Raw genomic sequence first — 144179 nt, forward strand, 5'->3', positions numbered from 1 at the left:
GCAGCTACTGTACTTACATTTGGGCCTGACAAGTTTTGACTCTGCTGATTAATGCTAATTATGAAATTTAGTAAAAGCAGGTACAGGCATGCTAACAGTATGTATCAGTATTTTGGCAGGATTATGGGTGCATAAATAATATGAATTAAATAAGATAACATCACTGCTATCTATTCCCAGAGTCTTGTGGCACTTTGAAGACTAATTTCAGCAACCACAAACCACATGAAATGCTTGATAGTAAAAGGATAATATACTGAACAGATTTATTGTAAGTGTGTGTGTAACAATAAGGAAATTAATAATCAAATAATTCATATATATTGTTATGATCTCTGCTTGGTATCTAATGACATGATTTTCCATTACTGTAAGAATCATTTTATGAACAATGCACCCTGCAAACTTTGAGGGCAACTTAGTGGATGGCTTCAAAACATTCTAAATGCGGTAGTACTCCTTTCAGGTTCTTTGCAGTTTACTGTTCTCTAGAATATGAGAAAATGACAAGCACTCAAGAAGCCTCTCTGAAATGATACAGGATGCCTGTAGACTGTCAGGAATTGCACTTTTGAGTAGGCACTGAAGCCCTACAGGGGTGTACCCAGGATCAAATCTAGGGGGGGAGTCATGGTCGTTCAGGGGCGGGGCTAAGGCATGGGAGGGGAGGGGCCATGAAGTGGGAACATGGGCGGGGCTACAGAATCCCCCCCCCCCACCTTGAACTTTGGACAGCGAGGAAAACAGCAGCAGCAGCAGCGCCGACAGAAACTAAAAAGCAAAGCGAAGGAGTGCACCCAGGAAACGACTCGACGGGAAGGGAGTGGTGGCAGCGCTTTTCTGGCCAAGGGACATGCGCCGCGAGCTACCAGGCTCCGCTCCGCTCCACTCTCTTCGCCTCCGGCAGCCACCTCCGTGGCCGCTGGGCTTGCTGTCGCGCTGCTGCGCTCCCTCCGGTGTGCGCTTGGGCGGGCGCTTCCCGCCAATCAGCTGTGAGTAGGTGTGCGCAGCCTTGTTCAAGCCCACCCCGCCCCGCAACTCCTAGCGTGGGGGACGCCTGTTTCCACCGCCGCCTGTCTTTTGAAGCGCCACCGCGCTTCTGCGGTTAGGCCAGCTGCTGTCGTGCTCGGGGGGGGGGGCTTGCTTTCAGCCGCGTCCCCGCCGACCGCGGCGATCTCCTATTGTGCCGCAAAGCGGCGTCACTTCAGAAGCTCTGCCGAGAAGAAGGCGGGAGGGGAGAAGCATGGGCGTACCCACCACCCTGCTTCTAGGGAGGGGCAGCTCCCCCCCCCGCCCTGCAGTGGGTACGCCCATGAAGCCCTGGCCTGAAATGCTCTTGCCCTGCATTTGTTGAAGCTTAATCAAAAATGGAGAGATGGATGCAAATCATATCTGAATCAGATGCCGACAAGTTGGAATTTAAACTAAACTAACAAAGCCATGCAGAATTTGGAAGGAACCAAAGAAAAAGTACTTTGTGTGTGGTCGTATGGTCAACAGAACAAACATGCATTATACAAGCTGGACGGTTAGTAGTACAGTGGCACCTCGGGTTACAAATACCTTGGGTCACAAACACCTTGGGTTACAAACACTTCGGGTACAGACTCTGCTAACCGAGAAGTAGTACCTCGGGTAAAGAACTTTACCAGGTTAAGAACGATTTCAGGTTAAGAACGGACCTCCAGAATGAATTAAGTTCGTAACCAGAGGTACCACTGTATTGGAAAAAAGAGGTTAAAGATCATGCCTATTTTTCCATATCTGAGGACTCATCCAGACTTCTTTTATCCCCCATATTAATTTTTATTATTTTCCCATATAAAAAAACAAATATAACAAGAATAACAGAAACAGACAACTTCTTCTATTTACCAATACATACATCTGTTATCATAATAATATTACATTCTTCTAATACATGCTAATGTTTCTTTCGAACACTTCTAATACTCTTCTAATACTCGAACACTTCTAATATTCTGCCGAACACGACTTCCTTTATTCCTCTCACTCGGTTTTCGATTTTCTTCTTTTGTTTTTATGCGCTTTCCCCATTTTGTCCCCTATCTTTCTCTTGAATAACTCTAATTTTGTTCAGAGAAAGGGATATCTATTCTTTATGTTGTAGTTTTTTATGTTAATCCTACCAGTGTCTTCACGTTTTTGCAATATTCCTTTAAGTAATCCACAAATTTACTCCAATCCTTTTGAAACCTCTGGTATTTTTGCTCCCTTATTCTTCCGAGGATTCATCCAGACTTCTGCTTAGCTTGCTGCTTTCTCCCAGGGAAACCCAAGCCTTACCACTGAATCGGAGCAAATGTAATTGGGTTTTCTGCAGATTGGTACTTGCTCCAAATCAGTGTGAAAGAGTGGGTTGTCTTGGGGAAAACAGTGGGACCAACAGAAAACCACTCAGACCCATGCCTAGAAAACAAGAGACAAGCAGAAAACCATTCAGACACATGCTTTCTAGGCACGGGAAAGCAGAAGTGTGGATGAGCCCTGAGTCACCCACACCCTACATTTGAAGCACATGCGCCCTCCGCAAAGAATCCTGGGAACTGCAGTTTTAAAAAGTTGCCTTGAATTGCAACTCTTAAGTGGTAAACTACAATTCCCAGGATTCTCTAGGGAAGGGAACCATGTCCTTTAAATGTAGGTAGCAGCTGCAGAAATAATGGGTCATCAGCCAGTTTTTGCAAGCACATGAGACTGAAGATTCTAGAATAGGAAAAGAAAGTGGAGTTCTAAAAAGGGGGCCAAAAATGGAAGGAAGGCAAGCAAGTTGTTTCAGAGACAACAGTTCTGAATGCAGGTGGGAGTTCCCCTTATTTCCTTAGAAAAAAACATTACTTCATCCTTTTCTTAAAGTCTTCCCTTCTGTTCCAATCCTCTCTGCTTGTAATCTGCCTGCTGTTCACCCCTTGCTTACTCCTCTTTATTCTGTGCCCTTTTCTGCACAGAGAAGGCATTAAAAAATAGTCCAAAGAGCTGCCAACCAAATAAAGAGCTTAAACTTACAGTCACAGATGCAGGAAGCAAATTGCAGGTTTCTTCTCCCGCAATACCAAAATCCATCAGTAGCACGGGTCTGCATACACCCTTTTTTTATGATGAACTTCAAAACAGAAGTTCTTTTACACTCATCCTACGAAACAGATCGTTCCACTTCTAAAAGCAGACTGTAGAATAGTTTTAGGGTTGCCAGACTCAATAGAGGACAGGACTTCTGTGCCTTTAATTGCCCTGCTCACTTTTGAGTCTGGAAACCTTAAAGAGAAACCAGCAGACCCTTTGCGTGGAAATTAAACAAAGGGTCTGCTGGTTTCTCTTTAAGGTTTCCAGGCTCAAAAGAGAGCAGGGCAATTAAAGGCACAGAAGTCCTGTCCTCTATTGAGTCTGGCAACCCTAAATAGTTTAGGCCTAGGGACAAGCAGATGCTCTTGAATTCCTTTGTTACCGTTCTGTGTCGAGTTGACAGCCAGGGCACTCCTATAGCATAGTGAGGCAATCTCAGGTCTTGTGGCTGGTACAGACAATGCTGACATTCAGTGACACCATTCAATAATGGAAAGTGATGGAGAAGTTATTGGATCCATTATAGGTTGTTATTTTTTGTTATTATACCTCTTTGTTTGCTTGCTCAAAAAGCCTCCACAGATAGAAATACTGTATATCCACAAAGGGAAGTCTCTCAGCAGCAATTTAAGGATCCATATGAAGCATTTGGGAGTCAAGTCACTGAGAGAAGAGAATCTCTCTTCTGAAATGTTATTGTAACATTTATTCTTTTTCCCCTACATTTGACTTTTTTGCATAAAGCAGCATATTTTATTTTCATCTGCCCCTCCCCCCAATCCGTAACAAGCAAGTTTTAAATCAGTGTTTATAATCCCTGTCCTTCTACTTGGTCTGTTTCCTGAGGAAATCCCAGAGGCCAGCTCCTAAAGAGTTTTTGTTAATAGGTAATCTGGGTGTTTGGCATATGTCCACTGCCCCATATAAGTATTGTCCCTTGGACAGACAACGTGCCTCCTTAAGCCTTTAAGAGTTTAGACAAATGCTTTCGCGTTGCTGCCTTGTCTCCCAAAAAGGTCACCCCACACCCACGGGGCACAATACTGATTGCTTCTTGCTGTGATGGAGTATTTTTTACAGGAGAAAATCAAACCTGAACACATGTAACAAATTCTACTGCCCAGGTCTGAAAATTCATAGCCTGCCAAATCCTGCAGTCCTTATATTTAATTGAGGGGCTCAGTTCTATAGCAGAGCAGCCTTTTACCATGAGTGGGTGAGTAGAAAACCACTTCCATCCACTCACTCCCAACTGCATAATCGTAACATACATGGGCAAATGTAATTACAGGACCTAAGTTAGTTATGACCATGAATTTCAATGGGTCAGGTATGACTAACATTGGAAATAGCCCAATGGCTAATAGTATGCAAAAGCAGTATCTCTTTTGCCGTGGTTTGTGATGACTGTAGCTGCTGTTTATGAAGCTCTGTTTTACTGGATTTCTAGCAGTGATGCAATTGTTCTTACTAGGGGAGTTCTCTTTGACTAACGTCAATAGCACACATGAGTGACTAATGGATTGTTCGTGAGGATTTGAAATTTCCCACAATCAGCCCAGTGCAAGCCAATGCATGTTTACGCAGAAATAAATCCCTTTATCCTCAATGGGACCTTACTCCCAGGTGTGTGCCTAGGGTTGCAGCCTAGCAGCCCAAACTTATAAATACTCAGAGATAAATCCCACTAAACTAAATGGGACTTATACCTTGGTAAGTGGGTATAGTATTACAGCTGGAGTGACCCAAAGTGACATGAAAAAAAATAGCTAGATCTTGAGAATCACAGGAAGTCAAGCTTTTCTCACCTATCGAACCCCAGGTAAGGGCATTTGGAAGTGGTATATAGTACTATTTGCCACATTACGGTAATATGGATAACTTTTAGGAAGGCAAACCTTATTACGTACATTATGCTAACAGAACTGAAAAATCCATTACCAGCAAAATCCTCACAAATGTGGATTTTGTGTAGTCCTTCCATTAGTTTCCAGTAAATTTCAGTGTGGATATTGTCACACTGCTTTTTATTGGAATACTGTGTAGGGCAAAGCACACCACTGTGGATCTATGTATGTAGTGTGTGTTGGTTGATACTTCTAGGTTGTTGTGGTGGTGGTTATGGGATGACTGTTTTTCCTGCTTGTATCCCATCTCCCCTTTTCAGGAATATACTTACAAGGAATCCTGGTGGTATGCTTTTAAGGGGAAGATGTGGCATGAGCTCCTTAGCGTGAATGCTTAATCAGGAAAATTACTCCAGGCTCACCAGTAAGAGGAGGCAGCATGCTTCCCAAGCCCTGCAGGTATGTCACTTTGGATTAGAAGATGGATTGAGAAAAGAGATATTTTTAATACAGTCTGGGGAGTTTTGTGCCAACTCTGAAATACTGCATTGGAGTGCATAATTTAATTGTGTAACAAGCAAAGCCGCATGATTTTAAGCCTGGTTCCTTTAAAGGCCAGATTCCTCTTGGCTCGTCAGCTGAAATCTGATCAAATGATCATTGACCTTTCTGCAGACCTTCCAATGCACTGATGCAGAAACAGAAGAGTAGTTTGGAGTCACATATGCTTAGGTAAATAGATGTGCACATGGAATTCATGTCATCTTTTCAAGGCTGCTGTGTTGTGAGTCTGAATTGCATGTTGTAAATTCAGATATAAGAATACCTGGATTCTTTTTAATTTCAGATACTTTTATTTTTCTCTTGCACAAAGGAAGCCTGTGTGTCTTAAAAAAAACCCCAATATATTCTATGGCATCGGATAAAGTTATTTTAATAACATTTGGTGATGAATTTCACCATGCAGTTTAAACAGTGTTAGAAACTAGCGAGAAGGTAAAAGGCACACTTTTTAATAACAAGAATACAAAACAGAAAATGAACAAACTTCAGCTGAAATATGTTCATTTTTCACATGGTCTATTCTAGCCCTTCCCCTGTCCACCCCCCTAATATTCTTAAGAGGTTCTTCTCTCCAGCCTTCAGAGAGTAGCTGCAAGTGGGGAGGCAGGGAAAGGTCTTCCTTTCCTTCCACTCTGCAGTTTTAATCTGAAATTTTAGGCACAATACTGCACCCAGAGCTCAGAATCTGCTCACGCTAATGAAATTCACTGTCACAAAATGTGCCTAGAACATTGGGAGTTTCGAACGCTGAGTTTAAGTGGCCAAAACATTCAGGGACAAGGAAATTTAAAGGTCCTCATCAATGAAGCCTTATCTAGTTCGATAGATGAGGAATTGAGGCTGAGAGATAAAGTAAGTGACAACATTTTGTGAACTGTGGGCTTTGGAGAACAGCAAAGCAAGTTGAAATTCCATGGAGCAAGTGGACTTTATAGGGTTGGGGTGTTAAAGACCCAGAATGAACATTTACATTTTATTTTCAAACACATGCAGAGGTAAATCTGGATCTTTCTTCATCTGCCTAGAAAGGGAATTGTAGCTTAGATTATTACTTTTGTTTTGTCATGCCACATGCCCTGAAATTATTTCCATTTGTAAATTAAAAAAAGTTCCACAGCTTATGTATAAATTCTAACAAACATATAGAGGGTTGCCTAAATCTTGTCAGTGATGTATTCTGTAACTGAGCCAAGTCATCATCTCTGTGGATGAAATAGTATACAGTTATAATTCCTTCCTTCTGCCTTTCCACATGCTCTTGATTTGGCTCCTTGACATTAGGTAATTAATATATCAGTAATAATGTAGGCTCCCTGAGGATTCTTATATCCACAAAGGGCTGGACCAGCCCTGGCACTGAGAGAGCAGAATGGAGTAGCAGCTTATAAATGAATTAAACTCCAGCAAGATGTGTGTTTCTCACCACAACTATCTGCCCCAAAGTCTGATTGCCATACAGTGGTACCTTGGTTTATGAACACAATTGGTTCCGGAAGTCTGTTCATAAACTGAAGTGTTCATAAACTGAAGCGAACTTTCCCATTGAAAGTAATGGAAAGTGAATTAATCCGTTCCAGATGGGTCCGCGGCGTTCGTAAACCGAAAATTCATAAACCAAGGTGTTCATAAACCAAGGTCACACTGTATTGTACTTCAAATATTTTCACAGGGTGTTTCTTATTGATACACCCAAGAGAAAACTTAATGCAATCTGAACATTATAGCTGCTATTCTTCTAACATTGGTCCAAGCCAAGGGCTACTTCACACTGCTTTAAAATTTCTTTTCTTTTTTCAGTTCACAATGCCTAGGATTCATTGTGTTCATGCCACAGATCACTTTTCAAAGCCTCATCTTGCAAGAATCTTTTCAGTCCTGTTTCTGGTGGCATTCAGCCAGCAGGTGTCAATAATAGATGGGAACTGTAACAGTCTTCAACTAGTTGCCTTTTCACCTTGGTCCTTGGTCCATCCTAATCTTTAGAATCCTGTCTTTCAGTTTGGTTACTATTCCATGTCATGAAGTTATCTTTGATTGGCTCAGTTTAAGACACCTGAAACTAGTTAATAGTGCCATCCTACTGCAATCCTATACATGTATACTCAAAAGTAAGTCCTGTTGAGCCCCAAGTAATCATTTACAGAACTGAAGCCACAGTGCTTTTTTTTCTGGGGGGATGCAGGGGTACGCATACCCCTAAACATTTTGTGAATTTTTGTACTTTTGTTCATTTACTGTATTTATTTTTCCCAATTTGAACTATAAAATGGTGGTTTTCTTGAGTCAAAATCAGAGTACCACTAAACATTTTTAATGAAAAAAGCACTGTGTATACATATATAATTTAAGTATGTGGAAGCCAATGTGATGTAGTGGTTATCTATTGCTGGACCAGGGATTAGGGAGCAGAGAGACCCAGGTTCAAATTTTGACTCTGCCATGAAGATCACTGAGTGGCCTTGGGCCAGTCATTGTCTCTCAGGCTAATGTACCTCACAAGATTGCCAAAAGGATAAAATGAGGAGGAGGAGAGACTTGGAATAAAAGTGAGATATAAATGCAATAATGATAATGATAAGCAATAATAATGCAATACAGTGGAACCTCGGTTTATGAACACCTCGGTTTACGAATTTTCGGTTTACGAACGCCGCGGACCCATCTGGAAAGGATTAATTCACTTTCCATTACTTTCAATGGGAAAGTTTGCTTCAGTTTATGAACGCTTCAGTTTATGAACAGACTTCCGGAACCAATTGTGTTCATAAACCGAGGTACCACTGTATAGGGATATCTACATATTTTCCTACTGCAGAGAAAAAGCAGACTGGAGAAATTTTGAGCAGAAAACAACATGGCCCTAAGAGAGAAGGGATGAAACAGCCCTTCCCTGCTATTGCTCCCCTTAAATTTGTAGCCTTTCCCCGAGCCAAATTAGATATGATAACAGAGATGCATTCATGTGTCCCTAATCTCTCACTCCCAAATAGCAGCTGGGAGTGGGGGCATGAGCCGAAACAGAAGTGTGGTCTGAGGTAAAGGTGTTAACCCCCCTCCCTGGCCCTACACCATTTTCCTAATAAAAATCTCACCAAGAGCCACTATTTGCCCTGTTAAAAACACAAAATAAAACTATCTGTGTAGATCAGGCATCCCCAAACTTCGGCCCTCCAGATGTTTTGGACTACAATTCCCATCTTCCCCGACCACTGATCCTGTTAGCTAGGAATCATGGGAGTTGTAGGCCAAAACATCTGGAGGGCCGCAGTTTGGGGGTGCCTGATGTAGATTTATAGGCAAACAGCGGTCTCAGGTGGCAATTTTCATAAGAGAAAAGTCTAAAAGACACACATCTCTGTGCTGTGATCCAAATCCAGATTTAGCCCTCCTCCATTTTCTATTTTGAGGGGGGCGGTGTAAAGGGAGGGTGATTCATTCACACATCTCTGCTATCATTTGCAGTTTTGCCCTCTGAGAATGCTTTTGGTTACTTTTTTTTAAAAAAAAACCTGCCAGGTAAAAGTTACATGGAGGGTTTAGCATTATATAAAGGAAACACTGTTCAACATATTCCTTGTCATAAAAAGATTACTGTATATGCAACACTAGGCCACAAGGTGGTGATAGTTCTTCACAAAATACCTCAGTCCTTCAGGAAGTGGAATACAGTCAGACAACCAAAAAAGGCCTCCCCCCCCCCCACCTTTTACTGCTGTGTCTTGTAGAAGCAGATGTAGCTTTCACTGCAGCCACAGGGAAGAAATTATGCTTCTTTCTCCTGAAGATATTTAATTGATGCTACTCCTCAATATCTACATTGAGGCTTATTAGAGGGGCAAGTAGGCATAATGTTCTACTATTTATCTTCTTCTTTCTTCTTTGGCGATCACTCATATTCGAGTAAGATTGTCTTCCATAAACACGGTTTTAACAATGGGTCCGTAAGTGACTGTGGAGGCCAATTCCGGATCCACACATCCTTCCACAGTGGGGACATTGGCAGGGCCGTCTTAAGCATATCGGGCGCCCGGGCAGCGTGGTACAACGATCCCTCTGGCGCCCCCCCCCCGTTTGCCAGCGCGGCTGGCTGGTGGGTGCAGCACACAGCGCGGCGCCCCCCTGCAGCCCGGCACCCTGGTGCCCTGCGCCACCCAGCCTTGCCCTAGGGCCGGCCCTGGACATTGGTTTCCAGGCGGGAGTTGATCACGGTGTGGATTTGCTAATTGTGCCTTCCTCTTAGCACGTTTCTCCCTTGCGTTCTGAGTTCGAGTGTCTTCAAAGTCCATGACACCTTTGGTAAAGGCTGTTCTCCAACTGGAGCGCTCACAGGCCAGTGTTTCCCAGTTGTTGGTGTTTATACTACATTTTTATTTTTTTTTGCCTTGAGACAGTCTTTAAACCTCTTTTGTTGACCACCAGCATTACGCTTTCCATTTTTAAGTTCAGAATAGTTGCTTTGGAAGACAATAATCAGGCATCCGCACAACATTTCCTATGTATAATTTCTGAAAACATAATAAATGAAATGGTGGGAAGAAGACCATGTATCCTGCCCCAAACTCCTCAGAGAAATGATGGGATGAAAATGCCATTAATAATAATAATAATAATGAGGAGGAGGAGGAGGATGATGATGACGACACAGAATCCTCCTTTAGAACATGGGTAGGGAACCTGCCCCCCTCTAGATGTTGTTGGGCCACAGTCTACCCCTCATTCCTTGACAGGGGCTGATGGGAATTGGAGTCCAACGAGATTTGGAGGGCTACAGGTTACTCCACCCCTGCTTTAGGAGAACCTTTTCCTTCCTTCGCCAACCTGGTCCTCCAAGTGAGGACTACACTTCCCATTAGCTATTTCCCATTGTGTTCCCATGGGCCAACACAATCATTCTGGCTGAGAGTTGTTGTCCGGAGGGCACCAGGTATATCCTCTAAAAATTCTCACTGCATGAATGTTCACAAACTGTCCCAAAGCTGCCTGTCACCTATGAATGGCTCAGTATGTGGGTTACAGGTCAAAGTAGCTGTTTTATTACAGAAAAATTTCAGAAACAGACAGGAAAGACAAGTTGCTGAATTGCAACTCATTACCAAGCTTAAAACCATGGAGAGACCTGGTCTGAATAAGGACACTGGATTCTTATCTCATTATACATGATAAAGCTTTCTTTAGCACTTCAGCCCTTGCTTTTTCCTGCAAGACCAATAGCAGTCGTTAACAGTCGTCAACAGGTTTACCACTCCTATCAGCCAATCACCCATTCCCACCACCCTTCTGAGTAATACCCCCACCCCCACCCTCTGACTATACATAAGGGTCTGGTGACTTCTGTTTCAGTGTACTGAAGAAGTGTGCATGCACACGAAAGCTCATACCTATGACAAAGTTGGTCTCTAAGGTGCTACTGGAAGGAATTTTTTATTCAGTATGTGGGGTACTCAACATAAAGGTTACTGGCTCAATTGTAATGCTCTTACGTGTGAAGAATGCCTTTGAGAATAGCACTCCAGCAACAGAGGCAGATTTAGGGGAGCACAACCAGTTTGGGTGTGAAGCCTTGGTGGTGCTGCAGAGGGATCCACAGCTATTATGTAGAATGGAAAGGGGAGCAAATTTTGGCATCACAATGGGCATCACTGAATTTTGAGACCCTAAGGCCCGCCTTTATTGGCAGAGTTTGGTGAATTAAAGGAACAAAGCAGAAAGTTTTCTCCAAAAAACCCTCTACAGTATTGAATTGTCAAACGTACAGAAAAATCTTAAAAATTAATTTGCAAAAAGGTCAATATGCAAAACAAAAGCCATTGTTATTATTCTGGTCTGTCCACAGGAGCCTAGTTCCTGCAGGTGACATTTTGCTGCCTTTCCAACAAATCCTCTGGAATAAGGAACTGATTCTACTTCCCAATCCATAAGAGCGCATATCACACTGGGGTTTTGCAAAACTTCTGTTCCTAGGTAAATGAAAGAAAATTGGGTTGGGATGTCCCCCGTCTTTTATGATTTTATCGTCTAAATTATGACAATAAAGGCTGAATGAATGAATGAATGAATGACTACTTGTTGCCTTTAGCCAGTACATTTTTCTGGGGGTACTCAAAGGTTTGTAGTACCAGCACTTTGTTAATGTTAAAAGTGTGGCACTTACTGTAACAACTTCATGGTGATTACCAGCACCATTTTTTCTGTATAAAAAGCACTGCCTTTAGCTGTTCTATTTTTGCCTTACCAGTCTCTGTTCTTCTTTCTGGCTAGTCTCCTTTTCCTGTTTGGGTTCTTCCCTGCCATCTGTCTTCGCTTTAGCAGTCTTGGTGTAAGTATAAGAAATATTCATATTTCTTTTATGCCTTAAAATATTTTGCTATCCTCTCCCTGATTCAATATAACATTTGGGCAATTGTGTTGTTCTCAGGTATGTAATCTGATTCTCAATCCTTCTCGTTTTTATGTGACAAAGTCTCTCCTTGATAGCCCTTACTTTCTGAATCCAACAGCCCATTACTGAATCTGAGTACCAGAAGTCTGGTGCCACAGGGTTGGTAAAATGGGGCACTGAGAATGGAGCACTCTCCATGCTGGCTCATGGAACTATACAAATTGTCTATAGAAGCTGGCCATCTTTTTGAATATTGGGAGGGCAATGGTTTGTAACTCTTGGAAGCAGAACAGCAAAAACGATGGCACTGTTAGCAGAATGTTCGAAGAGCCCTGCATTCTAAAAAGCAAATACCAATTTTTTCCATGTATAAGACTATGGTTATTTATTATAAAAAATGTAAACAATTGGAGGTTGTCTTATACACGAATAGTGCAGAGGGGGACGGGCGATTGGTGGCAGCCGCTAGCAGGAGATTGTCAGTGGCGATTGGGCGGGTGATTAGTGGTTGCGGCAAGGCCTGCTGGCGATTGGCTGCAGGGGCGGCAATTGGGTGTGCAATTGGCTGGTGCTGGCGGTGAGCAGGCAGACAATCGTTGACTTAGGCGAGGTGTGTGATTGACAGTGGCGGTCATCAGGCGGGTGAGAGATTGTCGGCAATCCCCACCCCCCAAAAAAGCTCAATGACTCTGGGCAATCTCCCCCCGTTTTCTTAATTTGGGGTCCCCAAAAATAAGGGTCTTATACACAGAAAAATACGGTATAACCTTCTTAGCTTTAAAGTATTTTTAATGAGTAACTTCATGCAAAGATATAAAATATAACATAAAAAATAGGAAAAAAACATAAAACAAAACTATGAAGAAGTGGAAGAAATTAAGGTGAGATTTTCTCCAATTTTCCAAACTACAAAACTGCTAAATTATGCAAATTTGTTATCCAACTGATTTTCCTTAATGTGTCAGGCATACATACGATATACTATACTGTTAATAACTTAGGCATACACTGAGTTTTGGGTAACCACATCACTAAAGGTTGAAGCCTGTATAGAATGCTTGAAAGGGGGCATGCTGCCCTGAACACCTTGCAGAATAAAATAGAGAGTATTTCGGTGATGGAATGATTGAATATTAAAAAGAGGTTGACAAGGTCATTTAATATTAACATTAGATGAAGTGCTGAATTTTTCTCTTCCAGCTGTATCTATGCTGTCTTCAAGCCCACCCCATGTATTTACAAGCCACTGAGTGTTTATCCATGGTATGTCAGCCGTATATGGGCAGCAGCAGAAGGGAGGTAAGAGTGAGAGAGGAAGCTGGCAGGAAGAGGAAAAGCAGAGAGAGCTACTTGCTAACATCAGGCCTCTGGTAGAAGCAGCTGGGTCTAAGAGGCTGTGGTGTGGGTGGGTTTTTCAGTTTTACAAGCCAAGGATCCAAAGAAAAGCATAATGATATCAGTAGCTGATAACAAATATCCCCTGATCTCCCCTATCCCCTCTTCTTCCAGACCCCACGCTTGGTTTGTATGTGTGTAGCTGTGTTTTTGAGGTCTCATCTGCCTATTCCTCTGTTGACACTGTTATACAAAACCAGGCAGGATTCTTCCACCTGTCTCAATGTGAGATAAGCAAAACACGCCCACTCTAGTCATGTGTCAAAAGAGTGCAAATCAAGCAATAAGCACACTATGAGAGCATAGAAATGAACAGAGGGCAGCCTTTGCCAACCTGGTGTCCTAATGGGTATTGTAGTTCCAAGCTTCTAGGGAGGATCAGTCTGGCAAAGGCTGCCCTAGAGATATGATGGGTAGCATGGGCGTACCTAGCATGGGGCAGGGCGGCAGCTGCCCCCCAAGAAGCAAAAAAAAGCAAAAAAAACCGTAAATGGTTATGGCTCGGTTCTGCTGCGGCATGCCTGCCTCATTTACCACACGGCGGGGAAGGAAGATGCACAAAGGAGAGAGATAAATGCTGCAGAATATAAATATCCTCAACCTCTCCGATGTCCAGCGGCCCTCCTTGAGGAGGGGCGAGCGGGAGGCAAGCGGCTGCCTTGAAAGCAAGGAGGGGTCAGAAGGGGGAGTGGAGGTTGTGTGCGCCTCGGAAACGTTTCCCTCCCACACTTAAACGGCCCTCTTGTGGGAGGGAACCGTCTCTGAGGCGCCCACAACCTCCACTCCCCCTTCTGACCCCTCCCCTCCCGTGCCTTGGCCCCACCCCTTGCCCCCCCTAGTTTTGATCCTGGGTACGCCCCTGATGGGCACTTATGGTGATGGTTTCCCACCAGTTGATGAAGATACAAGTATTCATGAGGGTTCTCCCAAGCACATTTTTTGAACCAGCTCTACTGGTATTCCTGGGTATCAGTGGTTTTATCTGTTCTAAATATCTGGTTGTTTTATTGCTTTGATTGTAGAATGAAAGGTGGTTTATAAATATTTTAGGTAAAGAAAGTAAAATGGACAAATTTCCTTTAATTTGACTGGGAACTCAGCTACATTGGCAAAGAAAAAGCGCTTTATATGCTGTTTGTATGCATTATAACAGAGGGATCCAGGTGGCGCTGTGGGTTAAACCACTGAGCCTAGGGCTTGCTGATCAGAAGGTCGACAGTTCGAATCCCTGAGACGGGGTGAGCTCCCGTTGCTCGGTCCCAGCTCCTGCCAACCTAGCAGTTCAAAAGCACGTCAAAGTGCAAGTAGATAAATAGGAACCGCTACAGCGGAAAGGTAAACGGCATTTCTGTGTGCTGCTCTGGTTCGCCAGAAGCGGCTTTGTCATGCTGGCCACATGACCTGGAAGCTGTACGCTGGCTCCCTCGGCCAATAACGCGAGATGAGCGCCACAACCCCAGAGTCGGCCATGACTGGACCTAATGGTCAGGGGTCCCTTTACCTTTACCTTTATGCATTATAACATGGTGACACCAGATGGCGCTGTGGAGTTCTGTTTTTGCCAACCCAATTTTTCATACAAAGTATTTACCGTGTTTAACTGAAACGCTTCTTTTATGTGTTTAGATCCAACCTGGGTTCCTTTTGGAGGGAGGGCAGGGTAGAAATTTTGCAAGTGAATACTGGTATGGAGCAAAATCCCCCAAAGTTGTGGATAAATGGCCTTGTGGTAAAGATGTCTGCTATTTGTAACCCTGTCTATTCTGTTGAAAGGCGTCTCCCAATTAAGGGCATGTTGCATAAACTTGACACACATGATAGATAATTGGCCAGAGTTGCTACCTGCTGTTTTGAAGTTGCAAACCACGAAATGTTGTAAACACTTAAGCCTTTGAAGTAATTGTGTTTGTCACAGAGAATGAGACTCAGCATGGAGCAATATGCTGGACTAGAATGCAGTACCCAATGCAGAACCCAATGCAGAACCCATTAAATTGTTCTGGGCTGGCCCACCTATGAGTCAAGATGAGGCAACTGCCTCAGGCAGCAAGATCCACAGGGGCAGCAGATCCTGATGTACCTGTAGATCTCACCGCTTCTTCCCTGGCAGGATGTGTAGGTGTGTGTCATTTTGTGGTTCTCCTTAGGTGCCAAAATGTCTCAGGCTGGCCCTGGTCCTGAATATTCTGCTGATGCTGAGGGAGAGACAATGAATTACTCTTATTAATGTTGCCTGATATGAAATGCAGCCTCAAAAGGCTCCCAACTTCCTCCTGGCTTTAGGGGGAGAACAGGTTGTGCTCTAAATGCAATCTTCTTTTTACCAGCTGCAAAGAAAAGCATTCTCAAACAAACTTTTAAACTATTATGTAAATATCTGATCTGAGATTGATTTTAGACAGATGGGAAATATCTTCTGGTGTCTGCATTTTCAGACAACAGAAGGTTCAGAATTAGCCTTGTACAAGCCCCTAAACTCCAGTTCAGTTCATTTCAAAATGTCTCAGATGTGGCCTTTAGCTTCTGAGTACAATTTTTTTTGGGAGGAAGTTACATTTTCTTGTGCAAGGTCACTCTGAATGCAAGCAGGAACGGGTTGTTGCAATGTGTCAACACATTATGAAACCTCTAGGTTTAAATAAAATTAGCATGAGCCATTAGCGTATAGCTTTTGCAATTAGTAATGAAGTCAATGAGTAACAATCAAACCTTATAGGATGTTTTGTAGCAGGAGGGAGGAGTATAGCTAGTAAACTAACTAGAAAGTCTTGTTCCTGAGAATACTGTACAGAGAGGTGTTGTCTTCCATGAATTTTGTTATCCTTCTTTGTTACTATTTCAGCAAAGTGTTAATTTTGGCGTGGTTAGCTGAGAACACACTGCTTGAAACCAAGAATATTTTGCTGGTAAGTGATTTGTTTAGTGTTCTGTCTAGCCTGATCAAAGCTTTAGAATTTTACTGTCTGGCTGTATGTAGTAAACCTTATTTGGCTGGTGATTTTTGTGTTATAAATCAAATATGATTTCTCATCGTGTGGTTAAGAAAGGTTTCAAATCCATCTGTTCTGGTTGCTAATTAAGCTAGCAGTTCACATTTAACTGAACTTTAAATCTGTTTAATGCTAAATGCTCTCAAGCAAGAGACTATGGGAATTGTAGTTCTGGGAGAAATAGGGCAGTGATCTTAAGCAAACAATTTCTACTACCATTCATCTAAACCTCTTTCAGCTAGTTTAAATATGTAATGTAGATTTACCATAAATCAACAGTTCAATAAGTACTACAAATGAAAAGATGAGAAGTTTCATCCAGGTTACCTCTGCATCTGACACCATACGGTGTGATTCCACACTTATCATGACACATTTCTTGGTATCTTTGAGAATTTTTACAAATCTTCTCTTCTTCTGCTCTTCCTTCAGCTCTTGCCTGCCCTACACCTTAAGGTGCCAATGAGGGTCGCAACATTGAAGCAACATTATTATAAGAAGTTTTATTGATTTTCAGTGTATAAACACAATTACAAAGAGCCCCCCCATCCCAACTAACATTAAAACAAATAAGGTGGCTCCTAAAAATATACACCTCTGGTGTTGAAAGGGTAAAGGGGTGTGTCTCCACCATCCTCTGTATAATGAAGACATCCAGCTGTCTCTCTCCTTTTAATCTAATGCAGTTCAAGCGGTAAATGTGCTAAAGAGATGTCTGCTGCCAGGGACTGGATTATAAACTGAAGCTCAATTTATTAGACGGTTAGGCAGGGGTATTGTTGTTAGCTGGCTTTATGGGAGTGACTGTAATAGCTCAGTGACAGAGCACAGGCAGAAGGTCTCAGGCTCAATTCCTTGCATCTCTAGTTAAAAGGATGAGGAGTGTTGCTCAAGTACATCTCCCACGAATCCTTGCCTTTGGCCATGTTGGCTGGGCCTGATGGGAGTCCATTGACATCAGCGAGGGGCACAGGTTCCCCAGTCAGGCCAGACAGATGAACAAATAGTCTAAGTCAGGGGTCCCCAAACTAAGGCCCAGGGGTCGGATGTGGCCCAATCACCTTCTAAATCGGGCCCACGGATGGTCCGGGAATCAGCATGTTTTTACATGAGTAGAATGTGTCCTTATATTTAAAATGCACCTCTGGGTTATTTGTGGGGCCTGCCTGGTGTTTTTACATGAGTAGAATGTGTCCTTTTATTTAAAATGCATCTCTGGGTTATTTGTGGGGCATAGGAATTCGTTTATATATTTATTCAAAATATAGTCTGGCCCCCCACAAGGTCTGAGGGACAGTGGACCAGCCCCCTGCTGAAAAAGTTTGCTGACCCCTGGTCTAAGTCTAAGACAACTTCCTGTATTACTGACCAGTGAGGTGGGGTTTCTAGCCTCTTCTGAACGGTGTTGTAAATCAAGTTTGCAGTTGCGAAGGACTGTTGGATCTGTCCATTACCTGGGAAGTCCAGGTGGTATCTGTGGCATGAAGAGCTAGCATCGTTCGCAGGGCACACATGGTTACAGCAGTCAGAATCCCTCCTCCTCCTATTCCTTAAGTCACCAACAGAGAGAGCAACCTTTAAACAGTTTAAAAGAAGGGTGGGTGACCCCTATTGCTCTGGAAGTTGTTGGACTCCTGTTTGCCCCTGGGAGTTGGAGTCTAGCAACATCGGAAAGGCTACAGGTACACTGCTCCTGGCTTAAAGGAGGAAGCAGCAAAATTAGAGGCAGCTGCCACTACATGGTAAATGCCGGATCCCCTCCAAAAAACCCCCCCACCAAATTCATCCCTAGTGCTCACAATTTGGGAGAGGAAAGTCAAAATGACACGCCTACATGAGGCAAACCATTTTTAAAAAAGAAATGTTCAATGGAACCCATGTTGTAAATGGGTCTGTCTTTTTGAAGACTACACTGCAGTTGGTGCCAGAATACAGCCACAGGAGTAGTAAACAGTGTTTCCGTGCACTCTGGCTTCCGTCACGGTGTTCCATTGCACCAGAAGTGGTTTAGTCATGCTGACCACATGACTGTCTGTGGACAGCAAGATGAGCGCCGCATCCCTTAGTCGCCTTTGACAGGACTCAACTGTCCAGGGGTCCTTTACCTTTACCTTACCTTACAGGAGTAGTGACTGAATCTGGCTAGTCAAAACATGCCTTCTCAGCTTTACTGGCTTTCTATATGTTTCTGGTCACAATCCAAAAAGCTGATTATAATATTTAAAGCCATGCACAACCTGGGGCCTGGGACTCAAAGTACCCACAAACCAGTCTCCTGAATGTTAAGATCTGCATCCATAGCTCTTCTCTGGATATCCCACCTGTGAAAGCTTAGGCTAAAGCTACAGTCTTCATGAGTTTTTTGAAGCACTTTAAATGTGCTTCAAATGAATGCTGCGGACCAGAGTTTGTCTTTTAAAATGCTTTCCATTTGTTTCACTGCTGTGTTTGTGGTGTTCTCTTTTTGTTTGAAAGATGGTTTAGAAATTTCAGTTTGAAAGTTAATTTGAACGCATGAAACTACAGTACTGAAGCACACAGAACTTCTCCCTCTCTATGCCCAATATCATGGCTTTTTTCCAGCCAGAATTCACTGGAACTCAGTTCTGGCACCTCTCAGGTGGGCACCGCTGCTATTGTAAGAGAATGAGGAAGGTGTTCATGGTGAGTTCTGGCACCTCTTTCTCTAGAAAAAAAGCATTGCCCACTACTTTGTCTTAGGAGCACATCTCTGATTACCACTCTTCTCAATTTCCCCATATGATCTGGACATGAATGTGTGGCAGCAGTAGAATCAGAAGATATATTTGCATGCCATCTCCTAAGGCACTGAAAACAGGAAATAAACTCAGTATCATTGTAACAGCTAATAACTAGGTACCTCCCAGCCTTTCACTGTAAAAGAGACGTGCAATAATGTGCTGCCCTTATGTGTCATTTTATCCAGTACTCAATATTTGCCGTCTTAGGAAGACTAGATGCAAACAAAACCACAATCTTCTGCCACCCCATTTGCATTTCCTCCTTTGATATCTCCTAAGGGCTTTTGTGTCTAAGAAGGGATATAAAGCTATTATTGGTTGGCTGTACATGATGTGGTGTGCATTAATGCTAATCCAATGTCTGGGAGTTCCTAGAGTTGCTATCTCAGTGGTTCTGTAATGTAATGAGATTTTCTTCACTTCAATTTGAATCGATACTCCTGATATTGTCAGCTGACTGGTCTCCTGAGGCTCAGGCCTCAAGAGTCTTGGGGCCTAAATGGCAGTGGGGACTTGTCCTTAGGAAGAAAATGGTCAGTGCCCCATGGCCACTGGCAGACTGTGGCCAATCTTGCAGAGCCTGAGCCCACTTCTCTCCTCTTCCCCCACACTACCAGCATTCACTTTCCATTGTCTGTCTTCTTGCTTGGAGCCTGCGTCACTGTGGTGTGACAGCACACCCATAACACCAGGGGAAAAGGAACATATTTTCCCCAAACAATTCCCATTGAAAATGGCTTTCTGGAAAGGCAAAGACACTTACCAATTTTTCCTCGTGACTGGCAACACCTAGCCAGTAATTTGCATACAATCAGCCTCAAGCACTGTAACTGCTGGTTCCCATGAGCCAGTTTTAGATCGCCATTGAAAGCAACAGTGATGGCAGTGGAGAGCACTCAGAGCCAGGCCAGCAGCAGTTGCTAGATACGTAGCTTCAATCTCCTCCCACCCCCCGCTCTCATGCCCTGTGCTCCCAATGATAGCAAAATCACAACAGTCTTGCCCACTCAGATCATGGTGAATAGAAACTGCACCAGCTGCTGTGAGTCAGGTGCTTGCCTACAACAGCTGATCTCAGATTACTCGACACAGAGTTATGATTTGTCACACACACCCAACTCAGGATGCATAGTGACACCCTGCATGAGATACACACCCAGTTATCCCTCCTCTAGCAAGTAATTATTCTTTGGTCATTCACAGTTCTCTCTTTTCTTTCAGGAGGTTCATCTCTGAAATAGCAAGACCAACCGAATAGCACTTACTTAGAGTTACCAAAGAGACAGTTATACATAGTAACACCACAGGTCAGTTGATTTTTTTTTCTATGCCTATGTTGTTTTCTTTTGGTAGTGATTTTACTGTAAGTCCATGGCTGTTGTTTTACTGCCATGTGTGGAATTTAAGGCTCATTGATTGGATTCAGATAAATAGTTTCCGACAATAACATTTTTTCAGGTGCTGTAGAGTGGGGATTGAATGGCGGTAGGTTGTGTGAAGCAGGTGTATGCTGGATTCACAGCACACACTTGCTGAAGAAACTGTAGCCTAGCATGTCTAACAAGTGTTAGCCACAGATGATTCAGATAAATAGTTTAAATGTTATTGTCGGAAACTATTTATCTGAATCCAATCAATGTGGCCAGCATGTCTAACAAGTGTTAGCCACAGAAACCTTAATGCACTGGCCTCTTCAGTCTGTGACCATTGGATTCCCAATACAGTAATACCTCGGGTTACGAACGCGATCCGTTCCGGATCGCAGTTTGTAACCCGAATAGTTCGTAAACCGAACGCGATGGGCGCCGCCATTTTGCGCATGCGCAAAGCGCGATTTTCACGATTTTTGCGCTTTGCGCATGCGCAGATTGTGCGACCACGCGCGCGGCGCTTCTGCGCACGCACGCGCCGCGAAAACACTTCCGGGTTTGCGCAGTTCGTATCCCGAACTGTTCGCAAACCGAGGTGGTCATAACCCGAGGTACGACTGTACATAGTCAAAAGCCAGTGAAAAAGAAAGTCTGAATCTGCCTACTACCAAACTGATAAGGCACCAGAAGTTTATACAAAAACAGCTGTAGAAAGAAATTATTCAAAATGTTCTAAGTCAGACTTTACCAACCTGGAGCCTTCCAGATGGTGTTGGTCTACAACTCCCATCAGAACAGCCTGATGGGATTTGTATTCCAACAATATCTGGAGAGCACCAGGTTGGCAGAGGCTGGTCTGAGTCTTTAATATAATTCAATACAACGCGCATGTTGAGCCAATATTTTTATTGTCCACTTGTGCCTTTGATGAAATAGGCTTTTGGCTATGGAAGGGTAGCAATGCACATGTTGCTTCAATGATAAGCAGTGTCCTCTTTCTGGAGTTCTGTTTTTAAAATAATGCAGTATAGGCAGAGATTATTTTTCAGTCTCTACTATTTTTAATTAAGCTATTATTGCTAACTAAATTAATGATAATGCTTAGATATTACTACTTATTATTAGTAACACAAGAAGCTGATATATTCTGAGTCTGACCATTGGTCCCACTGGATCAGTACTGTCTACAGTGGCTGGCAGTGACTTCCCAGGATTTCAGGCAAGGACATTTCCAGCCCTTCCTGGAGATGCCAAGGATTGAACCTGGCACCTTCTGTGTGTAAAACTGTGACTCTACCACTGAGCTACTTACTTTTCATGTAAATAAGATGATGCAATTCCCTTTCCCTTTTGCGGTGGAATTGCAATACAATGGTACCTCAGTTTATGAACAGTCTGGTTTAAGAACAATTTGGTTTACAAACTCTGCAAAACTGGAAATAGTGTCTTGATTTGAGAACTTTACCTTGGTCTAAGAACGGAATCTGAATGGTGGAAGGGTACTGGCAGTGGGAGGCCTCATTAGGGAAAGTGCACCTCGGTTTAAGAACGGTTTTGGTTTAAGAACGGACTTCCAGAACAGATTAAGTTAGTAAACCAAGGTACCACGGTACTTGATTTGCTGCTTCAGCTGATATCACCTAACCACTTGATCAGCTGTGCAGCGACTTCATTCAAGATGTATTTGTTAGACAAATACATAATAATTACTATTCATGCATTTCAAGTGAAGCTTAATTGTGTCTTGTTAGCAATGTATCAGAGAAGCCAAGGCACACCCAGGCATCTCCCCTCGCCCTTTCTCATGGTATGTTGCCTATAGCAGCATTCTTTCAAAATTGTAGGATTCCTATGTAGAAATCATTATAAAACACAAGTGCCGAGAACTGATGTTGCAGGTATATATAATTCTCACAACTATTTGGGCCTTTTTTCCATTGGGTTGGAAATGAGCAAGTAGATTTAAATGGCTTACAAAAAGTGTAGCGATTAAAATGAATTCCTCAACACAATTCACAGCAGCTCCTCCAAACATAAAGGCATTTCATTGGCTCCTCTTCTTCACTGCAGGCCACTTGTCAGATCAAGCTATTTTTTTGTTTAAAAAAAGAGGCTCATCTGCAGTCTATTTTCATTACTTCAGTAAAGAGCTATGAGGCTCAGAAATGAAGGAAGTGAAGGACAGTCCTCTAGAATAAGAAATATCCCTTCAAATGTGAGACAGTTGATCACTCTAGGGCCAACAGTCGGGCTGTGTTCCAGTGAGGGAAACTAACCCCAAAATTATCTGAACTGAATGATGTGAATTTCCAGGTGGTTCCAGCATCACTGAAATGGTACATTACATTTGAGGACAGTTTGTAAGCTTGTCTTCATTACATGGTTTTGATCATTTGTGTTGTTGTTACCCTGCTTGGTGACCGTTTCTAAAGTCACCTCCGCACCGATTCTAAGCATTGACAACAGGGAACCAGCCTCTAGCCATTTTCTGTCTGCTGAAAACATTTCTGTCTCCATCATTCAGAATAAATCTTTCAAGGCAGCTAGCAAGAAGAATGGCAAAATATGGCACAGAGTAAAATATTGAAACAATGACTGATAAACTATTGAAAGAAAACCATACAACGCTATGGTAGAAAACTAAAAGTAAAAATGGTAAAGGAAGAGGTAGTTCATAATTAATTAAATCGGGGTGGGGGGGGATCAATTGTTGTTGGACTCCAACTCCCATCAGTCTCAGCCAGCCTGACCAGCAGACAGGGATGAGGGAAGCTGTAGCCAGCAGCATCTGAAGTCCCATAGGTCCCCCACCTATTGAAAGCATGGGAGCAAATTGTTTTATTTAGCCGGTGCCTAAATGCTAGCAGATTCTGATCATTCTGAAACTTGAGCATGATCACAAAAAGAAGCCCTGACTTTAATCAGTACCTGCACCATTTCTGGGAGTTGGGGGTGCTGGAGCAGAGCATTGGAGAATTATCTCAACTTGTGGGCAGATTTGTAATGGAATAAGCAGTCCTTCAGATACCCTGATTCCAAGCTCTATAGGGCTCAAAAGGCCAAAACCAGTACCCCCAAAACCAGAAACGAACTGGAAGGGAGTGAAGCTATTTTAATACTAGTGAAGTATTCTGACCAGTTGGTTTTGACTAATCTTCTGGCGGCTACCATATGTTGAAATGAAGTTGTTTGTTTTTTAAATTGAATTTTATTTAATTTTCATACTACAATGCATAACAATATAACATTATTGTACATAATTCCTGTAAAGGCTTACATAACAAAAGCTTACATAACAAAGTCCATTTATCTCCCCTAATCCTCCCCCCTCCCCCACCCTCTTCCCTGGTCGGGCCTTCCTTCTTCAGATCTTTAGCCATGTACACAGTCTATTCATTTGTGCTTGTATATTCGTGTTGGCTTCCCCCCTTTCTATCCAGTTCCCGTAAAATGCCCACTTATTTGTGATTGCCCATCTATCCTCTACCATTATCTGTGCAAATATTTCTGATTACGTATTCAAAAACATAATCGTTCAATTTTTCCATATTCCATTTAGTTTGTTGACAGGCCTGGCTCTAGGTGCACTCCCGGTGGCGCGGGGCTCCAGAGCGCCGGGCCGGCGGGGGGGGGGGCGCTGCGCGACGAAGCCGTGCTGTGCGCTGCGAGGGCGGGGGCGCCGGAGCGATCTCCGCGCCTCAGCACCAGGGCGCCCGACCTGCTCAAGACGGCCCTGTTTGTTGAAATGAAGTTTCTGAGTAGTCTTCAGCTCATTGCAGGCTCTTCAGCACTTCTTCTACCTCACCTGATGATGGCATCACATGCCAAATCCGTGAGCGACCTTTCCGAGTAGTTGCATGTAGCATGAGATGCAGCATAGAGCTCTATGGGACCTCCTGGCCCTAAAGCTGTGGGGAAGAGGAAACATTATTCAGCATTATCTTTCAAAACCAATCAGTCGGGTAGGGACAGAAATGCCACAGCATGATGCCCCCAAATCCCAACATAGATAATGTGATGAACACCATGGTTAATGGCAATGAGTGCCACTGAAAGGCCCAGGATACATCATTGACAATAAAACCTGTTCCTCAGAAAGATGATCTCATTGCAAGTCATGTGGCTGCTTCATGTCTTTCTATTGTATCATTCAATGCAGTCTTATGTATGTATACTCATAAATGTCTCAATGTGTTGCCAGGATTTCAAAGGCAGAATTGGCACCCGGGTGGGTGGGGGGGTGGTTCCAAAAGATTGTGCTGTGTCCTAGATTTTAGGCAAGTCAATTGGAAAATCATAACAACTTTCAAGGTGTCCTGGTTTTTACTTTTTGAAATATGGCAATCCTACAATGTGTTAACTGGGCTTACTCCCTGTTAAGCAAGCTTAGAATTGCAGCCTTACTGCAGTAAATAAAATGTCATGTCACATGACTGATGTGTGAAGCAGTTCTTTCTCAAGGAACTCTCAGGTTTTATTATTTGCTTTTTTGTTTCCTTATTTTTTAATGGTTGTTAACACTTTCTTCCTGTACAGATTTGAAATGGATTATGAAAGATCTGAAGGACTTAACCAGATTTACAATCTCTTTCTCCATCTCTTTTAAACAGACACAACAATGAGTAACTCAAATTCTGCTGATTTAGTTCATACAGGGGGAAAACAAGGTAATGAAACGATGGGGAGACTAAGTCTGGGGGCACATTATTGGCTTAAAAGATAACTGGGCAACCAAGCATTATATATATGTGTGTGTGTGTGTGCGTGCGTGCGCGCGCGCGCTTGGGGCTGTACTAAAGCGACATTTTTCAAAAGGCAGACATCCATGTGTTTTGTTTCAGCTTATTCTTCTGTAATATTTTGAGTCATACCCATAAAATACTTTGATACAAAAGTCTGCATATTAACAGCCTGATTTTGGGCTTGGAATGGGATATGTGAATTGGTGAGATCTCTCTTTCAGTTTTAACAGTACCACTGTCTGTAATTTAGCCTTTCTTGATTAAGGTAATTTTAATTTTTTATGGAAATTACTCTCTTACAGTATGTAAGGCTAACTCTGTTTAGATATGTAAATAATACATGAAAAGTGCTTTACCATCAGTAGTACATCAAGAAAATCTTTGCTGTTTTTCCTCTTATACTTTTAACAGGTGGGAAACCAAAACGAGGCAAGAAATTAAAACCGCAAGAAGAAAGTGAGGGTGAAAGTTCCTCTGGGGAGCTTAGAACAGAGAGTCCATCACAAGGTAACTCCAAAAGACTGTACTGCATGATGCTTTGTCTGTGTGCAGGGGAAACTGATCTTCACTTGGGAGCTATCTTGAATGCCAAGCTTCAACATGGAAAAAGCACTTGCAAATCAATATTCAGATAAACCCAGCAGCCAAGTTCAGACTAGTGCTGAGCTGAAACAGGGTGGACCTTCACAACCCTTTTTCTCACCCACTCATTCTGCACAAAACCTGCAGAATGCCCCCTCTGAGATATGGCTGGCACTGAAGAACTTTTGGCATCAGCTGTAGACCCAGCTACAGTATTTCATCTATTTGCCGCCCTGGGTTTTTTTGAGAGAGAACAGGTGGGATATGAATTCAATAAATTCATAAATGCACAGGACTTTGTAATGCCTTGTCAAGTTTTGTTGTTGCCTTTCACTATGTTAGCATTTGTTTTTAGATGCTGTGTCTAATTTAAAGATATGGAAAGGATAACCTGCCCTTCAGTTGAAAAGGGCACAAAAAGAAAAATTAAAGCACGAAAACAAACTATAATAGGAGTCTCTATGTTTTGACAGCAACATAAGCTGGAAAGTTTTACCTTAACAATACTTTTATCTGTTCTATATGTGTGCATTATTTTAGATTCACCCAGAGATATCCTTCCATATGGTGAATCAGGTAAGTCGACTAAAATCTTGAGCAGCACAGTATTTAGGTTTGAGGGCCTTGGGTAATACCCCACACTCTGCATCTGTGAGCGGACCAATTCCGTCCTCCTTCATGTTGCTGCTGCTGTTGACTTCACCCCATTTCTTCTCTTTCTTTGCTTCTCTTCTGGGCCAAATTGACATCCCTCTCTCTGCTGGGAGAGACACATGTATTGGTAAACCCTATTTGCTGCCACAAAATGTGTGAATTCTTCCTAAACAAAAGGCCTCACATGGAAAGAAATGGGTTATATTGAGCTTGAACAAAGCGGCTAGAGTTTTCTGGTTTTGGGATGTTTCAAGACAAGTCTTCATTGCTCCCTCTAGTGGTAACTTCACTCAACGGCTTCTGTGCATGGGTTTTATTGTGGCGAACCACCCAGTGACCGAAGGGTGGCATACAAATTTAATAAATAAATAAAAATAAATAAATAAAGTTATTTGGGTTGATGAGTTGCAGTCAGGAAAGCATGGTGAGCAAGGCAAGTAGTTGTTACAATGCATAGAGGTTTATTTTTGGCGAGGTAGGAAGAATCTTCATACATATGCACTTCCTAGTATTGTAATGTGGTTTGTTTCTGGTTTGTTTTGCACAAGGAGATGCTTGTTTGCTTTGATCTCCTCCAGATGACCTATTTATTGAACATTCATTCTGATTTGTTTCCACAAAGATGGTAATGCCAGCTGTTTGTTGAGCATTCACTCTGATTTGTTTGCAGGGAGATTTATACACCATTGTATTAAGTAATTACCCCATGTTTTCCAATGCATTTCCCCATCACTTTAATTCTAGCAAAAAAAAAGATCCATTTTGGGGTGGGGGGGGGAGGAGGCAGGCAGGCAGGCAGGCTTGTTGCACAGGATTGCCAGATTAACTTTAATTGCACAGCCTGAATTTGTCACTATGTGACTGAATCCCACCTCAAAATCGTGAAAGTCTGAAGCACTTTTTATATCAGTCTGTGTTATTTTTCAGAAGTTGTGTGCAGAGATGGGGAACCTGCAACTGGTAAATATAAATTGCAGATTATGTTGTTCTTTTCTATATAATTCATGCCTTTTAAGTCTCATACAAGTACTGTACCATGTTATCTGCCTGGGCTATGAAAGCTTCAGCATTGCATGATCTGCCATATCATAAAGGTAAAGGTAAATGGACCCCTGACCATTAGGTCCAGTCGTGACCGACTCTGGGGTTGCGCGCTCATCTCGCATTATTGGCCGAGGGAGCCGGCGTATATCTTCCAGATCATGTGGCCAGCATGACAAAGCCGCTTCTGGCAAACCAGAGCAGCACATGGAAACGCCGTTTACCTTCCCGCTGTAGCGGTTCCTATTTATCTACTTGCATTTTGACGTGCTTTCGAACTGCTAGGTTGGCAGGAGCTGGGACCAAGCAACGGGAGCTCACCCCGTCACAGGGATTCGAACCGCCGACCTTCTGATCAGCAAGCCCATGGCACCTGGGTCCCATATCATACAAACTTATAATCATGGAATTGCACAGTTGGAGGGGACCCAAGGGTCATCCAACCCCCTGCAATGCAGGAATCTCAACTTAAAACACCCATGACAGATGACCATTCAACCTCTGCTTAAAAACCTCCAAGGAAGGAGAATGTTTGCTTTTACTTAAAAAGCGTTCCAAGATGTTTTGTGAAATAGATTTGTATTTTAAAGCACTCAATGGCAGATTTCCTAAAACAAAACAACCAAAACAAAACAAAAAACAGTACAGTGGTACCTCGCAAGATGAATGCCCTGCAAGACGAATTTTTCACAAGACGAGTGCATCTTGCGATCTGATTGTGACTTGCAAAACGAATTCATTTTGCGAAAAATTCGTCTTGCGAATCGCGGTTTCCCATAGGAATGCATTGAAATTTAATTAATGCGTTCCTATGGGCAAAAAAATAAATTTCAATGCATTCCTATGGGAAACCGCGATTCACAAGATGAATTTTTCGCAAAACGAATTGACTCGCGGAACAAATTAAATTTGTCTTGCGAGGCACCACTGTATATTGATCCAGTTTTCAAACTAGTGGCCACAGGTGCACCTCGGTGTTTGACTTCCTACACCCCCCTCAATATTGTGGGGGCTGAGCCCCCTGTTAAACAATATAAAGGGCTCAGCCCATAGGAGTTGGTGCCTATGCTGGGTGGGCAGGAGACTGGCAGAGCTGGCTAGGCAGAAGACCCCCAGGGCACAGGGACTGCAACAGTTGAGCCTATTCCCTGCTCTCAGGGATAGCCTTTTAAGAAATGCTGCCTTCGATGACTACCTCCACTGTCGGAGGCAGTGAAACTGAGTTGGTGAGAATCCCAGGTGGGGAGGTTGGTTTTATGCTCAGGTGTGCCTGTGAGCCTCCCTTAACATTTGGCTGACCAGTGTGAGAACAGAGTGTTGGATTGGATGGGCCTTATTTTGTCCTTGGGTATTGTAAAATGCCCTGGGGTCCATTGACCAATGCACCAAATAGAAAAATAGGAACAATAATAATAAAGAATAGAATTCAGTGGCTAATATGATGTGGCTCACCTTCAGTTTGTGTACCTGGGATTGACTTTAACATTACCTGAAATTTCATTTCCCATAGCGTATGAAAATGTTCCCTGCCATCCACCTCACCACCCAAGATGGTGGCTACCAGGCATACGAAAAGATGGTAAGAGTTTTTACTGACCCTCAGACTCCGGCTGTGGGCACATTACCATTTACTCTGGCTCCAATGTACTCCCGCCCCTGAGTACATGTGACATCAGCCAGAATCCATATGTATGTTGTGGTTTCTTGAGTATTGCTGCTGTTTCATGTGTTTTGCCTCAGACATGTGTTTCCATCCTATTTGAAAGCCATGGTTAAGCTGAGATGTGTATGTTTCAGACATCCATTGTGCATGCACAACTTGAATAGGACTTGGCAGCGAGGTTGCAGGCACCAGAGAAGCAAATCGGGTCATAGCACGTACAGCACTTAAGAATGCAACTTGAAATGCACGAGGGGGAAAGCCTCGCTGTATTTTCAAGCCATTAACATGCACTTGCCCTTAATTGCAAAACCTGCTCAGTATGAGCCATGTGCAGGTACCTGATAAAAATGCCAGAATTCATTCCTAGAATTGTGAAGAAACAGTGTAGTGGTGGTTGAATTATGGATGTTTAAATTCTAATACTTGTGTAATTGGTTTACACACTTGCAAACAGCTTCAAAGACTGTTTTGTCATTAAATAGTATATAAGTAAATAAATACTACATGTGAGCACATGTAGGACAGGAGTGCCTTTTCCACAATATTGCATAATCATAGACTTCACGTTTTGGACTTCCATATATAAAGTTCCTAGTAATTAGTAAACTTGCTTATAGTCTTAACAATGAATTGCTGATTCTTGGTGTTTTTAGCTGTGTGGGAATAAAGCATAGTTCCATATTTTAAATAATGTATATGGCTAAGAGGGTTGCTGACTTAAGTTCTTCACTTGAGTTGATGCCTCTGGAAAGTATACATAAATTATATATATGTACAGTGCAGTTAGTGAAAGTACTGGCTGTTGGTCTAAAGCAGGCATCCCCAAACTCGGCCCTCCAGATGTTTTGGGACTACAGCTCCGATCATCCGTAGCTAACAGGACCAGTGGTCAGGGATGATGGGAATTGTAGTCCTAAAACATCTGGAGGACCGAATTTGGGGGTGCCTGGTCTAAAGTATGTGAGTAATCATCACCTTCCCCCCTCCACAAACATATGTGTTCCAAAAGCAGAAGACCTCCACTAGTACAAGAAAATTTCAAATTGCAGCCAATAGGGGCATTGAGTTTGATTTTGTGATATCCTTTAAGAACATAAGAACCATCTCTTCTCTTTCATTTCAGATGAATTCTTCCATTTTGTCATTCTTTGTTTTGCCATTGGAACCTTGTTGGTTTGCTATTACAGATATAAAGGTACATCAAAACTGGAATGCACTACTTTCATTTGGGTAACACAGAACATAATGTAATACAAACATATATATGTATAATTTTAGACTGGACCGTTTCCCTTGGTATTGGTTTGATGACCTTCGCAGCCTTAGAAACAACTGGAATATATTTTGGTCTAGGTAAGTGTTTCGCCCGTACCACTTGAGACAGCGAAATAAGCTGGTATAAACTTTAAGATATACCAACATTCGTTTGATGTTTATATTACAGTTTGAGTTGTAGTGGAGCTATTAGCTTGTCCAGTTTTCTTTGCTTCTTTGCATATAACCATTTGTCTTTCATTTCCCTAATAGTGCATCGCATTAGAAGTATCCTGGAAAGTTTTATCCCCCTGCTTCAGAGCATCAGAACGTCTGGTAATACCTACTGCCCCCTTGGTGTGTCTTTATATACCCCCGTGTAATCATTTGGGTACAGCACATAGATAATAGTTGCAGTTTTGCAATTTTTTAATAGAAAAACTCTATTCATCCCAGGAAAAAGGCCTCAGGATTAAGAGACTGTGTGTCAGCTCCGAAGATTGTCATGGCTCCAGGTTTTGAGAGAAGGCCCATGTAAACTTCCTGAGCATCCTTAGAGACAGAGTCCTAAAAGCACAGACTTCTACGTGCTTTTAACCAGCAGTCTTGTGCCTATTGGGACTGCTGCCTCTAAAATTCCTGCTTCTTTCAAACTTCTAAATTAAATGCTCATGAAAGTGACGTTGAAGTGCTATCTTTTCTGACCCACAGCCAGATGGGCAGGGTATAAATAACAAATTATTATTATTATTGTTATCATCATTATCATCTTACTGACGAGTTTCTCTCTCTCCCTTTGTCATTGTGTAGGTTTGAAAAAGATTAACTAAATCGGAGGTGTCAACAGAGCTGGGTGGATCCTGTTAATATTGACAAGGTGTTTACAGGGCTATTATGGCCAATGTAAAATAAGATGTTAACCATACAAATGTGAAATTTCCTCAGTTGGAGAGAAGAATCATGCTTACAGGGACTCCTTTGCTTCCTTGGTGTATGTTGTGCCACATGAGATATGTAAAAGCTGCCAGTCTTTTCGTAGTCAGTGGGTCTGTGGCTGTATGCTGCAACCCCACTTTGTGAATGAATACCAGCTGTCTTGTATTCTACCATGCACCAGGTCTCACCAACGCTGAACATTGCTGCTCTTATCTATGGCTAAAATCTCCTTCCCTATACTTGGTCAGGACAAAGGGCTGTGTATAGCCCATGGCTACGTCATGGAAAGTGCTTTACATATTCCGTTAGCCGGCTCATATGATGAGTAGTATGAGTAGTATGTGAAATAGCTTCAAGACACGTTTCTCATTGTGTGGGGAAAGCTAGTTCACATGGTAATCACTGTGCATGACCACAGCTGGCCTGTGGAACAACTTGGAAGTGGCCTCCATGTGGCAGCCATGAGCCATTACTGTGGGACAGCTTCTGTTCATTGTGGTGGAACTTCTACGGAAGTCCTTGGCTGGTTCTTGCTCTTCATTGTCCTATCATCCTGACATCCATTTGCTTATGCAGCAACACTGCAAGGCTTGCCAATGTCACAGGAATGATACCCCATTTCTCGTTAACACATGGGATATGCTTTAGAAAAAAGTTATGCTACATAATGCAAGCAATGGGCAATCCTAATGCCCATATCGTGAGCATTATTTCAAAGGTGGAATTTTGTGTGCAGTGTTCCCCCATCTCTTCAAAGAGCAGCTTCCGTTCTGTTGCTCTTGCGTTTATCTGGATCAAAGTGAATGGGGGATCAAGCACAATGCTATGTATTACATTCAGGTGAGAAATTTTACTGTACCTTTACCAGGCTACTGTTTGTTTTGGTAAGGCAACGAAAAGGCTGGGCTGTGTAAATGTACAGTAGGGAACAAAGTCTTTATTGTTTGATGAAAGCAGTAAGAACTCTGATGTGAACATACCTGATTTGCTTTAGTTCATTAATGTTTAAGACCTTTGAGCAGGTCTTATTTTCTCTCGGCCATTTGACCAAGAATTCAGCTTCAATACCTCTTCCAATCTTCACTCTTGACAACTTCAAATTTTAAAAACTGGTGTTTGGGGGAAGGGAGGAACTGTGACAAGGAATTTTCTGAAAAGGGAATACAAGCTCAAATGGCAAAGTAAACTTGGAAGATCTAGTAATATTGGTACTTCGTTTGTAAAAAACAACAACACAAAATGTAGCTGAAACTCATAAGCCCATTGCTTTGAAATATTCCTACTAAATCTGGGGAAATATTTTGAAATAAATGCCCTGTATCAAACGCATAGGGGAAGAGCAAGTATTTTTAAAATTAGGAATGGGAGGAAGTTCCTAATCTTCTTAACTGAATGTAATCCAGCTATTTAACCAATAATAATTTATATTTAACTAAAAATATCTGTCAAAAGAACAATGGCTTAAATGATTGGAATTTATTTCACCTTTGCTTCATTTCGTGCTGGCCTGAATGATGTCTGAATTGTGTCCTTTAAAAAAATGCAGTGATGCTGTGTCGTTACATTGATATACATATGAAAGGCTACTGTTGGTGTTGACAAGTAACAGATTTTCCATTTTGTTATTTGTGCATGGTCCTACCTCTGCAAGTATCATGACTTCATTTAGAATCACAAAAGTCCAGTTGAGAAGTAAGGATTGCTATAGATGCAGAAGGTCAGCGTCACCAAATGCACTTGATGGCTACACACATCTATTCAGATCAGGCACCACACTTTCATGTGAGGCCCTGAAATGTCATTTGTAGAAGAGGGCAGAATTATATTTCAAAGTGAAATAGTTGCATACCTCCTTTGGCTTCCAAAGGCAAGCCAAATCTCGCTACCAAACAGACCCATGCCTGGGAAAGGGATATAGCTTAGAGGCAGAGCAGTTGCTTTTATGCAGAAGACCTCATTATCATCCCTGGCATCACCAGGCAAGGCTGAGAATGTTCTGCCTGGAGTCCTGGGAAGCTGGTGCCAGTCAGTTTAGCCAAAGTCAAGCTAAACGGACCAATGATCTGATTCTCTAATGAGGGAGTTTCCCATGCCAGGCTTGCTGAATGACATTCTGGTTCAGGAACACCACTATGGTGAACTCTACAGGAGCTCTACCTTGAAGGTTGCCATGTCCTAGTTTTTTTTTTACTTAAAGTTCTACACTGATGTGACCTAACACACCACATTATTTATGAATTATAATGAGATCTTGCTATGTAATTGTTGAAAGGGTATATAGAGAGGAAGCGATCAAAAGGACTGTTTGAATGGCTTGTGTAGCATAGGGTTTCTCCACTGGGAGACAATAGGAGCCATGTACACATGCACAGGCACAAACATGCTGCAGCTAAGTAGGTCTGCCCCTAGATCGGAGACCATCTGTGAGCAATCTGCAAGCTTCTCTGAACTCTGCAGCTGAAGAACAGGATACAAATAATGAATAAATAATAAGAAGCTGCTGTTTCCTCCTCCAGTCCCTTAACCTCTGTTTGATTTCCCCATACACTCGAGATGGCATGCGCCACCTTGCTCCGAGCGCAGATGGTTGAGCAGGCTAATAATAGATCATAAACCTCAGAGAAACCCAAGGACATGCTGTCTGTGGGCACTTGTTTGTTTTAAAAAAGTGATGGGTGAGCCAGGGACTCAGTCCAGCTATTCCAGCTCAGCTTTTAGGCAGACAGGACCAAGGGACAGAAAACCAGGCTCTTGGCCTTCCTAAACCGATGGGTTATGTCGTTTTCTTCTCTCAGCACATGCACAAGAAGTGTGTTTGGTCAGTATTTAAGACAGGGATGAGTAACCAACTCCCATCAGTCTCCAGCCAGTTTGCAGGGACAGAGGCCGACAGCAGGCAGGAAAGGGACATCAGAAAATATGAGCAGAATCAGCTGACGATAGAGGAAGAGGAGGATGGAAGAAATAACAGCCCCACTACTCTTGGTGCCTGGAATACAGTGCATGGAAATATTTCACCTGAACATAGGAAGCAGGTAGTTGAAGTGAAACGTTGGCTTCTGTATATCGTATTTCACTACTGTGCCAAATGGGAAGTATTTCTAGACAAGCTGGCAGTTGTGTGTGAGAAAAACGTTTCTCAGGGCTAGTAGTACAATGGAAACAGAAGAAGGGACTGAGATGTCACAGTGCTACATTCAAAGCCCTATGGTCAGCCATAAAATTCACAATCCCACAAGTGTTTGGAGAAGAGAGAACCATTATAAATCATTTTGGTACATTAAATTACAGCAGCTTACTTGGATCTTTCTGTTTTAGGTTATGTGCTATTGCCTTATCATGTAGGTTTCCAGAAATCCTCACAGTTCAAAACAGCAAACATTATTTTTCTCCCAAAACTTTTACTTTTATTAGAATTCTTCCATTAAAACTCTGCATATAATTTCAACCGTTTGAAAGCTACAGTGCTTTTTTTTTTAAACCATCCTTATCCCAAAACACTGCCCCAGAACACAATGAGTGTACAACACAAACTACTCTGCATTCCTTGATTTGGACACTGCCACCTTCACAGCCTGGATGATGCCATCCTTATCAATGCCAAACATCCTAAGCAGCTCAGCTGATTTTCCACTTCTTGGTATGTGGGACACAGCCAAGCGAGCGACTGTGATCCCTGGTTCTCCAACCACAGCCGCAGCGACGGCTTCTCCAATGCCACCTAGGGGAAGATAATATACAAATGGACCATAAGTCAAGGCTAACAAGCTTTATTTCCTTGTAAGCAGCTTAATCCAGCTATTTAAAAAGAAAACAATTGGATAGTTCAGAGGGATTGGAAAGGTTGCAAAGTTGTTTGTCCCATGAGAGGCTTTTGCCTAAACTGTTTTTCTTCTAAGAAGATTAGTGCTTTGATGCCCAATCAAGACAGCTGATCTCCAAGAGTCCACACAAGCCATCCAAGTAGAGTAGTTGATCATGAAGACACAGCAGATACAAAAATGCTATTTTATAACTGTCTAAAGGAGGACAGTGGACAGTGTTCTCGAAGCTACGAACATGAGTTTGACCAAACAGCGGGAGGCAGTGCAAGACAGGAGTGCCTGGCGTGCTATGGTCCATGGGGTCACGAAGAGTCGGACACGACTAAACGACTAAATAACAAAGGAGGACCTGTGGTAAAATGTTGCAGTGTGGAGTGCTCCTTTTTAGTGTTCCAGCCAGCCAGTTAGCTGTGCTTTCCTCCACAAAATTCCATTCCATTATATCATTCCCTCGCCCCTCCACAGCAAACAATCAGCATTCTGAGCACAGTGAGCTTGTTCATTCCTCAATGGACATATTTGAGGTTCCTCAGCTATTCCTCCCCACCAAAGAATTTTTTCCTGGGAATGTTTGGGTTCACCCAAGCCTGCTGATACCTCCCATTCTGCGAGGATGGTGCCATTTTGGCTATACAACTAATGGCACTCATACCCTGAATATCTGAAACATAGGAAACAATGTCTTAGATATGTAGCTTATTAGATTATGTTGGACTCCCATCAGCCCCAACCAACTAATGGTCAGGGATAATAATAATATCTGGAGAGCCAGCAGCTCCACTACAACAGCAGGAAATGCAACTCCAACACAACAATGTTTAACTGTTGCAAAATCACACCCAAGCTAGGACTGTCAAGATAGGACAGTCATGAGAGAAATCTCTTTCATGTCTCTAGGTGTCTGTACAATGTATAGGTAGAGCTGAAGCACAGGAACTAAAAAATAATCAATGTCCATGTACTTATCATCGTTATTAATCACCTTCCATTTATGTCCAATGCAATATACAAAATATTAAAAACCCTCAAAAGTTAGGAAACAGCACAGAAGAGGAATTTACAAACAATAATAAATGGACACCCATGGCAGAGACTTATATACAGTACTGAATTTCCCCCCCCCTTTGTTATCATGTGTGTTGACCTACCTTCATAGTAATGGTCTTCCACAGTGATAATTCTGCCTTTGGTTGCTCTTGCATTTTCAAGTATAGTTTTCTTATCCAGAGGTTTTATAGTGAATGGGTCAATCACTCTGATGGAAACTTTTTCTGAGAAAAAGAATGGGAACAGAATTAAACAACTTAAACAAGCTGACTGATAACTAAGCGTAAGCCTTACTTCCTTGTTTCCTCATTCCCTAGAATGAGGGCACTCATGACCCACTTCCAAGGACCTTTACTATGATAATTGAGAAGAATTAAGACACCCAGAAGCTAGCTTATGGAATATCTAAAGAACTAGATAGCACAAGGTCATCATTCAGCTTCAGTCTTCTTAAAGCACAGCTGCCTGCTCATTTATCCAATGGATAATTGCATTAACTTATTAGTACTATCATCTCTTGGACTTCTCAATAGTGAGATTTCCTTTATTCCACCAAAGGTTATGTTGGAGAATGCCAATAGTCTTGGATAAGCATGGCCCAGTACAATTCCAATACTAAAATGATGATATCTGCAGTGAAATGAGTAGCAACACATGTGTTTCAAGGAGCAAAATGAGGATGGGAATGTATGAACTACTGCCAGTTAGGTAGCCTGTAACTGAAAGTGTTCAGGTATAGTGCAACCTATCTCTGTGTTTCAAGAAAGGTGACATTTCATCTACTGTGAAGCAAACCATGGTTTGCTTATCCAGGACTCTCCATCTACTAAGATCTTGTGCAGATGCAATATTCCTAATCAATATATCGCATGCTCACTGACTTCTCCTTTCCCTCCTTCCCTTTCATTCATGGTTCGTCTTGTACATGCACTGCATTGAGGCTGATCACAGTTACTCCTAACCAGGGTAACCTCAAATGTTTAGAACCAGTTTGCATCAGATTCACCATTCCCTGTCAAAAGGGAATCTAGTTAGCTATTCTTGACAGTGATGTTAGTGGTGTAATGTTACACCATTGTTAAACAAACCATGGAAATTCACAAGGAAGAGGCCATGCAAATCCATATCACATTCCCAGTCTCTTAACCAGTTTCTATTGTTTGCACCAGGGCTACATTGCTACAGATAAGGTACATGTTTGGGTTAGATTTTATATATTAAACATTAACTTTTTTCTTGTTTTTTTTTAAAAAAATAGGCTTAAAATTAGATGCGGATGCGGGTGGCGCTGTGGGTTAAACCACAGAGCCTAGGGCTTGCCGATCAGAAGGTCAGCAGTTCGAATCGCCAAGACGGGGTGAGCTCCCGTTGCTCGGTCCCAGCTCCTGCCAACCTAGCAGTTCAAAAGCACATCAAAATGCAAGTAGATAAATAGGAACCGCTACAGTGGGAAGGTAAACGGCATTTCCGTGTGCTGCTCTGGTTCACCAGAAGTGGCTTAGTCATGCTAGCCACATGACCTGGAAGCTGTACGCCAGCTCCCTCGGCCAATAATGCCAGATGAGCACCACAACCCCAGAGTCGGTCACGACTGGACCCAATGGTCAGGGGTCCCTTTACCTTTTTAAAATTAGATAAAGTAATGATTTATTTTGGGATTTGGGCACATGTTGCCAAGGCTCCAAGGAAAGGTGTAGTAATTAGATTACACTTCTAAAGAATTTCCTATTCCCCTCCCCCTTTATAACCCTCATGTTCTTCCCTACAAGATGGCTGGTGTGCATTTCTCAAAAGAGTTTGGTGTAATCACCTCTCTTCAGTTGCTCAGCTGCAGCCAGTGCCTCGTGCAGAGTTACTCCTGCTCCAATAACTGTGACCTGGTCATCTTTGCTCTTGAATACCACCTGATAACAATAGTAAAACAAAGAGTTAGAGGAAGTTCTAGCCTTACTGGGAAAAGCTAGTAAAAATCGCAATGTTCAATGACTACGTTCTTGTAGTTCAAGTCTTTTAGCAACTTTCAAAATGGCGCTCACCTTGGCTTGTCCAACATGGAAATCCTCATTGCTGCCATAGATCACGGCATTTTCTGGGCGACTGGTTCGTATGAAACAGATGCCCTGTTTTCAAAATGAACACAGCATAGATTGTAACACCCACAATGGCCCATGGAATTAAACTTCAAAATGGGGGGGGGGAGCATTTAAAAATCAAAACACCAAAATTAGCCCTTTTAAAGCTGAGTGTGTCTAGTTCTGGATGGGTGACTGCCCAGGTATTATAAGCATGACACCTTGGGTTCCATGACAGGAGAAAAGGGGAGGGGGTTATAAATGTAATGAAATAGCCAACCAACAATGAAACTTTGACATATTCACAGCAATGGGCACCCTTCCCTACATGCCTCTGCAAGAGAGCAAACTTCAGATTTGGAGGCAGTAATGGGCCAGATTCTTATCTTCTCCCCATCCCTATGCAGCAATTGTCAATCATCTGAGGTCATGAGGATGCCAGGCGATTGACGCCTGTCAAAAGCCCCATGCACATTTCCTTCCTAATGCCCACTGCACTTGGGAAGTGCTGCACAAAGAGGAAGTCCCAACGTTACCTATCCTCCATCTGATGTCGTATATGATGTCAGGTGTAAGGCTTGCCTGAAACGAACTTGCAGGCCAAATGGGGAGGGCCAGCCAGTCCCCCACCCCTGCTCTAAAACTCCCAAGCAAGCACACTGCGGAAGAGTTGCAGACCTTTGTATTTGCAGCCAATTCTACTGCCTTTTCAGTGGATACAGCATCACTAGGGTAAAATACAGTTGAATTAGGAATGGCACGGAACATGCACAGATCTTCCAGCCCCATCTGTGAAGGTCCATCTTCACCTAGAAAAGAGATGGTTGAGGGGCGGGGGATGAAAGAAAAATATCAGTGTCGAAAAATGAACAAGCTTCTCTGTATACTTCTTAAAACAAAAGGCATCCAAAATAAAAATAAGGCACTCACAGGACCTACCCTCTTCTGCTTAAACTTGGAAATAGCAAAGAAAGAAGATAGAAGGAAACTAAAAAGAAAGAAAACTAGGGTTATAAAGAAAAATCATGGAAAAATGCAGACGTAAATGGTAACTAAAACAATAAAGCAGAAACTAAACCACCACTACCACAGAGGCAAAAGGAGAAGGAAAAGGAATATAGGGCTACATACATGGGTACAGAAATGAAAGAAAATAAATACACGGTTTTAGCTAACTGGCAAAAGAAAAATGTACAAGGTGACAGTAGGCATGTCCCAATTGTTGGTGGAACACAGAAGAATTCATGATTCTATCAGAATGTCCCATCCTGGGAGGGGGCACTTGAAGCTCATAAGAAGCTTACTTTTCAGTGAAGATTGGCTTAATGAAACCCAGAGAGAGATGCATTATAATGAGGGATATATTTGGGTGTGGGTGTGGAGCAGTGAATGGCACAGTTCAAATCCCTCCAGAGCCAGCAGTAGGAAGAGCTGTGGATGCACTTGTGCCCTTCTGGTGGAAAAGAAAAGTATTTACAGGAAACCAGTTAGAAGAACTGAGTGCATTTTTTCCAGCTTCTACTTGGTTGAACTGACTTGTGAACACTGTCTGCCTCAAAAAGGAGCCAGAGGGCCGCTCCAAAGTCATTTTTTAAAAATGTGGAATAGTGTCTGCTTCCTGTTTCAGTACAATTGCCACAGAGGATGTAGTGAGAGTTACTGAAATGGCACTACCACATCCTTTATATATATTTATTAAAAAAAACTGCCACAGCTATATGAGGCTGCCTTGTATCAAGTTAAACCAACAGCCTATTTAGTCAAAGACCCCAAAAAGCCCCAGTGGGTTGTGCAACTCTGCATTTCAATAAACTTGAGGGGGTAGAGGTTTCTCTCATCATTGGAACTTAAGATCCCATTCCTGATAATGGCAAGGATTGAACCTGCAGCCTCCTACAAACAAACAAACACACACTTCAGAAGTAGGGGAAGTTTTTATCCTGATGGCCATGAGAGTTCTGCTGAAATAAGACCTTGGCACGTGCAAAAAACAAAAGCACATGTCCCACCCTAGAAATAGTAATAGAATGTGTGCACCGAAATTCACTGGCACCTGCACTTAAAAGAGGGCTTCACTGTACCGTCGAAGAAGCAACTGGAAATTCTTTGAAGAGAAGCACAAGTGGCAAGTGGTGTTAGAAAGAATCGGAGGCTAAAGCCAACAACCTGAACATGCGACAGCACTGATAGACAAGTATAGCAAAGCCCAAGCTGAAAATTCCTGAACCACTGCCAAGCTGTTCAGGCTTCACTGCTTACATTTCCAGTGCAAACTCTGAGTGCAGCATGAGCAACACTTAAGCCAATAAGGAAACTTCCACTGTGCTGCACGAAGCTCAGATTTAAGAAGAAATTTGTGATAAGCCACTTGCAGTTCTAATCAGCTTTTAGTATGGTATCATTACTGAATCATATACTTTGTCAATGAGCTATGAAGGAACAATATTGCTCCCAAAGATTTGGCAGCTGGTGGCAAAGGTGATTTATGCCCACATCTATCAGACGAAACACTGTTCATAATAACCCGATTTGCACATACCCCTAAGGCAAATTATGTCTTGGCCAGAATGAGCAAGCGTGCAGGTACCCTCTGGTCATGCTAGTGCACTGCTTGTAGCTAAACCAGGGTTTGGCTTAGGGTTACGTTTGAACACAGACTTGAGGCTTGTCTCCCCCAAATAACCAAGGTTTTTGCTTGGTATGAACTCTGGTTTCTTGGGAGTGAGACTAAATACAAGCATAAGTTTACACAAAATGCTAAATTAAATCATGTATTTGGCTCATGGCAGTGCAGCAGAACCAGGGGAACGACAAAGTGCATCAGTTTTCATGCTGGGCACCCACATGCTTGTTTATTCTTGCTAAGTCATAGTCTGGTTTTGTATTATGTACAAACAAGGTCATTATACATATAGCAATAATAGAATAAAAGCTTGGGGGAAAAGCTTGCTTTGCTGTTTTAATTTTGTTGGGTATAGCCAGAGCGTCCTGCAAGTTGACACAATGGTAAAGTGTAATGGTCATTTGGAACTAAATGAGAACACACAGCATTTTCTAGCACATGTTGGAACACTCTCCGATACATCCAAAACTCACTTTATTTGTCTCTAATGTATACATGGAATGTCTATTGTAGGCAGATCAACTATGTGAGGTTTGAAAAGTACACTTTGGTCAAAGGACTTAGCAGACCATCAGTTTTACAAGCCTCATTTCCTCTATGATGCAACAAGTGATATCAAATAAAAAGCAGAGAATAAAATTTGTAGACTACAATAATAATTTAAGGTTGGGGGGGGGAGAGATTCCTTTAGAATTTCGAAATTACTTCCACTTCACGGCTAAAACAATGTTTAGATTTGAATATTTGTTTCAAACTCATACAGAGTTAAAACTTTAAAAATGCCCCTTAGTTTTATGAGCTGTCTGTGTGTCTGCATCTGGGAGACTAAGGCAATCTGCTGAATAAATTTAAAGCCGCTTACCAATAGATACACCGCAGTGAGATCCACAGAGGTTGATGTTGCTCTCGGAAATGGCTGCCATGCGGATCTGATCATATGCCCTGGTGTAAAATGTGGCAAAGGTGCTGGCAAACACAATGTTTCTGTCCCGGGTTGCACAACCAACGCCAACGCTCACCTGTGATTGTGGGGGAGGGGAAGAGCAGATTAACCAGTTCCAGCAAAAAGTGTGTGCTACATGCTGAGTTAGCTAAATGTTTTATACCTATATAAACTATATACATTTTTATATATTTATATTCTTCCTCCGAGGAGAAGTTCAAGGCAGTATACATAGCTCTTCCCTTCTCCCTACGTTATCCCTTACAGCAAGGTTGAGAAAGATGGAGTGACCCAAAATCAGCCGGTGAGTTTAATGGATGCATGAATTTGGGTCTCCATGCTCTTGGTCCAATTGCTATGTCACTAATTGACGAATAGAGGTGGACTGCATAGAGGAGTGGGAAAGGAAACAAGAGTTACATGCACCGACAGAATCACAGCAGTGCAACCTGCTCTCGTGCACATGTTTGTGGTGCACGAAATGAGCTTAAGCTCCTCAAGAAATTGGAAGTAATGGCTCTGGTTGCAACAACCTGACCTACAGAGCTCTGAAGCAGAAGCTCTCTGACAACAGTAGGCTAGATAAAGGGAGAGCAGCAACAAGATGTCCAAGGCCTGAGGGAAAGGAGAATCAGGGCAGGGGATGCTCTGAAAGAGGTGGGAGGGAAAGAGCAGGAGAACTATGGGGCTGACGCACTATGAAATGTGCCCTTGAATCAACCTGGTTGTTGCGTGTTGCAGTGCACCTAGAAACTCTGAGCTCGTGGTTCCCAACGTGGGGCACAATTTGATTTTTAAGGGGGGCAATTAGAGAATGAGTTAGACCAAGTTAATGGGCTTTTAGCTTCCTCCATGTGAATAGGAGTTCAATTTTTGAATACAGTAATAAGAATTATATGTCACTGGGGAGGATCAGGATTTTAGAGATGTTTAGGTTCGACATGGCCAAAAAAAAAAAGGTTGGGAACCACTGCTCTAAGCTTCTTAGGATATTGTATCTAACCAAGTCATCCTCAGAGCAGAGCCACTGAAATCAATGGACAGAATTAATGAGTTTATTGATTTCAAAGGGTCTACTCCAAGGATGACTTAGTTGAATACAAAACCTTATTTATAAAGGTGGGGTAATGACAATGATTTAATTATGGGAGCATGAACTTATCCAAAACAAGCTGCTTAGTTTGAAGTAACAAACAAACAAACACCCAAACAAACCACCTTACCATGTTTTGCTCAGCGATGTAGCATTCAATGAAACGGCTAGGGTGCTCTTTTTTGAAGAGCTCAGAGAAAGTGGAATTTTTGGTATCCCCATCCAAAGCAACCACACGGTCACAGGCATGGCCCAGTTTGGCAAGGGCCAAGCCATAAGCTTTGCGAGTAGCAAACTGTGGAGAGGAAAAGGACAGAGATGCCCCGTTTTCATTATGTTCAATTATTCTGTTACGCTGCAACTGCAAATCTCGTAAATAAAAACCTTCGAAAACGAGTCCAAGACAAAACTCTGCATGACCAATATTACACTGAAGAGTTTCAAATAATCTCTAATGCTCCCCCACATGTTATAGTATGTCACACCGATACCTCATACTTACGGCCAACATTTTCAATGTTTACCATTCAGATCCTAAGCATAGAGATTATCATATCTCACTTAAACATCTATAATACGTCCTTGATATCCTGGTTAACTTCAAGCTTTCTGGTGTTGTGCTAGTAGTACAAGGGTCTTTATACCTCTAGTCATCAAACATATCACAGCTGAAGCAGAAAACCTAGGAATAGAATAGGCCTCAGGGGAAATTGTGCTGAGAGAAGCCAGGTTGTCCTCATACAGTCACACCAAGTGCAGTGTTGTCCTTTACTTGACTAAAAGCTAGCCATGAGAACACAACCAGCACTTCCCTAGAGAAGTGGAAACCCAAAACCACCCTTGCATGAGTTTCTCCTTCTGTCTGTTTACTTTGGCATCTAAGAATTTCCATAAAGTTTTCGTCTGCAGGCTCAGGTAAGATTTCCATGTACTTCAAATCTGAGGACAGGGAGAGAGACTTCTTCCTTTTCTTCTCCCATTTGCTGCATCAGTTCAGCTGCCTGACAGCTATAACTTGCTCTGCATCAAAGCAGGTGAAGGAGACAACTGGTCAGTCATGTGACTTTGCCACTACTAGACAAGAGGGACAGGCAAACTCTACCTGGTTCATTCTTAAAGAAACAGGAAGTCTACCTGGGTCTAGAAATGGCAACCAAATTTGATCATAGAATCATAGAATCCTAGAGTTGGAAGAGACCACAAGGGCCATCCAGTCCAACCCCCTGCCAAGCAGGAAACACCATCAAAGCATTCTTGACATATGCCTGTCAAGCCTCTGCTTAAAGACCTCCAAAGAAGGAGACTCCACCACACTCCTTGGTAGCAAATTCCAGTGCCGAACAGCTCTTACTGTCAGGAAGTTCTTCCTAATGTTTAGGTGGAATCTTCTTTCTTGAAGTTTGAATCCATTGCTCCGTGTCCACTTCTTTGGAGCAGCAGAAAACAATCTTTCTCCCTCCTCCATATGACATCCTTTCATATATTTGAACATGGCTATCATATCACCCCTTAACCTTCTCTTCTCCAGGCTAAACATACCCAGCTCCCTAAGCTGTTCCTCATAAGGCATCATTTCCAGGCCTTTGACCATTTTGGTTGCCCTCTTCTGGACACGTTCAAGCTTGTCAGTATCCTTCTTGAACTGTGGTGCCCAGAACTGGACACAGTACTCCAGGTGAGGTCTGACCAGAGCAGAATACAGTGGTACTATTACTTCCCTAGATCTAGATGCTATAAAATCCCTTCCAGTCTGATTGTATCCCTTCCAGTCTGAAGTAGGGACCTGCGGCCTTCACTTGCAGCCATCCTGAATACACAAGGCATCTCATGTGCAATGGCTCCACAAGTCCCATTCTTAGCAGCTACCTTAGAAGTGACTCACTAGAATTATGGCATAGACCAGGCACCCCCAAACTTCGGCCCTCCAGATGTTTTGGCCTACAACTCCCATGATCCCTAGCTAATAGGACCAGTGGTTGGGGAAGATGGGAGTTGTAGTCCGAAACATCTGGAGGGCCGAAGTTTGGGGATGCCTGGCATAGACTTTTAAACAGGCATGAAGTGAAACATTTGCTCTAAGACTCACATATACAAAATCAAGTCTGGCTCATCTTCAATATTTTGAAATAGCATTTACTGTTCTCCCAAAAGGTGTGACATTTTGAATAGGCATTCTGCTATTATGATGAATTAATTACAATTGGAACTCCACTGAGTAGGCGGCTGAATGTCATCTGGAATATTTTACAGAATTCTGGACTGAAAGTTGTTTATTCTTATTAATCAACTCCATAAAAAACACAGTTCCCAGAATAGTGAGCAAAAGCACCTTTCCAAACACAAACACAAACCTAAGCTAGAATTGCTTGAGGAGAACAGAGAAAGACCATCATACCTTCTCTCCCATCTTGTAACTTGGTGGTGAAGGCATCTTGACATTTCTGATATTGACAACTGGTGCATCTTCTTGCGGATGTGCTGGAGAAAGCTTTTTCTTGTTCTGGATTCTATCATCAATCTCTGAAATGACTTGCTCAGCCATGTTTCTGGGAAGAGGTTTGCCATGCCAGTTTTCCTTATCCTCAACACCTGCAAATCACCATACACATAATTAAAAAAGGAAATAAGTTAAATACGATACACTTTCTCAAAGTGCCAAAATCAGCAGCTTCTTCTGAGTTAGGCCCACGTCAGCTAATAAGGTTATTTGCAAATGCAATCATCTTCCTATGAGGTTTAAGCTAGCAATGCCTTGGCCTGCCTCATTCCTGTTACTGTATTCTTTTGATCCTGCAGAAAGTCTCCTGACACACTCTTCCCTTGCTCTCCTACAGCCGAATTCCTTCTCCCTCCCCATTGTACTCCCAGTTCCTTCTCCCTCCCCATTGTACTCCCAGTTCCATTATTCAAAGATGCTGATGCTGAGCCAGTCGTGAGAGTATCATACGAAGACTGGAAATACCTGGGTTAAAATCCCCCCTCGGCCCCCCCACTCATCCAATGTCACTATCATTCAGCCTGACCTACTTCACAGAACTGCTATGAGTTTAAAATTGGGAAGCAGGGGAGGGAGATTCCTGAGCTTCTCCAAGGACCTAGCAATCAATTAATAAAAATATAGTCCTAGTAATTCCTCCCTTCATCTTCTCGTTACCTCCTTTCTAGAGTAATCTCCTTTGGTGCTTGGGCCCACTAGAATGACAATATGACACACTCATCTGCATCAGTTCAATTAGAACATAAATGCATATTGCTATTATCCCTTTTTGGCCTCTCTTAGTCCTCTTTAGATCATGAGCCTCTGCAACACGTAACGTCATAATTTTGTTTCTGCAATACTGCTAGCTAAACCCTTGGAGCAGGTTGCACTATGTGTTCAAGTAAATGAATAAAATCAAGCCAGCGAATCAATAACCTTGACTGCAATAATGACATGCTAGGTATTCTGTAATTAAGGACCTGAATAAGCAGGCACTCTGTGCAAGCACGAAACGTCTCTTTGCTTCGGGAAAGAGCATCAGACAGACTGAGCTCTCACAGTAACAGGAGCTAAATACTGGATTCTTTTCGCCATACAGAAGTCTCACAGAATGGCAGCATTTGTTCCTGAAAAATGACAAATATCCTAAGTTTATTTAGCTATTTTTGAAATGGCTTAAGCCAGCTGATGGATGCACAAGATTAAAAATGTAACATAATGGGGAGGAAGGGGGAATACATGATAAATGCATAGTGGCACAAACCCCCAGTTGCCTAGCGCAAAGAGATTCATTATTCATTGTGATTTCAGCTGGTTCTCTACCAGAGCAGAAAGGAATTCACATCCTTGCACGTATCCAAATTCAGCAGATGTGCCTGGGCTTTATTTAATTTTTAATGGGCACAGACTGCCAAGCAGGCAGGAGGAGCACAAAGATCTCTGCTGCACGGCTAATGAAACATTTGATGTGTCCTGCCACTTGTGACAGCTCACAATTCATACTGGAGAGCTAAGCAGAAGACGATTCCTACCTACTATTTACCAAAAAGTGGCAGATTACTTAATGTAAGTCAGGAGGAAAAGCACAAGATAGATTTTGAAGGCTATCTCAAACTTCATTTGATATAAATATATGATATGAGTGAGCATCCCATTCATATTTAACAACTACTGAATTTTTTAAAAAATGGTCCATGTTATTCTCTTGAAGTAGTGCATTAATTTACAGTCTGAATACTGCACACTCCACTTTTCCATAACCATTCTCAGGAAAATGGAAGTACATATACAGGCATTCTCCTTTATGCCAGCCCACTCTTCTTCCCTCATCCCCCTTGAATTGAGCCTAAACTTCTATTTTATTTAGCTTTACATCTCAGCACCATGCTTGTCACTTTTGTAGCATGTTTGTTGCACAAAAAGCTTTTCCTTTACAATAATCAATGAGTTATGATCCCTTAAGAACAGGGTTTTAAAAAAATATTTCTGCTCAATATCCCAGATTGATCACATTTTATGTAATTTGTGTGGAAGACTATTATTCAAGTCCTGAAGTATGCTAATCAGGTTCGTTTAGTGTTTTGATTTGCTTTTGATTTCGTGGTGTATATGAATCTGGCTCAATAAAATCAGATATAGCAAAGGGTTATGTTGATATACAGAATAATTTAAAGCTAAAGCTTGGTGTGAAAAGAAAAGTTGAGATCTAGTGTTTCCCACTATGGCACATACTGTGTCACCTTATAGGCAGGGATACACAACATGGTGTTGTTCAACCCCAGCCAACATGACCAAAGCTGGTGGATGTGGGCTTTCCCAGGTATCATCACTGAGGGGGGGTGATCACGGGGCCTGGCCTGCAGCACGTCCGAGCCACACGTCTCTCTTGGGGAGTGACGCTGTGGCTCAGGCATCTGCAGGCTCCGCGCTGCCCGAAACGGCAACGTGGAGCTTGCAGACTATGTAGAGGTTCCGCACAGCATGCTCTGCCCCGGCTTGCCCCGTCCCTGGGTGTAGGGCATTTGCGCCGCCCCAGGTGCTCGAGCAGTTAGCTACGCCACTGACCAATGCTCAGGGATAGAGGGAGCTGTACTCCTGCAATGTCTGGAAGGTGACATGCCACCCCGTGATAAGGTGTCAGCCATCTTGCCATTTTAGTCACCTGCAATGCAGTAGTGTTTAGCAGGCATTTCAGCATGAGTGAGGAACTGATATCAAAAATTGGTTTACAATGAAGTCTTACTGGGGGAAATCAAGCCTTTCACACTTAGTGATGTGGCTTAAGCATTTTCTATTGGGATCATTAATGGCAATGAGGTTTTCTGCAATCAAGCAATATATATATTGACTTGTAGCTCAGTCTTTTCACCACTATGCTACACCAACTATCACATTTATTTCTCTCTCATTCATATACATGAATATATATATATATACACACACATACACACAGAATAAATAAATGTGATAGTTGGTGTAGCATATGGTGAAAGGACTGAACTTGTAGTCAGGAAACCCCTGCTTTTGAATCTCACATCTGCCTTGAACTTACTAGGTGGCCATAGGCAAACCACTCTTTCAGTCTCAGACCCCTTTCAGCAAAACAGTGTTAACGTTAATGCAGGGTTGCTGTAAGGATTACATGACAATATAAGCATTCCGAAAGCACTATGTAATTCCTTATCATCATCCTTATCCTTAATACAAAAAAAGTGGCTAGAAATACTATTAACACAGTGGTAGCTGCTGCTCAGCTGAAAAGTCTGCCGCCTGGCATCACCTGTTATTCCTTTGCCTTTATAAGTCTTGGCAATAATTGCAGTTGGCTGATGTTTGGCCTGGCCAAAGGCTTTGCACAGTTCCTCCACACTGTGCCCATCGACGACGATAGCATGCCAGCTAGGAATGCAAACAAACAGATTAGCTTTTAAAAGGATTTGCAGAGGCAAATCTTTTTATAAGAGCTCCGTGCCGAATAAGCAAAAGCAAGCACTGAACTGGTACATATAGTTATATATTATTAATAAGCTATACTATGGCATTTTTTGTTGCAAGATGCAGCTAAGATCCAAAGAATAGCTTAAGTGCATCAAAAGGCTTGGCACGCCCTATGAGATGTTTTGCTTTGTTTTTTGAACAGGCAAGCCCACGCTGTATCACAGTTCGTTTTATAATGCCTCTTCAGTATCAAACTTTTAAAATTCTTTTTGGTGTGGGGGGTGGGATGGATGTTTAGTCAGGTTTGGGAATTTGTTTAATATGTTTGTAATTTTTACTGTTTTTGGTTTGTATTGTTTTACTGTGTTTTGTTTTTATATAGGTTTTATTTTGTTCTTAAGGGGAGGGGTCAGGGCTGCCTGGGAGTGGGTCCCAGCCAACAAAATGGCTGGGGCAGGTTCCCCCGGGGGGGGGGGGTTGCACTGGGACAACCGATTTCAGTGATCACAGATAGGAGAAGGAGTTACGCTAAGACCAGACCACGTCATTACCGAGGAGACAGGTTTAGCCGTTGTTTGAGGACTATCCCTGCCTCCAGGTCTGATCTTGACCAGACGGATACTGGAATCAGCAAGGGATACCCACACGACCTGAAGGTGCTGCTGTGCCAGGTCAATTATTCATAAGACCACTGCCATCCATGACTTGATCTTGGATGGAGGACTTGACCTGGCATGTTTAACAGAGACTTGGTTGGATGAAGCAGATGGGCCTGTCCTTGTTGCTGCTTGTCCACCAGGTTTCTCTTACGCACAGCAACCCAGGCCTTGTGGGCAGGGGGGGGGGGTTGCAGTGATTTTTAGGAAGTCATTAGTTTGCACCAGGCATCCTATTGGGAAGACCCAGTTCTCTGAGTGCATGTTCTGGAAGTTGGGCAATAGGGGCAGTACAGGATTCCTTTTGGTGTACCGACCTCCTCGCTGTGCCAAGGTTCCCTGCCCGAGCTGCTTCAGGTCATGGTGGATATTCTCCTGGAGACACCTAGTTTGGTTGTCCTAAGGGATTTTAACATACATGCCGACATGACCTTACAAGGGACTTCGTGGAAAGCATGGCCTCCATGGGGCTGTCCTGAATAAGTCTGGCCCAACTCATAGCCATGGACATGCCTTGGACCTGGTGTTCACCTCTATGGATGTTGGTGATCTGACACTAAGTAAAAGCAAAACTAAAGATGTGCCATGGTCAGATCACTACCTGGTGCAACTGGACTTCTCCGCAACCCTTCCCCTCTGCAGGAAGGTGGGACCAATTCAGATGGTCCGCCCCCGCCACTTAATGGATCCAAATGGTTTCCAGAGTGTGGTAGGGGATGCTTTATTCCATGTTGATGGTCTTTTAGCTGATTCCCTGGTGGCCCGCTGGAATGTGGAGTTAACCAGGGCTATTGACTGTTTGGCTCCGAAGTGCCCTCTCCGATTGCATGGAGCCCGGACAGCCCCGTGGTTTTCCACGGATCTGAGGGCAATGAAACAATTGCTGAGACAGCTAGAGCGTTGGTGGCGGATAACTCATTCTGAAGCTGACCAGACATGGGTTAGAGCTCAATGTCAAGCCTACCAAGTGGCGGTAGCGATGGCAAAGAAGACTTTCTTCACCGCCTCTATTGCACCTGCAGAAAACAGCCGCAGGAGACTCTTTCAGGTGGTTCACAATTTAGCGGAACCACCTGCTCCATCAGGGCCCAGTGCGGGCCACATGATCTCCTGCAATGATTTTGCAAAGTTTTTTTGCAGATAAAGGCGCTCAGATTCGGGAAGAGGTAGACTACACCGTGGGAGCAGGGGCGGGGCGAGGGAGTGCTAAAGTCCTGTCTAGTCCAGTTGTGTGAGATCAATTCCAATCTGTTACCTCCAAGGATGTGGACAGGCTGCTTGGACGAGTGAAACCAACCACCAGTCTCCTTGCCCCTTGCCCATCCTGGCTTATAAAAGCTAGCTGGGAACGGCTGGGCGATGGGCTTCACAGGGTGGTGAATGCTTCTCTCCGTGAGGGAGCCTTCCCAGACCTGCTGAAAGAGGCGGTTATTAAACCGCTTCTTAAAAAGCCATCTTTAGATGCGGCCAAAAGGGCCAACTATCGCCCAGTCTCAAATCTTCCATTCTTGGGCAAGGTGATTGAACGAGTGGTTGCCAAACAACTCCAGGCACGCCTGGAGGAAGCGGACCATTTGGATCCCTTCCTGTTGGGATTCAGGCCTCATCATGGGACTTAAACTGCCTTGGTCGCACTGGTCAGTGATCTCCAGCGGGCTATGGACAAAGGTGAGAGCTGTTTCCTAGTTCTGCTGGATCTCTCAACGGCTTTTGATACCATCGACCGTGGTAACAGATTGGAGTTGATCCCACACAACTGGAGGTAACAGATTGGAATTGATCCCACACAACTGGACTAGACAGGACTTTAGCACTCCCTCGCCCCAGCCCTGCTCCCACAGTGGAGTCTACCTCTTCCCGAATCTGAGCGCCTTTATCTGCAAAAAACATTCTTCTGGACCATCTAGAGGTCTTGGGAGCTGGGGGCACTGTTATACAGTGGTTCCGCTCCTTCCTCCTGGGCCGTGTTCAAAAAGTGGTGGTGGGGGATGAGTGCTCAGACCCCTGGGCTCTCACTTGTGGGGTGCCTCAGGGTTCCGTCTTCTCCCCCATGCTTTTCAATATCTACTTGCAGCCGCTGGGAGAGATCATCAGGGGGTTTGGGCTGGGTGTTCATCAGTATGCAGATGATATCCAGCTCTATCTCTCTTTCAGATCAGAACCAGTGAAGGCTGTGAAGGTCCTGTGTGAGTATCTGGAGGCGGTTGGAGGATGGATGGTAGCTAACAGATTGAGGTTGAATCCTGACAAGACAGAAGCACTGTTTTGGGGGGACAGGAAGCGAGTAGGTGTGGAGGACTCCCTGGTCCTGAATGGGGTAACTGTGCCCCTGAAGGACCAGGTGCGCAGCCTGGGAGCCATTTTGGACTCACAACTGTCCATGGAGGTGCAGGTTAATTCTGTGTCCAGGATGGCTGTCTACCAGCTCCATCTGGTACGCAGGCTGAGACCCTACCTGTCCGCAGACTGTCTCGCCAGAGTGGTGCATGCTCTAGTTATCTCTCGCTTGGACTACTGCAACATAAAGGCTCAAATATTTTAATGGGACCTTTAAGTGTGTTTTAAGGAATGAGGAATAAGTCATTTCCTCAAATGTGACAAATTTCAACAGAGCCAGAAATAAACGCTTTGAAAGCATGACTGTCAATGGTTAGACAAATTTTAAAAACCCTTCCTTGCCATTTTGTGCTCTTCAAATGAAAGAACGGACTGACTCCTGGACAAAATTTAATGACCTGTATTGGCCTTTATTTTACTGTATTATGATCCCGTTATATTGACTATCATGGCTCCAAGTTGGATGCAGACTTCTCTGTTTGTGGAACGGATTGAGATTCAGTGGAGGCTCCCAGTGCACGAAGAAGGCAAGGTGATTTCCACCAAATCTGCCTTCTCCATGTAGCTCCATGTGCTCTGTACCCTGACACTCGGAGCAGCTTTTCAGAGAGCACAGGGATTTTAGGGGAGGAATCAAGGGGGAAATGCCCTCTTCCTTCAGTGGGAGAGATTTTGATTCTGCATTTAATGATCCTCTGAACTCAATCCACAAATTGAAAAGAGCACAGAGCAACCAAGGTTGAAGACATCATATATTTCTCAAATCCATCCATACATGCATACATACATACCCAAAGGCTTCACAACGTTTTTGGTAGATTTCAACGTGATGCTGCAGAGGCGCAGGGTCGCTTTGTCCCAGTCGGTTAATGTCAAGAATAGCAACCAAATTATCCAGCTTGTAGAACCCAGCAAAGGCCATTGCCTCCCAAACTGAACCTTCAGACAATTCTCCATCCCCAAGGACGCAATAAACACGGTAGCTGCATATTGAACAACAGAAAGCGGGGACTAAATATTCAGTATCGTAAGCTGACATGACAAAGGAGGAAAAACACTTTTTCAGATAAGCCTACACAGTATGGACAATACAACGGTAGCCCCAATGAAACATTTTGCCTTTAAATGACACTCTTCCTGCATAGATTTTCTTGGCTCTTCTTCAAAGCCTTTTACATGCTTCAGCCATCTGAGGAATTTTGCTTTTGAATACTTTCTTGTTGCATCGTTATTACATAACCTAGTTAGGTGTTACAGCAGCATACTGTATCTGTGTAGCTGGAGAAAATAGGTCTGGGTCTTAAGAGCAAAAGGTAGGCAGGGGCACAGGACACCCCCATGACTTACATCTCTACAGCCCATCATGCCAGCCACATGCTTCCTAGCCTGACAAACTTTTGGTCTCAGGAAAACTTCAAGTGACAGCCTTGTGAAAGTCCGGTATATCACTTCCTTTTATTCTTAAAGGCAGACCCTTCCCCCCCACACACACACAGCTTCCTGTGTGGCTGGGGAATAACTGGATTTCAACACAGACCTGCTGCCGTTACATTCGGTTTCACCATTTGGACAGGGGCAGGAAACTTGTGGCTGCCCATATGCCTTTAGACTACAATGCCCACTATCTCTGAGCAATGGCCATGTGGGACAGAAGTTTCTAGTCCAGCAACATCTGAAAGGCCTTAAGTTTCCCACCGCTGACTTTGCTACAGATCAGCACAGCAGCCGGAATGAGTGTGCTTGGCATGCTATTACCCAGCCTTTCTCAAACTTGGGTCCCCGGATGCTGTTGGACCACAACTTCCATCATCCCTGACCACTGGTCCTGATAGCTAAGAATGATGGGAGTTGTAGTCCAACAACATCCGGGGACCCAAATTTGCAAAAGGCTGCTATGATGTTTCCAAAGCATGATCTCTGGGTGTATGATACTAAAGGCATTAAGATGTCATGGGTTATTTCTGTTCCAGCAGCAGAATACTGAGCTTCTCAAAACAAATCACAAAGGGCAGTTTATTTTGAATTATTCATTTAATCAGAGAGAAAGTATACAATCCTCATTAGATGGGTCGATCCAAATGTCTTGTTTGTGTTGGTTTGTGACTCATTTATACTGGAAAAGCTTAAGTGATTTATAGTACTGGATTGCGTCATAAAATAAAGTTTATGAGCCTAAAAGGTGAATCAGACAAAGGCTCATCTAGTCCAGCTTTCTGTTTCTACCAGCAATCCAGCAAATGTGTTCCGGAAAAGAGTCACCAAAACGTAATTTTAAAATCTAATTTAAAATAACGAGCCAGTTTTGAAGACAGGAGGAAGAAAACACAATTTTTAGGGCTGTGTCAAAGTAATCACAGGAAACTTACATGTGTGGATAAAAGCTTTAAGCTAGCTGTGCCATATTTCTCATGGCTGCCATCCCCAGGGGTATGGACACAAGATTTATGCCTGCATTTGGGGATTTGGTTTGACAGGTCACACAAGGATTGTGGATGCTCTCCAATGTTCTGTTCTATGATCAGGCTCACACTGCAGACATAAGCCTGCCTTAAATGTCATGGCTTCTCCCCCTCCCCAAGAATTGTGGGAAGTATTGTTCTTATTAGAAAGCCCTTCCCCTCCCTTTATGGAATGAGCTGCTGCAGGATATGGTAGCAGCCACTAGCCTAGATGGCTTTAAAAGCAGATTAGACAAATTCATAGAATATACTGTAAAAGGCTGCTACTAGTTATGATGGCTATATATGCTACCTCCAGATTTAGACAGGATGCCACTGTTACTGGAAACTATTGTGGGAAATGTCTTCATATTCTGCTTGTGGGCTGCCATGGGGCATCTAACTGGCTAGAGTAGATAGGTCTTTGCTCTGATGCAGCAGGATTCTGTCCTGCTGACAATAGGGCTTTGTAATTGTTTTACCAGCACCCATGAAAAACTACAGTCATTTAGAAGCTATGTCTGACATTACCGGAACCTTAAGCACTACAGATCAATACTGGTTTTAGGATTCTAACATAAACAGTCGCACATCATGAGAAACAGGGCTCCGTAATGCAGGTTTTTAAGACCAAAATTTAAGCCCTCCTAGTGCAGTTCATTGAACTAACTTCATTTGTTCCTGTAGGCTGCTGCGGTTGTTAAGAGGCCTAATAATGTGTGCCCATGTGCCCTAGAAAGTACTTAAATAGCTTGTAAAGAGCAGCAAGAATAATCTGAAACACACATTATTCTCTACTTTTGGTTTTTCCGTCTAAGTCAAAGCCTCACCTAAAGGTAATCAAAATGAGTAACCAGAGGGAACCTGTGAATCATTAGTGCCAATTATTGTAGAACGAGAATGTAACCTTGAGGGGGGAAAGGCGCTCTAACAATGACTCTTACTGTAAAGCTGGAATGAATGTGTGCCTGCTAAACACACCATCACTGTGACTCAGCAAAATCCTTGGGAAAGCTCAGCTATTACTTAACAAGTGCTGCTTATAATCTATCCAGCCAGAGGCAAGGATTTGCACATTATTCAATATGTATATTTGAGTCTAAATGCTTAACCTGTAAGAACTGCTATACCTCAAGGGAAAACAAGTTGGGGTGCTAGAATGCTTGAATTTTTGTTCGCTTGTTTTATAGTTCATAGCTCCAACAAGCACCAATGGAAACTCCCTTTCTGGGTTGAAGTGTCAGCATGAGGCATATTTAGCAGAGGATAGAATTCCCTACCCACATATCACTATTGTTTTTTGTTGTTTAGTCATTTAGTTGTGTCTGACTCTTCGTGACCCCATGGACCAGAGCACGCCAGGCACTCCTGTCTTCCACTGCCTCCCGCAGTTTGGTCAAACTCATGTTCGTAGCTTCGAGAACACTGTCCAACCATCTCGTCCTCTGTCGTCCACTTCTCCTTGTGCCCTCCATCTTTCCCAACATCAAGGTCTTTTCCAGGGAGTCTTCTCTTCTCATGATGTGGCCAAAGTATTGGAGCCTCAGCTTCAGGATCTGTCCTTCCAGTGAGTACTCAGGGCTGATTTCCTTCAGAATGGAGAGGTTTGATCTTCTTGCAGTCCATGGGACTCTCAAGAGTCTCCTCCAGCACCATAATTCAAAAGCATCAATTCTTCGGCAGTCAGCTTTCTTTATGGTCCAGCTCTCACTTCCATACATCGCTACTGGGAAAACCATAGCTTTAACTATATGGACCTTTGTCGGCAAGGTGATGTATCTGCTTTTTAAAGATGCTGTCTAGGTTTGTCATTGCTTTTCTCCCAAGAAGCAGGCGTCTTTTATCACTATTAGCAACCAAATGCAACTTCCAAATGCATTTAGAGTCATGTTTAATTTGGCCCTCTGTTCAGCCCCACTTCCATTATACTGGGTTTACCACCACTTCTTTCATGTCATTAGCATCTGCCACAAGTAAAAGCACTGGGAGCGATAGTCTTGCACAGCAATGTTCCTTCTTGGTACAGCTGATTATATTAATATAGATTAGAAATCTTAGTTGCCCAAGACTCAGCCTTGCATTTAAGCACTAGCCTGGTAGCCACAAGTGATTAGGAATTGCATGCAGGTTGAGTGCATGATGCAATTCTAAGCAGGCAAGTGAGTGGTGTTAACAGAGGGATAGACGAGTCTGTCCCTGCTGAGCAACCAGCAGAGAGACTAAGGGAGCTGGCAGAGGATGGAAACCCTTTCCCGTTTACTTCCAGCACACAAATGCCACAGATTGTTTCAAAAGGAACAAAGCTCTCCATCCATCCTTTGTAGGGGGTAGTAGTCTGCAGGCTAGTACCTGCAGGCTAGTAACTTCTGCAGGCTAGTAACTTCTATGGGCTTATTTACAAGGTTTGTGAGTTTTAAAAACCAAAGCAAAAAACGGATTTTAAAAACATTCTTAGAAAAAGCTGCAGGTGGTAGGTGTTGTCTTTGAAGAGGCATTCCCCGCCCCCTCTCTCTTACAGAGGATGGAAGGTCTCTAGTAAGATGGCGCCTACTGCAACATGTGCAGGCATTCAAGAGTATGCTTGCATTGTTGTTTATTCTGATGCAAATTTACATAGTTATAGTCAACTAAAAACCATATGATCAAGTAACTAGCATTTCTTTAATCAGGTGACAGTTCTACTTTATGTTTTTGTTTTTGTTTTCAAATGAGCAAAGGCCAATATGGATTGTGATGCATCCTGGTGACGAAAGCAAGGGATAGAAAGAGCCACTGTGAAGTAACCGCTGCATTGTGCAATTTGATGCCATTCCCCCCCCCCCCGGCAGACAGGTTGACATTTAATGGGTGATTTGCTACCCATCCCAGTATCTCATGATGGGGAATGCACCGGCAACAGCATTTAAACCTAATATGCAGCTGTTAAAAGGCCCAGGAGGCTGATGGAACAAAGTTGACAACCCTAGATGGACTTAACATCCCTCTCTCAGCCTTAAGATTTTGCGAATCAAACTCAACTCCAAGTGACATGTTCCCCACCCCCACCCCCCAGTTTAGCTTTTCTGCATTTCCTACTTCCTCAAATACTTTATAGATGACTTTATGATTTCTGGGCTTATTTGTTTATTTGCCTAAACATCAGTGTGCAAATTAAATGTATTTGTGTGAGAGGTGAGGTGGGGTGGGGTGTGTGAATATAGCAAGCTTGCAATAATACAGCAAGGCAGGAATAAAAATGAATAGTAGTTCATGCTATCATCTACAGTAAATATCATTCGTGTTAGAGCACATATCTGCAAACTTTATTAGTTACCTAGCTAAATTACGATTTTACAAAACCCTGGCTATTCCCCAGCATGACGTGCAAAGAGCCAGTGAGCACCAACCGTAGGCAGAGATAAAGTCTTTCTATGAATACCACCTGCCAGGGTGCATTAAGATCAGCACATCATTGTACACAGAAATGCTTTCAAGCAAGTGAAGTGTGCAATGTAAAATTGCATTTACTCAGCAACCCAGATTTTCATGCTCTAATACTGTCACATAAAATACATCAACTTCCCCAACACACACAGACAAATGCCTTTGGATATCTACTTTTCTTTAACACCACATGAAGATTTTCATACCAGTTCTATCAGGACTATTGCCCTTGAACTCTCTACGAGTTGCACAACGGGGTTCTTCTGCATAATACTTTTGTTGGACAACGCTGTGTTGCCATAACAATCTTTGAACAAAATTTGCTTCCCCTCAAGCTAAATACTGCTTTCATATAAAGTCACCTTTCTCCTCCATTGTCACTAGCATTATTTCTGCAGTGGTATGGAGATTCTCACTCTTTCTCTCATGTGTACAGTACATGGGCACTGAACAAGCTATAACTGCAATTCAAAAGGTTGTGGGCCAGATTTGGCATTTCTTTGGTCTGTGCCCAATTTAACAACGGATGATCTTGTTAATTTAGCAGGGTCTGCATTCTCAAACTTGAGATTGGAGACTTGATTGTGTAACAGCATCATTGGCAGTTTTGCTTCATTTCCTTATCCATCCATATACCTCCATGCAAGCAAAGTGGGTGAAATATTTTCAAGATACCTGGCTTTGTCAAAGTACTTCCCGGTGTAGGCCATACCGCATGCAGCACCCAACCCTTGACCGAGTGATCCAGTAGCTACATCAGTGAATGCTTGTTTCTAAAAAGAAGAAGCAATAGCATGTAATCAAAAGAATACCTACTTCATAAACCCTAAGCTTTCCATCCTAGGCACACCAGCACAGAGCCCAGTTGGGCTTACTTCCAAGTAAGCATTCCCAGATGTTCAACCCTGCATGTTCAACCCTGACCCAAAGTTCCCACAGGTACATCTAGTGCAGCAGGGAAAGATACCAGCCTAACTCTCTGAAGGCCAATTTGAGAAACTCACCTTTTCACCATCAATACTCACCTTTTTAGTCATCTATATTATCTAAGTACCATACCCCACCCAACCCCACCCTGCCCTTGAAATCTGCCCCTTAGTCGGCCTTAGCTGCCAGATCAAGCACTCCCTCTGGGCACTTCAGGAAGTCATGAGAAGAGCCTATGGGTTGCATCCAATACAACTGGACTTCCATTCATGCAACGAGACTACTACCCCTACGTCTTCTGTGTGACCCAAAAATGTGCTCTGGATTAGATTTTGAGGGTGCACAAGGGGCTGTGGGGAAGAGGAAGCAGACATTCCCATGTGCAAGTGGTAGTATGTTGTGTGAGCAGATCAGCAGCACCGGATGCAACCCTACATGAGTAAATTAACGCAATACAGGTGTGTCAGGAGTTAAGTTTTACTCTGCAGTCATAACCTATACTGCACACCTCTGAAGGTCTGAGGTGCAAAAGCTGCACCTGCCTCAAATATTTAAAGCCCCATTTTCTGCTCTTAGCTGGCAGCTGTTGCAATGGTTGTGTTAAATAAGATTCTATCAAATGAAGAAAGCATGCTGAACTAATCATCTTGATCAACTGTACATTTCAAAAACAGCTGCTCATTAGGTGAACCTGTGCCTGACGACGCTCCCTCTTAACATCAGTCCATGGATCTGCCCTTCTACTATGTTCAAGAGCAGAGGGCGAGAGATCAAACTCTACAGCCACTTCCATGGGCTTCTGCATCTAGGGCAGGCAGTGGCAGTGTGTAGAGGGGATTTGTGATGAAGCATCCATCCATCCTCAGATGAGAGATGTGTCGGAGCATCATAAAAAGTACCCTGTTTTAATATCATAGCTAATATTGACGTGCATGAAAGTAAAGGCATTGAGTGCCCTTCTAAAATGTAAAAGTAATCTTCTTTGCTTGCTTTCACTGGGAGGGGGGGCAACTTTAACTATACTTTATTTGTTGTCAACCCATGGGTTTATTTCTGTTACCTAAACCATTGCTAAACTATCAGTATGAACCAGATGTTAGCAGTAGTGTAAAAGGTGCACAAACTTTTTGATTCCTAAGGCAATCTCCCTGCTTTTTCCTGAAATACTCACTGGCACAGGGTGGCCTTCCAAAATAGAATCAATTTTCCTCAGGTTTAATAACTCTGATTCATGGAGGAAGCCTGCTTCAGCCCAGGCAGCATACAAGATTGGGGCTGCATGACCCTAGATGAAGGGGAAGAAACAAAATCAACAATTGCAGACCATCTTAAGAGAGGCTAAATAGCATGCAAGGATATGGAAATGCTTGTGTCAACATGTTGCCGTCATGTTCTGCTTGCAGGCATCTGGTTGTCTACTAGATGGGATTTTTGCTTGATGCAGCAAAACTCTTGTGTGTTGTTATTTTTTAACTTTTAACTATTGAGGAGAAAAAAACATTAGATATCATACTAGTGGCTGGGGAGACTCAGCCAGATGGGCGGGCTACAGATAATATTATTATTATTATTATTATTATTATTATTATTATTATTATTATTATTATTACTACTATTATAGTGACATGGTCCCTGCTGAAGGGTCTTGTTCGAACCAGAGTTTAAATGAGGCAAAAAGGGACAGTGAACTAGTAGAAGGGGGAAAGGGACTCAACAGAAAATGGGGGTGGCTGTTCTAGAATAGGAAACAGCATGGCAAACATGGCAAAAACAGGAGTAGGAAGTAATGAAAAAGAGGGTGGGAGCAGACAAGCAGTTAGAATAGGAATAAGGGGGAGTTTTTAAAATAGGTATGCCTACATGTGCAAAGGAAAAAAAATATTTGAAGTCAAAGACCAGAAAGCTGCAAATACTTTCTCCCAGTCCCTCCTCTGTTCTGCTCATTGTAGAGAGAAACAAATGCCCAAAGTGAGAGACGAGGGGAAAGAATCCCAAGAATCCTGCAATATATGGGGCCTCCTGGTTAATAGTTTGCTTCTCTTCATAAGTGAGTTTGAGCCCCACTCCCCAAAGAGGGGAGGGTGCACAAAGAGGTAGAGAAAAGAAATAGCCCAAAGCAAAAGTCAGCCAGCTGATTTTCAAGTTCCACTGAAATTAATGTCCCATTGGCTACTTGTCCTACTGATTCCAATAGGACTTAGGTGTGACTAACTTGATTGGTATATCAGCCAATGTCTCAAAAGCCCAAGGAGTTTGAAACAAGTGCATGAATCCAAGGGTCAGCGCAGAAATTGTGAAGGATGGCAAAGAAATTTTCAGGTTTTTTGCATTGTTGTATAAAAACACTGCTGAGGATATTTTTTTCCCTGTTGCAAAGAGCCATTAGGAATCAGAGTACAGTATTTAATCAGAGCTAGCCTTCAGGAGAGTAATGAAAAAGATCTAGCTCTTACCTTGGAAAGAACAAACCGGTCATTGTTAGGATTTCTGGGATCCTGTGGCTTGTACCTCATGGTATGGAAAAACAGCACAGACATGATTTCTGCAGCACTGCAACATGATGTTGGGTGGCTGCAAATCAAAGCACACGGAGCGTTACAACTGCAGCCTCTTGTCAGGTCACATTCCTGTCACTGAAACACCAACATGCTCATCCTTCCAGGCTTCCACAGGGAAATGTGCCACTAGAAGTGCCTTTGAGAACTCCTTCCATCTACTACCGTATCATCCCAGTGTCCATTAGCTCTGATCAGTTGAGAGAAGAGGATGTTGTGTTATCTCCCCCAAAATGGATGCCGAAATGTAAGCTTTAGTGACAGGAGGACATCTTGAGCTACTTCCTCTCCACTAAGATCAAGAAGGAGCATCAGAATCATCAGCTATTGCGCTCATGAAGTTACACATTCACCTACATTTAGAGAAAAACTTCATTTCCTGTGAAAGGCCCAAGGAGATCTCCTTGACCTGAACGAAGCCCTGGCAATACTTAAGCATTTTGCAAAAACGGCTCCTCGCCTATGGTTTATATAGGTGGCTAAAAGGTATTCGCCGCCTAGATGCCGCTGGACTCCACTTCTCACCAGCCCCAACCATGATGATGGGAGTGTAGTCCAGCAACATCTGAAAGGACACAAATTAGGCACTCCTGATTGAAAGGGACTTTGAAAGAGCACTTATCTGACTAGATGTTAAGTTTTAATGAGCACTTATAAAGGAAAGTTAAGCTTCAGAAAACAATTTGGTGCATTATGACATTGGATATGTTTTCTCTCTTTAGAGAGCACAAGTTGAAGGAGATTTTTAGCAGGGATTTCAATGACATTGTGAAGGAGCGTGTCATCTATGATTTTCTACTGAGCTTCAGGGAAGGGTTTCAGTTGGTTTGTAAAATAATCATGTGTCAGTACATTACTAAAAGGAACATGAACAGGAGAGATGCCCTTTCTAGCACTGCAGATTATTAGGCTATTTCAGGACAAGAAACAAGTAGGATTCTGTTTAACCTAGTATAAACTTGAAGTGGCTTGTTTCCTCCTCCTATATATCCCAATGCGATCTTAAGGATCAACAGCAAACAATTCTTATAGTACCACACCTGAGCATCATGTTCGGGCAGCGAGAGAGATTCTCCACAGTTGTTAAACTAATTTCTTTAAGAGGTTTCTAAAAGCCCCAACTTGCCTTAAAGGGGAAAAGAAAAACCTCAATAGACCTGGCTTTTGAATGGTGGAGTAGGAATTCTTTCCCCCACTTCATTTTTCATTTGTGAACATTTGTCATACCCTTTTAAGATATTGCCTACCCTGAACGATTATCACAGGGAAACGAGAAATTAACATTGATAGGGATTGGAGAAACTGAGAAAGCAAGCATTACACTGGAGTGTGATTTACTTTGTCTCTAAAAGACAGAATTTATAAGAATGCATACAGTTAATTATAGATAGTATAACAGCATTCCTTAAGCAAGGCATCTAGATTTCAGAATTTGGACTTATCAATAATATGTCATTTATTTTAATATATTTAGCAGAATTTTACAGCTCAACCCTGTGTATGATTATTTAGCCCTGCTTCAAGCGTGGAGAAACCTTTTGGCTCCATAGGCCAGATCCAACTCATGGGAACAAGTGAGTCAGGATGCCTACCTGTCAACCCACATTCTGTCACAAATGATACCAGGGTTTTGGGCCTTTGAAATCCCAAAGTCAGTTTGTAGCAGGCAGGAAGGCACTGCTAACATCTGTATTACTACAAGGGGTTTACAGCGAAACAGCTGCTGAAATGAAGGAAAAGCTTGCTTTTAGCAGTGCTTTGCTACCTGCTGAGTGCTCTGAAAGTGCAGCCAAACTAAGAAGGTTTGGGTGTGTGAGGGAGTTTCCTGTAGGATCACCCTTTCTTTGCATCAGCCAATGCACCAGGAGGGCAATCCTGCTTAATGCTGGGTAAAAGTTTTGTGCAGCATTTCAAAGCTCCCCCCTATCTGTAGGACCCTCAGGTGTAGGACGGGTGAGCATAGCTTGCCCAAAATGGCTTTGCAGTCCAAATGGGGAAGGTTGGCAGGCCAAAACTGGCCCCCTGGGCTGAAGGTTCCTCACTCCTGTCCTACTGGGTTCAATGAGGCTTACTCCCTAGTAAAAGTGTATTATGGACTGCAGAATTAGAGTAAAACTGTTTGTAAATTTATGGCTGATGTCTGTGACCCAAGATCAGGGTCAATTTTAAACATTACTAGTCTAAAAGTGTCAGTAGCTTGTAATGATCCAGTGGAATGAATTGTCAGTTGTACTAGCTGACATGCTGTAGGGCAGCTATAATAGTTAACAGCCAGAAATCCTGTTCATAGAGTAACGGTCTACTAGTTTGCTGTCACACGGCATTTTCCCTTTGACTACATTTTCCATGCATGTTAGCATTTTAAAATCATAAATCCAAACACATGATACAACAGTTGTATGACATCCACAGGACTTAAGGCTATATAATGTGTTTATTATCAAGCTGCCAATTAAATATTGCTTCCTAATCCAAACCCCTTTGGGAACAGCACTCTTGTTAACGATTTCTTAAAACACATGCAAATGCTTTTTAAAAAACAAAAAAAACAGGAGTAAAGTTAGTGCTCATCCCTTGTTAAGTATTTGCACACTAGGAATTAAAACAATTAGATTTAAGACGTGACTCAAAAACATGTATTAGTAAATATTTGCACATGGCTGTTAATCAGTAAACCTTACATGCTTGCTTAAAAGGCTTTCATTCCTTAAATCTTATAAATGTTATACTTAACCATCTCTCTAAAGAACTGCTGCTCTGGGGGTAAAGTTTTTAAATAAACCTATTGGTGAACATGTAGAAGAAGAAAAATTAAACAGGGAATGAAAACAAACATTTAAAAAATAAAAACAACCAATTAAAAACATTTTACCACAACAATTCTCAATTCCAACAAAGAATCTTGAGGCACCTTAAATGCCAGCTAATTTATTACAGCAATATGGTCAAGAGTCCATTTCATCACACAAGACGTCTTGCTGTTTGGTGCAGCAGACTAACACAGCTACCCCTCTGGGCACTCAGATATAGATACAGATATAAATATATAGATATAGATATATAGATGTGTAGATATATTCGTGGTAGGGGACTTCAATAATTGTAAGCATTTGAAAAACATTTTAAAGCAGGTTTAAAATTATATTAATAAAATATAAAAACTGAAAATTGAGCTACCTATCTACTGGAGGGGGAGATGTTAAATGTGTTTAGGATTGCAACTTTGGTTACCAGGAAGCAAGTCCGATTAAACTTGGCAAGATGGACAACACAGTTCTAGCAATGGCTACTCAAAAGTAAGTCTTACTGAATTGGCAACAGGGCTTACTTACAGGTATGTGGGAGTATGACAACAGCTTTAGGATTAGATTGCAAAATACTGATATTGCAAAACACACACACTAAGCAATAGTGTTCTGCAAGTACCACTCATTTTCATAAGACTTCTGCAAAAGCCTTCAAGCAGATTTCAAAATGAACTATGGTGTTGCAGAAGATGTAGTAGAGCACATCCTCTACCTTTCAGCTTCCGTCAGTAACTGGAATTCAGTTTACAAGCCGAACTACGCTCCAATATCTGAAATTCAACACATTCCATGTAAAAAACAATTCCTGTTGAAACTAGAGATTTTCAACTATTGGTCAATGTGCAAAATAACTTGTTCCCTATACATTTGTAAACGCAGGCAACACATTTTACAAAAGAAATGCAAACACAGTGACTTCTATGGAAATACATTCATATGTAACCTTCCTTCTTGCAATTTCTTAAAAAATTAAATATTCCTCCCAAACTACAATAACCATTTGTTCTTTCCCCCTTTGAAAAAAACGAAAATCAAACCTCTCTTCTTTCAATCGTCAAATTCTATTAGTTCTGGTCAGACTGCTTGGATTAACACAAAACAAACATGAGCTGCAATACAAAAGATGCCGACTCAGCATTGACAGTTGATTAAGCAAAAACGCACCAAAGTGCCAGGGGGTGGGGTGGAAATATGCAAAGGCAAATATGCCCAAAAGGAGTAGAAAGGCGTAACAACGTGAAAGCATAAAATAACCAATTTCGGCTTTTACCAAAAAGAGACATTTGGAAACATGCACCACAATCTTGATGGAGGTTGTGAACTCATGTTAAGAAAGTCACTTATTCCAGATGTTGGCAAAGGAAGCAGTAGTCAAGAGACTACCTTGAGTTGCTACACTGAAAAGGACCTGCAAAAACCAATGTGATTGCTCAGGTTGAGCATGCAGGGCCAGCTGGGTAGAACAGCCAGCAGCCTGCAGCCACGAATTACCGGTACCAGGTCTGTGAACTCAGGGCTTGTGTTAAAGGCAGGGATGCTTCAGGAAGTTGTGATCACTATGCAACATGGCGCAGACGCCATCTAGCTCTATTTCTCCTTGTAATCTGAATCTTGACCAGTGCCCAGATGCAGGGATGGGCTGGGTGTTCCCATGGTCTGAAACAATCAAAGAGAAGGGTATCCAAGATGGATGTGAGTTTCTTAAAGGTGAAATATTTAAAGCACAAAGGCAGACATTTCCATCAAGAATGAAAAATGGGAGGCATCTAATGAAACCAGTGTGGCAACATAAGGAACTTACAGATGAGCTGAGATGTAAGAAGGGAATGAATAAGAAATGGAAGAAATGGGAAATCCCAAAGGAAGAGTATACATGAGTAACCAACAGTTGCAGGGGAAAGGTCAGGTGGGCCAAATCTCAGACTTGCAAGAGAGGTTAAAAATAATAAAATGGTCAGGAGTCAACAATGTGATGCAGCAGCAAAAAAGGCTAATGCTATTCTAGCCTGGGACAACAGAAGAACAGTGTTCCGATCAAGGAAAGTAATAGTCCCACTCTATTCTATCTTGGTCAGACCACACCTGGTTCTGGGCACCACATTCTAAGAAGGATGTTGACAAGCTGGAACCCGTGCAGAGGAGGGCAACCAAGATGATCAAGGCAGGGTCTGGAAACCAAGTCTTATGAGGAATGTTTAAGGAACTGGGTATGTTTAACCTGGAGAAGAGGAGACTGAGAGGAGATATGATATCCATCTTCAAATATCTAAAGAGCTGTCACATGGAAGATGGAGCAAGCTTGTTTTCTCCTGCTCTAGACTCAGAGGGTAGGACTTGAACCAATGGATTGAAGTTACAAAAAAGAAAGAGAGAGAGTGACTCAGGAAGAACTTTCTGACAGTAAGAGCTGTTTGACAGTGGAATGGTTGGAAAGTTGTGGGCTCTCCTTTGTTGGAGGTTTTTAAGCAGAGGTTGGGTGGCCATCTGTCATGTATGTATATATATATATATATATAGTTGGGATCCCTGCATTGCAGGGGGTTGGACTAGAAGACCCTTGGGATCACTTCCAACTCTATAATTTTATGAGAACCAGTAAGTAGATACTGAATCCAGACAAGAGGGAGGTCCTGTAGGTTAGCAGATTGCTTTCCCTGGAATTATGGTAGGTAGAAAGCCTGCTCTGGGTACAATCACAGCCCCCTTGAAAAGGTAGTTACATAGTCTGAGCATGTACCTGGATATATCATTGCAGCTCAAGGAAGATAAGTGTCCTCACGGACAAAGGCTGCCTCCTCCTTCTCACTCTGGATTGTTTGTCCACCTCTGGCTCCTCCCACAACTGGAATGTTACCTGCCCCTGGTGGTCATGAGACCCTTTTAAGACTCTACTAGATGGCTCAATCTGGACACAATAAAGAGGACTAAATGATTACCCAAGGGTCCTCAGACACTTTTCTGTTAGTGCAAACAAAGAAGTGGGTAGGGCATATCAATTGGAGCCCCATAACATGATTCATCATAGGCATGTTCATGCATTTACTTTTGGCCATTTTCTGCTCCCAAGGAGTGGCAAGAACAGATATCCATCTATTCATTCTACATCTATTCATTCTAGTATCTGGCCCCAGGGATAACAAAGGAGGAATTAGATCTTGCCGAACTCAGTACTGAGCCTCTGCTCCCTGCTATTTACTGTACTAAAGGGACTGTTCAATAAATATTGATCCTTTATTTGGATGTACAATCACATTGTTCCCATCTCTTTAATTTCCCAGTCACTAGGCTTTCCATCCTCACAGTCTCTTTCAGACAGAACTCCAACTGACCTAAAAAAAATAAAACAGGAACCACCTTGATGTTGTAAAATGGTAAATATAACTATTGCAACATCACACCGAGAATATCAAAGGCAACTTCCTTCTAAGGGTTCTGCTTTATGGTTAGCTACTTTCTTCCCCTGCCCCCAGATCCTGCTTCGGTCCCCCCCCCCATCCATATCCTTCCTCGGAAATGGTTTTACCTTTAAAAGTTACTTTGTTACAAGACATGTAGCAATTTGTGACAGAGTCACATTTTTATGTGCATAAAAATTAGCGTAGGCTTTGAAAGTACAGAAGAGCTGTGACCAAGGCCGAGGAATGCTATTTGCACTCAACTAGAGGCACACTCAAAGTCTGGTGAATCCAAACTGCCTCTCTATCCATTTGCAAGCTCTTCAGCTGATTGCTAAAGAATGCATGATATATATATGAATTCCTATTTGGGAAGTCTGAAGCTGAATTAAAAAGAAATAGAGATTGCAGAATGAGGCTGCATTGCCTGCTCTGGAGAGTCGTGGCATTGACAGAATAAATTTGCTGCTCTGGATCCAGATTTGCTGCTTGAAGCTCAGCTGGCAATGGTGGCTAGTTATAAATGGTCTTTGAGTGCCCAGGCAAAGTCCCCACCCCCACCCCTCCGGGAGCCAGACCTCAGGATCAAGAAGGAGACACGACAACATATTTAGGGATTAAAATGGCAACGACTTTATTGAATTTCAGGTGTAGGAAACCTTGGCATAGGCATTGGGCATGTATCCCTCTTAGCCCCCTGCTGGGGGTCTGAGGCAAGTCAGGTTCGAATGGGAATATGGGGCCATTGCAAAATGTGTGTTTACGCAACTGGCTCTCTCTCATGTCGCGGGGGGGGGGAATTCTATGGCCCACTTGTTGTGCCCTTGTGGACAGAGACTCCCCTCAAGACCCCTCTAACTGGTGTCACTGCCGCAGAAGGGGTAAGTCACCGGTTTACCTCTCTTTCAGTTGTTAGACTAAAGGATTCCGCCCAATGCCTAAAATCGCCCAAGTTGTGACAATTGCTATGGGGTAGGCAAAACCTGTAGAGCAGGGGGAATTCCTTCCCCGCTGTGAGAAAACAGCAACCATTGTACGACCATACCAATGCCAAAAAACCTAGAAAGGAGAAAGGTTAGCCTGTAAGGGAAAAAAAAGATTAGAGGTGGGTGACCCTCTGGGGCCGACTGCACTGCCGTCAGCTCCGCCCCCTTTTTATGCTTCTGGAGCGGACCAAAGTGAAGCCTGCTCCAACTCGGTCTGCTGCCGCTTTACCCCTCTTTCAGTTGTAAGACTAAAGGATTCCGCCCAATGCCTAAAATCGTACGACCATATCAACGCCAGAAAACCTAGAAAGGAGAAAGGTGCTGCCAACGTCAGCTCTGGGCTCTTTTTATGCTTCTGGAGCGGACCAGAGTGAAGCCTGCTCCAACTCGGTCCACTGCTGTTGCCCCGCCCCGAGGCCGCCGCAGATAGGCCGGAATTTTAATCTGGGTTTGGCGGGAACCCATCAGGCACTGCGGCGGCCAGGAGAGCAGAGCAACCACCCGCAGAACAGCGTGGTTTCAGGAGGATGGTGAAGCCGCGCACCAAGTCGCTAACACCACCCACAGCCAATATAAAGTCATTTTGAGCTCCATCTGGGATAATAAGGTTTTTGCCACCTTCTACATGACTTGGTGAACTTTAGGATCAAGCAGAACACCATCCTTTCAAGGCAAATCAGGCACAATGATTAGAACTATTATCAGTTTTAAAATACACTTGCATTTAAATTCTTGCTGTTGTTACTTATCTTACAAAGGAACTCATTATAAGGCTGTTCACTGTTTGTTCCGAACTGCTCTTATACTGTAAGCTGCCCTGAACACAGCTACAGAGGAAGCATCTAATAAGAGTTAGGCCAGGCATCCCCAAACTTCGGCCCTCCAGATGTTTTGGGCTACAATTCCCATCATCCCTGACCACTGGTCTTGTTAGCTAGGGATCATGGGAGTTGTAGGCCAAAACATCTGGAGGATGTTTGGGGATGCCTGAGTTAGGCTATGAAAAAGGAGAACTATCCTGCAAGCAGAATAGAGCACCCATGAAGATGTGCTACAACTGAAGTCACATGTGCACTTTCATTTCCCCCAGCTTTTCTGCCTTAATGGTGTACAAAGGCAACAACCATACCTATGGTGTGTCAATTCATGGAATTACAGCTAGTACAAGCAAACACATTTCATATCATGTTCCCGGTTGTAATTTTCAGTTCCATTACAAATCATGGTTTCTCAGGTCTGATGTCACATTGAACCAACGTTAAGGTTGAACTATAGTGCGGTGGTTTGAATTTATGCAAATTCAAAATGGGTCCATCACTTTTCTTTTGTTGCAACTTTGTTGCCCAACACAAGGTGGAAGGATTTACTTTCCCCCCATATTTTATGATCCCTAGTCCTTCAGATGGATCTCAGAACAGAATGTGTGGTTGTGGGAATTTAGCATTCCATTTAAATAATATTCAGTGCAAAAATGCCTCCAACGATGGCATTTTCACGCACCTTACAAAATTCAGTGAGATCACTACAAACAAAAGGAATTTAAAATCTGGGCAGATGTTTCAACCTTACAGAAAACTTTTGCTTCTAAAAATTAAATTTTAAAATGTGACAATCTGAACCTTAAATAATATAGCACACACAATCAATAGAAAATAAAAAAATACAACCCTCAGCTGAAACAAGGTAAATATATTGTAAAGAGATTTTAGAAAATCAGTGTTTGTCAATGGAATATTAAATAAACCTGTTTGATGTGGGGAAATAGCTTTATTTTCACATCGAAAGACAATGGATTTTTCCCATCGCAGAGTACAAGCAAAACTAGACTAACTCTGGAATTTGCAGACAGAGCCTAAAATAACCTCTACTCTAAAGCCTGAATAAACTACCCATATGAGCCTTCAGGCATTTGAAAAATAATCCCACTTTAGCCAACTTGAAATTTTGCCGACAATTAGTTACGACTGTTGGGCACAAAAGAAATAATTTGGCCGAAAGCATAAATTGTTTTTCTTTCCAACTGTGTGTCAAGAGAGCATTCCTGAGTTCTCTTTCTGTCATATCATATGCATGAAGAACCTTATATCCCAATATCTTACCATCTGTGTCAAAAATACACTGTCAATATTATACTCTCACACTTTCTGAATGCTCTCATTTTAGCCGCCTATTTTAGCTGTACATGATTAAAGCAGACAGAATTATGGTAAAAGGCCAGCTCATTCTGCACGCTATCCACACAGAGCCAAACATTTGGACACACACACTACATGCATAAACAAATTGTGTATGATTATAATCAGAAAGGCCCCTATATTTAAGAGCAATTAACTCTGTTCTCTTTCTAAAAAAGAAGCTTTTGAACAAATCCATATGATGTAAAAAGGGTAAAAATGAGCCCTTTATCAAAACATATAAAACACAAAGTATTCCATCAACAAACACATCCAGTGTTCAATGTTTTATCATCCTTATTCATTTTTCACAGTCACAGGTGAGGTAACAATTTTCACACCCAAGTGTATTTCCAGATATCTGCTGCATATCTAAGTATCTTCCAGGTACAATTATTACATTCAGCACAATCCTACACTGGGCTATTCAAAAGTTCCTCCATTGAATTTAATGGGACTTACTCCCAGATAAATGTGTATTTAGGCACTGGCTGAAAATGGGTTTGTTCGGTTCCTTGGAATTTACACAAATCCCATATTCAATACAGCTACAGATGAAGCAAATAAGCTATCTAATTCTATTTGCACCTTCACTATATTCACTATTCTAAAGTGATTTGTAATTGCTACACATTCTTTTCTAAGAAAATCCTCCATTAAATTGTATGGCTGTTGAAACAGTTGAAAGCTTTAAGTTGCCAAACCAAGGTTTGCTTATTACGGTACATGAGTTGTGAAACCTAACTGACACCTAAATATTGCTTTAAATCTGCATTTCAAAACCTAATGGAAGCTCTGAACCCATTTTGCAACTCAAAATTCAAGGTTTCCCAGTAAGAACAAAGATCTTCAGCTCTATATTTTATTTATCATTATTGCTTTTTAAGAAGGGGGGAGGGAGGTGGTGGTATGCAAATAGGTGGTATAATGTTTAAGGATCAGTAGCCCATTTGGGCAAAGCTGTGAAATCAATTATTGCTCCAAGAGAAACACCCTACTGAATTCAAATACAGTGTTTAGGTAACAGTGTGTGCACATTGTGGCTTGATGACTGATGCATAACTCAATGGATTTCAACAGTCAGATCTCTGCAGAAATCCCCTGGACTGCACACACATGTAAGAGGCAAGATTTGGACCAGATTTCATCCAGAGGCACAGAAGTCCACACAAACAGCTGGTAGTGTCAAGGCTGTTCGACACATTAGTAGCCTTGCTCTAGAATCATTTGTAGCAGGACCAGGGAAGAAAAACACAACTATCTTCCTGGGCTATACCAAAGAGACATATAAAGTAGGGGCTACCTTCTGCTTACTAGGATTATTAAGAGTGAAGGGATGAGAACTTATCCACCTTATGGGGGGTGAAAGGCATGCAAAAAGTGCTCGGTCCAACTCTTAGCATCTCCGCTGTAGGGCTAGGAGAACCTCTCTGCCTGGAAACCCCGAGTGCCTACTGCCAGTCCGAGTCGCGCAACACTAAGCTACGGTAGGACCAAAGGTCTGATTCGGTGTGAGGCAGTTTTCCTTCGTCGTGCTAAGCAAGACAGGCTGCCTTGATCCCTCATCTGCGAGATCCGGGGCCTTCCAAGAGAGAAGGTGTGACTGGCCGGCAGGCGTGTGAGCCCCGGCACTTCTCTGGTGAGGGATTTGCTCTGCCTGAGTCGAGTCTGGCTCCCTCCCTCCCTCCCTCTCCCCCTTGGCTCACCCAGAGCCAGCCGCGGTGGTGGCCTTTATGGAGTTGATGCGCAGCCGATTGGCCGTGTCCTTCAGGGCCTGCAGCTTCTGCTGGTCCGGCTTGTGATAATCCTCCATGGCGAAGCAGGAACGTGGCTGACGGCAGGCTCGGGTTACAGGCGGCAGCAGGAGCTGGAGCGTATGGCGCTGGACAGGCCCGGGCTCGGCGACTGAGGAAGGAGAGGCGGAGCTGCTCGGCCGGGCGAGGAGGGGCCAGGCGCCGGGGCCACCTCTGCGAGCCGCGCGCGGGCGGAGTCCTGCCTGCCTGGGCGAAAAGCCCCCGCCTCTCGAGCAGCGCGCTGCTTGCGGACTGAGCTCTCCCGCCCGGCTGCGAAGGCCAGCCGCTCCCCTCCCGAGGAAGAGAGGCGCGGCTGAGGCGCAGAAAAAAGCCGCGTCCTTTTCCCTCTCGCTCCGCGCGTAACGGGAGCAGGGCGCGGCTGAGCGCCATTTGCGCAGCGGCGAAGGGAAGTGGGAAAGCTCAGGGTGCCACTCAGCCCGCGTAGGGTGCAGGGCTTTCTTTCTCTCCGGTCCTCCAGGTGCTGTTGGACTCCGGCTCCCATCACCCGCAGCCAGCACGGCCGATGGTGAGGGATGCTGGGAATTGGAGTCCAAGAACACCTGGCAGGCCCGCAGGGTTCCCCCAGCACCGCGTTGTAATGGCATGCTGTGCTTGCGATGTTGCTTGGCTTTAACTAGAAGGCTTGAAAGAAAACGCTCAAAAATTGAGACACTCTGTGCTATTTTTCTAGAAAAAGGGGGCGCTGGAACTCACCAGGACCGCCTCCCTCGTTCTCTTAGAATGGCAATGACGCCCACCTGAGAGGAATCCCGGGTGAAAAAAGGCGCTGGGAATAATGTCCTGCACCCTCTCCATTGAAGACTTTGGGTGTAAATAGGTTTAAAATGAACAATATTTCTTTTATTTATTTATTTATTTATTTAATTTATTTTTATTTATTTCTTATATAATAAGAAATAAGGAAATGGAAAGGGGAGAAATGTAGTTTAATGTAAAAAGAGAAGGAGAAGCCTAGTAGAATTTAATTATGCAATGGAACCGACTATAAGTGTTTGGAAGTCGGAATTTCACCTGTCTCTTTTAACTGTCCCTTTTAACTCTTACTTACCGCTCATTCATCCTTCCCCTCTCTTTTCTTCTCCCCTCCCACGCCCACCCCATTTCTTCCCCTCCCCCCCTATTGACTTACCTTGGATGTCTTTTCTTGTTCGCTCTCTTCTGCTTGTATCTTCTTTCCTTTTCAGTCTCTTCTATAGTTTAGGATTCTTGGTTTAGGATTGCAAAAGAACTAGTCTTGGGATACTGAGATTTGGAAGCTTATCTAACAATGTTCTAATTTCCGAACTGCTGTAAAGCCTGTATTTGTTTCATGTATTTTTCTTTTGTAATTCAGCCATTTGTACCTTTGTCTGTATTCCTTTTTTTTTGTTTTTTTGTTCTGGTATTTTTCTTTTGTAATTTTAATATATAATAAAGGTTTTTCAAAAAAATAAAAATAAAAAAGAACAATATTTCTTAAATACATTAACCTCCACTGTGTCTCAATTTTCCCAATGGAAACACTGGGTGATCGCCTGAAACCCCCTGGAATCCTGCTTGGGGGTTTCAAAGTTTGGGAGAAGTCGCTGAGAAGGCCCTCTCTTGTGTCCCTACCAAGTCTGCCTGTGAGGGAGGCAGAACTGAGAAAAGGGCCTCCTCTGAAGATCTCAGAACATGGGCAGGTTCATAAGAAGGAATATGGTCTTTCGGATAGCTTGGACCCACAGAGCATTATAACTAGCACTTTGACTTATGCCCAGAAACAGACCAGTGGAGCTGTTATGCTCCCTATAACTGTTGTTGTTTAGTCGTTTAGTCGTGTCCGACTCTTTGTGACCCCATGGACCATAGCACGCCAGGCATTCCTGTCTTCCACTGCCTCCCGCAGTTTGGTCAAACTCATGTTCGTAGCTTCGAGAACACTGTCCAACCATCTCATCCTCTGTCGTCCCCTTCTCCTTGTGCCCTCCATCTTTCCCAACATCAGGGTCTTTTCCAAGGAGTCTTAGACTTGGTCAACAATTTGGCTGCAGCTCTTTGGACCACTTGAAGTTTCTGAGCACTTTTCAAAGGCAGCCCCATGTAGAGCGTGTTATATAGTGATCCAAATGGGATGTAACTAGGTTGCGTGGGTCACTGTGGCCAAATACATATCAAGGAATGAGTGCAGCTGGTGCACTAGCTTTAACTGTGAAAATGCACTCCTAGCCACCGTAGAGACGTGGGCATCCATGCTCAGAGCTGAGTCCAGGAGCATTACGTAGGGGTTGTTCTGGGCCCCCATGCACATAAGTGGAATCGCATAAAGTGGGGAGCACCCTCTATATGCCTATTTCCCCCTGCTCTTCAGCTCTATCTCCCGCTCTCTCTCCACTCCAGACCAAAATAAGAGTTTGGAGTTGAAGCTCTGGGGCTGGCAGGAGGCCGCATGGAAAAGCGCCAGCTGCTGCTGCGCATCAGCTGTTTGGTGGAGAGGCTAAGCGGCCTAAACAAAGCTCCACTGAGCCTCTGGTCTCTTTGGGACTTCCTCTGTCCTCATTGACATCCTTGTTAGGCTCCAGGGAGGGTATGGTTCTATTTACTTACCATATTGGCCTGAATATAACCCTTTCCCCCCCCCCAATTCCAACCGTGAAAAGTTAAAGTGTGGCTTATATTCGTTACCTTAAGGTATGCAGCCAGGAGTGTGGCAAAGCAGCGCCTGCCCCATGTGTAGTCTCCCGTCCTCTCCCCCAAGGTCAGGAAGGGAGAGTGAGGAAGGGGAAAGGCTGCTGGCAACGCAAACAAAAAGGAACACAGATGCAAGAATCTAGGGTTGCATTCAATGTTAGTCCAAGTACAGTATATCCATTGTAAGTTAATGGACTCAACTAACTTAGATCCATTAATTTCAATGGGTCTACTCAATGTTAGTTGGCCACAATACCAAGAGTCACATTTTCGTGTTAAAGTGCAGAGACGTCTGGTTTTTGAAGACAGGTAACCAATTATCAAACCTTCGTAAAAGCTTTCAACAGCTCTCCTAAGCTGGACTCTCTCTTTTCAAAAAGTGAACTGCCACCAAGAAGACATCAGGACAGACCAGAACATTTGTCTTTGAAGTTTTATTACAAAAATATATCTGCAAACATACAAAATTTTCAATGAAAAATGCTTATTCTTAAACATTTATGCAATAACTTAATATTTGCCAATATAATAAGATGGCACAAATTACATACCCATATACTGAAATGTTAATGAAGCATTATGGTGACAGTTTTAAAAGTTGCTCAAATGCTAGTGGGCACAATCCAGGCCACCGCAAGTGCAGCGCCAATATGTAGCGGATTCCAACAAGTTCAATATATATCAGCTCCCAATACCCCCACCTATATATGTGCGTAGAAGAATGAATAACTTCAACCAAGCAGTCAAGGACTACGAATATGAATAAGACGTGCGTACAAAAGTTCCATTCCTCTTCCTAACGGTCTCTTGTACTTCCTATGTGCCCACAAAAAATGGGGAAACAGGGCTCTATTGATCCTCCAAGAATCATTCAGGTGTGAATGCTGTGCCTGTGGAACAGGACCATGCCCACAGTATCCCTAAAATAATCACTTAAAATCCAAAAGATCGGAAGCACCTCAAACTCTTGATATGCATGCGAGTACAAATTAAAGCGCTAAACCCAAACACTGAGTGTAGTGTGCATTTTTAACAGAGAACCACCATGTGCCCACAATGTTAAATTGGTACAAAAACAAACCACAGGGGGAAGATTATTGCAAATGTTTCCCACTTAAAGTGAAGATATTGCACCTTTTAACATTTTTCACGAAAGATGTCCAAAACTGAGGTGAAATATATATTGCACACATTCCTCTTTTTAAGATATGCTTAAGAAGCAACTCATGTAAGCCAACAAGAGGTGGCTGGGTTTTTGTGTCAGACCACTCCACATTAAATATAATTATACCCGTGCCTAATCATGGCATTGGTGGAATGCCCTAAATCCAAGCAAAAGAGAAATACCCGGGGGGGGGGGATACCATTTAGTGTGCCTGAAACATGATTATACTCTCTGGCTTAGATCCAAAGTTCCAGGGAGTGAAATGTCACTCTCAGAAGATGGAAATGTGGAAGCTGTTTCCACCAACTCCTCCTTTCTACCAAAACTACTCTGGAGGCCTGAGGAACCTTCCAGAAAACTGAGGCAGCATGGGGGAGCCAAGGAGGAAGTGGGGACCTGCAAGATCACTTTCCCTTTCCCCTTTCCTTCAGCAACATTTGTCTCTTCCACAGAATGAGCTTTTCTGTTCATGGAAGAAACTTTGAATCCTACCCCATACGTCAGAATAAGACAAGCTTTTACTTGTCATACTGTCCTATTGTGCCTTAGCTCTTAGCAGACTGTTTACATTTTGCCGGGTGTGTCACAAATACAGAGTTGCTAGGCACATTTTTAACAAAACATTGTTAATGCAACAGAACAAAACAGCAATGAGTTATTATTGAGTAAGCTGCTTGTTTTAAAGCCACTTTTGGATGGACAAATATTAAGCAATTTGTAATAAAATGCTGCATATAGGCAACGAAAAAATACATGCTTAGATACTGAATACAGTATTGATTTTAGGGCTGTCTAAAATCATACGTTTGCTTGTGGGAAATAATACCTTGCTAAAATATAAGCTTGAAAAGAATGGCCCAAGTCGGTTAGCTATGTATTTGTTACTGCTGCATGCAAGCAAGAATAAAATGTTTCATTGTAACTCCAAACTTCTACAAGAGATGACAGACTAAATCGCACTGAGAACAGACCTATTGTAATCATTCAACTTAAGGAACTTAATTCCATCAATTTCAATAGGTTTACTCTGGAGTATGATTACTGTTGGATATGACCATATGTAATCAGGTGAAAGCTGTCCAGTGATTTCTGCATTTTGTAAGCATCTGCGATTTTTACCTTGCAGCAGAGTTTTGTTTTTCAAAGCAATTCTTAAAATGTTTTGTTTTGTTTCGTTTGTTAACTTCTCACACTACAGTAAGCAATAAAAGCAGAATGCTGCTTTGTATTGCGTAGTTTGCCTGTGATCTCCCAACTTGAGCCTGCTACATACACAAATGTTAATGACGTGAAATTCAATTTTCTTCTAGCTAAGGGAATTTTCTTTGGAACCACAGAACTATTTCTTGATGTTGCACATACTTCTATCAGTTGAGAACTCTGACCTGCCAAGCTACCAGATGAGGTTTCTACGGAATTACTGTATAATGCAAAATAGTAAACAGGAGGACAAAGGGTACTGGGACAAATATTCTTTGAAAGAGTGATGCTGTCTGAAGCAAAACTCTCTCTCTCTAACCCCTTGAAGTCACAAAACCATAATGGTACATTCAATATCAGGGAACCCTTTCAGGGGTAGCCAACGTGTCCCCCAGATGTTGGATTACTATTCCCATCAGCCCTACCCAGTATGGTCAGTGGTAAGGGAGTTGCAGTTCAACATCTGGAGGGCACCACACTGGCTACTTCGGTTTCATTTCCACCGATATTTGGATACAATGCTTACTTTGAACATTGTGACCAACTTCAGCTCAATATCATTATTCCTCTAATATTATGCTTATGGCTAAGAAGGTGTTCTTCTTTCCATCCACAATAATTAAGGACTGTTCTTGAGTCTTTATTATCTACAAACACAGCATTATATACGGTAAATTTGGTTCATGGGGTATGGTTAATACAGCCACTTAAAATAAACTGAAGAGTACTGCAGTGGCTTAATTCCCCACACCCCACCAGGAAAAAGCTTCATACAGAATAATTCTGTTTAAATAAGCAAGCATGTTTTTGTTGGTGCACATACATGGGTGTGCTATCAAAGGTCCAAGCATTTAAGTAGAGCTCTCATGTTTCCTAAAAATAAAAAAGGTCTAGAAAGCCTGAAAAGATGTATTTGAGTTTTACCATTAAAGCCAAAACATTAGTCGAATATGTATATCACTACTAACATATTTCCCTGAATTCTGCACATATATCTGATATAAAATACTATGTTTGCAACTAGAAACACTGAGTTCAAAGGCCGAAGAGGTTCTCTCAAAAGGCAGATTTTGCTAAACATAAAAACACCTACTTAAAATCACTCAAAATGCAGTACATATTTTGATTTTTAAAAATCCAACACGCTATATATCAAAACACTGATTTGTGATGGAATCATAATTAAAGCTTGGTAGATGAATTACAGATAGTATCTGCACCTTGAAGGGATCATTGTTACATTTAAATTTTAAGAGCAACAGGTACATTCTAATTCAGGACCTTTTCCATTGCTAACTCTACCAAAAGAAGGGGGCCTTTATAAGATCCTGGCTGTGCTTTTTATCAAGCCCTACTCATTTCAATGGCTTGCACAAGAAACTGATTGTAACACATGGATCCTCCATTCCAGCAATGCTTTGACAAATAAGCAGTGTGTGTTGATCGGTTAAAAGGAATACAAAATTACCTTTCACAATATAAAACAAAGACCTTCTACTAAAAAATGAAAAACCACCCCATCCTTTAATATTAGTATTGCTTGAACATATTGAGATTTATGTTACACTAGAGTATTGCTAGCTACTATCACATGCCATAATGAAATAAATACAAGTCAAGGAGAGACCGATAGCAGCATATAAAACAACAAGGAGACCAGAGCAACTTCCTTTGGGAAGAAGGTTGATCTTTACAGTGGTAATGAAATCTTAACCTTCTATGAGAACTCACAAAAACCTGCAAATGGAGGGAAAATATGGGGAGAAGAGCAGACTGCATTTGATGTTTATGTGCCCATTTTTAAACACCACAAATGAAATTATACACACTTCTCTGGGTTCCTTTTCATCTATGCTACAGGCAAACCTCCAATATTTGCATTAAGCCTGGAAAGGACAATAAGGTGACCACAATGATGTTCCATCCATTTCTGTTTAAAAATTATTTGCTTGAAAATAGTATCATTAGCAAAATATAAGCACACTGCAAGTATTGTTGAAGGGGTATTTCATAATCCACCTTGATTTTGCCTTAGTAAAATATAAGGATGCATAAGCCAGCATTGCATATTAAGGGGGTCAATTTGATGGTCAATACCATGCTGAGTCCATCCAGCTCCAAGGCTAACCCCCCCCCCCCAGCATTTTTACAATGCTTTCCACTGTTTCCTTCCAAAGCCCTAAAATGATCTTCTGCATTCCTTCCACAGCTCTTTAAATCAGAAGCTAGCTTCACAACTTGTTATCTTTACTCAACTGACGAAGATGGCTTAGACAACATTCACCCTAATTATTTAAATGTATGTACCAGATAGTAAAAATCAAAACAGTTTTTCATATTACCCACTCAAAAATAATGTGCTATTAAACATGAAGACCATTTTCTGCATACAGAAATAAAAGCCTGCTGGTGATTGGTCACAGTGAAACCTAGATCACTTCTGAGAACATTTGTTATGCAATTTTAAGGGACAAGGTCTCCTTACTTTAACAAAACTTAAAACTTCAACTAAAAACAACCTTTAAAAATATTAACAGTTTCACAGAAGAGGCATAATTGTTTCTGAAACAATTAGGTGGTAAGTTGAACTGTATTTACTTCAATTATAGTTTGATGCTGTCCATATTCTTGGTCAAGACTTGTAAATAAACTTCATGAAGCGTACTAAGAAAATTCACATCGTTCTGAAAGAAAGAGGGGAGATAAACATAATTAAACCAATGACAGAAATAATTCATCACTTTTTCCTACCCAATTCATTATTCTATACCTATTAACAAAACCTGTACTTATTTGAATTAGGAAACCCAAGTTGAATGAAGATGCAGTTTCTTACAATCACTAAGTTTAGGAGTTGGGTAGGAGGCATGAAGGAGGAAGTTTAATAAAGCTATACTATCAATGATATATAGCTCAGAAATATCACTGAGCATATGCTGCACAGAAAAGCAGTTACCACATTGCTGCTGCCAAAATACTGTGACGGGAATAACAGAAGGCCAAATAAGAACTGGGAAGAGAAGGGACAACTCTCTTCCTCTCGGGGACCCTGTGAGGGGAGAGACTCAGGCTGCACATAATAGTTAGGTGGTTGTGATTGATGGGTTTTAATGGTTCCTCCCTTTGCCCACCACCACAATGAAACTAAGCAGAACCATAGAATCCTAGAATTGTAAAGTTGGGAGCCCAAGCATCATCTAGCCAGTGTGGTGCAGTGGTTGAGAACAGTAATCTGGTGAATTGGATTTGATTCCCTGCTCCTCCACTTGTAGCTGCTGGGTGACCTTGGGCTAGTCACACTTCTCTGAAGTCTCTCAGCCTCACTCACATCACAGAGTGTTTGTTGTGGGAGAGGAAGGGAAAGGAGATTGTTAGCCACTTTGAGACTCCTTAGGGTAGTGATAAAGCGGGATATCAAATCCAAACTCTTCTTCTTCTCTTCTAGTCCAACCCACTGGATGCAGGAATCTCAACTAAAGCATCCATGACAGATGGCAATCAACTGCATCCTATATCCTACTGCACCTCCTACATCCAGTGCATGTGGGAAAGAAGAGGACTCCGGGTTCAGTGACTAATGAATGTGAGTAATCCACTTCCAGTTCTTCAGGAAGGGAAGCGGAATCTGCAAACTATAGTGTAATAATATTGTTATTCTATCAAATTAATGAATAGTGTTTTTTCAGGAGTTCCAAGTTGCAAGCCTCTTTTAATGCAAGGTGTCTTTTAAATTTTAAGCATTCTCTTTCAAAGCTACTGTGCTTTTTAATACTGTTGTTTTAGTTATTTTATTTTATTTTTTACATACTGAGGAAAGGAAGGAAAGGGTGCAAATTTAATAAACAGATAATTTGCAATCTGTCCTGACCTTATGGGATAAATCTAACTGCCCAATTCTATTCTCAAGGCAATTCCAGTGTCACTTGGTAACACTATCAAAATTCATTTGGGCTGTTTAGATTGTTTTCAACCTGAGGAAGCAGTATGGCTTTTAAAATGAATTCTTTCTAGATTAAACCTGGATCAATCTTATTTGACAAGGGGACACTACTGGAAACCTTTTAGAAGGGCACTTGCAAAGCAACTAAGGTAAGAAAAGGTAAAGTGAATGCGGAAGTGCAGAGAAACAAAGAGAAGCGACGAAAACTAGTCACAAGGGAGTATTATGAATGAACAAATCCATGTGAAGTCGCAAAGTAAAAGCTAATGAGCAAAACATGCATACGTGAATGCAACTGTACAAGAAGAATCTGAATTAGTACAGCAAGCACACTCTTAAAGACAAGAGGGCTCACTTGTTTTGGATGATAACCAAGAACCAGACAGCAATAAAATAAAAAGTCAATATCTGCATATGTAGGATTTTACCTACCTTGAGATTTGGATCACTATACTTTTCCATTTAGTCTCTTCCTGTATTTTGAGTATAGCCTGGGTTGAGTTACTACTTGACCTCCATGGACCAGCTGAACTGGCATCATCATCATTATCATCATCATCATCATTGCCCAGGCCTCTACAAATCTACCTATACACATGGTCTGGGACTTTCAATGTTCCCATCATGTGAATTTGCATCTCAAATTAAACATCATCAACAACAAACATCTTGTCAGTTATTTGTATTTCTGGTTCGTCATTGAAAAAAGATACCTTTGTATACTAGCTGGGCAACTCTAAGGTAATAAATTCATGAAAATTAGACAAACATAAAAGATGTGACCGTTTGGTTTTTTTTATGGCCTTATACTAATGAGAATGTGAACCTAAAGTGCCATTTAGAAGGGTGAGGGCTTTTGTAATGCCCCAACAATCACCGCCCAGGAAAGGATCACCTCTCACCTATTTTAATATCTTCCCATAGTCAAAAAAATCCTCTCTTATTCTCTTAAGAATCAGGCTATGTTAATTCATTTTTATCTACATTTAATGGAAACTTGGAACATGGTTTTAGTGAGGATGTGTAGTGGCTCTCCATTACTGTTTTATTACTTGACTTTTAGCTTCTGCTCCAGCTGTTTTGTTTTACAGGGATTCTGTGCTGTCATTTGACTGGTGCTTTATTTAGACTGGTGTTTTAAATTGTTTTATTTATTAATCACTTAAAGAACTCTAGTTATAATAAATGTAACACTCAGATGAGCTTTGCATTTTGGATCCACATACAGCTTATGGAACATTGTAGCACTATTTTTTTATACTCCTCCACTGAAGGGAAGCGGAGTTTAATAATAATAATATTATCAACCGTTAACCAGATCGGACATACACAAAGCACGAGAGCAGACTAAAGGTCAGAAACAGCATTTGTGAAGGTTTAAGACAACACAAAGCACATTCTCAAGATCACTGAAAGTGCGGCATGATTTTAATTGCAAAGTAAAATTGCTGACAGTTGACCTCTGTTCATAGGGGCTCTTTTTCCCCTCCCTTCACAGTCAGCAAGTTTCTTTGTTTCACTTGCGGTTCTGACAGGGGAAAAGAAATAGCAGGTTGTGCAGAAAAAAAACTACAAAGAAACAAAACAGAGGCCACAAAGCTGATTATGTGACAGAGTACAGGCCCATTTTATTCCTAACAATTCTATTACCAAAACACTAATTTCTGTGTCCTGTTATTTTTAGATCTGTACTCTGTAGACAAGACTTACTGATACCAGTATAGAAAGAACTAGAGAGCCCTGATGTAGCACAAAGGTTTGTGACCCTGGTGATGACAAAAAGGGGAAAACAATCCTCTTAATATAAGCCTGTCCTAGGTGCAAGATCTGTCTTTGTGATTCACTGGATTTATTGGCACACTTACAAAGCAGCCTTGCAGCTGAAGCCACCTGTACATAACCCAAAAAAAATCATTTTTCCAGTGTGCTTTTGCTGGCTAAATATGAGTGTCAATGAACTCTCAAATATTTCGTAACAGAATAAACCGAGAATGGCCAAGCCACTTGGAACTTCTAATGAACAAATTCCTGTGGCAAAGCATGTAAAGCAGGTTGATTTATGATCTCCAGCTACACCTTTGTAACATATTTTGCTAGAGGTTTTCATGTTAAAAGTAAAACATCTTTCATCTTGATTTTTCCCATCCTTGTGAACGTACAGATTAGATTCACTCAAAAGAAGTAGTGAACTATGGGAAAGTTGAGCAGTTCTTTAAAATGCAGACAGCACTTATTTAGTCCTCTGACTGTGAATAATTTGGACAATTCAGAAATCAGAAGCCTCTGCGTGTCCAATACATTTCAGGTGCCATGGCCACAGCAGACTTTTAAAACAAAATTTGCAACTTGGGAGGTCCTGGTTATCCACTTTTCTACTTCATCAGTTTGGCTTAGAAATATGAAATTTGGCTTAGAAATATGGCTTAGAAATATGAACTCCAAATATTTCTGAATTGGCCCTGAAGCACATACCTCTTGCCTCAAAATCCTGATAGAGAGATACTTGGAGAGTTGTCCTTGGTAGATGACACTTAATTTAGCATACTTAATAAATTGTGTTATTCAACTGAATTAACAGTTCTCACGTTTTTAAGGTTATCAATATCATTACCACTTAAATATTGTTAACAGTTCTCTAGTTGCTGCTTTTATTGCTAAATGATCTAACACACCTATCGGTGTTATTCCTCCTAACCTTCTTTATGGTACCCACTGATAACCAGCACTTTATTCTGAATCAAGAGGCCACATGAGTCACTGACTGTACCTTTATTAGATATATTAAAGTTTCTTGAAGCTGAGATCTAGTAAGAACTGTCGGAGGTAATGTTGGAACATCTACTGCTCCAAGCGTGAGAGGAGAAGAGGAACCAACTTTGTTTTCGATGTCGGAGGACTTCATAGCTGACTGCTGGAACACACTAGGTGACAAGAGGACTGAAGGTGCCATTGTGGTTGTAGCTGCAGCATACTGTGGGGAAGCAACCTGCTAAAACAAGGAATCAAATCAGATGGGGATGATCCCCCCCCCATTTTTAAAGAACTATCTAGATATATTAACGCCTCTTCTGACATTACCTTTCTGGTACTGTTTGAAGCCCCAGTTAAAATAGCAAGAACCAGTGACATAGCTCCTTGGCACACCGGCAAAAGCAGTGGCTGCTTCACTGGCTCTTATGTGGCCTGGGTGCTTCCAACATTATACAAGCTGCAGGGACTTGCATGCAGAAATGAAGCGGCTTAAGTTGAAAGGGCCTCCCAAAAGCTATGGATGCTAACAGTAACCACTGTGACCAACCTGGATCACAAGGCCTTTCGGGAAATAATTAATAAACCCAAATGTTTATTCTGGCATACTGATGTGGTAGCTCAAGGAGAACTCTGTAGCGATTTACAATAATATGGACAGTAGTACAATTGTTGATGCCAGCATATAAACTCAATCTTATGAAGAAACGAGAGGTTACTAAGATGTGCTCTGGAAAAATTGGGCACTTTTATAGAGCAGCCAATTGCATTATTGTTTTATGAACTACAAGGGAAAGGATTGTCGGCATATTGTAGGCATATTTCAATTCTTGCAAGACCTGGAGGTCTCCAGAAGGAGTATACTAGTAGAGGAGAACTAGGTGATCCTAATTAATGGATATGAATCAGGATTCAATACACATTGGGTCGTCAGCCTGGATGGAACCAGGTTTTGTTTAGAATTGGCCTTTGCACAAATCCAGACAGGGAAAGACACTGTGGTGATGCAAGGATTTAAATACATACTTGGCTTGCTTTTGACAAAGCTTTGGGGTGTGAAAATGTTTCAAGCTCCTTGCTTTGCTGTGCAACCTACAATTTAAAAGAAAGAAATACGTAGTATGTGAACAATCCAGCATTCTTCTTACATCCCTCTTTAAAAAATGCATACACATACACATACACTGACATAATCAACAAATACTGTTTTGGCCAGATACACAATTTCATCTGTATTGGACCAAAGTTTTATGATCAATACATCACTTTTAAAGAAAAACACTGAAAACCCAACATTGTTAAAAAAATAACTGCCTAGCCAGAACAGTGTTATAAAGCACCCTTTACAAGACTAGTATCCAATTCACCAAATGTCCAATTCACCCACTGGCAAGAAAGAAATTGTGTTGGCACTTTCAGACTCAAATAACACAGTGTAATAATATGAGAACCGCTGCTAACAGCACTAACCTACCAATGTTTTTACAATCAACCTTATTGATAAAGAAATCTACATATATTAATCTACTAGGAGCTGCAACCCCTGCTCATTTTGCTCACCCAAGTCATGCACCTCTGTCCCCACCTCCCCTCGGCAGCAGCCCAGGCAAGCCACAAAGGAACAGGCAGGACAAGCTGGGGCAGCTCCCTAGCAATTGTCCTGCTCTGCTGCCACTTCCCTCCATGGCCTTCCATGCTGATGAGGCTGGAATAGCAAAAGCCATGAAAAGTGTGCAGTGGCAGCAGAGTAGGACAGCTGCTGGGGAGCTGGTCTTCTGCAGCTCACCTGGGCTGCACTCCGACTGCTCGCTCCACCCACTTGCCTCCATACCTGGGCCGCCCCGCCTGCTTTTCTTTTGTGAACAGCAGTGTGATAACATTCTAACCATTTTATTATACACTAAGAGAACTTACCTGAACAGGTGGAATAGCTTTACCAGTCAGGGCTTGTTTGGTGTGGGATTCTTTGAAACGATCTGGGGTTGCCAGCTGGCTAGCGGCAGAAGAAGCGTTAGGCGCTACTGGCACTTTATTTACCGACTGCTGCATAACATCCTGTTGTGGGGTCAACCTGAGTTTTTGAAGGAGATCCGTATTTGGAAGCGGCATGTTCGAAGCACTTTCTGTACTGGTTGCAGCCAAAGATGTTAAGAATTGGTTCTGACTGGGAGTGATGTTCTGCGGACCGTGGTTCATATCAGACGGCTGCTGATTCACAAGCGGAGACATTTGCTTGGCAGCCTGCTGCATAACTTGCAGCATGTTATTGTTTGTGCTGCCGCTCTGAAGCATTTGCACACAGGGAGCTTCTGTGGCCAGAGTGGAATTAAGGTTAGGGCTTAGCTGCACAGCATAGTTTGAAGCTTTAGTCACTTCAGGTTGTGGGGCAGAAGGTGAGGCAATCAGTAAGGGTGGCATACACTCCTGTGGCAATAAGGTAGAAGAATTACTTTTGAAGCTTGAGCCATCCAGTTTCCCCAGAGGCTGATGGATCACAGTCGACTGCTCAAATGAAAAAGGAAGGAGCAAACTGTGCTCTCTGCATGAGGAGTCAGGCTTCTTGGTTCTCTCTGGATTAGAGTAGGGAACTGTACTGTGTTCCTTTGGAAATGAAGTTCCAAATAACTCTTCCACTGTTAGGTGTTTTGGTATGGACGAGCATGGCTAGAAATAGAGAGAGAAAGAACGACCAGAAGCTCAGCTTAAAATGCATACAAAGACTCCAGTAAATTAGTGGTAGTGTGTAGAATGTAAAAGAGAACAGCTTGCTAAAAGTTGTAGAGCCCTGCAGAAAACAGATTACGGGCCATAGGTTTTATCAACAATATTTTTATACTTATGTGGCACAATATGCTTGTATATTATGATGAAACAATATACGCTAACAACCAATTCTTGGAAACCTAATTGTAAGAGCTTGTTTTCGTACTGCTTTTTATTGTCCTTAAAATTGCAAGGCATTTTAGTCTGCAAATACCTTTAAGGAGAGAGATCTAGAAGTGTAACATTTTAGAATCTTACCACTGGTTCACTTTAATCTCCAATTCCAGACTAATAATTGGGACTATGCACCCCAAACCTCATTAAGAGCCAAAAAAGCAGATAGAACTACTTCTGATTAATTACATCAATTAAAAAATTGAAACATCCAACATCCTCCTTGAAGATCTGTCAAAAACCCTCAGTGGCTTCAGTAAGACAAAATGGCCCTAAAACCCCATTTCTAGAAGGAGACTCTCAAAGATTAAATTGTGCACCACTCCTTTTCTTTCACTAGATGGCATTGTTAGCAGGCACAAGACCTACAAGACCTGCTCATCTTATTTCTTGCAACCAATTTTCTGTATTAGAATACAGTATCTTTCTTGGCTATCTGTCTCACTTCTTAGCCAAAGCTCCTGTTTAGTTGACTGATAAGCCTTACGATGTCTGATGAGGGCCAAAAGCTGGCCTAGGTGGTCAGACTTCCCTACTGTTGCCGTAAAAGCAACCTACAGCAGGGACAGAATCCAATGGGCGCTGCCCCATGTTTAGACATACAACAGAGTTATAAATGCTGCACTCATGGCTCTCACATACTTCTTTCTAATCTTAAAACACCATGGAAAATAAAAGTTCCGGTCTAGCCTGTTTCTCTTGTGTTGGGAACTCTTGTTGTTTTTAAAGCCGCAGGGGAAGGCTGCAATCACACCACCTGAGGCAGCCCCAACAAATATAATATGTGATTGTTCAGCAGGTATAGTTCAACACAGAGGTCATCTATACCTTTAAAATGAAGACACAGGGGTTGTTTCCAATGCTGTCCCTTCTGTACACAAAAGCAGAAGAGGGAGGGGGTTGGGGTTTTTGTTTGTTTTGGTTTTGCCAAATTGCCCCTTTCTTCTGCAGTTTTCCAAGTGATCTTCCATGCTGTTCTGGAGGGTCTCCAGAGGGAAATCAGTGAAAATTATTTCCCACCCCCTGCTGTTTATGGAAACCTCTGCTGGATCCAAACAGCTGTCCATGAACAGCATCGAATGCAATTTACAGAACACCATCTTCCAGTTAGAAGGACCTATAAACTCATAATGGTTGTTTCCAACTGGTGGCTCTGCACTAGTGTTAAGCACTTTCACTTGCACAAAACAAGGCCCCGCTTTTACTGATCCCTCCTACCCAGGACAAGTCCCATATGACCCTCAAAAACTTTTCCTGAGAGCCAGTTTTATAGTTAAAATCAGGAAAAAATAAATACAGTTAATGGATAAAAGGACAAAGATTCACAAAATGTTTAGGGGTATGCGTCCCCCTGCGTCCTCTCAGAAAAAAAGCACTGGATACAACCCCATGATCCAATTATTATAAAGGTAACAAAACAGTGCAGTAATGTCACAGTGCTTTAAAATGAACATACATGGTCTTGCATTTGTAACATTGATGATCCATGCTCTGAAATCTCCGTATTATCCGTCTTTGTGGGATTTGCACTTGGTTGTGTCCAAGAAATGAGGTCACTCTTCTGATTCTAGAAAATAAAATGCATTATTTAATACCCACTTATCGATACGTTCATTTTTAGCACCCCTCTATAAACCTCCCAGGAAGATTTCTACTACCTCGCCTGCTCTACTTCTCTCTGCACTTTACACTTTTTACAACATACTATCTATTCAATATTGTGGTTATCACATTGCACAATCATATGATAGTTCTGCCAGTGTCGTGCTAAAGGCAAGACTTGATCAGAAGCTGAGTAAACATCATGGCCAGCATTACCCAGCTTCAACCCAAACAGTTCTCCCAGCTGTTGTCAGCTAGACAAGAATGCATGACTCAGGCCATTTGGGTTACCCAAATGAATGGAGAAGATACAGAATGTCTACGCAACAGAGTTTTAAAACATCTCTTACAGCTATACAACTGGGTGCACGTCCTCTAAAAGGGTAGATGTGCTTACACTTGTGAAAATACACACCAAGGTGTACACAGAACAATTATAAAATTAGCTAGAACAGTCATGAGTCCAGCATGTTTCCAGGCATTAGGCAAATGTACTAACAGCACTAAAATAAAGTGATGATTCAGCTTCATGGTTCAAGAGACCTGCCAGTTTAAATCTTTTGAGTGTACCATTTATGATGCAGTCAACAGAGCTGAAGTTGACAGTCTTTACTGCTGTTGGAGAAAAAATTCAGTCGATATATTACCTTACGCAAAGTCCCCCCTCCCCCAAGTACAAGCTTCAAGCTTCATGAGCTGACCATCAACACAAGGAAGTTAAGCCAACTGTAGCAAGCTGCAAGCTGCAAACATGGCCAGCAATGGAAACCTGCCACATCACTACAACTTTGCATAAATATGTAAAGATTTACTTTATCTTACAGATTTAAAATTCACAACATAGATTGGCAATACCCCCTCGGTCCAGTATACCTGAAGGAGCGTCTGCACCCCCATCGTTCTGCCTGGACACTGAGGTCCAGTGCCGAGGGCCTTCTGGCGGTTCCTTCGCTATGAGAAGCCAAGTTACAGGGAACCAGGCAGAGGGCCTTCTCGGTAGTGGCACCTGCCCCGTGGAATGCCCTCTCACCAGATGTCAAAGAGAAAAACAACTACAGTGGTACCTCTACTTACGAATTTAATGCGTTCCGAACGAACATTTGTAAGTCGAAAAAATTGTAAGTCGAATCCCATAGGAATGCATTGGGAGAAAAAAATTGTAAGTCGAAGCAACCCTATCTAAAAATTCGTAAGTAGAAAAAATCCTATCTAAACCAAGATGACAGACGGAGCTCCGTTCGTAAGTAGAAACATTCGTAAGTAGAGTTATTTGTAAGTAGAGGTACCACTGTAACAGACTTTTAGAAGACATCTTAAGGCAGCCCTGTTTAAGGAAGCTTTTAATGTTTAATAGATTAATGTATTTTAATATTCTGTTGGAAGCTGCCCAGAGTGGCTGGGGAAACCCAGACAGATGGGCGGCGTGGTAATAATAATAATAATAATAATTTATTATCTTTGCCCCCCCATTTCCTGCACGTTTAGTGTGGCTAACATTCTGGTAAGGAATTTAAGTCCAATTTCATTGTTTAAAAATGCGATCCTAAAGTATCATTGCTTGTTTAATGCCAGGTTACAAAAAGTGTTATAATCTTTCTGAAGAGGGAGGAGGAAAGTTAGCTATTAAAAAAAAAATCCACCCACTAACCAAACTCATTCATTTTCACATACGGACTGGATGCAGAGAGTACATGAAAGATTAAGCTGATTTAGAATCCTATATTAAATCACTCAGGCAGTTACAAAGCTCTTTTCTCACTCCTGGCTACCCATTCTCATGCCGACTCTCCGCCCATCACATGTGGGCTGCACAGCAGGATTATTTTATGATCCATCTGGACTGTACTAGGCAGATTTTTCTATAAAATGCAAATTCATCTATAATTATTATAGACTCAAGGTAAATGGCAAGGAATTAGTAAGAGAAATGACATAAGAACATACACATGCTTGAAAAAGCAACCAATTAAAAGAATAAGGAGCAATAATGTATAAGAAACATGACACAGCAACAGAAAGAACCCACAACAACATAAAACACTAATTCAATTTATACCAGGAGTTCCATTTCTAAAGCTTCCCTCTCATTTCTTTCATTAAACAGTACCCTTACAGGTCTGCATTTTTAGAAGCATCACCTCTGAAAAGCAAATTGGATAGCTGTGGTTTAGGGCACATTTCAATAGCTGGAGGAGTTATGCAAAGTATGCGGGAGAATGGTGGGGTCGGAGTCTTTGCCTCCTACAGATGGAAGAGGCAGTGTTATAATGAATTCAACCTGCCCTGAGTGTACAGAATGGTGTATACATTTAATCAAGTGATTCAATTCAACCTGTCCCAGCTATTCATATCAGACCTCAAGATAAAAGAGAAGAGGGCATGCAGATTTAGACAGAAAGTTAGCTTAAAATGACGTTTACAAGACAGACAAGTAGACATATTTTCCAGAATAGTTCATGTGATTAAGGTTGCCAAATTATTTCTGGGCTTCTCTCCTTTGTCTTTAACAGCATGGACAGCAGAAAATTAGGAGGTTAAGGTTTTCTTTATTCCATTATGTAGATAAAGTAATAATAATGTGAATGTCTCAATATTGTTGATAAATCCCATGAACAGCGTTGCAGTCACAAAACATTCCACACATGAAGAGTGGGAGTATTTTCAATGACTTCTCCTTCCTCCCGTCGCTCCCTGAAAGGTGTACTCTATCTAGCACTAGGGGACCCTCCAGAAAAGTGTGGCAGGTGGTGAATAAGGCCATAATGGGGAAATTGCCATAAGTCATCTTTCCCATCCATGAACGGGAACCTCTGATGGATCCAAGCCCCTTTCCAAAAATGGAAGGAGATACTCTGGACCCAACTCATTGAAACTGCTCCTTTTCTTAATTCATTCTACTCCACCACCTTAAAAAAAATCAAAATCAAGGAGTACTTGCTAATTCTCTCCTCTCCTATTACCTCTAGTCCTACCTGATTCATTTAACATGTCTCCCTGAGGAGGGAGGGAACAAGATGGGTGGGGGCTGGAAGTAGATGAGGCATTCACGGTGCACACATTTCTAAAGGACTGGACACCCCACCACCACAAGGTGTGCTGGAGACTGCCATAGTTAATAGAACCTAGGCAAAATAAAAAAATTCCTTCAGTAGCACCAATTTTTTTATTTTGCTTCGACTCAGACCAACACGGCTACCTACCTGTAACTAGAACCTAGGCAGTAATGGATGTGTGGTTGCAATGCAATTAAGAAGGCACAGGGTAAGCTAGACAACTCTGCATTATATAGGTAGATTACTACTGAAGGTGAGGGTTGGGAAGGCATTAAACATAGAACGAAGAAATTTAAACTGATCAGATGTAAAATACTAAGCCAAAACCATATTTGCATAAACTATGCCTCTTCTCCCAGATAAAACAGAAGCTTGAAAAAAAAACTCACTCTCTCATGGTTTCTCCTTGTAGTTTTCAGTCAATACTGTCAGAATTAAGACAGATTACAGTCTCCTTCTTTGGAGGTCTTTAAGCAGAGGCTTGACAGCCATATGTCAAGAATGCTTTGATGGTGTTTCCTGCTTGGCAGGGGGTTGAACTGGATGGCCCTTGTGGTCTCTTCCAACTCTATGATTCTATGATTCTACATCACCATTATTTTATAAACCATGACGGGCTGCTGTTTTTGTTTTTAAAAGGTACAGCAACTTATTCTAGCTTGGATAAACACCAATGTGTCTAAATTTGGTATTCCAGGATAGATGAAAGCCCTTAGCCATTTGCTTCATGATTCAACATGCCCTGAGGCATTTTAATATTGCAATGCACTGCCTATGATGATTCACTGCTCACTCTTTCTCCTTCAGCAAGTTTGGGTAAGGAGAAAGAAAACAGAATGTATTATAGTACTGAAAACTGTAAGGAAAGTTTCTAGAGTGTGACGTTGTGCTAGAGGAATACTAAAATACAGGCAACTTTGTTGTTGCCCACTTTTCTAGGACTGTTGGTAATATAATCAAGTTTGCACAGAAGGAACATGAACCTTGAATCATAGTATGCAACACCTCCACTGACATTTATCTCAGCTTCCAGAAAGGCAGCCATTTGAGATTGAAATTAAATTTCAAAAGCCTAATTATGTACAGTGAGACAGAAAAATTGCATTAATGGAAATCCAGATATTCTCAGAAAAACAAGGCAGGACAGCCCCATTTTGCCAGTGCCTACTGCTAGAAAAAGAAAAGAGAATGAATGGAAATGATTGAGGGATAACCATCCAACAGTTAGCAAAAAAAAAATAAAAAATTACACCAAGTTTATTTTGGCTCCCACTAAAATATGTAATGCAAGTCTGACCTCCGATTTCTAATACAGATACTTTCCTTACCTGTTCATATTCAACCTTAGCTTTGCTAAGCATCTCTAGGATATCAGTGCATCCATTAATCCTGCTGACATTTCTTCTGTCCTGGAACAGCAGCTGGGATCTCTGAGCTTCTTCTTGCACTACTCTATGACAGAGGAGGAGGAAAACAGCATAGGATTAGATTTTATTAAAAATGCACAGCAAAACACACCATTCACTATAGAAGCATTTTGTTTCATATTTTGAACTGAATACATGCTTCATGAATTCTGTGCACATCTTAACCCCAACAGTTACGTTCTAAACCTGAATTTTATAATTTCAATTCATTGCTGGTTTCTACTTCCCAAAACTGGCAGGGTTTTGTACAGTGATTACAGTGAGGGGGTAAGGCACTCCTGTCTTCCACTGCCTCCCGCAGTTTGGTCAAACTCATGTTCGTAGCTTCGAGAACACTGTCCAACCATCTTGTCCTCTGTCGTCCCCTTCTCCTAGTGCCCTCAATCTTTCCCAACATCAGGGTCTTTTCCAGGGAGTCTTCTCTTCTCATGAGGTGGCCAAAGTATTGGAGTCTCAGCTTCACGATCTGTCCTTCCAGTGAGCACTCTGGGCTGATTTCCTTAAGAATGGATAGGTTTGATCTTCTTGCAGTCCATGGGACTCTCAAGAGTCTCCTCCAGCACCATAATTCAAAAGTATCAATTCTTTGGCAATCAGCCTTCTTCCAGCTCTCACTTCCATACATCATTACTGGGAAAACCATAGCTTTAACTATACGGACCTTTGTCAGCAAGGTGATGTCTCTGCTTTTTCAGATGCTGTCTAGGTTTGTCATTGCTTTTCTCCCAAGAAGCAGGCGTCTTTTAATTTCGTAGCTGTCTTTGTCCATGGAGTTTTCTTGGCAGGGATACTGGAGCGGCTTGCCAGTTCCTTCTCCAAGTGGATCACGTTTAGTCAAAACTTTCCACTATGACCTGTCCATCTTGGCATAGCTCATAGCTTCTCTGAGTTATTCAAGCCCCTTCGCCATGACAAGGCATTGATCCATGAAGGGGAAAGTATTTGATTCCCTGCTAAATTTGCCTGTTTGCCCTCTGACAAAGTAATGACCAGTCCATAATTTTATATATGTAGACATGTACAATATATATTGTGTGAAATACAGAAGCAGCCCATCAAAAAACAACACCAGGAGATTCCTCTATAAAATCCTTTATTAGCCACTACTCCAAAAATGTTTTATTGCCAAACAATAGAGCCCAGAGAATTCATGGAAAAACAACAATAGAGCCCAATTGATAATGACATTTTTTGACACAAATTATCACAGGAAGCTCTAAATGCATGGAATAGCCTGATTCTCATCAGCTGGATGGTGTGTTTGTGTGCAAAATTCTGTATAAGAAAGAATAAGATTAGAGGAACAGAAATACAAATACAAATGATATAGTCTAGTCACTGAGAGGGATGTCTGATCCCTTCATGGCCTATTTTCAAGTGCACACTTACAGAGTATTTTATTTAAACTTGGATGTTTAGTCAGAGCCTTTTAAAGGTTTGTTTTGCTTCTGTTTTGCAATATACTAGCAATATACTAGCTTTCAGATTTCAGTTGATTATATTGTCACATTTAAAACAAAATAAATGTGACAATATAATCAACTGAAATCTAAAAGCTAGTATATTGCAAAACAGAAGCAAAACAAACATTTAAAAGGCTCTGACTAAAAATGCACCCACAGTAACGGATTTGTGGGGGCTGAGCCACCACAAAGTCAATGAGAAAAAGTCAGCAGGCAACAGCAGTGCTGCCTCTGAGAGACAGAAGCAGTTCAGCTCCGTCCTCGCAGCCAGTGAGCGAGGCATCCTTTTCCAGGGCGTGGGGCTCGGACGTGGAGGCAGAGTCTCTCTGCCTCCGAATCTGAGCCCCTCCCCACGGAAAACAGTGCCCCACTGGCTGTGGAGAGGGGGAAGAAGAGGAGCCGCCACCACCGCAACGTGGACATGTGATGTCACACACACACGCCTGCATGTAGTGTGTTCTGTCGCATGCCCGTGTTGCGGCGGCAGGCACCCACAATCCCGAGGATGAGATGGCACCCCGATGCATAATATTTGGGAGGTGCTAATTTATAAACATAGATGCCTCTCAGAAGTTGAGCCCACAACTGCACTATACATTTAATATAGTATCATACCACATAGTCATGGCTTCCCCTTAAAGCAGGGGTCCCCAGACTACGGCCCGCGGGCCAGATGCGGCCCAATTGGCCTCCCAATCCGGCCCGCGACGACCCCCGCCGCCCGCTCTTGCAGCGCGCTGCGTGGCGGCGCCATTCCAGATCTGAAAAAATCGCCGAAAATCGTTTCTGCGCATGCGTATGGGCCTCTCCCGACCCAGAAGAGGTCATTTCCGGTGCACTTCCGGGTCGGGGGAGGCCCATACGCATGCGCACAAACAATTTCCGGCGATTTTTTCAGCCTGGAAGCGCGCCACCGCACCAGTAAATGGGTGTGTGCATGTGCACTGGCGCGCACTCCCCCATCCTCTGGCCCACGCACTCCCCCGCCCGCCGGCCCGCCGTGCGATCGGCGCGACGGGCACCGGCCCAAAGGCAGGTAAGTCTGGGGACCCCTGCCTTAAAGGATGCTGGGAACCATAGCAGTGTAGCAATCACTTCCTCTTTCCAGAGAACGCTGGGAATTGTAGCTGAGTAATGGAAAACAGAAGTCTCCTAACAAATCTCTACACCCTTAACTACAGTCCTCAGGCTTCTTGAGGGAGCTTGTGGCTATTTAAATTGGTATGATAATGCTTTAAAAATGTATAATGTGGATTAAGATGATGGGTGGCTGGGTATCAACAGCACTCTGTTTCAGAGGGCATCCAGTCACCCTATAAACAAAGCTTCCTTCAACAAAGCTTTTAAAATGGGAGGGAAAGGGGCAGGAAATCCAGGCTCTGGCTCAGAATAGCCAGTGCTTGTTCCCTACTTGGTAGCCTGCTAAAACATAATGGTCCACTTTCCTGAAACAGGTTAGATCAAAGCCACCTGAATTAACACACAGTAACCTTCACTGAGATGGCAGTAGTGATTTTTTTTTTAAATCTAGTCTCCTGCAGTGAGAGTAGATTTGATTATTAAGAACAGGAAATGCCATGTCAAAAGCATCAGGCTATACTACAGGCAGCTGATGGGAAAGCCAAAAGGTGATATCACAGCAATCACAGAATATGTCAATCACGCCATATCTTCTCTTCATGAAAGGATGCTAGGGCAAGTTAACTCCCAATAGCTTACTCCATCATTACATTAATGTTTCCCCAGTCTAGAATGAAAAACTCCCAGAAACAGAAGATCATAAATACCATTAAATTCCCTGGAGAGGGTTGAGAGTGGTCCGTTCTCTGAGCTCTAAAGTATTTGCTGATGCAGCTATTTGATGCCAAATAAAAGTGTGGACTGTCCTCCAAGACATGAAATTACTATAGGTCATATAGAGGACATGCTGGGCACACGCTGCGATAAAGCCACCAAATTACACAACAAGAGGAGAGGCAAACATTCTCTAATTGGCACAGACAATCTTAATTTGCATGATTCAGATCTGAGTATTTGGATTCTGTATCATTGGACCAATGCAGACGTAATGCTCCTAACACTGTAACCACGGTTAAAGAATTGGTAGCTGTGGGATCGTGTGCTCCTTGCTATAAATCATCCTCTCTCCAGCACAAATCTCATCTCCACTCTTATCCATTGGTTTGACCAGGATTTGAACCCAGCATTGGGTCGCAGAATCAGGAGTGTTACATACAGTGATCCACTGCAACTCTCACTCATTTTGAGCCACGGATCACACCCGTTCAATAATTCTGTTACTTTACAATTATAAAAATGAACCAGTTTATGGTAAATTCTTGACCAAAGAATTGTCCTGCTGGACCTGGCCCAGGGTCTATCAAGTTCAGTATTCTGTTTTCACGGTGGCTAACCAGATGTCTACAGAAAGCCGACAAGCAGGACACAGGGGCAACAGTGCTCTCTTGACTGTGATCCCCAGTCTAGTCTGAATCTGCACTAAATTGTTTTATTCACTTGCTGTTTGCCATCCTGGGCTTCTTTCAGAAGAAATGGGGGAGGGAAAAGTTAATTAAACAAATTCATCCATCCATCAAATAGGCTAGTATTCAGAGGCATGTACTGGAGGTACCAAGATACTGGATACCAAGGTACTGGAGGTACCATGATACTGGAGGTACCAAGGCTATCTGATATAGCATTACCCTCCAGATATTTTGACTTCTGTTCTGCTCATGTATAAACTTTGCATGCACTATAAGAGAGCTCATATCACATTGCCTGGGTGCTAAGCCATAGTTTGGCTTAGCACTGCATGCAAACAGGGAAAGTGAATGGCCTTTACTCTAAGCACAAAATTAAGCACTACATTACAAACTAAGTTATCATGAATTTTTACTGGCGGCACAAATATTGGCAAAGATACATGGTTTTATAGGAAATGCTATAAAATGCAAACTAGAAATAACACAAAAATGTTTTTAAAAATGAGATACTTACTTTGCCATGAGTTTTGCTATTCGATGACAGTCATTCTTGTCATAGAACCAGATACTGTAAATTGACACTTGAGGAAGGTATTAAAAAAGACAGTTAATTTATTATTATTAAATCATTTTGATTACAGAATATCTCCAAATAGAAAACAGCAGGATGCATAGATTACAAATTCTGTACTTAAAATGATTTATGCACGTATGAGCAGTACTACTGGGTAATTTCAAATATTCATGGAAACAGGAGCAGCAAATAATAAAACAGATGTTAGGTTATGGTATTACACTTGCTAGTGAACAATTTAATATGTACTACCATATTGAAAACAAACGTCTTGTTCCCAGGCAAAAGCTTTAATCTTAGGCCAAAAAAAGGTTACATGTAAAAAGCTCCCGATCTGACAGGTTAAATTACAGGCAGGTCAGATAAAATGAGCACTTAAGACTAGTGCAGAACCCAAAGTGCAGTGCAAATCAACATAACATTCAGCCCAGTTATATGTGTATGATAATTATGAACCATTCACTTAGGAGTCAGTAGCAGCTTAAATGAGCCTTTGGCTTTAACATTATACAGTTAACTGGATGTACCAGTAAGTCCCATTTAGTTCAGTGGGACTTACTTCTGAGTAGGTATGTGTACACTTGTGCCAGTAAAATGATATAAAGTTAACATTAACTCAAAAGAGAATTCTGTATAAGTGTTAAATACATTTAAAAATGTATATTTCACTTTCTGCCCTGGGAGTAAAAAAGAAAAGGTCTAAAGGAACCAGAAATTTGTCAGACTGCATGAGTCTTTCCTTTTATTTCACTCTGTACTTCTAGCCTTTCATCTGACACACATATACAGAGTCCTTTCTGTGTCATCTTCCTGCCTGTAAACCTTCATTCTATTATTGCAAAGTAGTAAAAAGGATCTAGCAAGAAGGAAACTCAAGGTCAGGAGGCAAGACAGCCGGAGGAAGAGAGACAAAGTAAGTAACGGGCCAAATAACAGAGTCCCAAGAGAGGATGGGTAAAGGAAGCAAAGGATATGAAGCAGAATAAACAAAGGAAAAGGCACTGTTAAGAAAACCATCACATGGGAACAGGAAAAAGAGTAGCTCTGCTACTGGGGTAGAGACAAAATGAAGATGCAGGATGAGTGATGCTCAGTTTAGTAATCTGATTTGAAATGACTCTGGACTCTAAAAAAGATATAATATACTACAGATAATTATATATTAGAACAAGGATTGAGAACTGGATCAAGCTAGGAGGCCCATAATCCCATGGAACAGGAAACTTGCGGCCAGGTCTCTGTGTTAAGAGATTCTGGCTCAATTCACACAAAACACTAAACCATAGTTAACAAAAAGCCCAATATTTGGATTCAGTAAGGGACAAATTCTTAAATAAAAATGGGGAGATGTGATTCCATTAAGCATTGTGAAATATTAAATCAGGCACCCCCAAACTGCGGCCCTCCAGATGTTTTGGCCTACAACTCCCATGATAATAATAATACTGTAATTTAATAATAATTTACTATTTATACCCCACCCATCTGGCTGGGTTTCCCCAGCCACTCTGGGCGGCTTCCAACAGAAGTATTAAAATACAATAATCTAGCTAACAGGACCTGTGGTCAGGAATGATGTGAATTGTAGTCCAAAGCATCTGGAGGGCCGAAGTTTGGGGATGCCTGTATTAAATCTTTGAAAGCAGTTGACCACTGCAATGCAAAACTATCTTTTAAGGAAACTGGTTCATACTGTAGCTGTGTCCTAAACATCAAATAATAATAATAATACTGGGTTAGAAAGTACTTCTGAACCCACTGCTGTCGCTTTAGGCTCAGGTGGCCTCAGTAGGACAGAGTGCCTTCCATCAGCTTTGGCTGGTGGCCCAACTGCACCCCTATCTGGACAGGCCCAACTTATGTCATCTAGGCGCTGGTAACCTCTAGGTTAGATTACTGCAACACAATTAAATATGTAAGTCCGTCCTTGAAGACAGTTTGGAAAGTTCAGCTGCTGCAGAGTTCAATGGCCAGTTTGCTCACTGGGGCAAGACAGTTTGAGCATATTACACCAATCCTGGTCCAACTGCACTGGCTGCCAATCAGTTCCCGGGCCCAGTTCAAAGTGATGTTTTTCACCTATAAATCCTTAAATGGCTCAGGACCACCATCTCATCTGAAGCCCTTCTTCATGTGGCTCTTCCATGAGAGGTCCAAAAGGTGGGAACATGAGATTGGGCCTTTTCTGTGGTGGCTTGCCATTACATATCTTGAGGCGCCAGGCAAAAATATTCCCCTTCTCCTAGGCCTTTGGCTAATTAAACAATCTCTGGCATTTTAAAGTATGTGGGGTGGGTGGGTACAGTACTGTTTTGGTTTGTTATTATGGTATGTACTACAGTGGTACGTCATGTGGCGAACAGGATCCGTTCCGACAGCCCATTCGCAACATGAAAAGGCCACAACATGAAGCGCCACATCTGCGCATGTGTGTGACGCAATGCTGCACTTCTGCGCATGTGCAAAGCACAATTTAGCGCTTCTGCGCATGTGCGCAGGTTACGGACATGCCAAACCCGGAAGTAACCCATTCTGGGACTTCCAGGTTCTGCGCGTCCGTAACCTGAAAAGACGCAACATGAAGTGGACGTATCATGAGGTATGACTATATTGGAAACTGCCCTGTGAGGAAGGCAGTATAGAAATTTAATAAGTCATAATAATACAGTGGTACCTCGGTTTAAGAACAGACCTGTTTACGAACGATTCGGTTTACGAACTCTGCAAAACCAGAAGTAGTGCCCCGGTTTGCAAACTTTACCTCAGCCTAAGAACGGAATCCGAATGGTGGAAGGGCACTGGCAGCGGGAGGCCTCATTAGGGAAAGCGAGCCTTGGTTTAAGAACGGTTTTAGTTTAAGAACGGACTTCCGGAACGGATTAAGTTCGTAAACCGAGTTATCACTGTAAATACAAGTGACATCTTCTCACAGACATTTTCTAACTCAAGGGAAAACTTGTAAGACCAATAATATGAGCTGAATTCATTGCAAAGTAGCAACAGCTACCAACTGTAATATAACTTATAAAAGACAGGGTGTAACAATTCAAGGTTTTAAAGCATGGGTAGGCAAACTTAGGCCTGGGGGCCAGATCCAGCCCAATTGCCTTCTAAATCCGGCCCGTGGACAATCTGGGAACCAGTGTGTTTTTACATGAACCCTTACATGAGAATGTGTCCTTTTATTTAAAATGCATCTCTGGGTGGGCATAAAATGCATTTGTGGTGCATAGGAACTCATTCATATTTTTTTCCAAAATATAGTCTGGCCCCCCACAAGGTCTGAGGGACAGTGGACCTGGCCCTGCTGAAAATGTTTGCTGACCCCTGTTAAAGGTTATGCTCAAGAAAGAAAGAAAGAAAGAAAGAAAGAAAGAAAGAAAGAAAGAAAGAAAGAAAGAAAGGAGAGAAGAGTCTTTGATTTAATCTGGAGTTATTAGCACTGTGAAAGAAAACATATGTCTAAGAGGATATCAAAGCCAAGTACTAATGGATTTGTCCTAAACAATGCTAGCTATCGAAGACAGAAAAGAGATAACTGCTTTGCAACAGAACACAGAACAAGAAAGTGACTGCTATTTAACACATTAGCTCATTGTGCCACACTATTCTACATGTTTGGCTGCCCTCAACTTAAACTCCATTATGAACACCCTAAATGCAATTTTACCATTTCTCTCTACAGAAATAGCAACAGCAGTCCCACTCCTTATCTTTCTTGAGAAGGCAGAGTTAAAGCAGTTACTAAAGATCCATTCCCCTTCCCTGATCAAACACATGTCACTCTGACAACACTGCTGTTATCCACATGTGGCTGGTCTTCAACTTTCTGGACCCACTTTGATATTTTTACTGCAATGAAATAAGACTCTGTTACCACCAAGGTAACAGAGTTTCAAGTACATCCTTCTGGAATTTAATCTCTGCTGCTGAATTCAACTGGAAAAAGGACATACAGAGCTCAAAAAAGAAGAAAAGGCAGTATCTTCATTTGAGAATTCAGAGTTGTATACCACCACCTATCTTTTAATATTAGCATGGAATTTCATTCTCTACATCAAGACAGTGACATTAGATACAAAGGAAGAATTGTGAGTGAAACTGATTTGGAAGCATACTTCTTTAAGACCTTTAGAGGTAAGTTCAAAATTGTTGATTTAAAAACCAAACAAACCCAAGGTTCTGAAATTTTTGATCGCATTTGTATCTATGAATTTATTACGCGGTTGATGCTTAGATTTTAAGCCCTTTATGGAGTGAGAAAGGCACAGTTAGCAACCCTGTAGGACACTAGAAATGTTTTTACTTGCAATCTTATCCTTTTTGTCACTGAGTACTTTATGCAGTTTGGTAACTACAGCATATCACTGATGTTACAAACATATTCAATATATTATGAATAAAAGATAGAAATTCCATAACGGTCTTCTCTAGAGCTTCTGAAGTTAACTTAGTGACTTTCTTAATACAGATTAAAATAGGACTTTGGTGACATACCGGATAATTAGCTTAAGTGATGCTAGCTTTTTTAAAAGATTTAAAGAATAATCCAGCTGTTACTGTTATAAGAAAAAATGCAATTTTCCCTAAAACAAATAGCTGGAGATCTGCATGCCTTGCTCCCTCAGCTAAAGATACTGTGGTCAAGAGAGGACAGTGATTCAGCAGACTTGCGAAATTGATTCAAAATATCCTGCTTTTTGAATTTCTCAGGTCCTTGCAAACATTACCTCTGGTGGCAAGAATATGGTTATGTGACATGTGTTTGATCTCATAGCAAAGCCCTGAATGAAAGGAAATAGGCTGATGCCAAATAAAAGTAATTAAATTATGATATTTGGGGATGTATAGTCTCATAATTTGCTAGCGCCCATTTTCTATCTGGAATATAGTTTTAATGAAAGGTAGGACAGAAATGCTGAAAATAACAAATACATGCTATGCTGAATAAGGCCCATCATGTTCGGTGCAATTTGCCTCCAGCTGGCTGGGGTGCCAGCCCTATTAGCTCTGAGAAGTGGTGACTTGGAGAAGAAAGGGCCACAATGCATGCTCAAATCTAGCATGGCCTACCCACTGCATGCTGCTTCCCAAGACTTTTTACTTCACCCCCTGCCTCTCCCCTAACTAAGCATCTGCCCATCTCTGCTAGCCTTTGATATTACCTTTCCTCAACACACCAGTTAAGAATCATTATTTGCTACTAGTCAATCAATTGGAATTATGGAGACAGATGTTTGAGGACACAAAAAGACCAGAGAGGTGTCGAAACAGAAAGACAGAAGGACTATAACATACTGAATTCACACTGTTTATGGATGGAACACAGCTGGATGAGGAGCACCCCAGAAACTGAGCTGGTGTTTAGAGTCTAACTAGCTACTGCCACATCACACATATATTACTTTAATAGCAGAAGTGATCCAGGCAGTTCAAAAAGTGGGATCTCCTAAATAATAACATTATTCCAAGTTTATACTCACAGTTAGCATTTCTGTACAGAAGAAAGGGCTCGTGTAGTTGAAACTCCAAGTCTTTGTTTACAGGCTCAACCAAGTTGTGCATATTCAGTCGATTCACAATTGTGAAGCCATGGTAAGGTGACGCAGACCTGTTATTTCAAGAGAATAACAAAAAAACTATGTAAATGCATAACATGAATTTCCAGAGGGGGGAGAACAACTGAATAAGTGCATTATATGAATAACAACCTGCTTTCAGGAAAAACATCAATAGCAAACTGATGATGAAATGTATCCAACAGTATCACTCAAATGATGGGGAAGCAGAATTTTTTTTTGGGGGGGTCAGTTATTCCCGTGAATCCCCCACTCTCTGTTCTGGAGGGCTCCCAACTCTTTGGAGAATTTTTTTTTAATTTAATAATTTTTATACTACTTTACAAGAAAAATTATTTGCAGAAGTGGGGATGCAGTGGGGAGAGAGAATCACCAAACTGCTTCCCTCCTGATTCTGTTGACGGAAGCTTTTCCGTCAGCAGTTACTCATTTGGGAATACCCAACTGACTTTAGTGAAATCAAAATGCCATGCAAGCTTGCAATTTGAAACACAAGGTGTGGGGAGATTCACAAGCATAAGGAATTATGGGAGTGATACTGTTCTGTGAACTATTGTTCAATGGCTAATGGAAGATAATATTCAAGAGCTAAGACAAAAGTTCATGCAAGAAGAATAGCACTCCTCCTAAATCAGACAACACACAAAGGTGCTCACAGACTGGCACCTTTGGATCTAACCAGATGAATTGTTGTATTTCTGTATCTGAATATCAAAAACATAGCAAGGATTAGTATACTTGGCAATATTGTAATTAAAACTAGGGGAGGGGAGGAAGATATGCACAATCTTTTTTTAAAACAAAACAAAACTGATTTTCAAGGCTACTCCAAAGGGGATTAAATTCAATCTTCTCCTTCATTTAAAATTATATACCAAGTTTCATATGCCATGAAAAAACACCAAAGGATATTTCGGTATGCTCATAACCATGTATGCAAAACTTTTAGAGCAGAATGGTAAACAAACATTTCAGGTTATCAATAGCAATTCAGAGAGAGGGAGTGGGAAACATAACTTGAAGAGACAGACTTAAATCCAATTCTCAAACTTTTCATAAATGCTAATTCATGCAAAAAACAGAACAGTGCATGTATACAGTTTTTTCTTCTTCTGAAATACACTTCAGAAAGCACTTCAGGATCAAAATGATCAAACATACCAAAAATAGCTATAAAGTAGGCTATGTACTTTCAATGATGAGCTATTTTCTAGGAACCAAACATGTTATTGCAAACATACTCTTTCTTGTATACATAAAAAGTATATCTGTGTACAGTATTAATAATAGCTGTATTAGACACCAAATTAAGTAACACTTCTTGGGAATGCAAGAGAAAAACGACACAGACTGCATTCTAGCACACTGCTAAGCATGCTATCCCATAAAGTTAACAGGCCTAAAGTGTCATTGGGCTGTGTCTGTGAAACATAAGAGGTCACTTTAATACATACTTTCTTCTTTATTTTCTACATCTATAATAACAGATGGACTAACAGCCTGAGTTAGCATGTCAAAAATAATTAAAATTCAACTGAAGTCATGATTACAGCAGTAAAGGTCTGGAAATAGCATGTGTAGAAAGCCCAAAGGCATTACAACAGTGTAAACAAGAAGAGTTGACATTTTTGGTTTTGACTTATTTTCTCTAGATCTCTAAAAAGGTTTTGGAGAAAACTGATCATATTGATATTTTTCTTGCTGCCCAAAATAAAATAAATGGTTCACAAGAACAGTTTTAAAAGCACTGCTAGCATTAAAGCATTACTGAGAAGACTGCTATTGGAGATCCTTAAATGTATACATGTAAACACTGAAGGCATATGCCACAAGCCATATCCTGTGAGAATTTGGCTAAACTGGCTGTGATTATCCAGGATTATCTGGTTCACAGGGGGGGGGGGGAGATCAGTGAAATTTGAAAGAGGCAAATTTAGTGTGAAAACAGTTACTACGAAAGTATTTTCTTTCTTTCTTTAAGCATACTAAAGCCATTTCAAATGTGTACAGTACTAGTTACCCCCTCTTAAGAAGGATATCCAAGAGTTGGGGCAGGTACAGAAATACCATTTAATGTGACCAAGGAACAGGGAGGATCTTCCTTACAAATACAAGCATTTGAAGCATATTTGTTTACCTAAAAGATATGGCAAAGGTTTAAATAATATCATTTACAGGGTTGCTAACACCAGCACAACACAGTAGCATGTAAGCTTTCCTGAAAACCTTGTTTATAAAAAAAAAGGCCCAATTTTGTTTTCTTAGAACTGCAGGTAGGAAAAAATAGCATTAAGCTAAGAAAATAAAATTTCAATTTCTGAAAGGCATGTTCTATTTGAACAGCAAATAGTTTTGCAGTTCATAGTGTTGAAAGTAAAACTGACTCTAGAGGAAGATTAATATACACTTACCTTTTATATACAAATAAAGTACCTTCAATGTCAGTCTTCTCCTATAACAAACAATAAGAAATTATAGCAATAAATTATTTTTAGCATTACAGCCCGTTTTATTTATTTTCTTACATTTGTATCCCATCTATCTTCCAACATGGAACCCAAGGTGGTGAATTTGTGGTTTCTAAACAATCACTGAGCAGAACTGCTTGTTTTCAGCTCATCCCCTGAGGTTTACATTTAACATAAAATTATAACTACATAACTTAATGGATCCTATTTATTTTCATGGTTAAGAATATAACTGTTATGGCTGAATTCTAAGACTCGCTGTGCTGTCAAGAAGGTGGTTGAGTTGTACATACTAACATCTGCTCCAATCTAATGAAAACAAACCCTGAAATTATGCTAGAGGTCTAGAAAAATACACCAGTACAAATGTTTATACATGGTAGTGTTCAATATTGCTACCGTATATATAAAGTAAGGTGACTGTAAACAGGAAGGCACAGCACTCCATACAATATTTAGAACTTTAAAAAAAATCTATGATTGGTTCATTGGCATGGTTCAAAAGGTAATGATAAATAAATAGGGTGTTAAATTGCATGTACTTTTACATTTGATCTGTAATAGTCATGCTAAATTCGTATTTAAAAACTGAAGTTTAATTAGTTGTTGTTTTTCCATGAATTCTATGGGCAACTAGGGAGAGATAAAGTGAGCTATTAAATAGCATCAACTACACCACACAATGGGCAAATAAGATAAATAAGACAGTCGAAGTCAGTGCAGAATTGCAGTCCGCAAAAGTTTTTAAAGCACATGAAGTTTTCCACATTACTATTCTGTTTCTGAGTCAGGAGTTGCCAAGATGGTGCCCACAAATGTATATACTGGAGGCCTGTAGAGGTTTTCCTTAGAGCCCATAGGGTCCCCTGCCTCTGATGAAATTAGTCTTGAAAGAATAATTGTAGCCAATATACTAGGTTGTGCTATGTGTGTGTGTATGTTGGTGTGTTGTGTCCACAACAATTTATCTGGTGAGCAAATGTGCCCATGGACCCAAAAAGGCTGGAGACCTCTATTAAGAGCTAAAAACTGTAATATATATCAAATATTAAAATTGTATATATGTTTGCAAAACTAAGGTTTTTAAAGTTAATGGATGACTGACCACAGTAGTCTCTCAAGCATTACTCATTACAGAGACAACCTGCATGGGAGAGATGAAGTGGCATGCAAGATTCAAAATATGCTTGCAATAAGAAAAAGTACAAACAAAATCAAATCAAAATATGAGATCACTGGAGGCAAATCAGAACAACTCAGTAGAACAGAGCTTTTCAAACTGTGTGTTGTAACACGTTAGTGTATCGGCTGCAGTATGTAAGTGTGTAGCACAAACACTCCCTTGCACTCCTCCCAGGGCTGGAAAGGGGTTACGGTAGTTTAACCTCCGGTTTGCTAGTAAAACTGAATTACTGTGTCGTGAAATGATGTACAGTGGTACCTTGACTTACGAACGACTCGACAACCAATTTTTTCGACTTACGAATGGGGGTAATGGCCATGCGCTTACAAAAGGAAACTGCAGCGGTTTTAGACAGGGATTTTTCGACTTATGAATTTTTAGATAGGGTTGCTTCGACTTACCAATTTTTCCGTTTCCAATGCATTCCTATGGGAAATCGAGTTTCCAGTGGCATTTTCTGACTTACAAATTTTTCGACCTACGAAGGTGCCTTCGGAACGGATTAAATTCATAAGTCGAGGCACCACTGTATGTCTAAAAAGTGTGTCACCAACATGAAAAGTTTGGGAAGTTCTGCAGTAGTAGATTGAAGGAAAGAACGGTAACCCAAGTCCTTGGTAACATGTTACCACTATGTTACCATTCCTTTGTAACATAGTGGTAACATAGGCTCACTAAAGAGCAAAAAAGATCAAGAGTGTGTGGAATCTTGGAAGAGATTGCTTTAAAGACTGCACACAACAGCAGGAAAGGCTCTTACCCACATATTCTCCATCCTAATTATCTGAAGGCAGGAGCAGTGGGCAGGTTCAGATGAAAGGCGGTGGCCTTTATAGAATCATAGAGTTGGAAGAGACCACAAGGGCCATCCAGTCCAACCCCCTCCCAAGCAGGAAACACCATCAAAGCATTCTTGACATATGGCTGTCAAGCCTCCGCTTAAAGGCCTCCAAAGAAGGAGACTCCACCACACTTCTTAAATGGCTGATACAGACCCATTTAGGAAAAGAAGTTTCTGCTACCTCTCATCAGTGAGGCTCTCTTGGTAAATATAATGCAGTGCTTCTAATGAATCCCAAGACTTCCTGTGCAGATGGTTCAGTGAACATGAAGGAATATTTCATACACTAAAAATTTTCTCACATATACATGTTATCCCTAAGTTTGCATGACTTGTTAAAATAGTGGAGAGGGTAACAGCTCTGTTTGTTTGTTATTGCAACCCATATGTTTGCACCACTAACCACCATGCAGAAATGTCCTGCAAGGGCAAGACAGGGAGCAGTAAAATTATTGCAAGCTATACCATAGCTCAGTTGTAGAACACATGTTTTGAATACAGAAGGCCCAGGGGTTGAATATCATCTCCAGGCAGGGCTAGGAAAGACTCCTGTCTGAAATCCTGGACAGCCACTGCCAGTCAGTGTCAATTGTACTGACCTGTGTCTGACTCAGTATAAAGCAGCTTCCTATACAGTGAGAACAGAGATGGCATATGCCACAACGCTCACTGAAAAAGATGTACATCAACTTCTGATTTGGTCCTAAGAAGGGTCCAAGTCTTGTCAATCCACATGGAACAGATCATGAATTCTGGATGACAATGACCTAAAATCCTGTTTGGGTACAGTTGTGTGCAATCAAAAATGTATGAACAGTCCCTAGAAAGGACAAGTACTTTCCACCTTGTGATCTCTTTCATGTCTAAGTAAGAAGCTGAGTGCAACTGCAAAGTCTACATCAGTCCAGTAATGCCCCCCTATAAAACAGAGATGGGGAACTTGTGACTTTCTAGCAGTTGGGTGGGCTACAACTCCCATCAGCCCTGACCACTGAACATGCCAGCTGGGACTGATGGGAGTTGGGAGTCCAACAGCATCTGGCAGTCCACAGGCTCTACACATCTGCTCTAAAATATGTGGATAAGTGGGAAACAGTGCAGGTGGGAGCTTATTTATTTATTTAGCCTACCTTCCCCCAAGTAACTCAGAGTGGCATACGAAGGTCTTTCCACAACCACTTTTTTTTTTCTACCCACAGCCCTATCACGTATATTAGACTGCAAAATGGTGATTGGTTGAAATCCACTTTCAAACAATCATCAAGCTTTGTGGCTGAGTGGGGATCTGAACCTGCGCTTCCCTCATCCTAGTCTGAATCATAGTGACAATCACATAATCTAAAAGAAAGCCCGGGAGTTGGGCTGGATCCGACCTATGAAGGAAAGGAGGAGAAGAGAAGGAGGAGGAGGAGTTTGGATTTGATATCCTGCTTTATCACTACCCAAAGGAGTCTCAAAGCGGCTAACATTCTCCTTTCCCTTCCTCCCCCACAACAAACACTCAGTGAGGTGAGTGGGGCTGAGAGACTTCAGAGCAGGCATCCCCAAACTTTGGGCCCTCTAGATGTTTTGGACTACAATTCCCATCATCCCTGGCCACTGGTCCTCTTAGCTAGGGATCATGGGAGTTGTAGGCCAAAACATCTGGAGGGCCGCAGTTTGGGGATGCCTGCTTCAGAGAGTCTACCGCTCTTAACCACTACACCACACTGGAGGAGAAATGGACACAAGTGAAGCTGGAATCCTACTTGGTTCAGATGAAGTTCAGTTCCAGCTTTCATAATCCTGCACTATTTAATTAGAACCTGTCGCTAAAACCTTTCTCTCTCACAAATATACACGCACACCAACAGATATGAGCCCTGACAATATACACACACCAACAGTACATACGCCATCATTCTCTGGATCCATAATTTCAACAACTACGGTAATGCAAATCTGAAGACTGGTCAGGAATGCTATTTCATATTTTGGAGAGGAGGGGACAGCAAGATCCAATAAGATCCATTCTAGGATGTGAGCATGGCTAAAAGCAGCATTTTAGGCATATTCAGTCTTCAGAATCTGTGAACCAGAAGCAGGCCACGAGGGCCTCCTAAAACTCAGAAAAAGCACCAACGGAAAGAAAAGTTCACTACAGTCCTAGTTCCTTCCCTACAACCAGTTTTTAAACCACCCTCAACTGAGGCCGGCTAATTTGAAAGGGTGTGTTATGCGCTAACTAATCCAGCCTGAATTTTGAGCCCAGCGAGGTAATGGCAGGAGGAGGAGGAGGAGGAGAACCACGGAAAACCAAGGGAGGTGGGCGTGTTCCCCAAGAGCTGCTCCAGCCGGACCGGGCAGCCTCCTCTCTTCTCCCCCACCGAAAACATTCCTCTGCGGACAGTCGGGGATATATAGGAGGGGTGGGAAGGGAAAGCCGCACGTGCGCGCCCGCCCCCAACCCAACCCACCCTCTTTCCTCGCGGGTGGCAGGCGCGAAGCCAAGGCGCTTTTGTGCGCCTCTTCCATCGGGAGCCTCTCTGTGAGCCTTTGAACCCCGCGAGGAGACTTTGGACCAGGGTGGGTGGGGTGGAGAGGCAGAGAGAAAAGGGTTAACAACCGGGGCTGGGGGCGGCCGCCCGGTCCTCCCGCTCCCCCGCTCAGTGCCCCACTCACCCACTCGTTGGCCTTGGGGTTGAAGCGGTAAAGGGCCACCTGGCCGGTCACGTCGGCGATGCTGGTGATGTAGGGGTCGTTCTGCTTTAAGGCCGCCAGGCTCATGTCCTGCCCCGCTTTGCTCAGAGACTCCATCTTGGACCCGGGATCTCAGCCGCGGCGAAGGAGGGGGAAAGGAAGGAAGGAAACAGCCAGACCAGCCGCGCGGAGGAGCCCTGTGCGCAACGCTTCCCCACCCGCCGGCCGGAAACCGCTACCCTGCGCCTTTGGTTCCGTCGCTGCAGCGCGTAGTAGGGTCACGGGTGTCCTAGAGGGGTTTCTGAGGATGCTTTGTCTCTGGTCGCTCTGTCCTGTTCTCGTTTTTCCACACGCCCCAGGCTTGCCAGTTTCAGAATCAATCAAAATGCGTCCCCCCCCCCCCCCATCACCCAGAAATAAAACCCAGCTACAGTATATAACCAAAGCAGCTCCTGCAGAAATGCCAAGAGCTCAGAAACACATCAGAAGTCAAGTGATTCCGTTTCTTTTTCGTGCTGGAGCCTCTTCAAGTTTAAGATTTCATAAGTTATTATTGGTTCAGTAGTTACATTGGAGAAAATGTAACTACTGTAAGTTGAAGAAAGCCCTGAATGTAATGACACCGTTTTATTATTGACTGTTTAATTAAAAGCTAATCACAAATTCAGTATAGAAGTGGGGAGATGTGTAGGAAGAGGGGAAGGGAGAGGTTTCACAGCTTATCCAGATTTGGGCTAATTTTTTTAATAAAGAACTGACTTTATGTAAATAGCTTTGTGAAAAGCAGCACTGCTTCCCAAATCTCCCAGCATTCTGGGATCTTTGGAAGTTAGGATATTTTTGTTTTGCTTTGTTCTGCATTCCACTCTGCCAAATGAAGAGCGTGAAGAACACTTCTTTTTTTAAAAAAAACACACGTATGATAACAATGAACAATCTACCAAGTATAGCTATGTGTAGCCTTAGGTTAAAATAGAAGCATAACTACTACAGTTTTTGTTTTACGTACTTCCAAAACTGATAGCCATGCTCAATGTATGGCAAGGGTAATTTTACATTTTACTTGGCAAGTATATTTGCCAAGTATGCAAATCCACCTTAAGTTGCTAATTTGCCAAGTATGCAAATCCACCTTAAGTTGCTATTTCTCAACCTGACTTACCTCCTAGAATGTTTGTGAGGATGGAATGTGGCTCTGAGCTCTGTGGAGGAAAAGTGGCATATACATGAAATAAAGCAGACTTTTCCAACTGTTTTATTCTACAACTACCATCTGGCCCAACATGCATGGCTATGTTGGCTGGGACTGATAAGGGTTGTAGGCCGAAACAGCTGGAGGACACCAGGTTGGCAAAGGCTACAGTAAAGCATAGGAGGAGCTTTCCGCCATATTGTTATGAAAAAATGTACCCCAAAATGCGTTGCCTTTTAAGGAGGACAGACGCGGGTCGGAAGCTCCAAAATTTGCACTAAGTTCAGCTCCGCCGGGAAAATGACAGAGACCACACGATGCTGTCAGGAAAAACAAACTGATCCCTTTATTGCAGAATGCAAAGCTACAGCTGTAGGGTCCCTGCCTCTGGAAAGAAGGAAGGAACCCCGGGAAATGGTGAAGCCCCTTTTTATACCCTCCTGTCCCTGCATGAAAATCCCTGGACTGGGAGGGAGGGGAAAGACAAGGAGGATGGGTGGCGATCGGATTAGCTGGGTGAGGAGATGACTTTTTCTTTCAGATGGGGAGATGTCAATTGCTCTTCTCCTGTCGCTGATGGTGCTCCCTGTTGTTTGGCAGGAGGGGCTATCAGTCGAGATGGGTGCAGAGGTGGGGCAGTTCCTGGTGATTTCCGTGGAGTGGAAGTCCGCCCGGCAGGTGTTTTCCTCCAGGCCATGGAAGGGTGGACTACGTTGAAGATGGCATCTTTATTTTTGTTCCTGCTAATCCCTCTATTGTCCGTGCGTTCTTGGGTGGGTATGGGGTGGCAGTAGGGCAAGGTTCAGGGGGGTTGGGATCATACAGGGTTCATACAGAAAATATACCTGGAAAACATACCTAATACAGGGATTTCTAATTAAAAGGTAGCAGTCCTGACACATACAGTTCTAAGATATAAAACAGCAATTTTAATACAGAGGCAGCGGATAGAGATTTCATGGTATAATAGGCTGTATTATTAACTTGAGTAGAACAGTGTCACTTTGGATTTGGGTGGCTTTCCCCCCCCCCTTCTTCCGGAAACATTGTTTTGTTCTGGGCGGAGGGGAGGTGGAGAGGGGAAATGTGTGAGTTTATGCTAACTGTTGTGCATATGCAGATCCTTAAGCCTTCCTTCAGGCAGGGTCGTGTCCTAGCGGGAGGGGTGAGGAGGCGGGGAAGATGGCATTGAACAGGATGTCAAATTCTGTCACCCCTCTCTGTTCATTAATAATGGTGTCCTGCAAACCCCCCCATATGATTTTATAACATGGTCAATGACCACCATTGAACAAGTTAAGAAGCACATCCAGATGTGATAATAAATAAAAGTAACACAGAATAAAATAAAATGAACATAAAAAAATTAAGTTATGGTCATGTAATGATCTCCAAAGAAAATTACAAGATGTCTGGAGTCAGTTCCTGATGGGGTTTGCTTGCTGCAGCTGAATACTTGGCCACTGAGAGTGATAGGGGAGTAAAAGAATGTAAAGATGCATCTGATTGTCCTGGGTTTGATTTTTTAAAAAATTCAATGACCTCAGTAAAAGGAGCAGTAGATGAGGGCATGAGTCACCAACTTGACCTCTCCAGAGGTACAGGGAGAGCTTTAAAAAAAAACACAAAAAACCCTCACATATTCCAAATGAATGCACCCATTTTGCCTATTGCAGGGGCAACAGCAGGAAAGGGCTATTCAAGCCTTGCTTGTGGACTTTTCATAGGAATCTGATTGGCCACTGTAGGAGGCAGATACTAGACTACGTGGACTTTCGGTCTGATTCAACCTGGCTCATCTTGTGGCCCTGGGTTCACATCTTTGCTGTTAGTTAACTGAGCTTCAGCAGAAACTCAGAATTAACTTGGCTCTCCCAGAGTATAAAGGGGCTGTAGCAAATGTAAAGAGAAATTTTCAGTGAAGGCAACTTTCAACTTCTCAAGTGCTTAAGTCCCTCTGGAACTGAAAGTGAAATATGAAGCCGGCTGATACATAACAGCTTCTGACAATAGATTATTTTCTTAGTTCTCTAACTCACTTCTGGTGGGTTTCTTCTTAGATGCTATTTTCACTAACATAAGAATGTGAGAAAATACCGGTAATAAGAGCCTGCAGGATCAGGCCAATGACCCATCTAGTCCAGCATCCTGTTCTCGCAGTGACCAACCAGATGCTTGTGGGAAGGCTGCAAGCAGGACATGGGAACAAAAGCACTCAGCCCACCTACAGTTCTCAACATCTGGTATCCAGAGGCATAATGCCTCTGACAGGGGAGATAGAATGTACCTACCATGGCTAGTAGCCGTTGATAGCCCCATCCCCCATGACTTTATCTAATGTCATCTAGGTTTGTGGACATCACTGCCTCCTGTGCAAGTTCCTGTGCAACCATGCTCCCTTTTATGTGTCCTGAATCTTCCAACATTCAGTTTCATCGACTGTTCATGAGTTCGAGCATCATGACAGAGTATGAGAGACATTCATCCACTTTCTCCATGCCGTGCATAATTTATAAACTTCCATTTGGTTTTACATTAGTCACTTTCTAATAGATGCATTAAAAGACACGAATAGCAACCAGGTTTTCGGCTCAAATTACATGTCCTAACTTGTTACCTTACTGACCTATTTCACAAACATGGTGTTTCAAAATGGACCCAAGAAGCTGGGAGTTTGGCCCCTTGGCAAAGTAATACTGTATATTCCTACGTATAAGACTACTTTTTAACCCAGGAAAATCTTCTCAAAGGTCAGGGGTCGTCTTATATGCCGGGTTGTATTTTTTATACGGTGAGTATATCCCAAACTCTATATTTTAACTGGATAAGTTGGGGGTCGACTTATACGCCCAGTCGTCTTATACGTTGGAATAGGTACATTGGAGCCAACTTGTTATCTTGGGCTGCTGTAATGTATTTTGTGCACTGCCAGCCACCAAGCTCATAAGGAAAAGACAGTGTGCCTAAGCTTCACAGAAGGTAGCAATGCCACCCGCCAATTCCCCCTGTTCCCATCAACCAGTGTATTTTTTTATAATAATAATTTTTATTGATTTTACACATTAAAACAAAACATACATAACATATTATCCCCCTTCTTTCACCCACCCCCCACGGGCCCCCTCCTGCCACGAGGGAGTCCCATGCAATGTGGGCAGTCGAAGGCAGTTCATTTTATAATTGGGTTTGTCCCCTCCCCCCTTCCCCCTCCCCAGAGCCCCCTCCTGCCACCAGGAAGCTCCAGGATGACAGGGAAAAAAGAAGGAGGGTGCCCACCCAATTATCTATCCAAATACACTTTTTAACTTTATACAAAATAAAAAAAGGAAGAAAAAAGGAAGAAAAGAAAAAAACCCAACCCCCCCAAAAAGAAAAAAGAAAAAAACTATTATAATCATTCATTATACATATACATTGTTTAAGGGCTTTTAAACCATTTATTCATTCCCAATTTTAATTTGCTAATTTACTAATATACCCACTCTTCCCCTAGCCCCAGCCCACCCCTTCCAGTCCAGCGAGTTCCATAGTCATCAGTCCAGTTTTCAGTCCTTTTAATCCATCCTAAGTAACAAATTGTCCATTCTTCCTTCATCCCACCCCCTTTTTCCAATGTTTTGCAATCCAAACCTCCTTTGCCCCCCCCCCCGGATTTTCCCACTTCTTTGCTAATCCATTTCCTTGTGGATGTTCTGAACTCCAAAAATTCAACCACTTTGATCAATTCAAAAAATTATTGTCCTTCCCCCAACATAGGAGGGATAATCCCCAGACCTTCTTGTTGCACATCTTCCTCTTTTCCTTCCTGTTGAACTTCATTTTGTTTTACAGTAACACTGTCATTCAATTCATTTTCTATGCTGTCTTCCTCTGCTGTTACATTGTTATACTTTTGTTGACATTTTCAGACCCTTTCAAGGTCAAAAACTTGTCTTGAGAGTCAGGAAATAGTTACTCCTTATTTCGCCAACCACGTTTCACAAAACTGACTGCCATATTTCTCAAAGTTCTATTACCTTAAATTCTGTAGAAATATTTAATATATAAAATCCAAAAAATCCATACACTCTTTTCCTTTTCCTTTATAATAATGCTGTAAACTCGCTGGTCTGTCAGAGCTGCCGGCTCCAAGGAAAGAACAGACCTTTCCCAGTTCAAATCTCTCTCATTGCAGGGGATTTTAGTCACCAATGTACCTCTCCCCTTTTACCCTGCTTCCAGGGGAGAATCTTTTTTTCTAAGTCTTTGGAATTATCTTTATTAAAGCAAGCTTCTTGTCACGGTTTCGGGTTCCTTAATTAACTGTTTCTTAAATCAACCAGTGGGAGGAGATGGCTTCCGTATTTTCTCTCTCTCTCCCGTTTCCGAATTATAATCCAGTAAATTGTTTTTAGATCCTTTACTCACAGTCTTTTTCCGAATTATTCTTTGGAAGTATCCAGCACTCTCCGCCTCCGTTTTCGGAGCTTCTCTCCGCAAGGGTAATGATGCCGCTCAAAGATGGCCCCAGCAACTTCTACCCTTCTTGCTCCGGCGCTCTTTCTGAGCCTACCGGAGAGTTGGGGAGTCCGAAATGGGGGACTGCCGAGCTGTCTTCGTCCCCAGGACGCTCAACCCGGGGCTCTTTGGGGCACAGCGTCGCTCTCGGTGCTCCCCCCCTCGCAAAGACGGATTGCCTCGGAGCTTGAGGCAAACCCCGACGGACGGCGCTGGTGCTGGACCGGAAGCCCCATCAACCAGTGTATTGGCTCCTTCCATGCCTGCTGATAGAAGTGTGAGGTTGGCTCCTTCCATGCCTGCTGATAGAAGTGTGAGGTTGCGTTCTGGAAGTGCAAGCATGCACTCCTTGTGAGGTTTGTGTGCACTGGTGTCTCAATGACCTTGGAGGCAGAGACGGGGTTGGCACCAGCTCAGCATCTGATTGACTCTCAGTCATCTCTCCCAAAGGAGGAGGCTCAATACTGACAGGAGGAGATGCCAACTCAACAGCAGGAGGTGTCTGACTAGGGGTGTATCAGTTTTCACAGGGGTGGAACACTCCTCTTTCAACTTGCTTGATCCCTCCTCAGGATCCAGCGCTCTGTCCCCTGAACAACTGGCCTCCTTCCTGACCTCTGGTACTTATTAATTTAACCTGGCCCATCCTGCTAGCACCTTTTCCAGGGTCTTCAGCCCCAACTCCCATAGCTCCTTCCATTCCTCCTTGGAATCTGACCATGACATCCATTACATGTTCACGGGATTGTTGTGATGATAAAATAGAGGAGGCAGAACTCTGTACACACCTTAGGTAAAGTAAAGGTAAAGGGACCCCTGACCATTAGGTCCAGTCATGACCAACTCTGAGGTTGTGGCGCTCATCTCGCATTATTGGCCGAGGGAGCTGGCGTATAGCTTCCAGGTCATGTGGCCAGCATGACAAAGCCGCTTCTGGAGAACCAGAGCAGCGCACGGAAACGCCATTTACCTTCCCGCTTGGAGCCGTAGCTATTTATCTCCTTGCACTTTGACGTGCTTTCGAACTGCTAGGTTGGCAGGAGCTGGGAGCTCACCCCGTCATGGGGATTCGAACCGCCGACCTTCTGATTGGCAAGCCCTCAGTGGTTTAACCCACAGCGCCACCTGCGTCCCATGTACACAACTTAGAGAAAATGCAATAAATAAAGCACCAAAACCATGCTGCGTTACTGCCTTCATAAAGTATCATAAAGAGCATTGATAAAATAATAATATATGCACCAAAATCCATCCATTCAAATTACATTAGTGCAAAAGTTCAGTATTAGAATTTCCCCTGCCTTTCCGTTGAAATTTCCATCCTGATACTTGTAGAAGCTTTCATTTGTTTGTTTTGCTCAGGGCTAATCTCAATCAATCACAGCAAATAAACTGTAATTGACAAATGCCCCAAAGAGTTTGTAACACAGAATGATTATTTTTTATCTATGTAGACTTGTTTTTAGGAACCTTCTGTTTCTTGCATTTGATCCTTAAGTTTACACACCCCCAGGCCTCCGGGAAAGGATAAAGTGTGGGGAGGCTAATGTGAATCAATACACACTGCTTGCTCTTTCCTGTGAAGCCAGTGAAATCCTTTAGGAAATAAATGTAAAGTAGGAAACATTAAAGAAATGGTGAATAATTGAAACCATGTAATTTGATAGAGTACAAGTATAACAGCATAGAACAATTTATGCTTCTGTATGCTCCCCTATGGTTGTGGAATTAACTAACCATAACTAGTGGCTGTTCCAGCTAACAGATGTGAAATGGCTATTGCTGAACAAAAAGGGCTATAAACCACCCTGATGATCCAATAAGAACAGCTGCCGATGAGAAGCCAGTTTCATTTCTGTACCAAGGCTGTTCTCACCACAGCAGTAGGAAAGGTTGAAATAGGTCACAGGCAGCCCTCCTTACATTGCTCAAGAACATTAGAAGGATTAATAATTTATGGATTATCTCCTAGAAACAATGATCTGGTGCAGACAGGTAATCCAATCTCCTGCATCCTTCTGACATGGGATGCCATTTCATCAGGGGATTGTGCAAGGGCGGCAACTTTTCTAGAAAGGCAGCATCGGCCTGCCAGCTGGAGACATACAAATTGCAGGAATTTGCTTCATGAATATGACATCTTCCGTCTGAGGGCGGTAAGTGGTTTTAATGACACAGGTAAAGCTGGAGCTGTAAATGTGCTGCTCACAACTTGCAACCAGTTTTTTTTTAATTATTATTATTCTTAAGAAGATCTGTTTTCTTAAGGCAGCTCGTGGTAAAATATGACATCCTCCCTTGCCATTAATGCTGTTAGCCAACCATAGATGCAATTTGCATTTCTGTTCTGCTTCTTTTTGTGTAAGAGTCGAGAAAGCCGCTGATTTCTTTGGTGCATTTAGCAAACTTGCATGCACTTTGCAACGTGATGGAAGTCTCTATCAATGCAATGGAAACTCTCTTGTTTCCTTACAGTATACAAATATTTGTTCTTCTCTTTTCTTAAAAGTTAATGTTTTGAGCAATATTCAGTCACAGGTAATATAATTTCAATAGGACTACTGTAGGTCTGCAGTAAACACCTTAAATCTGCAGCTGTAACAAACATAAGCAGTGAACGTCATTCATTTGCAAAATAGTGGAAGATCAGCCATTTTTGTCATTAGAAGATGAGCAAATGCCATAGAAAACAATTGTGGTTGACTAATGGGAAAAACAGCTCCTGAACCCCTAGGAGTAGGACTCGCCTGTCTCCCCACCATGCAAAAAAAAGAGAAAGGCAATCTTATGCATTCTTACCTAAAAGCAAGTCTCACTGAAATCAATGGCAAGCACTTCTGAGACAACCTCATCAGTAGTCTGGACTGTCTGTCTTTGATTAGGTCCAAACTTTTTAATGCAAACTATGACTGCAGTGGTATATAGCAGTATATAGCAACAGGGGAGAGAGAGAGAGAGAGAGGAGTCTGGGTCCTGAATGGTCGCACAGTATACCTTGAGATCCTGCAGCTGCTTTGCCTACGAATCATATAAAGGTAAAGGGACCCCTGACTGTTATGTCCAGTCGTGGACAACTCTGGGGTTGCGGCGCTCATCTCGCTCTATAGGCCAAGGGAGCCGGCGTACAGCTTCTGGGTCATGTGGCCAACATGACTAAGCCGCTTCTGGTGAACCAGAGCAGCTCATGGAAATGCCGTTTACCTTCCCGGCGGAGCGGTACCTATTTATCTACTTGCACTTTGACGTGCAAGTGGCAGCATTAAGCAGACATTTGAAAGGTGTGATTTAATGTGCACTTTAGCCCTCAGCTCCCTGACCGAAGCCATAAGCTCAACAACAAGGATGGGAAAACTGCAGATATTGCTGGGCTACAATCTCCCAACATTCCTGACCTTTGTCTATGCTGGCTGGGGCAGAGGGGAGTTGGAGTCTGAAAACATCAGGAGGGCCACAGATTCCCTATCCTTGCTTATGATCTACGGTTGCATCACACTGCACTATCCCCCGAACCTACTGCCATCATCATGCTTCTGCCCACAAAGTCTCCAACAAACACCTACGAATTCTAACCTAAGATTTGGGAATCCCTTGTGTAACAGACTTCTGCAATTGAAAAATACTTCTAAATATGATTACACTTTAAAAAGGCAACTTTTTCCTAAATTTGGTGTGGGAAATCAAGCTCCAGCATTCAAAACTCTCTGTATATATGTCTGTCGTTGCATCAACTTTCTTCCACGGTTTAGAAAACAGGCAGATTCTTCAGATGAGGCTGAATAGGATTCCACTGAGTATAACGTCTCAAAATTAGCAATGAGTTGTATACTCACATAAGTTGCTTTGCAAACAGAGACTTATCAAGTTGTACCCCTTGTGGAATAATTCTGGTGTTTTTGTTTGCCAAGTATTTTAATTACACAGTTATTAAGTCAGCGTTCTTGATGCTTTGTCAGGCAAAAAGGTTTTAGTGTTTCATATCAGCCTTTTTGTTATTTTAAACTGAACTGATGGATCTGGGTGTTTTGGAGTTTGATCTCTCCACTTAAGTTTACAAACATATGTTTATGTGCCTCTTCATTTAAAAAAGAGCATAGTAGTTACTAGAAAGTAGCAAGTGATGCTATCTGGCTAACACCTCTTTCATTCAGTTATGATGAGAACTGAAACTTGAGAGATATTCCCTGGAACCAGTATCAGTTATTCCCTTATCATACAGTACAAAACTGTATACATAAGATTCTAGATACCAGCCACTGCCTTAGAATTCTGGATGCCAGCCATTGCCTTTAAGACAATTCATTTCCTATTCACATAGATTATTTTATGCTCTAGCCAGACACCACCAACACACACACACACACACACACACACACACACACACACAGGCATGCAAGGACGGGGTGAATGTCTGTTGGAGTAGTCCTTAACTCAAACACAAAATCAAAGTAGCCATGTTGGGTCATAAGAATTCTAAAACTAGTATCTTTATTAGGCCAAACATGATTGGTACTCAAGTGCAGCCCTGCTCCTTGCTCCCACATTGATTTACCCAGGAGACCATAAAGAAGGCTGATCGCCGAAGATGCTTTTGAATTTGTGCTGGAGGAGACTCTTGAGCAGGCATCCTCAAACTGCGGCCCTCCAGATTTTTGGTCTACAACTCCCATGATCCCTAGCTAACAGGACCAGTGGTTGGGGAAGATGGGAATTGTAGTCCAAAACAACTGGAGGGCCAAAGTTTGGGGATGCCTGCTCTTGAGAGTCCCATGGACTGCAAGAAGATCAAACCTATCCATTCTGAAGGAAATCAGCCCTGAGTGCTCACTAGAAGGACAGATCCTGAAGCTGAGGCTCCAATACTTTGGAAACCTCATGAGAAGAGAAGACTCTGATGTTGGGAAAGATGGAGGGCACAAGGAGAAGGGGACAACAGAGGACGAGATGGTTGGACAGTGTTCTCGAAGCTACGAACATTAGTCTGACCAAACTGCGGGAGGCAGTGGAAGACAGGAGTGCCTGGCGTGCTCTGGTCCATGGGGTCATGAAGAGTTGGACACAACTAAACGACTAAACAACAACAACAACCAAATGGGGCTTTAGTCTCTTAACATACTCGAGTCCTCACTGGCAGTGGAGGCTGATGCCCTTTGGGGGTTGGGTGGGGTGGAAGGCAGGGAGGCCAAGAGCAGGCAGAGCCAGAACCAATGATAGGCAGAGCCAGAGGCAGGCGGAGCCTACTAATTCTATTTTTGTGACTATCCTGCTCTCTGCTGCATTCCACAAAGGCATAATGAGGAAGGAAGCTGACAGGGCTGGTTGTAAGAATGCAGGCAAGTGGGGCTGGTTGAAAGCAGATTAACATTGTTGAGGCAGTGCTGCACTCACTCTAATAATCGATCAGCTTCCACTCCCCATTAGGCTGGTTGAAGAGTTTTCTCTGCCTTAGGATCCCCCACGTCCCCTGAAAGATTTTATGATGCTGCCAAGCTGGCTGGCTTGTGCATGGAGCTGCCGTTCTGGCTACATAATGGTGGGCACTTTCCTTCCAAAGTTCAGAATCAGAATGCATACACACACCTACTTTAATCTTAAAAGTGGGAAGATGGTAAATCCTATTAATAGCCTAATGTTAACTGGAGTGGTATAAAAGAGAAGAGAACCAGCAACCATGGTGACGAGGAAGGTGTCTTCCTACTGCATGTACATTGTAAATGTCTCTCAGCAGTATGACCACCACCACATGATCATAAAGCAGGGGGGCCAACTTGAATAAAATATTGGGGGGGCAGGTAAGCCCCACCCTGCATAACTGATCACATGACGCAGTGCACGCACACCATTTGAATGGCAATGCCCATCAACTGGGGGGGGGTAGCTGCCTCAAATATTTTACTGGAGGGGGTAAAGACCCCTCGGCCCCCAGGAGTTGGCTCCTTTGTCTTAATGCACTGTTAGAATAAAACCAGGGAACTTCTGCAGGCCTGACATATTATTGTTAGGTCACTGGTCAGTGGCCTTATTAGACTTTGCCCGAGAGACTGTCATAATAATAGAAGAAACTATTTAAAGACTCAGTACCAATTTGCATGACAGGCTGGAATAGGTCCCTCAAAACCTTTATGATAGATAGCCAATGCTTGTTTTCACATTTAATATACAGTACTGTAATCTATGCTTAATTGTACATCTTATAATCTTGGAGAGATACTGTCGCAATGCTTTCATATTTTTGAGAGTGGCTATATAAATACTGTAATATGCAGATGCTGGGGAAGCCTGCGGAGGCCTGGCTGCCTCTCTGGCACTGTGCCCAGCAGAAATGAAGGATACAGTTAGTATTCAGCTGCCCAAGTTCCTTACAACAACCCTGTAAGGCAAGTCAGAATTATTATTTCCCATATTGTGGATGGAAAAAGAGAAGTTGAGAGAGCGCAGCTGACCTAAATGAGTACAGTAAACTAATATTTAACATGTGTACATTCAGCTTTACGTGATTGGCAAAAAAAAAAAATCTTTTAAGGGGGCGAAGAGTGGGCAGGCATCTGGGAAACAAGGCTTTGGCAATGCCACCCGCCACTGAACCCAATGTGTTTGACTATATGCGGTTTTGGTTTTAGGTACCATCCCCAGAACGTAACCCCCACGCAATTTGCAAACTTACTGTACATAGCAGAGCCAAAATTCAAACTGATGCTTTTTTGTAATAGTATATGCTCCCAGGTGGCGCTGTGGGTTAAACTACAGAGTCTAGGGCTTGCTGATCAAAAGGTCGGCGGTTCGAATCCCTGCAACGGGGTGAGCTCCCGTTGTTCGGTCCCAGCTCCTGCCAACCTAGCAGTTCGAAAGCACATCAAAGTGCAAGTAGATAAATAGGGACTGCTCCGGCGGGAAGGTAAACAGCGTTTCCGTGCGCTGCTCTGGTTCTCCAGAAGCAGCTTTGTCATGCTGGCCACATGACCCGGAAGCTGTCTGTGGACAAACGCCGGCTCCCTTGGCCTATAGAGCGAGGTGAGCGCCGCAACCCCAGAGTCGGACACGAATGGACCTGATGGTCAGGGGCCCCTTTACCTTTATCTATGCTCCATAAAGCCAAAAGATGCTTCTAAGCAGCTAAATTCAGATTCTTAGCCGCTATGCCATGCCAGCATACAAATCTACATTCTATTTTTTTCCCTGTCTGAATATGCATTTGGAAGTAAGTACCATTTTCAGAGTAGCTTTGCAGAGTTACATAAGCTCCGAAGAGAAATTAAGGCTTTATTTGCATGTCAGCTAGATCCCACTGGTGCCGCTGGGATCCAAAGCTGGAAGACCCTCGTAAATTGGATTCAAATGGTGAAAAGGCAGAAATAAAGCCCCACCGCCAAGAAAGCCTTCTCTTTGGGTGCAGAAGTATTCCACAAAAAGGATACTTAAAAATAGCAACACAAAAAAATCAACCCTCATGGAGGGAACATAGTAACAAAGGAAGCTGCCTTATACTCAATCAGACTATTGATCCATCTTCTAACAACAACAACAACAACAACAACAACAACAACATATTATTATTATTATTATTATTATTATTATTATTATTATTATTATTATTATTATTTATACCCCACCCATCTGGCTGGGTTTCTCCAGCCACTCTGGGTGGCTCCCAACAGAATATTAAAAACACAATAACACATCATTAAAAACTTCCCTAAACAGGGCTGCCTTCAGATGTCTTCTAAAAGTGCTCTGCTAATACTATTGAGATGCATCCTTTAACATGCCAGAGCACACATGCAGTGCTGCAGCAAGATGGCAGCATCCAGCAGTGGTTTATGAGGCTCTGATCAATATTTGGCCCTTTACTGGTACCGGTATGTAGGCCTCAGCAAACGCCATAGTGACTGTTGATAATGCCAGTCTTACTGTTCTGAAGAGCACTCTTCCTATGTGACAACTGGGCCAAAAAGTGTGTGGGGTGGGGGATATTTATGCATGCATATGATAGAGAAGAAAGTGGCTTTTGTTCCTTCAGCTTTACAAGGGGAAAATATATATATTCTGAAATGTACCAGAGCGATCTGAAGCACATAATATTTCAATTTTGAGGCAAACAGCTAGACTCCAGGGAAATATCTAAGATACACATACACTCTGGATCAGTAAGGTGTAAAATTCTGTGACCAGTGAATTTGACATATTGTGGTTTTACAAGTCCTAGGTATCAAAACCAGAAGAGCATTACAATACAATGTCATTTACAAGATCTCTACGGACCAGGAGGTGGTTCAGTCCTCTAGTTCTTCCCTGTTCAGTATTCTGAAACGTGTGCCACTATAATTCAGGAGTCTAAACATGCACAGTTTTAAAAATGATGCTTGTGTGACACATTCTGCTTACTTAGAGTGAATGATACAAGTGTATTGTTTTCTGTATTGGTTTAAATACAAATGTTACTCATTATTAGGAATGTTTCCCCTGACGAAACCATACCGACTTATGTTTTTCTTGCAGAAAGCAGCAGCATTTGTTTTTTTAATTATGTGCTGCATTAATATTGCACATATTACCAAATGAATTTGTTGCTGTTGTGTAAATTGCTTGAATAAGCTTTTTGCTTAAATTTTGTACTGGATATTGATTACAGTTGTATGAGTATACACTTTTAAGATTTCTCTCACTATCCATTCCTATAGGTTGGGAGTGGGCCACATTTCCTAAGGATTAATCTGTCAGGGGTCTGTCAGGGGCTGCATGGCAGCCGTGGGTTTGTTTAAACTAAAGTCAGTAATGAGTAAGGCCAGCAAGGGCGTACCCACCATGTGGCAAGTTAGGGCAGCTGCCCTACTCTAGAAGCAGGGCTGGTGGGCAGAGGCGGAGCACAGCCCGGCGGAGCGCGAGTTCGCCATTCCCGCCGCACCGCGCCGCACCCTCCCTCCAGCTCCCCGGCGCGCCCTCAGGCAAGGCCAAGCGCGGCGGGGAACCAGGGAGCGCGGCGCGGTGGGCGGGAACGCCGAACTCGCGCTCCGCTGGGCTGGGCTCCGCCTCCGCCCACCAGCCCTGCTGCTAGGGAGGGGCACAGCCCGGCGGAGCGCGAGTTCGCCGTTCCCGCCCGCCGCGCTGCGCCCTCCCTCCAGCTCCCCGTCGCGCCCTCTGGCAAGGCCAAGCGCGGCGGGGAACCAGAGAGCGCGGCGCGGCGGGCGGGAAGGCTGAACTCGCGCTCCGCTGGGCTGGGCTCCGCCTCCGCCCACCAGCCCTGCTTCTAGGGAGGGGCACAGCCCGGCGGAGCGCGAGTTCGCTGTTCCCGCCCACTTTGTGGCCCCTCCCCTTCCGTGCCTTGGCCCCTCCCCTTGCCCCCCCTAGTTTTGATCCTGGGTACGCCCATGAAGGCCAGTCCAAAAGTAAGCCGGCTATCTCTCTGTCTGTCTGCCACCCACTTCTCTCTCCTCACTTTCTCATTGCCCAGCAGATTGCTGGAGAAGGTACAGATCAGTGTTGCCAGAGTTCTGAAGTGATCATTTGCAAAAGGCTTCTGAAATTAGACCCCCCCCCAATCCTCCTCATCTGCTATAGGTAGATATATAAGTGTAATTCCTAAGGACCTCACATACTTCCATAAGCAACATCTTATCCAAGCTCCTCTTCTGATATACATTGCTGTATCCAGGTAGGGGTCAAAACAGGATATTGCTCATCCCCACATCTACTTTCACTGAGGAAGATGGATGTTTCGGATTCTTTTCTTTAACTTCAAGGAGAGAATAGAAGCCTGCATAATATTAATGTCAAGGTCAGGCAGGGCTGTTGAGATCAACTATTTTGGCCCCAGCTAACACATAGCTGAGTTTTATTCTTTCACTATCCAGTTGAAGCCCTGGCTTTCTTTTGTTTACTTTAGCCTTTTGCTGTGCCATTGCCTTCACGAAAGAAAGAGACCAGAGCACTCAGCTTTAAACTAAGAAGAAAAATGCTGTCTAATTTCCAATGGTCTTTAGAAACAATTCAGAGCATGTTGTCTGATCTAGTTCCTGCCTGTAAGCTGGAACCCACCCACCCCTGGTTATAAATACCCCATTTTTCCTTTTCTTTTTTATGCATTCAGTCAAAAAATTCCAGCTGAGATGGGTTGGATTCAACTTAGAGCTAAGTTGAATACATGGATTTTGCTTCTGCAACAGAACTCCCCCACACACACCTTTCCCCCCACCTCCTACATCTATTCTAGGAATTACCCTAACCCTCTGGAACACGTTGGGAGGCATGAGGGAGAGCCAGATATAGGGCACCGTGACTGGTTCCCCCACACTGGGCGCTGAGTTGCTAACAGTGTTGGGAAGGATTAAATTGACTTTTCTTTTAAACTAACAATTTAGGATGCTTCCTTACAACAATCTGAGTGGTGATTTGATTTGCTTTCCTCTTTCTGAATTTAATTTTTGCATCCACCGTCACTTGAATCTCAAATTACTTATCAGCTTCTGCTTAATCGTCACACAGATGTAGCATGCTCTGCATGGATCACTGGCTACTGGCCAGCCATGGAGATGATTGAAGAGCAATGTCATTCCACTATTTTAAAGAATGAACCAAAGGCTAAGCCCTACACAAAAAGAAAGCTGTCACAAATATCAGTTGGGGTTTTCTCGCTAAGGAACTGGTGTGCTTTACCTTTCCTCTGAGCCACAAAAGTATCTCTGAAATGGGAAGTCCTGGTTTGATTTCCCCCTGTTGCCTTCTGAGCACTTACCTGCCCTGTGGTCTAAATATTTATTATGTAACCATCCACAGCCCCTTCATGGATCAATGCCTTGTCGTGGCGAAGGGGCTTGAATAACTCAGAGAAGCTATGAGCTATGCCATGCAGGGCCACCCAAGATGGACAGGTCATAGTGGAGAGTTTTGACTAAACGTGATCCACCTGGAGAAGGAACTGGCAAGCCACTCCAGTATCCCTGCCAAGAAAACTCCATGGACAAAGACAACAGGCATATAAAAGTTATGACGCTGGAAGATGAGCCCCTCAGGTCGGAAGGCGTCCAACATGCTACTGAGGAAGAGCGGAGGACAAGTACAAGTAGATTCAGAGCTGATGAAGCGGCTGGGCCAAAGCCGAAAGGACGCTCAGTTGCGGATATGCCTGGAAGCGAAAGGAAAGTCCGATGCTGTAAAGAAAAATATTGCATAGGAACCTGGAATGTAAGAACCATGAGTGGAGGTAAGCTGGATGTGGTCAAAAATGAGATGACAAGAATAAATATCGACATCCTGGGCATCAGTGAACTAAAATGGAAGGGAATGGGCGAATTCAGTTCGGATGACTATCATATCTACTACTGTGGGCAAGAATCCTGTAGCAGAAATGGAGTGGCCCTCATAGTCAACAAAAGAGTGGCAAAAGCTGTAATGGGATGCAATCTCAAAAATGACAGAATGATCTCGATACGAATCCAAGGCAGACCTTTTAACATCACAGTAATCCAAGTTTATGCACCAACTACCGGTGCTGAAGAAAATGAAATTGACCAATTCTATGAAGACCTACAACACCTTCTAGAAATGACACCAAAGAAGGATGTTCTTCTCATTACAGGGGACTGGAATGCTAAAGTAGGGAATCAAGAGATAAAAGGAACAACTGGCAAGTTTGGCCTTGGAGTTCAAAATGAAGCAGGGCAAAGGCTAATAGAGTTCTGTCAAGAGAACAAGCTGGTCATCACAAACACTCTATTCCAACAACACAAGAGACGACTCTACACATGGATATCACCAAATGGACAGCATCGAAATCAGATTGATTATATTCTCTGCAGCCAAAGATGGAGAAGCTCCATACAGTCAGCAAAAACAAGACCTGGAGCTGACTGTAACTCAGATCATCAGCTTCTTATAGCAAAATTCCAGCTTAAACTGAAGAAAGTAGGAAAAACCACTGGGCCAGTAAGATACAATCTGAATCAAATCCCTTATGAATACACAGTGGAAGTGAGGAACAGGTTTAAGGATTTAGATTTGGTGGACAGAGTGCCTGAAGAACTATGGATGGAGGCTCGTAACATTATACAGGAGGCAGCAATGAAAACCATCCCAAGGAAAAGGAAATGCAAGAAAGCAAAATGGCTGTCCAACGAGGCCTTACAAATAGCGGAGGAGAGGAGGCAAGCAAAATGCAAGGGAGATAGGGAAAGATACAGGAAACTGAATGCAGATTTCCAAAAAACAGCAAGGAGAGACAAGAGGGTCTTCTTAAATGAGCAATGCAAAGAAATAGAGGAAAACAATAGAATGGGGAAAACCAGAGATCTGTTCAAGAAAATTGGAGATATGAAAGGAACATTTCGTACAAAGATTACCATAATCAAGGACAAAAGTGGTAAGGACCTAACAGAAGCAGAAGACATCAAGAAGAGGTGGCAAGAATACACAGAGGAATTATACCAGAAAGATATGGAGGTCTCGTACACCTCAGGTAGTGTGGTTGCTGACCTTGAGCCAGACATCTTGGAGAGTGAAGTCAAATGGGCCTTAGAAAGCATTGCTAATAACAAGGCCAGTGGAAGTGATGATATTCCAGCTGAACTGTTTAAAATTTTAAAAGATGATGCTGTTAAGGTGCTACACCCAATATGCCAGCAAGTTTGGAAAACTCAGCAATGGCCAGAGGATTGGAGAAGATCAGTCTACATCCCAATTCCAAAGAAGGGCAGTGCCAAAGAATGCTCCAACTACCGCACAATTGCGCTCATTTCACACGCTAGCAAGGTTATGCTTAAAATTCTACAAGGCAGGCTTAGGCAGTATGTGGACCGAGAACTCCCAGAAGTGCAAGCTGGATTTCGAAAGGGCAGAGGAACCAGAGACCAAATAGCAAACATGCGCTGGATTATGGAGAAAGCTAGAGAGTTCCAGAAAAACGTCTACTTCTGCTTCATTGACTATGCAAAAGCCTTTGACTGTGTTGACCACAGCAAACTATGGCAAGTTCTTAAAGAAATGGGAGTGCCTGATCACCTCATCTGTCTCCTGAGAAATCTCTATGTGGGACAAGAAGCTACAGTTAGAACTGGATATGGAACAACTGATTGGTTCAAAATTGGGAAAGGAGTACGACAAGGTTGTATATTGTCTCCCTGCTTATTTAACTTATATGCAGAATTCATCATGCGAAAGGCTGGACTAGATGAATCCCAAGCCGGAATTAAGATTGCTGGAAGAAATATCAACAACCTCAGATATGCAGATGACACAACCTTGATGGCAGAAAGCGAGGAGGAATTAAAGAACCTTTTAATGAGGGTGAAAGAGGAGAGCGCAAAATATGGTCTGAAGCTCAACATCAAAAAAACCAAGATCATGGCCACTGGTCCCATCACCTCCTGGCAAATAGAAGGGGAAGAAATGGAGGCAGTGAGAGATTTTACTTTCTTGGGCTCCTTGATCACTGCAGATGGTGACAGCAGTCACGAAATTAAAAGACGCCTGCTTCTTGGGAGAAAAGCAATGACAAACCTAGACAGCATCTTAAAAAGCAGAGACATCACCTTGCCGACAAAGGTCCGTATAGTTAAAGCTATGGTTTTCCCAGTAGTGATGTATGGAAGTGAGAGTTGGACCATAAAGAAGGCTGATCGCCGAAGAATTGATGCTTTTGAATTATGGTGCTGGAGGAGACTCTTGAGAGTCCCATGGACTGCAAGAAGATCAAACCTATCCATTCTTAAGGAAATCAGCCCTGAGTGCTCCCTGGAAGGACGGATCGTGAAGCTGAGGCTCCAATACTTTGGCCACCTCATGAGAAGAGAAGAATCCTTGGAAAAGACCCTGATGTTGGGAAAGATTGAGGGCACTAGGAGAAGGGGACGACAGAGGACAAGATGGTTGGACAGTGTTCTCGAAGCTACGAACATGAGTTTGACCAAACTGCGGGAGGCAGTGGAAGACAGGAGTGCCTGGCGTGCTATGGTCCATGGGGTCACGAAGAGTCGGACACGACTAAACGACTAAACAACAACAACAACCATCCACAGAGACTTAGGTTGCACTGAACTCTTGTGCCACTGCCCACAAGGTAGGGGTACTTGAGGATTTCATTTGGCCTGCATTTTGAAGCAAACCAAGCTGATTGGCATTTCCTAGAGTTTAGACTAATACACATTGGATATCCTTCCTGCTTTTGCACTTCCTCAAATTTTGCAATACATTTGTCTGCTCAAAAAGTACCAAAATTTATTTTATTTCGCCCTTTCTCTCCACTTTCCTATTCCGCCTCTATGATTTGTGGCGCTGTAGTCTAAACTACTGAGCCTCTTGGGCTTGCTGATCGGAAGGTCAAAGATTCAAATCCCCGCAATAGAGTGAGCTCCCATTGCTCTTTCCCAGCTCCTGCCAACCTGGCAGTTTGAAAGCATGCCAGTGCAAGTAGATAAATAGGTACTGCCGTGGCAGGAAAGTAAAAGGTGTTTCCGTGCACTCTGGTTTTTGTCATGGTGTTCTGTTGCGCCAGAAGTGGTTTAGTCATGCTGGCCACATTACATGGAAAGCTGTTTGTGGACAAACACCGGCTCCCTTGGCCTGAAAATGAGATGAGCACCGCATCCCACAGTCGCCTTTGACTGGACTTAACCATCCAGGGGTCCTTTACCTTTACCTTTATAGCATATATAATACTGAACGGTAAAAGGTTAAAACACTATAATAGTTTTTTTTAAAAAAAGGAAAAAAAGAAACATTAACCTACAAAAAGGCATGTTTTAGCATAAAATGTGTAACAAAGAAGGTGAATTTTCAAGGTTTTATTTTATTTTAATGATGTTAAAACAAGATAGCACAGACTTATAAATGAACACAAAACTGAGAAAGATGGCTCAATAGCAGAGGACATTTTGCATCTAGTACCGGTATATCCCAGGTTCAATCCCTGGCATCTCCCAGTAGGGCTTGGAGAGACCATCAATCTGAAACCCTGCAGAGCCATTGCCAAGCCGTGTACACATTACTGTGCTAGTTGAACCAGTAGTCTGACTCGGTATAAGGCAGCTTCCTGTATTCCTGAGGTGGACCAGAAAGTTCATGGTTGTCTTCATGCTCGTTGAGCCACTTCCTCTGTATGCATTGACTAAGATGCTCTCTTACTGTCACTCCTTTGTTACATCTTCAACTTGTCTTGGTCAGATCATACCATGAGCACCACAGTCTCTCTGTCGCCCCAAAGGCAAAGGATGTAAGGTGTGCCAAAAGGTGTCACCAAAAGTATTGCAAAGCTTCTGAAGAGCTTAATATTGTGAAAGGTAACTAAATTTATTACATATTTTTACGGCAAAATAAATAAATCCATTCTTCAGAATCCCAAAATGTTTTGCAGCTGGAAGGATCTGAGGCCTGATGTTCTTGTAGTGGGTAGTATTTGTACAAAATGTACTTAGTGAGGGAACCGATTATTACTGCTGTTGGCTGGAACACGAAAGGCTTTCAGCATGCCTTGTGAAAGCAGACAATTACTGTTTCTGCACTGATCCTGTCACATCTGCTGTGCTGCCATGACCCATTACCATTCTTCTGTGTGCATTAGAGGAGAGGTGGGGAACTGGATCATTTCTTGCACCCCAACTCCTGGGCCAAATTTGATTAGAGTATTCACTCCCACAGACCCAGAACACAAAATGTCTGGCCAAAAGGGAACACTATGCCCTTCATAAAGTCAGCAATCATAAAAAAGATTTTAAAAGATTTTAATTCTGACGACTACAACCTCTTTGATTTGGAAGTATTTCATACAGAGAAACCCGCGAGTCCTAGGATACTGGAAGGAAGAAAACTCAACTGAAAGGCTTAGTACACTAAATATTCCACGGCTTTCATGACAACACTTAATTTCTATCCAGCATTTTTGTTTTTGTTTTGTTCTTTTTATAAAACTCTTGTGAAAACTTTTAAATTGATCTATGTGGTTCTTTATCCTGGTCTTTGTTAAAAGAGATCTTAGGGCAGATTGCATAGCAATGAAGCAATAAAATCAACCCATTGAAAATTAAAGCCATGTAAATACCCTAAAATGTTACACTCAACCTGCTTGAGCCAGGTGGCCCAATATATCAACTCCCATCCCTCACCAAAGGTCTGGAGGAAGTGGTGGGCTTTTAGGAGGCATTGGAAGCTACCGGTAGGTTATGTTGGCACAACCAATATCTCTGGAGGGGGAGCCTTCTGCAACCACCAGTCCCAAGGCAAAGCGCCTCGAGCTACACTCAGTGATGGGACTACAGGCAGCCTCTTGTTTATGTGGGAGTTACGTTCTGAAATTGAATATAAAGGAAACCCATTAGAAAAGGCTGCAAACACCCTGTTCCGTTCCTGTTCTGCCCTTTTAGTGACGTTTCCATGACATCTTTATGACATTTCCAGGTCACTCCTGGGTTCGGCGTGATGTGCATATAAACGGCTGTGCACATTTTGAACACCCATAAATGGGGGGGGGGCTGCCTGTGTAGGAAGAGCCACAACAGTCAAAATGCCATAGGAGTGATGATGTCATTTTAGCTCCCAGAGTTCCTTTGAAAAAGGCTGAAGCCAAAATGTTTAAAAATACCTCCTCCTGTATCCACCAGCCCATGTTTGAAGATCAGTGTGTGAGAGAGGGGGGTCCTCCCCACACAGGTGCACCTCACCACTACTTTATTTTTATTTTTTTTCAGACACCAGGAGAGGACTCACCTTTTTTTGGTCAGGCTTTCAGAGGCTGAGTAATGTTGCTAATTATTCCTTCCAGTAGCACCTTAGAGACCAACTAAGTTTGTCATAGGTATGAGCTTTCGTGTGCATGCACACTTCTTCAGATTTTGTGCATGCACACGAAAGCTCATACCTATGACAAACTTAGTTGGTCTCTAAGGTGCTATTGGAAGGAACCCCCCCCCCCACTACGTCAGACCAACACGGCTACCTACCTGTAACTAGTTGCTAATCATGTTCTTGCATAATGTTTGAAAATTATTTTTATGTTCTTCTTATCATGTTTTATATGGTCTTATTTTTTTGTAGACCACCCTGTGACCATTTTTGGTGAAGGTTGGTACAGAAGTACATAAACAGCCTTAAACCTCTGTTCGATCCTTCGCTTATTTCACATTATCCGCAGACATGTAGCTAGGTAGGGAGTAAAGCTCAGATAGCTAACTAGATAGATGTATTTCAGTGCATACTGTATTGTGAATAAGGAAGGCTTAGCTTTCCACTCAGAGATGCTGACGTCACTGGAACTGTGTGGGTGTAAGTGAGAAGAACTTGTAGCTATTATATAATCGATTCCTCCTATAATATATTCAGCACCTCATACCGACAACAGAGCTAGGGATTACATCAATATGATAATAATGCCCTCCCCACACTCCTCCATGCTTTGTTCTCACAGTTTAGCTGCGTTAATAAAATTTACAGCATGTCTTGCGGAGTACCAAAGTTGAGGTATACCTGCAGTCCATAGCGGTGTAGGGTCAAATGGCAAATATTCATCTGCCATTTTTCGGAAAACACCTTAGGGACAAAACAGAATGCCCAGCATCCACCCTTCCTTTTTCCCATAGCAAAAGCAATTGTTAATTTGAGAGAGAAGAGCTCTATTTTTCTTTTTGCCTCTAGAGGGTAGAAAGAAATAGCTCCGTTATTTTATTCCCTTCCAGCACATTAATTCCTCTGTCTCTATGAGTAACTTTTCAGATCATCCTCCCCACCCCCATTTTCAAGCATATCTCTGTGTGTGGTGATTGGTCTCAACCCTGAATTTCTTTATGCTGATCGCTCACAGATTCAACATCATTAGCAATTTGTCATGGATAAAAGATCGTCTTAATAAGTGCTGGACTGTAATTGCACTGTGATTCCTCTTGCAATGCATTTCAGTATGCAGTGAGGAATAATTCATTGTCATTTGTAACCAGGAACTACCGGTAATCATTGCTTGGCAAGCTAGAACTGAATGAGACAATGGAAAAGCTAAAGCTTGGAGATCCCAAGTTTATTTATTTTATTTAGAAAGATTTATAAAATGCTTAATCAAATAACAGCCTAAGGGATTTATGTAATAAAATGCTTTTTTGTAATTGGAATTTATCAGATAGATGATTTTTTTTCAGATGTTCAGTGAACACATGGAGGTGGGCTGAGGACCACACCTACGGCTCCCACTCTTGACTCTTTCTGCTCATTTATTGCATGAATGTTTGTAGGGAGGAGGTCTTAGTACATAAAGTTGTACTGTAAATGCTTTCCCATAATCTAGAGCCCCGATCTTTCATATTATATGTGATTATGTACTTCCTACCTCCCATCAGGGAGGAGTTGAGAAGCTTTTGTTTCTGTTGACCACTTGCCATATTTTCTGAGCTCAGATGAACTGTGCTTAAACCGTGGTCAGTGGAAACAAGCCAACTTCAAACCATAGCTTATGAACCTGCCTCCTTTTAATAACCATAGTTGACATTACTATTTAGGTTTTGGATAGCATCCTTCACCACTTTTAATCTAAAATTAAACTGGAAGCATCCATTCTCCTCCTCACAGTCACATTGGAGGAAGAGAGGGAAGGGGGAATGTTTGACCCCATGGATGGGTGGGCTCATTTTTGAAACACCAATCCATGGTTTAGCATTATGTCAGAATGCAGCCAGCAGTTATTCTGGAATTATGATCTGCTGCTAGTTTTCCTAGAAGAGCTGCAACATGTTAAAATGGGGAAATTATACCCGATTGCTTGAGGATCACCTATAGGTTTAGAAACAAGAAGGTTGTAAAAATCTGTTCAAACACAAATGCCATTAGTGATTTACCAGGGTGCAGATGGAACAGATAACTTAGCAGCAATTATTATTATTATTATTATTTGTTTGTTTAAAGTGGTAATTCTGTGAAGGGGCAGTGGCGTATTAAGATGGGGCGGTGGGGACATGCCGCCCCGGGCAGCAGGCTGGACGGGGCTGGATGGGGCCAACCACCTCTGACGGCCGCCGCTGTGCGATGTGGCCGCCGCCATTGAGGACTTAAGCCCCAATGTGAGCGAGACTGCCTCACTCCGTGGCTTGCCCGCGGGGTTTGCCACGGCGCCGCGTCGTGGGCCTGCTGCGCGCTCATGTGTCGTGCTTCGTGACGCAAGCGTGCAACGGACACCCCACCCCCCAGCGGGGTGCCTTCGGGTTTGCCGCCCCGGGCAGCCAGAACGCTAGCGCCGCCGCTGTGAATGGGTGCACAAGACCCTATTTTGAAGTGCACATTGGCCAAGAAGCACATGGCTCTTAGTGTCACAACATTGATCCCTCCTTTAACATCAAGCTGTAAACCAAGGCATTTTGCAAGCAATGCCAGCTATCATTATTACTGCTTTGCTAAAGGTTGTGGTTATTGTTCTTTGCCCTATAGCAGAATGCTGAAATTAATATCTTCCCAAACAGATAAAAGGGACCTCCTGTCACGTAGTTGCTCTTGGCTTTTGATATGGCCCAAATAGTCTCCAGTTAGTTCTTGGAGCAGCTGCCGTTGCAATCTGTTTAAGAGCTGTTGCTGCCACCATTGCTTTCTATATTGCTGATAGGAGTGCTTTTTCATCTGAATTTCTTTTGGTTAGCTTGATGCACGCTTTGATGTGCTTCAGCTAAACTTAAATACAGCTATCCCACCGTGTGTGTGTGTGCGCGCACACAGACAGACAGACAGACGGACACACACACACAAAAGCTGGTTTCCATGGTTTCCATGTGCTACCGATTGTCACTTGTCTCTATCTTAACGGATCCTTTTAACTAAATTTGATTCCCGATCCTTTAAGGAACAACAGTAATTTGTGGAAACCCTCCAACATTTCATAGAGGGAAAAACAAGAAGGGCACTCTTGTAACATTGCACCACCCACTAGTACTGTTCCATATTGCTGGCAACTCTTCACCATCTGCTCTATGTTGAATTCATCTACTCTGAAATAGCCTGTCCCACCCAGGCTTCTGATGCAGGTGTGTTAGTGTATATTGATCATAACAGTTTGGGTGTTTTGCTTTGTTTTTTAAAAATATTTTTAAAACCTTACTGTTTTAACATAATGTTTTCCCTCATGATGGATATGGTTCGATTGACTAGCTGCAGCCCAAACACACACAGCAACATTTACTATATGGATAAGGGAGTAACAGGAGGTGTATTGAAGGGAAGCAACACAGGATAAACAAACAAGAATTAGCATCAGCCTCTGCCTAGTTACATAATTGGTGAAAATGTACATTAGGGTGAAAAACATCTTTACCACATACTGTAGTATTGTTGCAAGATTGTGGGTTAATGGACCAGAAGGATTACTCAAAGGTGGCCAGATGCATCCTTTTGTTAGGCAAACTACAAGTGATATGTTGCCATGGGAATTAAATAGTTAGACAACTGCTTCTTGATGATTCAGGAGCATTTGGGGAATGTTCTGAACAGGGAAGCTTATCAGAGAAATGGGGAGGTCATCCTCCTCCAAGCTAGGGTGTAGGCCAAGTACCGGTTGGTTGAGATGCACAGGAAGAGAAACAAGGAAGTGGGTTTAGACAATGTGGTCTAGATCAGGTTACAGGTAGGTAGCCGTGTTGGTCTGGGTCGAAGTAAAATAAAAAAATTCCTTCAGTAGCACCTTAAAGACCAACTAAGTTTTTATTTTGGTATGAGCTTTCGTGTGCATGCACACTTCTTCAGATACAGTGAAATAGAAGTCCCCAGGCACTTATGTAGAGAAGGGGTGGGGAGGGGTGGGGATGGGGAGGGGAGATCACTCAGAAGGGTGGTGGAAGTGGGTGATTGACTGACTGATAGCTGTTGATGACCGAAAACGACTGCAAATGGTTTTGCATGAAAAAGCAAGGGTTGAGATGGCTGAAGATCGCTTATCATGTATAATGAGATAAGAATCCGATATCTCTGTTCAAACCAGGTCCCTCCATTGTTTTGAGCTTGGTGATAAGTTGTAATTCAGCAACTTCTCTTTCCAGTCTATTTCTGAAATTCTTTTGTAGTAAGACAGCTACTTTGAGATCTTGTATAGAATGTCCTGGGAGATTGAAGTGTTCTCCTACTGGTTTTTCTGTCTTCTGGTTCCTGATGTCAGATTTATGTCCATTTATCCTTTGGCGTAGGGTTTGGCCTGTTTGTCCAATATAGAGAGCTGAAGGGCACTGTTGGCATTTGATGGCATACACAATGTTAGAAGATGAGCAATTAAATAGTCCTGAGATGGTATGTTGGATGTTGTTGGGGCCAGTAATGATGTTGTCTGGGTGTATGTGGCAGCAAAGTTGGCATCTGGGTTTATTGCAGGCTCTGGTACCAGTGTCCATGTTAAGTCTGGTGGTTGTATTATTGTGGGTGAGGAGTTGTTTAAGATTGGGTGGCTGTCTGTAGGCAAAGTCTAGATCAGTGGTCCTCAACCTTGGGCCTCCAGATGTTTTTGGCCTACAACTCCCATGATCCCTAGCTAGCAGGACCAGTGGTCAGGGATGATGGGAATTGTAGTCTCAAAACATCTGGAGGCCCAAGGTTGAGGACCACTGGTCTAATGCTACCATTCAGTGGATTTGTAACTGCCTTACTGACCGAACCCAAAGGGTGCTCATCAATGGCTCCTCCTCATCCTGGAGATAAGTGACTAGTGGGGTGCCACAGGGTTCTGTCTTGGGCCCAGTCTTATTCAACATCTTTATCAATGACTTGGATGATGGGCTTGAGGGCATCCTGAGCAAGTTTGCAGATGACACCAAATTAGGAGGGGTGGCTAATACCCAAGAGGACAGGATCACACTTCAAAATGACCTTTACAGATTAGACAACTGGGCCAAAGCAAACAAGATGAATTTTAACAAGGAGAAATGTAAAGTACTACACTTGGGCAAAAAAAATGAAAGGCACAAATATAGGATGGGAGACACCTGGCTTGAGAGCAGTACATGTGAAAAGGATCTAGGAGTCTTGGTAGACCACAAACTTGACATGAGTCAGCAGTGTGATGCAGCACTTTAAAAAGCCAATGCAATTCTGGGCTGCATCAGTAGGAGCATAGCATATAGATCAAGGGAAGTAATAGTACCACAGTATTCCGCTCTGGTCAGACCTCATCTGGAATACTGTGTCCAGTTCTGGGCACCACAGTTCAAGAAGGATACTGACAAGCTGGAGCGAGTCTAGAGGAGGGCAACCAAAATGGTCAAAGGCCTGGAAACAATGCCTTATGAGGAACCGCTTAGGGAGCTGGGTATGTTTAGCCTGGAGAAGAGAAGGTTAAGGGGTGCTGTGATAGCCATGTTCAAATATATAAAAGGATGTCATATAGAAGAGGGTGAAAGGTTGTTTTCTGCTGCTCCAGAGAAGCGGACATGGAGCAATGGATTCAAACTACAAGAAAGAAGATTCCACCTAAACATTAGGAAGAACTTCCTGACAGTAAGAGCTGTTTGACAGTGGAATTTGCTGCCAAGGAGTGTGGTGGAGTCTCCTTCTTTGAAAGTCTTTAAGCAGAGGCTTGACAGCCATCTGTCAGTAATGCTTTGATGCCGTTTCCTGCTTGGCAGGGGGTTGGACTGGATGGCCCTTGTGGTCTCTTCCAACTATATGGTTCTATGATTCTATGATTTGGGCTCTGTAGGGATCTTGTCTGTATTGCTAGCATGGGCTTGGCCAGGATTATTTTAGGATGGCAGGATTTATGTTGGGGGGACAGAACTGAGTTTTCTGTGATACAATTGGTCAGTTAGTTACCGTAAGTATTATTACTTATTTACTTGATGGGGGGCAGCTGCCTCACCCCCCCAGGCTACGCCCATGATGGCTAGCGATCTGATGTGGGAACAGTGGGCTTTGACCAGGGGACCCCAAACTACGGCCCCCGGGCCGGATGCGGCCCAATCGGCCTCCCAATCCGGCCCGCGACAACCCCCGCCGCCCGCTGCCGCCGCCCGCTCTTACAGCACGCGGCACGGCGTCGATCAGAAAAATCGGCAAAAAATTGCCGAAAATCCATTTTGCGCATGCGTATGGGCCTCTCCCGACCCAGAAGAGGTCATTTCCGATGCACTTCCGGGTTGGGGGAGGCCCATACGCATGCGCACAAGCGATTTTCGGCAATTTTTTTCCTGCCCGTGTGCGTGTGCGCATGCGCACGGGCGCGCACTCCCCCGCCCTCCGGCCCGCTGCGCGCGCACTCCCCTACCCTCCGGCCCGCTGCGCGGTCGGCGCGGCGGGCACTGGCCCACTGCGCGGTAAGTCTGGGGACCCCTGGCTTTGACTGTTTGCTTGAGTGTTTAACCTCCATACCTCCATCTGTGCTCAAGCTGAGTATTTGTAAAGTTGTGCAGTTATTGCCATCTAGCACTAGTAAACATTGAGTGATTGGCAATTTGACTACACTGTGGCTAGAGGGCTTAATTAGTTGTGATTCCTGCATTCCAGAGGCTTGGACTAGATGACCCCTGGGGTCCCTTTCAACCCAACAGTTCTTTGATTTTCTGCTTCTGATTTTCTGCTTGATGAAATATTTTGTGTAACTCAACAACTTCAGGTAAAATTACAAACTGGGCAGTGTCTGTGGAACAAACCTGCTTCACTGTTGAAAGGAGAGACATCAAACTCTGGATAAAATAATAGAACAATAAAATGAAGTGATACTAAGAGCAGATACTCATATACGGATCATATCTGGAGGAACCCATTATGCACAGGATTCAGCCTTCTTGTTATTTATTTATTTATTTATATATTCATTCATTTAACTTGTTAGTTGCTTGTTGGCATCCCTCTGTCTCGGAGGCAATGGAGGAGTGGGCATTTGGGAGTGAAGTCAAACTGTTAGTTGCTTAATATTGTTATAGAATGGTGTGTGTGTGTGTGTGTGTGTGTGTGTGTGTGTGTGTGTGTGTCCCTAAACACAAGGAACAAATAAATACTAGGATTTTGATTAATTGATATATGGATTAAAGTACAGAACTGTGCCAGACATGGAATTCAGGGGATTCCTGGGCTGGCTTATGCAAACTAGCCTGGCTGGGGGGAAGAGCAGACCTGTTAGTATTATAAAAATGTGTTGATGGGCCATAGAAGGCTCCTTTGGCCTGGGAAGTCAGATGTCACAAAGGTTGTCGGGGCAACTGTGTGTTTTAGAAAGGTAAAGGACCCCTGACAGTTAAGTCCAGTCGCAAACGACTCTGGGGTTGCGGTGCTCAGTGGTGGAGCTTCATGCTCCAGCACCGGGGGGGGGGGGGGGATCAGGTGGGGCGGGGCTGGTGTGCATCCTGGGGGTGTGGTGCTCAGGGTGGGTGGGTGGGGGCAGCTGCAATGGCACCCCACTGGGACCGCACTGCTGAGGGCGGTGTGCTCCCCCTGCACTCCTCTTCCTCCGCCAGTGGCGGCGCTCATCTCACTTTACTGGCCAAAGGAGCCCACATTTGTCCACAGATGGTTTTTCCGCATCATGTGGCCAGTATGACTAAGTCACTTCTGGCGAAACCAGAAGCAGAATTTATCTACCGGTACTTGCACTTTGAGTCGTGCTTTCGAACTGCTACCGTAGGTTGGCAGGAGCTGGGACCGAGCAACAGGAGCTCACCCTGTTGCGGGGATTCGAACCGCCAACCTTCCAATCGGCAAGCCCTAGGCTCAGTGGTTTAGACCAGTGTTTCTCAACCAGTGTGCCTCCAGATGTTTTGGGACTACAACTCCCATCATTCCTGACCACTGGTCTTGCTAGCTAGGGATGATGGGAGTTGTAGTCCCAAAACATCTGGAGGCACACTGGTTGAGAAACACTGGTTTAGACCACAGCGCCACCCGCATCCCTGCCTGTGTGTTTTGAAAAAGGAGTTTTGAAGCAAGGATTCTGTGGAAGAAGGAGGAGGAAGTAAGGCTGAGATCCATCTTTGTGGGAGAGAGGGAAGGTTACCTGCAATGCCGTGGGCCATGCTGTAAGATCTGGACTCCCTCCATGCAGACTGAAAGTGTAAATAGGCAAATAAACCCTATTTCTTAAAGCACGACAGCCTCCGCTGTTCTTCCATTCTCCAAAGGAATACAGACCCCCTGTGTGTGCCTGTGGCCCCATGTGCTCTGGCCACAGAGTGGGACAGGCACTAGGCATTTGCAACAATATAAAGAAAAACGTATCTAAGCAACTTACAGAAGCATTTAAGTCAAAGGCATGGCAAAAGTACAGTACTGTACTGTACAATGAAACCATTACATATCCCATAAAACTGACTTTGCAACAGCAGAAAACTTAAGCAGCAGAAAAATATTTCATTAATAAAAACAGAACAGTTAACATAATATGTAAAATTCCTGTAAGAAGAGATAAGTTCAGCTGTGTGATGATGAGGCTGTAGGGAGCAAGGGATGCCCATTCCATGGAAAATATTTTTCTAAAATGAAACACCCTCCCTATTGCTTGTGTGCTTTATATCAAAAGGATAGAGTGCCTTGAAAGGCCTGTATATTCTTACTATTCCTTTGGTGGGCACCAAAATGGTCTCTAGAGCAAGTTCAGGAAAACAGAGACACATGGGATAATTCAGAAGAACACAAACAAGGGTGGCTACTTAGAAATAAATGCTATAATTTATTTAAACAGAAATACAATATACCCTATTAGAAGGTATATATATTAGGGTTGCCATATGTCCTCTTTTTCAAGGACACATCCTCTTTTTCATGGGTAGAGTCATCATAGCAAGCCATAGTTAAAAGTAGACTCTCTCTATATATATGCAAACTTGCCTTATACCGAATCAGATTGCCTTTTACCATTGGTCCATACAGCCCAGTACTCCACACCAGTGCTCCCCAACCTTTTTATCGCCGTGGACCAGTCAACATTTGGTAATTTTACTGCGGCCCACTGAGGGGGGGGGACGTTGATTGTTTATATTTTATTTAGATTGTTTTGATTTAATAATTTTAATTTAATTGTATTTAATGTTCCTTGGGCGGCCCGGTACCAATTGATCCATGGACCGGTACCGGTCCATGGCCCGGGGGTTGATGACCACTGCTCCACACTAACTCTCACCTTCTCGATTTATTTCTACACTCGCCTCCTAATGGTCAGGTTTTCATTTCAGGTTCTCTGTTGAACTGCTCACTTACAGTTACTGCCTTGCTGGGACACAATATTTCCCCCCACATTTTCCAAATGACCCTGCTATGCAAAAAACAAAACAGAAACCTCCTACCTCTGTTCTGATTTTGCCACATCTTTGCATAATTGCAAAACCTGTCCTCTAAAAAACATAAAATGACCCAGCATCTCCTTCAGAGGAGCAAGAGGGAAGGACGGACCAATGAGTTTAGAAGCCCAGAACACTCTTAGGAACTCCTCTTAACAACAGGGAGGGAAGGAGGAGCAACACATCCTGGAAGCCTAGAGTGTTCTGCTGCTCTAAGCCCTGGCAAGCACAGAGGTCAGAACAAGGCAGATACACTTAGAAAAATCCGACTAAGAAACCTAGGTTTTCTGGAGAGGGTTCCAGGACAAAAAGAGAAAGCACACAAGTATGGACCCATGGAACAATGAAAGTCATGATTTTGCTGGCAAGTGTCGATCGGCCTATAGTTCAACTATACACATTTATCAAAAAATACCACACACACAGTAATTTTAAATTTGACCTCTTAAAAGCTCATGTACTGACATAGCAAAACCAGAATCTTTTATGCTTCTCTCTCCCCCCCCCCCTAAAAAAATTATGCAGCCGTTTGCCATCTGTTACATTAGCAGCAGTGGTGCACTAAAATCACTGCACCTCCCAAGTATCAGAATTTTGTATTAAAGAAACAGACAATAGTGCCTCTAAAGTAGTCTGGTATATTTGATCCACACCTTCAGCAAAGAGCATATAATTTCCCAGCAACTGGAATACAGAAGGTGATCTCAGTTGCACTTAACCTTCAACTGGCAGAATAAAGTGCAGTTTCATTCCCAGATGGCAGAGACAGAAAATCAACGAACAACTGGAGTTATTTTGTTAGGAAATAAAACGAAATTGGAGGTGGTAGTGTGGGAGGTGTTGCTCTAGAATCCCTGCATTAAGAGTCTGGAAACCAGGCTCATTATTCTCCCACTCACCTACTCAAATCCCTTTCCTGGGTATGGCAGTTCAGCCATCTTTCCAGCACTTTTGGCCTTGACATTTTCATTGGTCTTAGTGAAGGGGGGTGCTTCTCTTCTGCCTCATTACCCAGCATCTCGTGGCAAGGTGAACACGAATGCTACACAGGCTTTGCTTTCTCAAACCAATGAACAAAATCATGCTTCTTCTTCGGATGACCTATTTATTGAGATCCATCCTGATTTGCTTGCAGAAAGCTTATGCAGAAGTTAGATGATATCCAGTCTTTATTTGGCATGTGTTCTAATTTCTTTGTGGGGTGCTTATATGATAAAGAGTATTTATCCTGATTTGTTTGCAAGGTGTTTATATGCTTTGTTGTTAATCTTTCGTTCATTCCACACTTTTCAATGTGTTTCGCTGTCTCATTCCTAACCTTGCCCCCCCAAAGTCTGTTAATGTTTTTAAGTGGATGTGTTGAGCGGCGGGGTGGGTGTGGGTGGGGGCTTTAATCCACTATCAGTGCAAACTGAAACTTTCAGTATGTAACTCAATCATTCTTGCAAAATACTGACAGTCTGGAGTAGGAATTGAGTGAAATCCAGTTCTGCTCACATTTAAAGGCAGACCTACCCAATCCATACCTTCCAGAATAACACACAGGCTGAAACACAGCCATGCTTTGAAATCTGAATTTTGCAATGCAGTTCTGCAGCCAAGTAATATGTACAAAAATGGATCTACTAGGATCTACTAGTGCATAAAAAGGCACACGTTAGTGAAAATAACACAGAGAAATGTGTTATATTGGGGGGGATAAATATTGGGCAAATGTGGTTTGCAAAAATGAGTATTTTAGGCAAAGTTAGAATCATAGAGTTGGAAGAGACCACAAGGGCCATCCAGTCCAACCCTCTGTCAAGCAGGAAACACCATCAAAGCATTCTTGACATATGCCTGTCAAGCCTCTGCTTAAAGACCTCCAAAGAAGGAGACTCCACCACACTCCTTAGTAGGAAATTCCACTGCCGAACAGCTCTTACTGTCAGGAAGTTCTTCCTAATGTTTAGGTGGAATCTTCTTTCTTGTAGTTTGAATCCATTGCTCCATGTCCGCTTCTCTGGAGCA

The 144179-nt window shown here is 42.7% G+C and overlaps 3 protein-coding genes across 13 annotated transcripts; 1 reads left to right on the forward strand and 2 right to left on the reverse strand.

Moving 5' to 3' along the window:
• Positions 1–722: 722 nt before the first annotated feature.
• On the forward strand, positions 723–34494 carry TMEM40 (transmembrane protein 40). Of its 10 annotated transcripts, XM_088662237.1 has the most exons (17): positions 724–992; positions 5252–5390; positions 11329–11456; positions 11754–11811; positions 13075–13173; positions 15185–15388; positions 16112–16175; positions 20243–20328; positions 25002–25058; positions 25545–25640; positions 26256–26291; positions 27297–27329; positions 28921–28989; positions 30197–30268; positions 30352–30426; positions 30601–30663; positions 31138–34494. In XM_088662237.1, the coding sequence occupies exons 9-17, from the start codon at positions 25010–25012 to the stop codon at positions 31155–31157; spliced, it is 513 nt and encodes a 170-aa protein (XP_088518363.1). In that variant the 5' UTR covers positions 724–992; positions 5252–5390; positions 11329–11456; positions 11754–11811; positions 13075–13173; positions 15185–15388; positions 16112–16175; positions 20243–20328; positions 25002–25009; the 3' UTR covers positions 31158–34494. The 10 variants fall into 10 exon arrangements, with proteins under 10 accessions (XP_088518368.1, XP_088518363.1, XP_088518361.1 ...); XM_088662242.1 differs by lacking the exon at positions 15185–15388 and having other exon boundaries at positions 723–992; positions 27300–27329; XM_088662235.1 differs by lacking the exon at positions 15185–15388.
• Positions 34495–34647: 153 nt separating this feature from the next.
• TKT (transketolase) lies at positions 34648–72384 on the reverse strand. Its single transcript, XM_035106324.3, has 14 exons — positions 72187–72384; positions 61017–61134; positions 59735–59848; positions 58312–58409; positions 52567–52758; positions 48625–48743; positions 45261–45454; positions 42996–43160; positions 41692–41848; positions 38885–39015; positions 38171–38254; positions 37945–38038; positions 36236–36358; positions 34648–34984 (listed from the first exon to the last, which is right to left on the reverse strand). Exons 1-14 carry the CDS (start codon positions 72291–72293, stop codon positions 34797–34799), a joined length of 1884 nt encoding a protein of 627 aa, XP_034962215.1. The 5' UTR covers positions 72294–72384; the 3' UTR covers positions 34648–34796.
• Positions 72385–75362: 2978 nt separating this feature from the next.
• DCP1A (decapping mRNA 1A) lies at positions 75363–110433 on the reverse strand. Of its 2 annotated transcripts, none has more exons than XM_035106330.3 (10): positions 110271–110433; positions 105529–105569; positions 103022–103149; positions 97479–97545; positions 92917–93040; positions 88390–88500; positions 85911–86660; positions 85023–85088; positions 84016–84234; positions 75363–79992 (listed from the first exon to the last, which is right to left on the reverse strand). In XM_035106330.3, exons 1-10 carry the CDS (start codon positions 110403–110405, stop codon positions 79912–79914), a joined length of 1722 nt encoding a protein of 573 aa, XP_034962221.1. In that variant the 5' UTR covers positions 110406–110433; the 3' UTR covers positions 75363–79911. The 2 variants fall into 2 exon arrangements, with proteins under 2 accessions (XP_034962221.1, XP_034962220.1); XM_035106329.3 differs by having other exon boundaries at positions 84016–84237.
• Between the last annotated feature and the right edge of the window lie 33746 nt (positions 110434–144179).

Source organism: Zootoca vivipara, chromosome 2 (assembly GCF_965207765.1).
Source record: "Zootoca vivipara chromosome 2, rZooViv2.hap1.1, whole genome shotgun sequence".
In the NCBI taxonomy this organism is placed as follows: Eukaryota; Metazoa; Chordata; class Lepidosauria; order Squamata; family Lacertidae; genus Zootoca; species Zootoca vivipara.

What these genes read in the sequence shown, in the direction of transcription:
- DCP1A (XM_035106329.3), bottom strand. Translation starts at nt 110,405, where the DNA reads ATGGAGTCTCTGAGCAAAGCGGGGCAGGACATGAGCCTGGCGGCCTTA. An exon ending in TCTGTACAGAAATGCTAACT is followed by an intron (nt 97,546 to 103,021) that starts GTGAGTATAAAC and finishes ACCTTCCTCAAG; the next exon opens with TGTCAATTTACAGTATCTGG. An exon ending in AAGCTATTCCACCTGTTCAG is followed by an intron (nt 85,089 to 85,910) that starts GTAAGTTCTCTT and finishes TTTAAATTGTAG; the next exon opens with GTTGCACAGCAAAGCAAGGA.
- TKT (XM_035106324.3), bottom strand. Translation starts at nt 72,293, where the DNA reads ATGGAGGATTATCACAAGCCGGACCAGCAGAAGCTGCAGGCCCTGAAG. An exon ending in AAACGTTGTGAAGCCTTTGG is followed by an intron (nt 48,744 to 52,566) that starts GTATGTATGTAT and finishes TTGCATTCCTAG; the next exon opens with CTGGCATGCTATCGTCGTCG. An exon ending in GGAAGACCATTACTATGAAG is followed by an intron (nt 34,985 to 36,235) that starts GTAGGTCAACAC and finishes ATCTTCCCCTAG; the next exon opens with GTGGCATTGGAGAAGCCGTC.
- TMEM40 (XM_088662237.1), top strand. Translation starts at nt 25,010, where the DNA reads ATGAGTAACTCAAATTCTGCTGATTTAGTTCATACAGGGGGAAAACAA. An exon ending in TGGAATATATTTTGGTCTAG is followed by an intron (nt 30,427 to 30,600) that starts GTAAGTGTTTCG and finishes TTTCCCTAATAG; the next exon opens with TGCATCGCATTAGAAGTATC. An exon ending in TCAGAGCATCAGAACGTCTG is followed by an intron (nt 30,664 to 31,137) that starts GTAATACCTACT and finishes GTCATTGTGTAG; the next exon opens with GTTTGAAAAAGATTAACTAA.